The 135339-nt window shown below is 37.5% G+C and overlaps 1 protein-coding gene and 1 pseudogene across 10 annotated transcripts; one reads left to right on the top strand and one right to left on the bottom strand.

Moving 5' to 3' along the window:
* The first annotated feature begins 7091 nt into the window (after nucleotides 1–7091).
* On the top strand, nucleotides 7092–7310 carry LOC129719223 (U2 spliceosomal RNA; annotated as a pseudogene).
* Nucleotides 7311–23955: 16645 nt separating this feature from the next.
* LOC129724574 (probable serine/threonine-protein kinase cdc7) lies at nucleotides 23956–132459 on the bottom strand. Of its 10 annotated transcripts, none has more exons than XM_055679618.1 (8): nucleotides 132327–132459; nucleotides 107827–108775; nucleotides 77408–77501; nucleotides 69884–69965; nucleotides 46919–47857; nucleotides 27900–28157; nucleotides 27763–27840; nucleotides 23956–27690 (listed from the first exon to the last, which is right to left on the bottom strand). In XM_055679618.1, exons 2-8 carry the CDS (start codon nucleotides 108011–108013, stop codon nucleotides 26662–26664), a joined length of 2667 nt encoding a protein of 888 aa, XP_055535593.1. In that variant the 5' UTR covers nucleotides 108014–108775; nucleotides 132327–132459; the 3' UTR covers nucleotides 23956–26661. The 10 variants fall into 10 exon arrangements, with proteins under 10 accessions (XP_055535593.1, XP_055535553.1, XP_055535586.1 ...); XM_055679578.1 differs by having other exon boundaries at nucleotides 132179–132409; XM_055679611.1 differs by having other exon boundaries at nucleotides 132298–132409.
* Nucleotides 132460–135339: the final 2880 nt, after the last annotated feature.

The following is a 135339-nucleotide window of genomic DNA, read 5'->3' as shown; positions in this document are numbered from 1 at the left end:
CGTACAGGGTCTGGGGTGCGAGGCGGGATCTGACCTTGACTTCCGACAGGTTTGGGATTGTTTAGTGCCCAGGATGGAGCGGGGAGAGCTTGGTTCTGGCTTTCTGCTATCTAGTTTAGCTTTTTTTTCACGTAACAACGCCCTACTTTGATGGATTTGTGTATGTATATGTTCTGAGGCATACGGTCTATCAAGCGACGACTCTTCAATCTTTGAAGGATTTTTGGACAAACTATAAAAAAAGTAGTAAATTACCTGACCAAACGACTATAAAACATTACCAGTGGAAGCGTAGTAAATGTATTAAGCATGACATGTCTATATATCCCCTTTGACTTGTCCTATATCCCTCTCTCTTTGTATCCCGCCTTAGTTCATCCATCTTTATACTTTTGAGTAGTCGAAATCATATAAAACCACGCCCTAACATTTTTTTTATTGACAACCACACTACTAAATATATTTTCTCAACAACGCCCTACTTTTTACACGATGATATGAGTTTGATATCGTTGAGAGGTTTTATCATTCACAGATTAACACCAAGATTATACAGTATGAAATTTCTTCGATAGTTCACAAATCAGGACAGGCAAATGAGAGAAGAGACAAAACAACCAACAATAACTAATCCAAGCAATCACCAGATTCAAGCCAGACAAAAAGAGGGAAGAATCATCTAAATCAAGTACATATGTAGAATTTTTTTTCTTTTATTGGTGTTATTATTTTATATTTTTTTGTTTGTTTTATTATTATTATTTTTTATTTATTTTGTCGAGATGGCGTCCTAATGAAACACGCGGTTTTATTTTTCAAAATTCCACTCGGTTTTATTACGTGCGATCGCGTTGGTGGTTAGTAAATAAGTGAAAATGGCTTCTTCGATTCGCATCCTCTAACGCATTCTCCTTGTAACGCATTCATTCCTTTTCCCGCTCAAACTTTGACAGCTCTAGGAAAGTACTGCCAGCCAGTAAAATATAATACACACAGAAACATTTACACGCAGAAACATTTACACACAGAACACTACAACTCGGCCATTCCTGACTAATGATCGCCTCGATCACAGAATATGGGAGACGATTACCCGCGTCTCACTCGGGGTTAGTAATACATATAAACATAACCATAAGGGTCTAAATTCACCTAGTAAGTGTTGCTTTGTCCATCAGTGCATGTCGTCTTTTCAACGAGTCCTCCAATCTGCCCAACTTTTGATACGAGATGCTTCAATTATACCGTCATAAGGAAGTTGGGATATTTGACAATTTTCGATGTCCCGAATAACATAGCGATCATTTGGCAATACTTTGTGTATACGATATGGTCCCCGATACTCCGGAATGAATTTCTTATTGGTCGCAATTGTAGTATCGACATTACGTATGACAAGATATTCACCTTAGGTAAACGTATTGGGTATCGAGTGCCTTTTCTCGAAGGAGACGGAATTCTTACTTTGAGAGTCTTCAATATGATGAGAAGCAGTTCGACGTAATTCAGTTAGATCTCGAACTATCTCTGCGTTTGACCTATCTTCCAGATATTCTGACAAACCATCTATATCCCGTCCTCTTTGACCAACTCCAAACAATAGGATAGAGGGAGTTTGATGCGTACTCGAGTGAACAGAATTATTCATGGCGTATTCTGCTTTAGTTAGCATTCTAGTCCAATTAGCATGTTGAACTGGTTCCGTAAGTTTCCCTAACATAGCCTTGAGGACACGATTGACACGCTCTACCTGCCCATTAGCCTGAGCAGATGCTGTAGCTATTTTCACGTGTTCGACGTTGTTTTCTAACAAATAAGCTTCAAATTCCAACGAAGTGAAGCAGGATCCACGATCGCTAATTATTCTCCGTGGACGGCTATAACATTCAAAATACTTTTCCAGACAGGCACACACTTCTTTCGTACTCGTAGAATTGACAGCGTTAAATTTAACATGCTTCGTAAAAGCATCGATAACGACCAAAATGTGTTTTCTCATAGACGTAATTGACGAAAGGGGTCCAAAATGGTCAACGTGAATAGTATCGAACGTAATAGGTTTCTTCGGAATGCTATGCAAAACACGACCTGCATCGGAATTTGAATCTGAATACATGATACAACGGACGCAATTCTTAATATAACTTTCAACCTTATCTTTCATATTTGGGAACCAATAATGCATCCGTAATTGATTCAGAGTCTTCGTAACACCCATATGACATAACTTCTCGTGAACGCTGCGTATAATGTGACTTTCCATTTCACTGGGGACATAAAACAGAAGTTTTACTTCCGATGAGCAACGATAAACCAATCCGTCGTCCAAAGTATAGTTTTTAACCGACTCTTTTTCCAACCGTTCTCTCAAGTTTAGAATTGTAACGTCGCGCCCTTGAGCCACTTGCAATTGGAAGTCAATATCATCTGGGCTGATACCGTGAACGACCTTCAGAATTCAAAGGAATGCGGCTCAATGCATCAACATGATTCATAAGCTTTCCACTACGGTGCTGAATAGAGTAGTGATAATTCTCTAGCTCCAATGCCCATCGAGCAATTCTGGCATTGACACTCTTCCGATTGAGTGTCATGGCGAGGGAGTTACAATCTGTTACAATACGGAACGGAATGCACTCCAGATAGATTCGGAACTTTCTCAAGGAGTAAATGATGGCGAGCGTCTCCAACTCGAAACTATGATAACGAGACTCAGCAGAAGTAGTTCGTTTCGAAAAATAGGCTATGGGATGCAGTTTACTGTCATCCTGTTTCTGTAACAATATTCCACCAAAACCATCGGAACTAGCATCGCAGTGCAACTCGGTTTCACGTAATGGGTTGTAAAGAGCCAGGACTGGGGCGGAAACTAACTTGTCACGTAAGGTAACAAACGCACTTCTGCAATTTTCATCAAGCTCAAACTTAGCACCAGGTTTTACGGAATTACGTAGCGGCATTGATATAGAAGAAAAGCACGGAGCAAAGCGACGGAAGTACGAGAATAATCCAAGGCATTTACTCATTTGCTTGGCATCTGACGGAAATGGCATACTTCTAATGGCTTCTAGGTGCGAATCATTCGGTCTGATACCTTTGCTACTCACTGTAAATCCCAATAATTCGATTTCCGTAAAACAGAACTGGCATTTCTTCATTTTAATCTCTAGCCGGTATTCTGCCAACCTTCGGAGAACGCGCCCTAAAAGATCAAAATGTTCTTCCAACGTATTTGTGGCTAACGTAACATCATCCATGTACACTACGATCGATCCATCCTTGATGAAAGGTTCTAGCACCATATTAATGAACCGCTGGAATACTGCTGGAGCATTGCGTAACCCAAAAGGCATCTTGACGTACTCGTATTGTCCCCCTGGTGTCACGAAAGCGGTAAACGGAATTGAGTCTGGGGCCATATTCACTTGGTGGAATCCATTTTTTAAATCCAAAACGGTAAAATATTTCTTCCCTTCTACTCTCTCTAAACAATCGTCAATTAAAGGGATTGGATAACTGTCACGAACAGTAATTTTATTCAATGGTCGATAATCAATACACATGCGCCGCTCACCAGATTTCTTTGTTCTCAGCACGATCGGAAAAGAATACGGAGAACTGCTAGGTCGTATCACCCCTGCAGATAATGAACCTTCAATAATGGTGTCAACTTCAACTCGGTCTGCATATGAAAAACGACGCGGACCATAACTGATAGGGATATTTGATGTTAAATTTAACTTCATTTCGTAAGTATGTTGTCTTTCCGGAATGTTTTCAGTTTTTAAATAGTTTTCTCCAATGATTGACATAATTTCGGATCGGACATGACTCCAATTTCGGGTTGATATAAACCTCTTCATAAAGTTCGATTCCGTAGATGTCTGGAGCTGGTAAATGGTCAGTATCGATACTACAGAAATTGTTTGAACAACGGGAATAACTTTCTTTATTGTCTACCTGCCTCACCTGGGACAAATCATATACACAATGTAACAAGATATCAGAAATTTGTATTTGATCGTTATTTTTTACTTTGATTTTTAATATTGATTTGATCGCATATTGAACAAAATAATTCCAAAAGATTTCAAAAAATCGCGTCCCAACAAAAAAGGATGAGTCATAAAATGATCTGGGACAACGTGTAATTTCAGTTTCTCGGAATGACCATCAAATGTAATGCAGGCCGGAATAACAGCATAGGTACAAAGCGGAAACCCTCCTATGCTTCGGAACCCGCAAAACTTCTTATCAGGGAAAATTAGTTCGCTAGGAACAATGGATCGTTTAACCAGATTGATCGGACTGCCCGTATCGAAAAGAGAGAGAAGTCGGCTTAATGGATGCACTTTTGTATCAGACCGAAAACAACACTTACCAGATTGAGTTCACCAAGAGCTGCGTTTAATTGGTTGTTGGGCTTATCAGTCGACTTGTTCCGACGAAAATCATCTACCAATGCCACTTCGTCCTTGTTGCGCGGCGCTGGTTTAGGGCAATCCTTAATAATGTGTTCACCGGAACCGCAACGGAAACATGATCCTGGCTCTCGGCGAGGCTCAGAACAGCGAGCAGAAATGTGTCCTTTTCCGGAACAATTATAACACCGTAATTCGGAATCGGAACTTCCTCTAACCTTCAATTTATTGCTTCCGGAAGCTGAAGCAAGTGGCAATGAACGGACGGAACTGGAACGGATTTCTCGGAGCTGCGCAAAACGTCGTGCTAGTTGCTTAAGTTGCAGAATGTCCTTGGCCGGATAGAGAACGGAAATATCAGCAGATCGGTCACGGAATCCATCTACAATCATTTGCACAGTGTGTGCTTCGTCAATATCAGCACGCGAAGCAATTTCTTGCATCTTCAGAATGTAGCCCATCACCGATGTCTTACATGTGGCAAACGTGGTTTTCTTGAGCTTGTCAACGATTTCTGCCACTGTAAATGAGTGACCGAAGTTTTGCAAAAAATTTCCACGAAACTCTGCGTACGTGGTAGAACGATCTACTCGCAGAAACCACTCAGCTTCTGTGCCCGGTTCCATCAATCTGCGAGCACATTTTAGCCGAAAGTCTTCGCCTCCACCCACGGAGTCACAAGCACGTTCAAAATCAGCCAGCCATCTTTCAGCGACATATAAATCGCTTCCAGCAAATGATGCAACAAGGCACTTCACATCTTGGAAGTCCGGGGCTCGGGCTACCAACTGATCGTTGTCGGCCAATTCCCGTCGCAAATCAGCAATTTGCTTTTTCTTTTGAAGAATCCGGATCTCTTCATCCAGCGCAGACTCCCGTTCGTTGTCTAATTCTTCTTGTGAACCCTCTTCGCTATTGTTAAGTTCGCCATTGTTCGCAGCACAATTTTCTGGATGGCTATCGAAAATAGCCCGCAAGTGTCGAACCGTTGCTGTAGCCGGGATGTCGATTTCATGCGCCTGCATCCACTCGAGGAGTTCACCCTTTGTCATTCGAGCCGTCATTGCCAGCTGCACTAAAATTAGGCTTCAATCCGAAACGAATCCCACTTCTGAAGTTGTCGAGATGGCGTCCTAATGAAACACGCGATTTTATTTTTCAAAATTCCACTCGGTTTTATTACGTGCGATCGCGTTGGTGGTTAGTAGATAAGTGAAAATGGCTTCTTCGATTCGCATCCTCTCAACATTGGCCGTCACACGCATACAACGCTATCATACCTTGTAACGCATTCATTCCTTTTCCCGCTCAAACTTTGACAGCTCTAGGAAAGTGCTGCCAGCCAGTAAAATATAATACACACAGAAACATTTACACGCAGAAACATTTACACACAGAACACTACAATTTATTTTTTTTTTAATTTTTTTTTATTTATTTGTTTATTTAATCATTTTTTTCGAACGCTCAAATACCTTCCCAATCTTTTCCAAATCCCTTCCAATGGCATTCATACAGTCCCGCAAATGGCAGTCAGCCATTATCCTTCCTTAAATATCGGGGTTGGACAGACTTGGCTCCAACTGCCCCATCATCTAACGCAAAATGAAATCGTAAAATTTCAGAGTCGTTGTACAGATTTTTTCCATTTAATTTGCAGATATTTGCAGTTTTCCATAGTTTTAGCGGATTTTTGTCAGAATCTCCTTATATTTGCGCAGACTTTCACAAAGTGTTCACAAAGTGTACTATATTTTCAGACTTCTGTTTGCGCGAGCGCTTTTTTAATCTCAGATAGATTTTTTTCAGATTTGAAGTAGATTTATCCGTTTTTTTTGAACAGTTGCAGACATTGTTCAAAAACATCGGTCATCTCTGGTCAGAATGGTTTGTTTGATTGGAGTGATGTAGTGGCAAAATTATAGATAGTAGATTTGTTCTTTTAAAAAATTATACACGGTAAATAAATTGGTTATTAAAAAGTAAAAAAATACAAACCAAAAAAAACATTGAAAAATTATTCTTTGTCGTTTAGAGGTCGAACCCAATGGTTTTTTCAGATCCCAGTTTGGTTTTCGCGGACTCAAAAAACGAATGATTGTCTTACGAATGTTGTTGGGCATTAAGAGGCCTTTTGATTCCGTTTATATTAACATTCAGCTTTCCGTCTCAGTTACATGAATTTCCTATAAAGACACAAAAAATTAATGAACATTTTAGGAAGGTTTGTAATCGATTTTACGACGAAACTTTTTCATGATTCCGGAACAAGAGTGGTGTACGGCTTTCACATCTTGATTGCATCAATCAACTGTTTACAGTACGCTGCTATCCAGTTTTTTTTTTGTGTGGACTCCACTGCGACCAGTAGTTGTTTGATCTATTGTGGCATTGTCCGGACGGTTTTTGCTTTTGCACATTTCTGTTTTTTTCACCATTTTGCAGTGCTACTTATTGAGAAGTAACCTGCTCCGTGTTATAGTGCTTTTTGTCTTCTCCTTCAGACTTAGTAACCTACTACCTTCCTTATCGACCTTATCATATCCTCCTGAAGGCTATCACTCTAAAAGCATATAACGTGCTATAGTCTATGATACTATCGAAGCTTTAGATTAGTGGTTATTAAGTCTGGAGGGAAGTTATAGTACTTTTTGTCTTCTCATTCAGATTTTTGCTTCTCGGCCTAAAGGCTAAGATCAAAGTGTAGTATCTGTTCTTATCAGCTCTCCATTTACTTTCATACACCAAGGAACTCAAAATCCGAAATAAACTTTCGATTGGAGGACACTGAGGGGGGAGGAGGGTGTATTTCTGGTAAAAATGAACTTTTTACCGAGATTTTTGTGCAGTTCAGTTGCGCTTGCGCAATACATCTTGTTTCAACGCCATTTTGAACAGTACTGAGCCCGTATAAACATACCAACAACAAAAAATGACAAAGAGAAAAGAGAGCTTACTTATACTTCAGGGGCGACAACTGGCTTCTTACTCTTTTTCATCTTCTTCTTCCTTCATATGTGTCTCAACAGGTATGTTCCAATCTTAATCCAGAATGGGATCAAAAGTGGAAACAAGCTCACACTACACAATTTACTTCCAACATTGAGCAGCGGTATGTTGTTCTTATGCTTCTCGCAAAACCGTATTCACTCCTTGCGCATTTTTGGATCCTTTTGCAGTTGATAAAAGTGATTATCCAAATAGGATCTCTTACTACACCTGTATTTGTATGCTTTCCCAACAAACAATTTTGTTGATTTACAGCTCACTAAGCTATTATTCAGTGGATTTTGACTATACTATAGCTTAAAAAGCGGTTATACAACAAAATTGTTTGTTGGGTTGTGTTTTATTTCGAAGAATTAAAGATTTTGTAGGATCCGCGCACGGTTGTCGAACGTGTTGAAATCTCGCACATAGAGGACGACACGTTTCAACATTCAGCGATTGAATGCTGATGGCGTGGCAGCAGAATACGCCAGAGAGCAGGATCAGCGGATCGCAGAACAGCAGAAGGAAGGAGTGGAAGACATAAATGGGCTGTGGAACAGTATCCACGGTGCCATCGAAACGACTGCGAGAGAGGTGGTAGGTACGACGCGTAACGGCTGGTTTGATGCCGAGTACCAGAGCCGCATACTCACTGCGGCTGCACGTCAGAATAGGGAGAGGTAAAGGGGGGCAAGAACTGCCGAAAATATAAACCACCGTCGGAAGAAGCGCGAGTACGAGGAGCAGGTGCCCGCCAGCGCAGATGACAGCTATACCCAAAACGACGTGCGGAGCTTTTATAGAACCGTCAACAGAGTCAGAAGCAGGAATTTCCCTGTGCCGGTCATGTGAAATGACAAGGACGGCAACCTGCTTACTGATCAACCGACGGTTACAGCCAAGCGGAAGGAGCATTTTCAGGCGCTATTGAACGGTGAGGAGCCAAATGAGCAGAACAGGAACAGAATGACGATTATGAGTGACGAACAAACTGTGGAGCCACCAACACAGGAGGAGGTGAAAAAGGCGATTAGTGAGCTAAGAAACGGCAAGGCCGCTGGGAAGGACGGTATCCCGGCCGACCTTTTAAAAGCGGGAAGCGAGCGGCTGTACTATGCGATCCACCAGATAATACTAAGGATCTAGGCGGATGAACAAATGTCGAACGACTGGTTGGAAAGCGTCATATGCCCTATCTATAAGAAGGGCCATCGATTGGATTGTTGCAACTATCGAGGCATTACATTACACAACTCCGCATATAAAGTGCTCTCCCGTATCCTGTTCATCAGATTAAGACCGTTAACGGAATCTTTTGTTGGCGAATACCAGGCTGGTTTTCGACAGAGACGTTCAACGACGGATCAAATCGTCACCCGGCGACAGATCCTCGATAAGTTCCGGGAGTATAACCTGCAGACGCACCATCTGTTTGTGGATTTCAAGGCGGCATACGACTCAGTTAAAAGAAACGAGCTGTGGCAGATCATGTTGGAACATGGTTTCCCGACGAAACTTATTAACCTAAGTCGTATGACGCTGGAGGGATCGAAATCATGCGTGCGGATCAGAGTTGTCAATACAATTTTTGATTGAAGTGGAAGAATGCTGAAGAAAAAACTGGATTTCAATAAATTGAAAAAAAAAAGCAAAAATTAAATTGTGAAAGAGCATTTCTGTGATTAAATCCAGATTCTGTTTTGTTTTGTTTCGAGCATACATTTTATAAAAATTATGAACTGAAAAATTTTCATTACAGCAGCAAAATTCAAAATTACGCAATCAATCTAGGGGAACTGCTCCATTATTCATTTTAGCCCATATATTCATCTCATACAACTCGCAAACGGGAAAAAACGCATGTTTTCTTCTTAAACCAATCTGCTAATCCATGGAATGGATTCTTCTTGGTTCACTTTAGATTCCTCATAAGGTATAATCCTCAAAAACTCAATCAAAAGCACTAAATTTGATATTATAGTCGGGCATCTGCACTCGAAAACTCATTTGATTCAATCACCTACCTCAGAAAACAAAATCCGCGCATTGTTCTATGCGGCTACAACAGGACTCGTTCAGCAGCCAACCAAAGTTTTTTTCAAAATCACTCACTACACTAAAAATACTTTAATCTTTGAAATGTTCACCTCAAATTTCCTGAAACAAGCCTGATTTAGCAGAAATATATGAGATGAATTTCGACAATCCCTAAATTTCAACTGTATGTATTTTCATCTGTTTTCACTGAGTTGAAGAAAATCAAAAGTTGTTAAATCAGTTTCTGTTAATACGAAAAAATCATACTGAAAATGTTGAATCATTTCAACATAATTGAATTAAATCTACAGCACTGTAGTGGTTACATAAGTTACCAATTTTGCACGTAAACAACTACAGCGGATATCTAGGCAACCTACTACGACGGGCTGCGGCTACGTTCATTCATGATAGTGTGATTCATTCATGATTAATAGTGTGATGAATATGGGGGCGTCGTGAGATGAATAATTGAGCAGTGATTCAAGTTTTAAGATGGATATGAAAGCGTTGTGAAAAATGGTTTGTTTTACAAAATTCTGGATAAATCTAGCTAATTTTACTAAATACAGAATGCTGAACGATTCCTTAAGAGCACGTAAGCATATTTAGTTTATTTGTTCAATGATTTCGTGAAAATTTGGTGTTTAATCCGTGCATTCTCCGTGAATATCGGCTTAATGAGATGAATAATGGAGCAGTTCCCCTATCTCAAAATAAAGAATAAAAAACTTTTTTCAATTACTTTCACTTTTAACAAAAGAGCTGTTGCAACAATTTTAAAACCAACTGGAGTTTAAGTGAATAAAAAATCTGGATGAAACTGGCAAATATATAAAAAACTGGAAGATTTTGGGATTAAGCTGTTTGACTGGATCACTTAAAAAAAGCTGGAAGAATCCAGTTTAAACTGGAACCTTGGCAACTCTGGTGCGGATAGCTAGCGAGACATCAGCCGCGTTCGTAATGTTGGTTGGGCTGAAGTAGGGGGATGCGCTCTCTAACTTACTGGTGCTTATTACGGGAGTCACTTCACGGTGAAATATATTTCACTCTCACGCTCACTTCACTTTTTTAGACCTATTCCCGATTCCACCTCAAGTGAGGTGACAAAAATCACCTGCGTGGAGTGAGATTGACAGTGAAGTGAAATTGAGAATACGACAAGTGAAATGAGATTGTTTCCCAGCTCAAAAATCTCTAAGTCCCAGAAAGTCGTTTTTTTCGTTCTTTTAGATAACACCAGATCTTGAAGTGTTCTGCATTTCGAAGACATTCGGCATCAAAAATCGAAAATTTCCCGAACTAGTTTGCATTTGCAAAAAAATGAAAATTTGACCGCTTTAAGGCACGGGCCGAATTCTGATTCGTTTCGTTACCATCGTAAATCCAATATTTACCATTATGTCACAAATCAATCAACTTTAAGACTTATGGCATCTTCGTGGAATCATTTCACCGTTAAAAATGGCCGTGAAATAATTCCACGCGAAACGTCGCTTTTTCCGTTCTCACTTCACTGATATGACACTCATAATAACCCCGATTCCGCGGCAGATGTCACTTTGCGACGTTTTTCTCACTTACGTGAGTCCCGTAATAGGATTTTGTTCACTTCACTCTGATTTCACCGTGAAGTGACTCCCGTAATAAGCACCACTGTTCAACATCGCCCTTGAAGGTGCAGTACGAAGAGCAAACGTGTAAAGAAACGATCATGACGAAATCTCACATGCTTCTTGATTTTGCGGACGACATCGATAGCATCGGTATCGATCGTAGGACCGTGGAGGAGACCTTCCTACCTTTTAAGAGGGAAGCAGCGAGATCGGGACATGTCATAAACTTTGTCAAAACGAGGTACATGGTAGCTGGCGGGGAGCGTGGGAGTTCCCGTGATGTTGGTGCTGAGGTGGAGATAGATGGGGAACGATTTGAAGTGGTTGACGAATTAGTTTATCTTGGATATGAGCCGTGAGGTAAAACGACGAGTTGCAACTGCGAACAGGGCTTTTTCCGGACTACGTAACCAGCTAAGGTCCCGTAGTTTGCAAACTCGCACAAAACTAGGGCTGTATAGGACGCTGATACTCCCGGTGGCCCTTTACGGACATGAAGCATGGACGCTGAAGGAAGCTGATCGACGAGTGCTCGGAGTTTTTGAGCGTAAGATTTTGCGGTCGATACTTGGCGGTAAATTGGAAGATGGAGTGTTGTGCAGACGCATGAATCACGAGTTATACCAGGTATACAAAAACGCTAATATAGTGAAGGTAATACAGCGGGGCTAAAAACTATCTTCAATAGAACATCAGGAAGAGGCCGACGACTCCATGGCAGGCCTCGCACGCGGTGGATGTACGCGGTGGAAGAAGATGCACGATCTGCTGATGTACGAGGAGACTGGAGACAGAAAAAGCTGGACATCTCTAATTCGTTCGGCCCTAGACCGATGAACGGTCCGTTAGCCCAAAAATTAAAGTAAAGTAAGTAAGTACTTCATTTCGAATGTTCACTTGAAAATATTTTAGATTATAATAGGTAAAATCATAAAAAAAACATAAATCATAACAACAAACATGTTGTTCAGCAACATTGCCAGTAAACCTGATGATGAATTTTAACGCACTCGAGGTTTTCAATTTTAATCAGCTCCCAAAGTGGATGCAAATCTATACCCAGTTGTCTCCCGTTAGACTTATACATACTCTCTTTTCTTTCTGATTTTTTTTTAACATGAATAGTATTTATTTCTGCATTTCTTGGTTACTTTACATTACAGATCTAGTCAAAATTACAATATTTACCAAAATGTCTTCTAAATACATGTCTGTTGTTCCATCGTATTTCTCTCACCTGTTGTTGAGTAACAAAACCTCGAAAAAATTTCTATATTTAAGTTGTGATCATGGCGGTTTTGCTTTCGCTCCACTATCCATAATACAAATTTAAATAAGCTGGAATAATTGCAATATCGTTGTTTGCATATTCCTTAGGTTGCATCAAAGATAACTAGAACAAGATACCTAACTTCCATATTTTTCATACATTTTGAATACGACTGATTTTCGACGGTTAGTGCTGCCATCTGATGACTTAAATTCTCATAAAATTGTCACTATGAGCAAAACCGATTTATCGTGCATAGTCCGTCATCGATCGTTGAGCTGCTCAAGATTGTATATGAAAAATGTGTAGCAGTTTGGTCAGCTCGACGCTTAACCCGTAAAGACCCGGGACGGAACTTGTTTTTTGAAAATGCTCGTTCTCAGCACTGGAACGGCCGATTTGGGAAAACTTGAACTTTTATTCAAAGGGAATAGGTGCTCTAAGTTTTGGTAAAGGTGCCACCCCTCTGGACCCCTCCCCGTTTTTGTGAGACGCAAATATATAATATATATGTTTTTTTTTTTCTAATTTTCAAACAGATTGAGCAAACACTGGGAATTTTCATACGTATCAATTGCTCCAAGTATCAAATCATGTCAGGTGGATGAAATATGGTATGTAAGAGTGAATTTTGGAGTTTCCAAATTATTTCAGTACAAAATCACAAAACTACGTATTTTTATAAAAATTCAAACAACAAAACCGTTCTTCAAATTTTAAGCTCTACATTTTTGCGGTAAGGTCTCCTGAATCCATACGCGATGAAATATTTATTTTAGCATGCAAATATTTTGAGAAAAACCAGTTTAAATTCACCAAAGTACGTATTTTCATGGAAACGTAATTTTCTCAGTCTCCCACGGTAGGTTTCAACTTAGCTCTTCAATTTTCAAGCTCTAGCATGCACAGATTTAGAGAAAATCAAGTTTTCATAAGAACTCGTACTTTAGTGAATTCAAACTCGTTTTTATCTAAATCTGTGCATTCTAGAATAAATCTTTCAGCATCTTTGAATTCAGCAGACGTTACTCTACAAATATAGAGCTTGAAAATTGAAGAGCCAAGTTGAAACCAACTGTGGGAGACTGAGAAAATCTGGTTTCCATAAAAATACCTACTTTAGTGAATTTAAACTCGATTTGCTCAAAATATTTGCATGCTGAAATAAAGACTTCATCGCGTATTGATTCAGGAGACCTTACTTCAAAAATGTAGAGCTTAAAATTTGAAGAACGATTTGCTCATTTGATTTTTTATGAAAATACGTAGTTTTGTGATTTTGTACTGAAATAATTTAAAAACTTCAAAATTCACTCTTACATACCATATTTCATCCCCCTGACATGATTTGATACATGGAGCAATTGATACGTATGAAAATTCCCAGTATTTGCTCAATCTGTTTGAAAAATTAGAAAAAAAACACAGACATATTTACGTCTCACAAAAACGGGGAGGGGTCCAGAGGGGTGGCACCTTTACCAAAACTTAGAGCAACTATTCCCCTTGAATAAAAGTTCAAGTTTTTCAAAATCGGCCGTTCCAGTGCTGAGAACGAGCATTTTCAAAAAACAAGTTCCGTCCCGGGTCTTTACGGGTTAAGATAACATGAAGATTATTGATATTGTCATTTTAATGCTGTTGCCACATTTTTTGAACTTCAAAGTACGAAAGGTACGCTAAATTTAGAATAATGCGTCGATTATTCTTGATTCTTCCGGGCAGTTTCATGTTTGAGAACTAAACATTCGTACACGTTATTATCATTTTTCGGATGGCAGCACCGTACAGTTGTCCACATGGATACTGAAAAAATTCTTTCACCTTTCAGCAGTCATGTCTTGGCCTTGTCGTCAGTTGATTTTGACGTTAAGTATACATCATTTTAACAGTGTATAAATTAGTTTGACTTTTGCGCACGCGCAGCGACAATCATGTCCGATGAATTCTGCAAGAGTCAGGTATCTTGTTCTAGTCATCTTTGGTTGCATGCTAGGGCGCCAATCATCGTATGGAAAAAGTGACCAGAAAATTTAAAAAAAAAACCCTATACAAAATGTTCACCTGCTCGAAAAAACACTCTGTGCAAAATTTCAGCTCAATCGGACTTAATATGGGGTGGCGCAAAGCGATTGAAGTTTGGCTTTTTTGAAAACCGAAAAATCACCCACGTACGTGAAATTTCGGTTTTCGAATTTTTTTTTTTTGATGCCAAATGACTTAAAAACGCATGAAACGTTGAGAATTGGTGTCATCTTTAATTTTTTTTTTGCAAAAATTTACTCTCTGGGACTTAGCCGTTTTTCTAATTGTGTAAGGCGGAGTTCAAAATGTTTAGAATTTATCTTTGAAATTGATCACTAGTCTCTCGAAATAGCTTGTATAATGATATACACTATAACTAGCATCGAATACATTATGTTTCATTAGGGTGGTTCATTTATTCGACACAGGGTGGTTCATAATATTGTGTAAAAATGAGTATAAAATGAAAAAAATCACTTTTCACTGAATACCAGTAGAAAAATTCCTAAAAATATAATATTTTTTATATCATTGTCGTTAGGGTGGCAATGTTGAATTGGAAAAATTTTAAGTAAAATGGCAAAATATTACAAAACAAATTTACAAAATGTATCAAACTACTCTGTGCAAAAAAAAAAAATTATCGCAACCAAAATAAGGATTGTGTCTCGTGGAAAATGTTGAATGCTTTCATGTCATTTGCAAAATCACACACGGGACGTTTTCGATTCCAAGTGTCTTAAACTTTTAAATGAAACGGTGGAAACTGATGGAATATGTTATATTACTTTGTTTGAAAAATCTACTCTCTAAGGCACTTGCACTCGTCTTTCGAATGTTGTACCAGACAATTTATTCGTTTTATTTACCACAATAATGTCCTTTGCCAACACCTGATTGAACACACAGTTCTCTGGCTTATATATTCGGACAAAAGACTGTATCGATGTTATTCAGTGATAATGAGAGTATAGGGATCTCAATCAGACACGCAACAAAATTGACTCGTTGTTTCTGGGTTTGCGTCGTTTTGACAGTTCGACCATACATTTTCTGTCAAGTTTACATCATCAGAACGTGAACGTGCCCATTGGCTGAAACTTTGCATAGACGTTTTTATAGGCAAAAGATGCCATTTTGTGCTATTGGTTTTTGGATCATTACAAAAATATTTAGAGCCAACACGGTTCGTTCGAGCGGTGTGACATCTTCGGAAAAGTTGTAGATAATAGTTTTGTATTTTTTTTAAATATACACTCTAAAAACAAATTACTAATTTAAAAAAAAATAAAAGAAAGTTATAAATTAATAATTATCGAAAACAGCCCATTTAAAAAAACTGATTTTTTTTATAAAAACTACGAAAGTTTTCCTGAACAACGAAACCGGCCATGGAGAAATCAGAAAAAAGTTATATTTTTTAAATTAATTTTTTTTTTTTTCACAGGGTACATTTTTTTGGAGGAACGAAGTTATTATTTACAACTCTGCCAGATACACTATGCCAATCAAATAAATCGTTTTGATTGTAGAAATATTCTTGATCCTCAGAGTGCTTTATTGGAAATTAAAAATATGTCTACAGTCGAAACGGCATAGTGTCTTCGGCAAAGTTGTAGATAATATTTTGTCCTTCCAAAAAAAATATTCCCTCTAAAAAAATAATCGAAAATAAATTTTTTTTTTCAAAAAAAATTTTTTTTTAAATGATAACTTATTTTTCTTGATTTCTATATGAACGGACTGGATTCATTGTTTTGGTAATATTTCGTAGGTTTTATTAAAAAAATCAAGTTTTTAAAAAATGACCCCCTTTGAATAGTTAATTTTTAATCTTTCTTCTAACTTTTGAGTGAACAATTTTTAGAGTGTATTTTTTGGAAAGACAGAATTATTATCTACAACTTTGTCGAAGACGTCACACCAATCAAACGAACCGAAGTGCTTTTTTTATTTTATGCTCATTTTTCACAATATTATGAACCACCCTATGCCGAATAAATGAACCACCCTAATGAAACATAATGTATTCGATGCTAGTTATAGTGTATATCATTATACAAACTATTTCGAGAGACTAGTGATCAATTTCAAAAGATAAATTCTAAACATTTTGAACTCCGCCTTACACAATTAGAATAACGACTAAGTCCCAGAGAGTAAATTTTTGCAAAAAAAAATTTTACAGATGACACCAATTCTCGACGTTTCATGCGTTTTTAAGTCATTTGGCATCAAAAAAAAAAAATTTCGAAACCCGAAATTTCACGTAATGCAACGGGTGCAACTGAGCCGGTGGTTTTCGATGTAAATATCACATCATCTTTACTCATATCCCCAAGCTGCGGTAAAAATGGGCTTTTCCAGCAATGATGACTTCTGGGCCTACTTCTAAGTTCTTCTAAGTTACGCAGAAACATTGTTCCTCCTACAATCTGAGTGGAAGCTATAGTCATCCGTCGGTCTACGAAATATACCCTGCTTACGCTACGCTTTTTCGGGGGCCCCATTCCTACAGTCAGGTAATCTAATGAGAAGCAAATTTTCGTTTTCCACAGTCACATAATGACTGTAGTGGTAACCAATAGCTAGTTCCAAGAGTAAGGCTAAACTATAAAGTGCAATGATGGAGTATTAATTTATCAACACGTTCGTTGTTTTTGTTTGACTGTGAACACATGCGGTTTCCACTGCGCTTTAAGCTTCTGTTATTCTGTTCAGTAAGAAATTTTAATACTCTCCCTTTGCAGATTTTTCGTCGCAGTGAAAGTTTCGTTGGTTAGAGTCAAGTGGGAGCTAGCTGAGACTCATGCGGAACTCTCCTTTTTAGCTGATCATGATGGAACTGCACCCTCTGACTTTACGCGCCCATGAGTTACAGCAGAGCCGTTACACGACATAGGACAGTACGGATATAAACAGATGTGAGTACCGATCAGTATCATACCTTCAACAATGTCAATGTATGCAACGTAGAGAACGAACCAACTCTTTGAAACTCTATTCGCGTTGATGGTGTTAAAAGAGATTTTGAAGGCTGCTCGCGCATACGCGAACTCTCATATGTAATTGTCAAAATGTGCGTGATGACATAAGTAAAAAATATTTCCTTCCTTCTTTTCACATGCTAAATAAAAAAAATCAGCAACACTGTCAATGCGAAAAGCGAATAGTCTTACTTGCAAAGAGTCCAGGCCGATAAGCTGGGCGCAATTTTCGTAACTGGGCAGCTGGATGACGAAGAGCAAATCAAACATGAATTGCCTCGAATCTTTTTACACCATTTAGGTAATGAGCGTTCCACACTGCCGAACAGTGTTTTAACGTCGAACAGACTAATGACAAAGATGACTAGAACAAGATTTCTGACTCTTGCAGTATCCAGCGGACACGATTGTAATTTGATGATGACGGCAAGGTGGCGAAAAGTCAAGCAATTTTATCAATATCCTTGTATAGTTCTACCATCTGATTTTTAACATCCTTGCACGGTGCAGTCATCTAATTTTCGATATTCTTATATGGTGCTGCCATTTTTTTTATTTTCATTTGGCACGATAACACACGATTTTCATTTGGCACGATTATACACGATAAATCGATTTTACTTTTAACGAGTTTTAAGTCATCAGATGGCAGCTCTAACCATTGTAAAGATGTCGTGGGCAAAATGTATGGAAAAACTGGAAGTCAGGTATCTTGTTCTAGATATGACTGAAGCCAACGTAAAATATTGCCTCCAAACCAGTTCGGTCAAGTTTTGCAATAGAGACAAATCGCGCGAAATGACCGATGGTCGAATATCGACCATTTTTGATTTGAATGAAACTTTGCACACGTATTTGGCTTAGCAAACTGAGTATTTTTCACAGGTGGAGAGATTTTTTACACCCATGAGTTACATTCTAAAAGGGCATATGCCTTTTGGCCCAGGTTTTATTCGAAGCATTGTAGCCCAGAAACCGTTGGTTGTATAGAAAAACTGTCTGAGAATGAGTTGTAGGGAATTAAAAATGTACCATAAAAAAAATATACACTGTACAAAAAAAAATTTTTTTTGACCAAAAAAAATTAAAAATAAACATTAAATTTCAATTAAAAAAAAAAGGGTTGAATTTTTTTTTTTTTTAAAGAAACTTGACGTTAATACGCAACTTTAAAAAAAGGTCCAGGATGGAGAAATGAAAAATATTTTTTTATGGTAGATTAATTTTTTTATAAAAATTCTAATTTAAACATTTTTCAAAATATTTGTATTCTGATGATTTTAAAAGATGCAGGAAGTCATTTTGAATCAAAAAGCTCTTGGTAGTAAACATTTTAAAGGCATCGGTTTTCGAGTTATTTTGAATTTAAGCTTAATAAATTATTAATATTTCGGAAAATACACGTTTTTCTTAATTTGTCCATGGTTCTCCAGCAAAAACCATACGTTCATTGGAATTTGCAACAATCATTTGCTGGAGAACCATGGACAAATTAAGAAAAACGTGTATTTTCCTAAATAATTATAATTTTTCGAGCTTAAATTAGAAATAACTCGAAAACCAATGCCTTTAGAATGTTTACTACCAAGCAGTGCTGATAATGGTCATTTTCCCCAGCAAAATTCTTCGAAAATTATAGTCAACCATTTTCAATTTTCACTTCCAATGATCGCAGCACTCTTTCAGATACACTAGATTTTCGTCCTAGTAACGTGCTGTTATACTCAGATGAAATAGGTCGCGCGCATCGTTCACGGTTACGGAATAACAATTGACGACAAATCCAACCAAATGATCTTCACTTCAAAGCGAAAAAGAAAAACAAACAGTCCACTCAACCAAAATGAACCTCACCGAAACATTTTTTCACTGGCACTGACCGATGCCTTGACAATCTTTGTTAACTGATAAACTGATTTTGTTGTCTTGCTTTCATCGCATGAAATATAATGAGGTGTTTTGACAGTTCACTTCCATGCAAAAAGCGGGAAGGGAGAACTCTGAAAGGATTGTAAAAAAATAACGTTTATGGATGCTTTTTTTCACTTTCACTCAAGAGTGTCAACAAATATCAACCCTGCTACCTTTCTGCATCTTTTGAAATCATCAGATAAGAAATACACTAAAGTCGCTTTTTACGCGGGGGATACGTGCCGCGTAAAAAGAAACCGCGTAAAAAAACCGCGTAAATTCCGGAATCCGCGTAAAAAAACCGCGTAAATTCCGGAATCCGCGTAAAAAAAAAAACGCGTAAATTCCGGAATCCGCGTAAAAAAAACCATCGTTAATTTTGCATTCCGAGTGAAGGGGAACCGAAATCCGGGCAAAAAAAAAAAATACCGCGTAAATTCCGGAATCCGCGTAAAAAAAACCGCGTAAATTCCGGAATCCGCGTAAAAAAACCTCGTAAATTCCGGAATCCGCGTAAAAAAAGCCGCGTAAAAAAACCGCGTAAAAAGCGACCTTAGTGTATTTTGAAAAATGTTTGAATTAGAATTTTCATAAAGAAATTTATCTACCATAAAAAAATTATTTTTCATTTCTCCATCCTGGACTTTTTGTTTTAATAGTTGCGTATTAATGTCAAGTTTCTTTAAAAAAAAAATAAAACAAAAATGCAATTTTTTTTTTGTTAAATTGAAATTTAATGTTTATTTTTGATATTTTTTGGTAAAAAAACATTTTTTTTTTCGTACAGTTATATATTTTTTATGGTGCATTTTTAATTCCCTACAATTCATTCTCAGACAGTTTTTCTATACAACCAACGGTTTCTGGGCTACAATGCTTCGAATAAAACCTGTGCCAAAAGGCATACGCCCTTTTAGAATGTAACTCATGGGTGTAAAAAATCTCTTCACCTGTGAAAAATGCTCAGTTTGCTAAGCCAAATACGTGTGCAAAGTTTCATTCAAATCAAAAATGGTCGATTAAATTTTCGCGTATTTCCAGGCGATTTGAAATGATTTTGCTCAATAGCGATGTCGTGGTTGATTTTTTCTGAGGCTGCTGACAAAACATTGTATATAGCGTCTTTGGAACTCTTTGGACATAACATCCATTGCATATAAGATGAACGTTTAAAGATTTGTTGTCGTTGAGCGCTTCGGCATAAATCTATGTTGCGTGTTATAGATGAGAGGCTTACAGTAGCTCGGTTTCATCACGACTAACTCGGATAGTTCCGAGGCTGCCCCCAGAGCGGAGATTTCCCGGTAATTTTCGATTTTCCTCTTGTCCCCTTTCTTGTGAACCGGAAACACGAACGCGAACTTCCATAAAGATGGAAAGTTAGCAGTCAGAGTGAAAGGCGGAATAAATGATGAAGCGGAGTTCATACGGTAGTAGCACTTCGCTTTAGCAGAATGGCTGGTATACCTTCAGGGCCGGCCGAGAAAGAAGGCTTCAGTTTGGATAGTGCCGACTGGATCATCGAAACGTTGATGTCGAAATCACTCAAAGATTGTCCATACAGCGATATGTGGCTTGCGGCAGAAAATATTGAACTAAGCGACAGTGATTCATTGCAGAAAATACTGGAAAACACACACATATGTTGCGTCACATATGTTGTGCAAGTCCGACTCCGTGTTTACGCTGCTCGACTCCAAAACCCTTTTGGATCCGATTTTAACTTACTCTGTACGCTGCGTAGATGGTTGGAATTCTAAGGAAGGCCCCAGGTACCGGCTGCAAAATTACGGGCATAAGGGTAACGCAACTGAACCTAAACCACTGCTACGCGGCGCAGCTTAACGCTGTTGGTGGTGGCAAGTGACTTCAACTCTTGGGCTGTTGAGTGGGGAAAGCGCTCTCCGAGCCAGAGGGATCAGGTCCTGTTGGAGGCTTTGGCAAAGCTCGGCTTAGATCTGGCAAACGTTGTGACCAAATGTACATACAGCAGAAATGGTGCGAAGTCGATCATCAATGTGACGTTCTCCAGCCCAGGACTGATCACGATCTTGAGGGTAGACGATGGATACACCAATAGCGACCACCAGTCGGTCTGCTATAGTGGAGACAACAACGCGAGGCGGCAAGTGACGGGTAGAGCCAACACTCAGACCGTCCGTGGCTGGAAGACATCGTATTTGGATGTTAAGGTATTCGAAGAGGCGACGAGAAGAGAGCGCGATGGAGGCAGTTGGCTCCGCCCGATTGCTGACCTACTAGTTGCCACACTATCGCGGACGTGCGACACCACCATGCCTGGCACTCGCCAACCTAGGAATGGGAAGTCACCTGTTTACTGGTGGACTGACGCGATAGCGGACCTCCGCAGTGCATGCCTTCATGCAATACGGAGGATGCATCGTGCGCGAACTTAGGGCGATTCAAACAACAATATCGCACGCTTAGCCTTGGGGCTAATAGCGGTCTCGATCAACTAGATTAGTTGAGAGAATTCGTTATCGATATTGCTTTTGGCACATTTTGCATGTGTAGGATAAGTACAACGATACACCGTGTCCCAGTGCTGAATCGAGAAAATTTCCAGCTCGAAAAGATCCTCGACTCGATCGGGAATCGAACCCGATATCGCAACCGTGTGGGAGAGCTAGCCGACCGACATCGCTAATCACAGAACCACGGGGGCGATTCATCGATATTAATTTCCGGGCAGTCAAGCAAGTTATTTATCCCGTCGTGAAAGGACGACACCTAGGATCAGCAAATGAGAAACCATCTGAATTAGAGCGCCACTTCACACTGGAAAAAAAGCATCCAACAAAACTACCATTACCAACTAACATTAGGAAGAACTAGTCACGTGTCCTGTCAGGTGGGATGTAGATGAAGCAAGGGAAAAGCGAGTAACCAGAAAGCTTAAGCCGAATTCAAACTTGTTGAATATATTTTTCAAGAAACATGTTGAAGGTTGTGAGCCTGTTGACGAAAATTCGTGCATTTGTCCTAGATAACACTGTATATAAGAGAAATGAGAAGGCGCTAACCGTTACAGTGAATGTCACATCAGAATGGGTGCGCTTAGGGAACCTGTATGTTAGAGAAATGACAAGACACTCACCGTTAAGGCAACTGTCAACATCAAAACAGATAACGGCAATGCAAAATTATGCAGCTCGCCCGTTTTGATGTTGACAGTTGCCTTAACGGTAAGTGTCTCGGCGTCTCTTTGGTATATAGGCTGAATAGGTGCGCTGTATGATTTTGTATGGCCGTTATTCGTTTTGGTGTGATGGTTTCCATAACGCTGAGCGTCTTGTTATCTTATATACAGTGTTCTCTAATTTGTTCTACCTCAATAAAAACTTGTATGTATGAATCTGTAAGGTTACAAAACCCGCTTAGATAAGCGGGTGGTCGTGGGTTCGAATGTCAGTTGAATTAGGCCATTTGGTAGTCAAGGGACTCTAACATGGGTTTATTCTCAGGCTCTCCTCTACATACCCCTCCTTCAAGCTAAATTTTGTAGTACTCCTGCTGACTTTCATCCTAACAAAAATAAGTCCCTCTTATGATAAAACTGGTCTCAGTAACGCAAAATTGTTCTCTTCGGGGAATTGTAATTATGGCGCGGTCTTGGCTGGAGGAACGAGGTTTCGACAAGATTCCTTCCTCTTGACAAAATATAAGTCCTACTTTCAATAAAACAGACCAGAGATAAAGCATTAAGTGCCCCTTCAGGGAACTGTGATTGTGACGCGGTGTTGGTAGGAAGAACGAGGTTTCGATAAGACTCCTTCTTTTTGACAAAATAAGTCCTTCCTATAATAAAACTGATCTCAGGAATATTTATCCTCTCCAGGGAATTGTTATGGGCGATACTGGCACGAGAAACGAGGTTTCGATAAGACTGCTTCCTCTTGACATGATAGAACCTCTTAGAAATAACCTTGCCAGAAGGGAACGTTAGTTGTAGTCTCACTCCAGGGAATTGTAATTTGGCGATATTGGTGCGATAGAAAGAGGCTCGGTATAGTAGAGCAGTAAGTTTGAAACGGAAGGGTAAAATCTCACACACACAAGCACGTATATAAAACAGTGACGAAATGTGATGTTTGCTCTGGGGACATCTCTTGAAAATCGGGAGGATGCTCGAATTGTTCAGCGTTACATAATTTCAGGGGAGAGGAGAGTCGTATCGAATTGTTATTGTTATAAAGGGGAGGGGGGGGGTTGGTTCTGAATCCTAGATTTTGAGGGTCACATACTTTGTGTACTACGCCCAATCTCAAAATCGTTTTTTCAATAAATGACTTTGTCACGATAACGATTGCCGAAAAACAACAATTTTTTTTTTTCTGTTTTCAAAATGTTGACTATTACCGTTGTAAGTGCTTGAACAATAACTTTTTTTAAGGGTAAATTTTCATTTCACAAAAAATAACTCAATTTTTAACAGTAAAAAAACTGAGTTATAGTGAAAACCATTCTTCGCAGAAAAAAAAACAAAATATTTATAAAAATGTTTGTTCACGGACATAGAATGTTTTGGGTTTTATGCTTTCAGTTAACCATCGTAATTACTGCCAGCCTTTCCAAAAAAAGACCGCCAATAATTTATTTTTTATATTTCTTTTTTTTAAATTGTATCGGAAATTCAAAATAATATGGGCTAAGTAAATGAAACAACTGTCGAATATTATTATATAGAATATATATTTATAGTAAACTTTAATTTATAAAATATAACAAAAAAAATCTCGTCTAAACATTGTTTTCCGTTGTATGTTCTGTATTTCTGCAATTCCAACATAACGTACTGTTGTAAACTACAAAAAATCGTATATGTTTGTTATCTTCACTTTTCTATGTACGTGTCTGTTTGTAGTTAATTATTCACAGTCTGCGACAGTATATTTCTAATCTGTATGCTGCGTCTTAGCTTGGCTGCTCGGATTGTTGGGCTTCAAAAAATTATAACAGTTTTTCCCTTTATGCTCTCGTTGCTGCAGTACCTACACGGCTGTAGAGTGTTGTCTGTTTTATATTATATACTCTACTTTAAAAAAAAAATAGAGCACAAACTGGGTGCTGCAGAGCACCGTTCTCGTTCTGGGACCCTTGCTAAAAGACAACGAGGTCACTTGTTATACTGTTATACTGCCCGCCCGATTAGGCCTATAGATTCATGTTTGCGTGCTGTTTCAACAACTGCGTTCTGAACGCTACACAATACAAATATAGAAATATATTTTTGAAAATTCCCATTTTATTTGTCTGTTGCTTGCATACAATAATAGCATTTATATAATATTTAGCTTTTTCTGTTGCACTTATTTATTACACATGGACATAAATAGTTATGTTAGTTGTTATATATACCCTTAAATACTCAGCAGCGTCAACATATATGAGTTTGATCGTTTTCTCTCTATTTCAAACTGATGCCACTTGTTTGATGTAGTCTGTTCTTTAGATGTGTTTTTCTTCTCTAAAATTATTGTATTTTTTCGCCATAGCATGCCTTACGGTGTATACTTAGTATATTTTAGTTGTCCTCTCATCGTCTTACTAATTTCAGGTAAGGTATGTAAAGTTTTTGCGTTTCTCTTGTGAGTAAACTGTTCACTCCACTCGGACGTGAAACTGCATTATTGTTTTCCACATTACTATTTTCCTCATTGTTGTAAATATCAATATTTTTATAAAAATCTAACACTCATATAAGTAAATTTTTCATGTTATTTTACTTGTGATTTTGTTTTTTTTTTTTCAATTCTCTATATCTCTCTTAGTCTAAGCGACGATTGAATTACACTCATTTGCTATGTATATGTATATGAATTTTTTGTTTCATTTTCCGCTATTGTTTTGTAATGAAAACGAAAATTTGACTTAATCATATGTTAACGCTATGAAGACTTGAAACACACAGCAAGAAGGGAAACCATCTGGACACCGGTGGAAGGACGATAGTGGAAGGTACAATAAATAAACCCGAAATAAAAAAGGAAAGCTTGATATACGCCAGCGAAAATGAATACAAGACAACAGCAAATAAACTCATCAGCACACTTGCAAACAAACAGGTTAATTATCAGAGAGAGTCGAAGTTATCACGCGGTTCCAATTCTAGATTATTTCAGAACTTTAACATCAATCTCTCTGTTTTTTTTCTGCACGTATATCACTAGGCTAGGATTAAGTTATTTTCATGTTATTTTCTCACAACAACGCGTATTGGGTTGATTGCACAATAGATGCCACTGTTCACTTAAGTTGGCAGTTGGTATTCAGATTGTTGTTTGCCATTCTTTCTGGTTACTACTTGTTTTACGAAAGGTTAATGTTTTTATACTGGCAGGATCATCATCTAGAACTATTTAAAGATTTACAGCGACTCTGTGGTCGTCTAGAAACCTGGACCCAAATCAAACTTGGATGGCTTTTAATTTGATAATTTCTCCTAAGACTGCACAGAATCACTGCTGTGTTTTGAAGCTGCGATAAAAAAAAAAAAACAATTAAACTAAATAGAATTTTTAAATAGCCAACAAAACAAAAACTGATGTCAACGGAAGCATTTCTGTTCCGGCAACGAACCCTAATACATCTTTTCTCAAACAATCAAGAACTAGATAAATACAACCTGAGTTTTGCACACCTTATTTTTGCCTCATTAAAATGTGTTTAGCTTTGATACAACCTATATGAACTTGCATGTTCAAATTTACGTTCTGCGTGGCACCTTTACCACGCCGTATGGTTTTGATTTCGCAACGATTGAAGATCACAAATTATCAGGTGAGGAAAAAAAATGATATTTGAAGATCAATTTTCATTTTTGCCTTTTCTATGATTATTCCTATTCTTGTAAGCGCACAATTACACACAAAGCATACACATGCTTTCACTTATGTCATATATCATATCAATAAAGACAAGAGGAGGTTTTACCCAATGATTTATCCCACTTACAATAATAATCAACAACATGTAGGAGTATGAAGCAAACAGAAATATATGAATAAATAAACCTTGTCAGTACCTCGCGTTAGTGTTATTGAATGTTTTATCTGTGAAGTTTCGATTGTGCCAATAGACGAAACAGTATATACGATCACTTCTTACAACTTACGTGCTAAGCAATTAATAAATTAAATGACAAAGATACACTAGAAAAAAATGAGAGAAAAAATGGATGAAACTGTATCTACAAATCCGCTTGTTATCTGTACGGAAAACTTTAACAACAATAATAAAAATAAATAAATAATTAATATTACACGCCCGAAAAAACGGTTTTTATGGGCCTTCCATACAAACTGACGTGGGCACACATTCCAGCCTACCAGTCATTCCCATTCACGCCACATTGCCGTCCGTTGCCAGCATCTGTTTTTCTAGCTGACGTTCTTGCACAAATTAAGACTACCCGTCTGGCTGTTTGTATTGAGACACTCTTCGCTCTGCTTTAATACTATATTTGGCTCGAGTATGGAATGTTTGATCGATTTACCGATAACCGAGTCGCGCTGACTGTAGTAGTCCTCATCGTGATTGTTGTTATTGATGCTGTTGTTGTTGTTGTTATTGTTGTTGTTGTTATTGTTATTGGCTGCTGAATGGTGTTCCTGATCCACTTCCATGCCTTCGTCCTCATCGTAATTGGGTTCGGATTTGATGTTTTGTATTAACGCTGGTTGCTCTTCGTCAGTTCCACTAGCACTGCCATTTGTTGGTGTTTCCGGAGGATTTGGCGTTGGCGTCCCAGGACCTACAGGACTTGCCATTCCACCGTTGTTTAACCGCAGATTCAGTGCTTTTGCTGCAGCTGCCGCTTGTATAACGTCCTCAATGCCCAGTTTTCGCTTTTCCGCTCGCATTTCCTGTTCGTACTGTTGGACCAGCTTTCGTTTCGAGTAATACTTCTGGTATTTCTGATTGTCGAGCATTTTCTTTGACGGATTTACCTGGTGGACGCCGAATTGGGAGAGGTTGTTGTTGTTTATCGAGCTGAGGTTGTTGTTGAGGTTTGCGTTGCTCGTGGTTGTATTATTATTATTGTTGATAGTGTTCGCATTGTTGTTCAAGTAATCTTCGTTCAGTACGGCAACAGCGGCTGCGTGCTTGGCCTTCATCAGCTCTTTGAAGCTATTGCGACTGACCAGCTGTTGCTGTTGGGCAGCGGCAGCGGCGGCTTGCTGAGCTTGTTGAACGGCCTGCTGCTGCTGGGCATGAGCAACAGCTTGTGCTTGCTGCTGAGCTGCTTGAATTAGTTGCTGTCGCTGATGGGCCAAATTTTGTTGATGATGAACCATATTTTGCTGTTGCTGCTGTTGTTGCTGATACAGACGTTGTTGCTCTTGAAGGCGGAGGGCATGTTGCTGCTGCTGTTGTTGATAATCACGTTCTTCATTATCGTTGGTACTCTACGGTAGAGGATATTAAAACAGTAATGTCGTATTCGAATGACATCAACGCTATTTCAGAAACGAACTTACCTCTCCATGTAATCCCTTCACTTGCAGAGCTTCCGCTACCTTCAAAAAGTTTGGCAAATCCTCATATTTGACGTTTACCTAGAACCAAAAATATTGTTATTTATTGTTCTAATTGCAATGGATTTATCCGCACTCACCTGTCCACTGTACATAAAATCGAGCAAACCGGCCATGTGGTGTGCATTTACGTCAGTCATGAACAGGATTGGGTGCTGTGATGGGTGTTCGAGGAAAATCTTCTGGAAATATGGACTGCATACGGACAGAACCAGTTTGTGGGCTTTGAAGATTTTTCCACCGGCAGCAATCGTCACATCTACCATCTGGCCGTCGCGTTGCAGGCTGTGAAAGCCCTTGCACATGTTTCCGTGGAAGCCACGCCAGGATAGAAGGTACTAGAATCGAGAAAGAGAATGAAAGCAAAGTGATAATTTTTTTAGTGTTAACAGTTTAAGTATATGCCAACCTAATACTACAGTAAGTTACGACCGAATAACCAGACAATCGCAGAAAAGAAAGAAATGAAACCCGTTCTGCAAATTTCCAACTCTCGTAGTAAAAAACAAGCCAAGTAAACATTTTCGTGTTCCGTGTCGCAACCGCTTAGTCGAAGCAAACAAAAAAAAATCTTAATTTATTTATGAATTTCTCAATACATCGAGCGTGTGCTTATTGCTCGAGCTTAGCGGTTGGAATCGTCGTGTCTTTTACGCTCGTCTGACACGCGAAGCCGTCCTTCTTGAAAAATGACCGTCTTTCGTAACTCTACTAAATCTTTTGTTACCTATTTCTCGCTCACTTGCATGGACCGGCGGTTCAAAGTTTGATTCTGCTCAAGCATTCACACTTCAAGTCACAAGGATGCCTCGAGGGCAGAAATGTCACCTGATGCGCGGTGGCAATCATTGCGGTTATACCAGGCTTATACACATCGCACTGGCTGGCTGCATCAGTGAAAGTTTTTACCCGCACTGCCATGTTAGTGAAAGTTTATTTTCATGCCTGCTGGTGGTACCATCAGCGGTCAACGACCTTCAACTGCTAGCAGCGGTGGATTCCCTTCGGTGACCTTGCCTAGGTGTCTTAACACTACAGTTACGCTGATCAGAATCGGTAGGTACTGATTAGAGGATCCAAAATTCTAAACTGTTGATCCTTCAGCAACAATGGGATTCATGACATGCATTGTTTGAAAATTTTCAAGTTTTCGCGCGCCATATTCAACCCCAACTAACATGTGACAAAGTGAAAGTTGCAAAGCGGTAGAGGCAAATGGATAGAAGCGAAATGAAGAAAAGATTCCGAGTCATCGTGTGCGGGGAGTCAGATTGAGGGCAGCTTGCGGCATCTCTAAAGAACATCCGGCAGAGGCAAAGTTGCGAAAAGTGAAAGTGCGGTTGTTTGGTGACGACCGCCGATGAATGGCACACGGATGGCACACAGAGTATGCGGCCAAGGCAAAACACAACAAACAAACATTAACGGGTGTCGTTATCAATTCGGGAGGTGTGCTGTTTGTGAGTGTTTGTGAGCGCGGTTGCGGCCAGGAGTCGATATAGATATATGGCATGCATTTGGAAACGCTCGGTGTGTTCAACTATGTGCCGCTGGTGAAATTGCAATAATGAACAATTTTACTGTTTTTTTTATCGAGATGCACTTTGCAGAGAGAATAGATATGATTTCAATTATGCTTTTTCGGGCATGATCAGCTTGAGACATTATTTTTTTTGTTACGTAAAATGTGTGAACCCTCCCACACAAACAATCGAACAAACGATAGAACTATAATCACGGCAGGGAAAATGTAAAATTTTCACAGAGAAAAGGCTACAATTCCAGTCACGAATACTGATGGACATAGAGGAAGTTGATTATCGTATTTTACCATAGATTACCGATTTATAAGTCCTAAATTCTTTTAGTAAAAATGACTATACCGCATATTAGTCTTGCTTCATCGCAATAAAAAATCATTATTCTACATCTCCACTCGTATATCAGTAGTAGCTCCATTTGGGGCCCTGTTACGCAATCTTATATTTTTTTACGGGTTTCCAATCTGATTCATTCCCAAACGCAGGTGCTGCTCACGAGTAGACACGGCTCGAAGACTACACTAGGAAGTGCTAGTGTTACTTACGTGACTGTTTTTGTAATTCGAATTTTAAGTAATTTTGAATGCGTCTCTAAGTAGATAATCTAAAAACATTGATATTATTACCAAAATATACAATATGCTCTGATATTTTTGAATGTACATATTTGTAAAACTGGCATTTTATTCAGTTGATTAGGTCGAAGCAAACCCAGGTCAACACAGGTTACGCCCCAGAGCTTAAATTGAAAAAAAAAAGAATGATTATAGCTTTTAAACCATTTCTGTGAATTTTGGCGTCCCTAGAACAAATAAAAGCCGCAAAGTAATTACTCGCCAGGTTCGTCGCTTCTCTCTTTGCTTACAGGAAAACTCTCAAGACTTTATGCACTTCCGGGCTGGTCGAGGGCACCACAACCAGGAGCGGTTAAAAACTATAATCTTTCATTTTTTCCAGTTTGAGCTCTCTCCCGTGTTGACAACTGATCGATTAAAGCGAAAAAACAGTTGTCTTTGAGCTCGAATTCGAAAAACATGAAAGAGTTTCTTTTCAACCATTCCTGTGAAATTTGGTGCTCCTCGCCAAGTCGGAAGTGCTTAAAATCTTCGGAGACTTTAATGAAGTTTTCTCGTAAGCAAACGTAGGAGCAATGTACCTGGTGAGCCATTATATACTCTGCGGTCTTTCGGCACACTTCTATCATTGTTAGGGGCACCAAAATTCTCAGGTATTGTTTCAAAGCTATAATCTTTCATTTTGTTAGGTTTGGGTTTCTGTCGACCAGTGTTATCTTTTTTTTTTCAAACTTCAATTGGCACTAACCGTACGCGAATTAATAGGGTCATTTCCATTTACAGGCATTAGGTTGCCATTGACCTCTAATAATAATTTTTCATTTATAATTTTATAGATTGTTTCGGTAATTATAAATACACTTACGATCAACCGTCATTTCAAATAACGTGCAGTATTCAACCAAACGTTGGCTGCGTCCTGTTGTTTACATCCAAAAGAAACAGATGCTGTCATTTTTTCTAACATTTAGTGCGAAATTTTGAAAATGCGTGGCCTTTCTCCCGAGCAAAGAAAGCGAATTGTGCACAAACGGGGCACCGTGAGTGGTCTTTCTATAAGAAAATCAGCCAGAGAAGAAGGTATAAGTGTCGGAGCAGTTCAAACCGCATTGCGGAAGAATTGTGAAGAGTGCACATTTACTGATGCCCCAAGACGTGGTAGAAAACCCGGGCCTGTTGATCCCACAATGGACAAAAAGGTTAAGGAATACAAGCGGCATCTTTCAGTATCAGTACGAGATGGGCGAGAAAGCTTGGAACCTCGGCGAGTAACGTTATGCGTGCCAAGGGAAGAATGGGTCTGCAGACCTGTCGGAAGCAGAGGCAGCCAAAACGAAATCCAAAACAAGCTGAATCTGTGAAAATGAGAGCTCGGAAGTTTTATGACAAACTTTTGACCAAAAAAATGGGGTGTGTTATCATGGATGACGAAACCTACATAAAACTGGACTATAAGACTCTGCCAGGACCGCAATTGTATACATCACCGAAGGAAAAGGATGTCCCTGGACCAGTGAAGGCCATTTACACCGAAAAATTCGGCAAGAAGATAATGGTTTGGCAGGCCATTTGTGAATGTGGGAAAATATCTCGTCCATTCATTACGAATGACACAATGAATGGTAAAATTTACGTGAAAGAGTGTTTGCAGAAAAGGTTGTTACCCATGGTTAAGCAGCATAACGATCCTCCAATCTTTTGGCCCGTTCTTGCTTCCTGCCATTACTCTAAGGATGCACTAGGATGGTATTAAACAAATAATGTCACATGTGTCCCAAAGGAGATGAATCCTCCAAACTGCCCTGAAATTCGCCCTATTAAAACATTTTGGGCTTTGACCAAGGCAAAGCTGAGGAAATATGTCAAACCAGCGGACAATGTTGAAAAATTTAAAAAAGATTGGCTTAATGTGGTAAAAATGGTCGGAGAACACACTGTGCAAAAGCTTATGAGTAGTGTTAAGAGAAAAGTTAGAGAACTCGCGTATCCTACGAAAAATAATCCCAACTTGAATTGAAACTGGAAAGAAAACACTTATTATCTATATTTCAGAATAAAACTACCCGAAAAATCCTGTATTATTTGTTTTATTCAAGAAAGAAGATGTATTTATAATTTTCGGAACAGTCTATAAATTCTCCTTAAATTTTATTCAATATGTGAAACTTTCGTAGTTATTACAATACAACCTCGTATGTGATGTAAACGTATGTTCAGGTCGATGCTTCAAGTGTCGCCTGTCGTGTAATCCCAAAGCATTTAACGTCAGGAACGCATGTTTTACTTTATTTTGATAAGTACTATTTTCTCTAAATACCCAAACACATATACGTGCATCCATTGATTCACGCTGATGAAATAACAGTTGCTAAAATTTTGCTTTTTAGTTCTATTGGCTTCGATCAGAGTGGCGCAAATAGGAAACGTGAGCAGATCTAATTAGCGTCCCATCGTATCGCGTTTACTTACTCGAAGGAAAAGGGAAAGTGCCAGAGTCAATCTTGTGGATCGCATGACTTGCTTTTGGTCTAGTTGCGCATCGTAAGGAGCATTTGTTACTTAATACTCGGGGGGTTTCCCCACAATCGTTTAGAGCGCGCAGAGGTGTGAAGAATTTCCGAAAAGGCGATTCTTTTACGCAATCTGATGTCAGTCGCGACCTCAGTGGCTCGGTTGTTGACGGCAACAAACTCCACGGCGAGAGTTCGTTATCTTTTCTGTGATTCGCGCTAGTTACGCCGCCAAAACACCAATGCAACACGGCCCTCCATGCCAAAAGACCGACTCTTGATTATGTGGTATTGTGGCAATATCAAAACAACAAAAGCAAAACACAGGCAAGATCGGCCTTTAGCTCATAGAGAGGGAACGAAGCGCAAAAAAAACGACCGCAACCTAGCGATCTGTACACACATTTCGTAATCGGATCTCCAAAAAAATGCCACAACATTTTGGCTATATGCCTCACGGCACTGCGCAGTAGCTCTTGCGTGCGATCAGATCCGAGAAGTCCAGCTCAAAATGCCGTAAACCCCTGCCTTGCTAACTTTGATTGAAATTGAGTTCATCAACCGGTGGTGCTGCGTCGTTATTTTGCTCTCGCTGTTTAACCGCTGTATATGGTAGACACTGTCAGGTTGGTTAGCTTGTTGTTATTGTTTTTATTTCTGTTCGGTTCGATGCAACCAACTGAAGGTGCTACTTACTACGCTACCAAAGCATGATGGTGTGCGCAGAGGAAGCGACCTGCACCAAATCGAAATTAGAAACTGAACAAAAGTTTCCCTACCCCTGCCCTGGTTGGCGAACCTGAGAAATAGAAAACAACAATTATATCCTACTAGTTTTGCGTGTTTTGTAGATTCTCATTTTTTTGTTTTTTACGTTTCTTTCGGGCTATACAATTGGCTTATTTTGTATTCGTGGTGCTGCACTAGCTCTTCAAACCGTTTTTAAACGGTGATTAACTTCTAGAAAACGACATCCTACTCGCGATACTGTCATTGTTAAAACGACGATATGTGTGATCATTCACAACCAGATGATCTCATGTGAAATTTCTTAAACTATAAATATAAAAATACATTTTTCATAAAAAAAACTTTCGCTTTCGTTTCAAGCGTCTCTGCGATGGAATCACATTAGACTTCTAAATATCCCCTCACGATGAGCGTCATTTTGTGCTGCGGCAATCCATGATTTTTCGCAGCTGGAAGGGGTGCGCTTCGCATTCAAATAATGCGCGCGGCGAAACTGCGGTAAGGTACCTACGCGTGGCGACGCTGCAGGTTTCGAACGCCGACGTTCGCCGTAGAAAGAGAACTGGGCAACACAATCAACCAAAGCCAGCCAGCATATATGAGACACGCCTAGATGGAATCTATTGACAAAATACTTCTAATTATGTAAACAGTGAAAGTTGCCGAAAACGGTTTCACCACTGCGACGCGTTTCGTGTCTACAGTAGGAATAACGGCTTTTAGAAATCTCCTGCAATTGGAAGGTTTTTTGTGTTGTTTTTTTTTTTAATTATGAATTCTGAACGTTTTCTTTTGATGCGATTGAGACAAATGATTGTTATTTAGATTGAAGTTACTGAAATTAGAATATCATTCATAGCTACTTTGGAAACGAAAATAACGATATGTCAGGTTAAAATTTGTTTATTTTGGTTCACGAGCTGCTTGTTGCTAAATTTGCTCTTATTTGATTGTCGTTAGACCAATTTCAATTCGGTTTGTTGCAAAAGCTCAAAAACTAGCTCTGAAATTAAAATTTTTGTGGTTTCCTGCGAATTCATCAGTATTTCTCTCATTGTATGGAATGATCATTGTTGAATATTACATTTTTTTAACTTTATTCAAAACTTACTCACTTCTCCAAATTTAACGTAATTAACTCTCAACTTAGATTACTTCAAGTAAATTCAATACTTTTTTGTTATTTGGAAACTTGTTTGATCAAATTTGATTGAGTTTTGATTTTCCTATACAACTCCATTGACTCAATAAAGTTGTATAAAATCTAGTATTTTGATAAAAATAGATTGCATATAGTAAAAGTAAGTACTAGAAAGTTAGAATATTTTGAAAACAGGGTAACTCATAGCAGTTTTTCCGGTCATTAAGCAAAATGCTCGTGGAAATTTCGATTTTACTACCACTACCACTACAGCGCCATTTTTTAGCATTAAACATGTTTTCGGGCGTCCCATTGCATTGGAAAAAGACTTATTTTTTTCATCGAAACGCTTGAAATCACACAGAAGAATGACTTTGGGGCCATCAACATACCACGTAGACAGATTTTTAACGATATTGACCCCCCCCCTTCACCCTCCGTGGACAACTGCCCATATAAATTCTAGAAAAATTGTATGGACCGTGGACATTAACCAACCCCCCCAAAGCTGTCCACGTGGTATGTGGATAGCCCCTTTGCGCATCTTGCTTTTTTCCCAGAAACAGAAATATATGAAACAAATTCGTTTTCAGAGAGTTCTGAAGCTGCAAAAACGTGATCGAAATTGTTTTGACCCAAAAAACTTGATTTTAGAGACATCGTGCCTTCAGCAATCCATCCACAGCTGAGCGAAAGAAGAGTGGTGAATCAGTCTAGCGAGAATACACAGAAGAACGCCGCGGAGTATACTGCTGAATTCAATCCGATAGAATTTGAAGAGCAAACATGCATGACAACACAACAATACACTTTCCTACTTTATTTTTCCCTCGTTTGATATTTACTCAGGAGACACACAGTAAAAGCACTGCAGTTATCTCTACTGTGTAAGGGGCCATCCACATACCACGTGGACAGCTTTTGGGGGGGGGTCTGTGTGATGTCCACGGTTCATACAAATTTTTTTGAATTTATATGGGCAGTTGTCCACTTGGGGGGGGGGGGGGGGTAAGGTTAAAATCGTTAAAAAACGTGGTATGTGGATTGTAGCCGTAGCATTTATTAGTAACTTCGAAATCAACATAACTGCCGGCGCCAAGATGTAGGCTAGCTATTTCGGTACACTCGTCGCAATCCCATCGCATAATTTCTCTCTAAGTGTCAGCCGCTCACAATCCCGTTCAGACTCACTTAGCGCGGTAGTCTCTAAAGAAACCTCGAAGAAAGGTTGGAAAGGGACAGATAGAGCCAATTTAAGATTCCAAAATGAAACAGCCAAAAGAATCGTAGATTTCCGAAGTAACCCGAAGAAGTTGGCGGGACATTACGTATTTCCTGTAAGTCGTACGGAATCACCTTCCCTTATCTGAGGACTTACATTGCTCGTTCATTTCGTCCTATTCCGCCAAGCATTTCGGAAGTGTCGCGCGTGTGTCTGTTGTCCGCGTTTTTCCTTTAAGTTTCTAATAGTAAGTCATATAATGTGAACGTAGTAGAGTTGTATTAAATTTCTTTATTTTAAAATTAGATAGAGTCGAATAACGTGTGCAAATAGTTTCGCCAATTCAATAAAGTGTGCGAGAAAATTCAGATAGGTAAATGTGCTCTTTCCATAATGTCAATGACCCGCTCACGTGCTAATGACCCTTTGTACAATAGCCAGCCGGCTACTCACAATTTATTCGACAGCCAAGACGAACGAGAGGAAAGGGGCAGCGAAAGGCGCACCGCGCACAGGTTTTTTTCCCCATCGGACGAAATTCCCGACAGCGCTACATCGTCGGAAGACACGCGGTATTCCCAAAATCCGCATCATCGTGTAACATCCTGTAGACCGGGGCCCTCCGGTGAGCTAGTGTCCGTTTCAGGTCTAGATATCTCCCTGTAAGCGGCACTAAGGAAGCGAGTTATCCCCGCCGCAGTTCATCCCCCGTCGGCGTTTGCCGAACGATCGCACGCCCGTTGCCACATGTGATCGTCATCACCAGCAGCCAGCCGTAGCCAGCAAAGCAACTAACATCATCATCAGCAGCCAGCCGTAGCAGTATCCAGTAAAGCAACCAATAGCAGCAACAACAGCGACCGTCGCAGCAGTCTCGGTGAGTCGTATCGTTCTTTCTATTGAAGAGGCCTCCTTACAGGACGCCCTGTAGATCCTGTATTAATTTTTCCGACTTAAGTCGGCCGCGACCGGCATGCTACCGCCGTGTCTCTAAATATAAGGTGAGCAAATTTTGACGTGCACGCAATTATTTTTTTTTCTTCACATAACATTTATTTGACACGGCACAAATACAATTTAATGTTTAACGGCGCCAATTATATCTGATGACTTAAAAACTAAAGCAAATTTTTTATCCTCGCTGCCGACTACGAGCTGAAATTAAGTCTAACTTAAAACTAGCATGGGATTTCCAATCAGTGTTTTGTTGTTCAATGGTCGTCTGATAATCGTCGAATGGCATGTATGGATTCGTTCTGCTGAGCCACGATGTCTTGAGTTGGGACAGAGGCTCGTAGTCCTTGGGTCCTGGTTCTGTTGTGCGGGGTCTGGTTGCTGGTTTTGTGCTTAAGGTTCAAACGTGTTCTTGTCGTTTTGTTGGGTGTAGACGGAGGGGAACGGGACTAGACTGGGGCGTGGATGGATTTCAGGAAAACGTATATAAGGGACATGTAGGATAGGTCACGGCTCGCCAAGACATCACGAACAGGAACAGCCGGCTGTCTACCCTCGGCCTGCAGGGAAGCTATTAATTTAGACCTGGCGTCACGGTGTACAGGGCATGACCAAACCACATGCTCTATGTCGTGATAACCTTCACCACAGGCACAGATACCACTTTCCCCGAGCCCAACACGACGGAGGAGCGCGTCAAATCTATAGTGATTGGACATAAGCCGGGACATCACGCAAATGAAATCCCGACCTACATCCAACCCCTTGAACCACGGGTTCGTCGATACTTTGGGGATTATGGAATGTAACCACCTTCCCAATTCCCCTCTGGTCCAAGCATTTTGCCAACTGATGATCGTATTCTGACGTACAAGTGCGAAAAATTCATTAAAGGCAATTGGTCTTTCATAAATATCACCGTTTGTTGCGCCCACCTTAGCCAAAGAGTCCGCTTTCTCATTACCCGGTATCGAGCAGTGAGAAGGGACCCACGCTAAGGTAATCTGAGTAGATTTTTCGGATAAAGCACTCAGATGTTCCCGTATTTTCCCCAGGAAATACGGAGAGTGCTTAACATCTTTCATCGATCGGAGAGCCTCAATGGAACTGAGGCTGTCCGTAAAGATGAAATAATGGTCCGTGGGCATTTTTTCGATAATCCCTAGGGTGTACTGAATTGCAGCTAATTCTGCGACGTAAACAGAAGCAGGATTATCGAGCTTATGGGAGACGGTTAAATTGTTATTGAAGATACCGAAGCCAGTGGACCCATCAAGAAGTGATCCGTCAGTGTAGTACATATTGTCGCAGTTGATGTTTCGATATTTATTGGAAAAAATTTTAGGGATCTGCTGCACGCGTAAATGATCCGGGATTCCACGAGTTTCTTCTATCATGGATGTATCGAAAAACACAGTAGAATCAGAAGTATTTGATAAGTCGACACGATTTGGAATATTCGAAGAAGGGTTAATATTTTGGGACATGTGATTGAAATACAATGTCATAAAACGGGTTTGAGAATTAAGTTCGATTAACCTTTCAAAATTTTCAATCACGGGACGGTTCAAGACCTCACATTTGATTAGAATACGAGAAGACAGGCTCCAGAAGCGGTTTTTCAATGGTAGTACTCCAGCTAAAACCTCCAAACTCATCGTATGGGTCGACTGCATGCAACCTAAGGCGATACGCAAACAACGATATTGTATTCGCTCCAGTTTGATCAAATGTGTGTTTGCTGCGGAGCGGAAGCAGAAACACCCGTATTCAATAACAGACAATATCGTTGTTTGGTAAAGCCTTATAAGGTCTCCTGGATGGGCTCCCCACCATTGTCCGGTTATTGTACGAAGAAAATTCACTCTTTGTTGACATTTTTTCATCAGATACCTCACGTGACAACCCCAGGTGCCTTTAGAGTCGAACCAGACACCAAGATATTTGTGTACCAAAACCTGAGAAATCGTTTTACCCATTAATTGTGTTTGAAGCTGAGCAGGTTCATGCTTCCTAGAAAAAACTACTATCTCAGTCTTCTCCGGAGAGAATTCGATACCTAGCTGTAAAGCCCAAGCAGACAAATTGTCCAAGGTATCTTGCAATGGTCCTTGCAAATCGGCAGCTTTGGCTCCTGTAACAGAGATTACACTGTCGTCTGCAAGTTGTCTTATCGTGCATGAATTTGCCAGACATTCGTCGATGTCATTTACATAAAAGTTGTAAAGAAGGGGGCTTAAACATGAGCCCTGGGGAAGACCCATGTAGCTAATGCGAAAAGTTGCCAAATCGCCATGCGTAAAATGCATGTGCTTTTCGGACAACAAGTTGTGCAAAAAATTGTTCAAAATTGGAGAAAATCCTTGTCGGTGAAGTTTACCCGAAAGAATGTCAATAGAAACGGAATCAAAAGCCCCCTTAATGTCCAAGAACGCAGACGCCATTTGTTCTTTACGAGCATACGCCAGCTGAATATCTGTTGAAAGCAACGCAAGACAATCATTCGTCCCTTTGGCACGGCGGAAGCCAAATTGAGTTTCTGATAGTAGACCATTTGATTCGACCCAGTGGTCTAAACGACGGAGTATCATTTTTTCCATCAATTTCCGGATACAGGATAGCATTGCAATCGGCCTATAAGAGTTGTGATTAGAAGCTGGTTTCCCTGGTTTTTGGATGGCGATCACCTTCACTTGCCTCCAATCCTGCGGTACAATGTTTTGCTCCAGGAACTTATTGAACAAGTTCAACAAGCGCCTCTTGGCATTGCCGGGTAGATTCTTCAACAAGTTGAATTTGATTCTATCTAATCCAGGCGCGTTATTGTTACAGGACAGGAGGGCAACTGAAAATTCTGCCATCGTAAAAGGTGATTCTATCGCGTCGTGGCCCGGAGACGCATCGCGAACAATATTTTGCTCAGGAACAGAGTCCGGACATACTTTCCTGGCAAAATCAAATATCCACCTACTTGAAGACTCCTCGCTTTCGTTGACCGTTACGCGATTCCGCATTCTTCGGGCTGTGTTCCAAAGAGTGCTCATCGATGTCTCCCTCGACGTCTCGTTCACGAACCGACGCCAATATCCACGTTTCTTTGCTTTAGCCAAGCTTTTAAGCTTGGTATCAAGCTCCGAATACCGTAAATAGTCGCCAGGTATACCTCCCGTCTGGTAGGCCTTAAACGCGTCGGATCTTTGCGTGTAGACATCGGAGCACTCTTGGTCCCACCACGGAGTGGGAGGCCGTTCTTTGATCGTTACGCCGGGATATTTCTTCGTTTGGGCTTGCAACGCGGCGTCGAGAATCAAGCCCGCGAGGAGGTTGTATTCTTCAAGTGGTGAATGATGTTGAATCGACTCGACCGCTTTTGAAATCATTTCCTCGTATAACTTCCAATCGACATTTCGTGTGAGGTCATACGGAATGTCAATTGGTCGCATGCGAGTTGACCCGTTAGTAATTGAAATAAGAATAGGCAGATGGTCGCTACCGTGAGGATCGAGGATTACCTTCCATGTGCAATCCAACCGTAGCGACGTCGAACATAAGGATAGATCCAAAGCGCTTGGGCGCGCTGGAGGTTTCGGGATACGTGTCATTTCACCGTTGTTTAAAATAGTCATGTCGAAGTCATCGCAAAGGTTATAGATTAAAGAGGAGCGGTTATCATTGTATGGGGAACCCCAAGCCACGCCATGAGAGTTGAAGTCTCCCAAAATCAAACGTGGCGAGGGAAGAAGTTCTATTAAATCAAAGAGCAGCCGTTGCCCAAGCTGTGCTCTGGGAGGAATATATATTGAGGCAATACAAAGCTCTTTACCTTGTATTGTCATTTGACATGCGACAACTTCGATGCCTGGAATCGAGGGGAGGTTAATACGATAGAAAGAATAGCACTTTTTAATCCCTAAAAGTACTCCTCCATATGGGGTGTCTCGATCAAGGCGAATAATATTAAAATCATGGAAGTTGAGATCAATATTTGAAGTAAGCCAAGTTTCACAAAGGGAAAATGCATCGCATTTGTTTTTATTTATCAAAACTTTAAACGAATCAATTTTTGGTAAAATACTTCTACAATTCCACTGTAAGACAGAGATAGAATCCTTCATATACGCAGTTGAATTAGGCATCGAAGGATACAATCGCTGCAAGGAGAGGCCATTGGGCAGTCAACTGCTTCAAAAATGATCTAACTGTTGGGAGGAATGCTGTAAGAAAAATTTTAATTGGATCGGGTACATTGAAAGTTTCAAAAATCCAGTCCACAATGTCAGAAAATTTCACTAATCCAGAGTTTGTTTCATCAACTGGGAGTGTAAAAGGAGCAACTGGGGTTTTAGATGTTCCTGGCAGTGCTGGGAACTCCTTCTGGGACTTTAAATTTGCCAGCCCAGGAGGAGTTTGCTTCGGTTTTTCCGCAGCACTGTTTGGTTTGTTTGTAACCTTCATTTCACTTTGAGAAATCTTAGGACCTTTTCTGGGAAGTTTAGGAGAGGAAACACTTTTCCTCTTTCTAGACTCCCCAGGATTGGCGTAAGATGCTCCCGCTGGTGAATCGTCAGAATCGGTTTCCTCAGAGGGCAACAGATCGAAGGGGTTCGAAGTAACGGGAGAAGTGGTAACGGTCTTCTTCAGCATGTCAGCGTAGGAACTTGCACGCAATTATGATAGATAATATTTTATGGACGCCACCTTACCGAATTAGACACCCGGGTGCAAGCACTTGCTTAAGCCGGTGACGTCACTGTAGATTTTTGATAAAGCAGCTGATTGAAATCTAAAGCACATGAGTTCACGAGCACAGTAGGGAATAAAAAGCACACGAACAATAGAAGATAGGCCTAGATTTAAAAATACCAATACCAATACAATACACATTCAAGCATGCTATTAATATAAAATACAAACCTGTTTCTTTGTAGTCTCCAATAAATGGTTTTATTGGTTAAACAAATCATGTAATGTGTTTACTGGAAGGATTTAGTACGTTCTAATATGTTCACGTCATTCGTATTCGTTTAGTTTGGTTCGTTGTGTCTTCCGCGTGGCGGTATTTGAATGTCGAGCAAAGCTCACTGTTCGAGATGTTTGCGCCGTCTAGCGGCAAATAGCGACTTTGCCCGTGATGATAACATCAAGGTATGGGTGATCCCTTACCGTAAGCTTTTATTGAGTTCACTTTGGTATTGAAGATTTCTGCTGGCTGATAAAAGGGTTTTCTACCCGCTTTTGGAGCCTTAAATTTATTAGCCTATCTGGTCCGATCCTGATTCCTTTTCTTCATGGCAACTTTGACTGACCCTTAGGGGAGTCTCACCGGGCAAACATAGCGTGGCGTGCAGTCTCCTAACGGAGTGGCGCTTAATCTGCACGCTGATTAGGGATCGACCAGGGCCGGCTACATATTGGCGCCCAACGTGGGCTACATATTGGCGCCCAACAACGGCTACAGGATGGCCCCTAATTATATCTCCCTGGAGAAATATTTCAGATTCCACAGCGGTGTTTTTTGTGAGCACTTAGATACACACGATTCACTGCTCTCTTCAAGCAGGTGCGTCGTTTTGCTCAGCAGTGTGAAAGTGGTTGTTTGCGCAGTGAAAGATAATCTCCTACATGGTAATGTTTCTCCAAAGGGCATCATCAACGTGCACTGCACACGTGAAGGGAGACCCGACAACGGAGGGAAAGTGTTCTACCCGCAGCTAGAGCAAGTTCACGATAGCAATCAACGTTCGCACCTATCGCAAGGCGAATATAGATTCGAACCACTACCAATAGATGTATGCAAGCACTCTAAAATCTCGACGGTGTATAAGACACGGCGAAGTCGGACGTCGCGACCAAATATTGAGCACCTGCGGAATGCCGGGAATACGCGCAGCAGCTGGAGGTAGCACCTACGGACGAGCAGCTTGGCGCAACTATTCATGAAGATGACTAGAATTGCATTCGATCCACCACAGGGTAGCACCCTAAGCAGCACGTATTGTTGCAATGAAGCAAATGCAACTTTCAATGCAGCATTCAAAGATTGTAATAATTCGCATGCGTTACTTTTATTAAACTTGTAAACAACCGAAAAAGCGCAAGAGGTGGAGCCTATATGTAACTAACAACATACATTATAGAAAATCTGAATCAATCAAATGCATTGAAATTTTTCTATAATTGCTATTCTGATAGGTATGTAACTCCCCGAGCAGGAGAAAATATCATTATAATATCACAACCAGATATTAGAAATACACCTCATTGTGATCTTAATGTGGTTTACATAGTTGGCAAAATAACAAAAAATAATACCAAAATATTGTTCCCCCAAGACTATATGAAAAGCAAGTGGTCCAAATCTTACAAAAAAAATATGAAAAGCAAAGGTTGATATTTCAATAACAAACCAATAATTTGCATTAAAAATCACAAAAATGACCGATTCAGGTATTTTCAAGTTATTGAATACTAAATGCAAACTGAACATATTATAAAAAATCAATAATGAACAATTTTCACTTAAAACCCTACTTTCAATGAGATATTTTAAAAGCAACTCAAATATCTTATTAAAGGCATAGCGAGATATGATATCAAAGTTTTATGATATTTTCATATCCATGTATAAAACGTGAATATCTTCCGAATAACACGATAAGTTCTCATAGCTAAATATGTTATTGATGAGTTATGATTTTGTTATGCTCTCCTGCCCGGGTCTTCTTGCGATTAAAAATTTATCTTGTAAAAAATGTTTTTACTTCGTAATTATTCACGCGCGGCGATAAGGCGATTTAAAATAAATTTTATGATTCAAACTCGCCAAATTATGAACAATTTTTTTGGAAAAAGATAGTTCAGAAAACCATGCTAAGTAGATATGCAGTGTTAATAATGCGTGTGTGTTAATAAAGATGGTTGTTCACTGTTTGGTATTTTTAGCAAATATATGGTTCAACACGATGTGCGACACATAAGGCGTCGTACACAAATTACGTAACACATGAAGAGGGGGAGGGGGGTTGAGTTTGCGTTATTTATTGTGACATATAGGGGAGGGGGGGTGTGGTAGTTGTAACAGTTACGTAACTGTGATTTTCTCTCGAAACCGCAATTTTTTGTGGGTTAAGCGTTACGTAATTCTAGGGGGGAGTCATGTTGAACGTTACTTATCGTTACATAGGGGGGAGCGGGTATATAATCCGGGTTTTTAGCGTTACGTAATTTGTGTACGACACCTAACCTACACATCATCTCGATCGAAACCAGCTATAGCAGATTATGCACGACTACGGATTTCCGGACAAACCATGGATCGAGTGATATAACTCAAAATCAAAAGTGATATAACTCAAAGAGATTTAAGGCGAGAGAATTGTCTGTCGTGCCTCATGTTAATATGGCTCTGGAAGGTGTGATTAGAATCTGAACGAGTACGATATTCTAAAAGTCGACCCAACTGTTTCCACTGATATCGACATCCATTGTGCGGATGAAGGATACGTACATATATCGGACTGAAAGCCGAAGCTAAAAGAATTGGACTGGTCATTAATGCGTCGAACACGAAGTACATGGAAGGAAAACGTTCAAGGGATGATAGTGCTAAGCTCCCACCTCGAGTTCAAATTCGAGTCGACGATTTCGTGTTCCTGGGCTCACTGGTAACCGCCTACAACGATATCAACAGAGAAATTCATCGGCGCATTTTCGCTTATTTTCCGTCGGTCTAATTCAGCCACTGTTGTGTGCCAATCACCGACGCCTGGCGACCCCACCCTGGATCTTAACTTACGACCCGGTGCCAACGGCTTAACTTCCTCATGAAGGCATGATCCCAGATATTTTTCGCCTTAGAAACTATCCCGGTCTCGGCTAGGATTGAATCTAGACCAGTTAGGTTAGTTGTGAGTGAATCACGCCACCCCACAACCGTCGACACCTATGTCGGCGTTAGGATTTGAACCCAGGCGTCGAGCGTGGTTGGCGGAGTCGTTACCAACTACGCTAGGCCCCCTATGCTTAAGGAGGGCCAATGCGCCTTTGCGGTCTTCGAGTGGCCGGTGTTGCGTACCATATTCGGTGGATATGGTACGATGGAGACCGAAACGTGTAGAAAGTACATGAACCACGAACTGCAGCAGCTACTTAGGGAGCCATCTACCGTCTTCCCTGCCAAGATTGTGGTGGGCTGGTGTAGGGATGTCGGACGACAACCCGGTAAAATGGTGTTTAAAACTAATCCGTCCGAAACTAGACGAAAATGTGCACAGCGGGCGAGATAGGAAGACGAACTACAGACCCTACGCAGACTGCGGAGTTGGTGAACTGCAGCTAGGTGTAGAGACGACGGAGCAAAGGCCACACCACGACTTGGGACTGTGTTTCAAGGTAAGTTGATGCGGAGTAGCGGTATGCTCATGCCAGAATCATGACTCTTCAACTGCAAAAATAGAATTTTCGTTAGCGCGTGACATCCCTATCATCAAAATAATTTCTCACTTTGTTTATTTGTAAAATATCATCCAATTTTTCTAATAATCAATCGATCAATGAATTTAGTGTAATTCAGCTTCAAATCTCAAGTAAAAAACTATTTTAATGGTGTTAAACCTAATTTTCAACTGCACTCACAAAATTGAAATTAAAATCCCTTTAAACTATTGATCAAGTTTGTGAGCTTATATTCATTTTTAAAAAGATTTTGTACCATCTTTCTCTTCAATTTCCGCTTTTTTATTTTCTGACGACCGTTGGCCAACCTTTAAAAGGTCTTCGAATGATTTTTGAACGATTTCATGGTTCAAACTTGTTCGAAACATTTTTATTTCACACAAAAGTATTTAATTCTATTATTTATAGAAAAGATGGACTGGATGGATGGAAAAGATGGAGATGGAGGGTTTTTGTTCATATTTTTTCGCAAAATGCGGGATCGCAGCAGGCCAAGAGCGCGAATAGTCTTTAATTTTTGACGTGGTTTTAATTTTACTATAAAAAGTCGTAAATTGTGTTCTACGTGGTACATTTTCTTAATTACCAGTAACGCAATGGTGTTTTATGTTTTATTGACGTGCTTGAGGTGTTGTCATTGAAGTGATTAAGGAATAGAAAAAATGCCATCTCAGATCGATCCAGCATAATGTTAGGTGGAAAAAATAATAGGTGTAAAGTAAACTTTACATCATGACGTGACTGTTAGCGCAAATTTTTTATTGAAAAATATTCTGCCGTTCCAATCATAGTAGTCCCATGTTCTACACAAACCTTATGCACGCTGGGAAAACTATGCTTGGAACGGTAGTGTTGGTTTCCGATTTTCTGGGAGTGGAAACAGTAAGTCTACACTGATGAACTATTTTTTTCATAAGTTGGCATTATAAGTTTGCTTTTTGTTTACCAGTAAAGGATCGCGGTAAACATTACAGCCCCGATAAAATACGGCTAAATGAAAAGCAACAGTGAAGGTCGAACCTTCAAAGAAATAGCAGAAACCATCGGTTGCTGACAATATACAACATATAACATATACAATATTTTGAAAAAAGAATTGTTTTCAAAATTCGCCAAATTAATTCAACTTGACTTATGAACAAAACCGTTTTTTATCGTATGAGTTAAAAACATTTATTTGTTATTGAAAAGTTACCAAAAACTTGTTAAAATGTTTTCTTGCGAGTTTTTTTTTACAGAGAACTTATTAATTAAATAATCAACATCCAACTCCAACTTCAGTATATCGTACTCGCAACTTAACAATGCGAAAAAATAACACTGAAGGAAAGTTTCAGATTGAAATGGTCTGTTCAAATTTTCTTGCAAATTTATGATTGAATCTCATTTTTGTTAGAGAAAAAAACTTTTTCTCGATTTGTGGGGGCTCCAAAAATGTGGTGGCCCGGAGCCCGGCCCTTCATCCACTTATCATATCTAGTTCCAGTAACATAACAAAATCCAGAATTCCAGTATATCATCTAAATTCCAAACGAAGTACAGAACTGTTTGGAAATTTAAGTATTTTGGAAAATTTCAAATTTCGTTTTCTTTTCGTTTGTTAACCAAATCTACAACTGCACGAATCGTTTACAAAGTATCCTAGCCTAAGCGATCAATGGAAACGCCAACGTGGGGAGCTAGCAGAAGAAAGTTTCGCTCGTTGTAACAATCATTCCGATGCGAACACGTCGCACTGCTGCTTCCCCGTCCCTGCAACCTATTAAGCTTCACCAAAGTGACGTGAGGCTTGTATCTTTCATAAATGGCTGACTGATTGACAACAATGTGACTGCATATGGGCATCGAAGGTCTTTGCACTCGTTTCTTAAATGTTTCAAAGGCTTTAGGCAAACGATTTTTTTCTCCAGCAGCACCGCTGCATAGATCTGTAAGTTTAGAGAAGTATTTACCTGATCAATGTTGTGATGTTCATTCATTTGGTGCAGGAGTTTCTGGTTGAGATTTTTCAAATTTGTACTTCCCCCGTCATACATGCCATCTCTATCATTCGGATAGTCGTCGTAGTCAGTATCACGATCTGTGCTGCTAATCGCACTACTACTGTTACTGTGCAGGGTGCTCCCATTGTGAGTACTGCTAGCGGCTGCCAACAGGGCATTGAAATTCGCATTTGTCGAAGGACCGTTAGTCATTTTGGACCCGTTGGTACTACTGACATGGCTGGCTGGACTACTGTTCAAACTATTACTCTCGGGACTGCCATTGTTGCCACCACCGTTGGTTATGTGACCTGTCCCGGGACTTTGACTTAAACTTTCGATGAGCTGTTTTTCCTTTTCCCTGTAACTGTTGCCACCGTTGTTAGTTGCGTTGCCGTTGTTGCTGCTGTTATTGGCGTTGTTGTTATTGGAGTTGACATTACTATTACTGTTGTTGTTATTGTTACTATTGGTGTTGTTGTTATTTTTCTCCTTTCGACTGTTACTGTTACTTCGTTCCGAAACGTTGCTAAACTGGCTGAGCACAATTTCTCTCTTGAACTGGTCTAACTTGGAGTCCCCGCTGCCCAGATGATCCTCAATTATGTCCGAGATGTCTAGCATGCTGCCACCGCTGTGGCCGTGGATTAATTCTCCTTTAATTTTGTGTTGACTAGCGGCATTTGCTGCGGCAGCAGAGGCAGCCGCTGCGGCAGCAATGGCCACCGCAGCTGTCTGGTTCATAATTTCATCGTCGAACTGGGCATCATCTAATGTGTCCGAATCGAACCGTTTGGTTGAGGAAAAAAGACGAAGGGTGGGATCGTTCACCTGATCGCTGAAGTACACATCCATCAAGTTGAAGAAGGGCCATTCTCGGCGCTTTGGCTCCTCCGACATTTTGATGGCCTGGAAAAAAATAAGAGAAAGTAATAGTACAATTAGGCTTTATTGTATACAACATGTAGACATTTTCTATCAGTTCTGAAAACGTGATAATAATTACTAGATTATGTCCTTCCAAGAATTATCTATATATAATCGTAACTTAATAAGTGAGTGATAGTAAAAAAAACTGCAAACATTTTGTTTTTCTCCACTAGAGAAAACAAAGAAAAATAAACTGCAAATAATTTCTTTTTCCCAATCGAAACATAATATTTGCACGCGCACCATAGACCCAAATAAACCAAGAAACAAGACTGAAACACTGTTGCCGTGATAGTTGACCTGCGGTGGAGGTCTCACTTACAACAAGTCAATTGTTCATCACCGATGGTCTGAATCTGCAGTCAGCATCAGCTGATTAAAGCGTTAGGCAGCAAATTGAAACCTTTCTTCACTTTCAATCTTGTAATTTTTCAATTTTTGCCGGTCAGGAAATATTTTCCCTTCTCCCCCTTGATTTTCCAACATTCGCTCTTAAACAAAGAATAATGATATAGCCTTTCGTCTCGCCTCCTTCCGGACGCTTTTCTCATGGCAGTCCAGGTTAAGCTTCTGATCCGGAAAGAGGCAGAGAAGATGACCGGTACCGTTGTATGGCGCAGCCAAGCTGGCCCACATTCTCAACCAAAATAATAACTTGGCCATTTAGTGCCCCTCCATACTTCATGATCGACTCACCCAGTTTTCTCGAAAATCGTGCCTTACTTCCCGAGAAAATCTGGATAAAAATCCAATTTTTGGCGCACGCAAAAAATGATCAATAAGAAGTTGCTAAAATAAAATAACCAATCGAGCTTGGAAACAACAAAACCTGCACACTTATGTTCACGTACAAAAAAATTATTAGCCTCATTCACGAGATAGTTGTCGGTCGTACGTGTATCTTTTTTTTTTTTTTTTTGTTTATTCTTGCATTCCGTCTTGTTTCCCGAGGGTGTTTATTTTCAGACAGCATCTTGCGTTATCACTGGCAAGTATCGCAGACGAAAACTGATGGTTCCGCTTATCCCTATCTTTTTCACTCGGACAAAATGAAGCGCATCTCATTTAAGCACTGCCCTTTTCTTGCCACTTTTATGATCGTTTCACGTGTACATGTAGCCCTTCTGGAATGTAACTCTCCCATGAAGATGAATACTGTTTGTATGCACGGGAAGCTGGTTTTCTCGAAGTCTGGTACAGCCAGCCGAACGGCAGACGATGATGGCTTTCTTTGCTTTCAGATATCGAAGTCAACAGAGGCACACACTGGGGTCTTGCACGCAAGTAGGTCGTCTGGTTTTGTGTTCTTGGTGAAAATAACGGATTCTTCTCTGCATTGGCACATGCTGCTAAGCGGGTAGAGTCTGTGGCAGGGCTTAGCAAGAGAGAATCTATGTCGCAGAAACACCGGAAAGTGGGTCGTTGCTTTTGGAAGATGGGGTTCGTCGCTTCTCAAGTCTTATTACTACTGTGGGCTACGCTTATACGCTGTACGACTACCAGAGAGAATAATTTTTGAAAAGTGTTTCTAGAGTTAGGACGGTTTTTTTACTGAAACATAAAAATGTTAGCTAAACATTGATGGTTGTCTGATCATGGAGAAATAAAAACAACAAAAAAATCCATTTTTTCCTAAATGAACTAATTTCAAGCCAAATGTGTTTGTTTGATTGATATTAAACACTATGTTAGCTAAACATCGATGGTTGTTTGTACTTAGAAATATCAAAAATTAAACAGGTTAAATATTCCAAAATAAAAAAAATCTAATTTTTTCTGCAATGTTTTTGGAAGGACAAAATTATTATTCACAACTTTGTCGAAGACACTATACCTTTTGAACAAACTGTTTTGGCTCTAAAAGCATTTCTATTTTCAAAAGATGCTTGACTCAGAAGATAGGTATTCCCAAAGTTATATTTCCTTTAGCACAAGTACTTTACGCTGACATATAACTTAAATTTACTGCGCTGAATTTTTATGATTGATATTCATACTATTAGAGCCAAAACTGTTTGTTTGATCGATTTAGTGTCTTCGGCAAAGTTATGAATAACAACTTAATCCTTCAAAAAAATCTAAACTATGAAAAACAATTAGATTTTCTTCCTTCAGTTTCAACTTTTTTTACATTTCCCTAAGTTCAAACTACACCAATGTCTAACAAACATTGTTAAGTATTAAAAAAAACAATCAAATTTAAAAAAAATATTTTTTTCTTAGATCTCAGGTGGTTATTTTGTGTTTGTTTCTTTTCACTATGGTGCATATTTTTTCTTGACAAATAAAATTACCTACTGTTCACAACTTTGCTGAAGACATCATAGCAATCAAACAAACCGTTCTGACATGTAGTTTGTATTTTTTGGAAAAAAATACACAATCACAGAACACAATAACACATGGCTCCCATTAGTTTGATAATAACCACGTTTGCAAACATGTTTCGATATAATTAGGCACACTTTCTTATATTTGATAGCTTAACTCATCAGTTTTTTTAATAGGGAGGAGGTTTTGTAATGAAATTATTATTTATTAATATTTAGGCCGATATAAGTTTTATTTCCATTTTATGTTGTTGGGGGGGTTAGCCTTTGAAAATGTTTAAAATTGAGAGGGGAAGCAAAAAAAGTGCAAGCCGTTTTGTTATTATTTTTGGTTTTTCAATGTTAAATTTAGCAACAAACAAGTCCAGTGCAAGTGAGACTGAAGTCAACAAGCAAGTCAGATAACCAATAAGGAAACATTCATAAATGACGTAGCATTCGAGGGGGAGGTTGGGGGCAAGACAAGCTACGTAGCGAATATGAAACTAAGAAAAAAGTTTGGATTTGTTCTAATTGTTCATTTTTATTACTGTTTTGTCTGTTTAAGGTCATTTTTAATACTTTCTTGTTTTTTCTTGTACATCAATGTACAAAAAAAATTGTCATGAAGAGGAGGGGGGGGGGGATTTCTTAAAAAGCTACATCATTACCTAGAGGGGGTCTGTAGCTTTGTGACGATATGCTATGATGGGGGGGGGAGTCAAAAAAACCTAAAAAAAAGCTACGTCATTTATGATTGCCCCCTAACAATAAAAAAGTGTTAGTTTTCAACATTCATTTGAATCCAAGTTACAAACGTCGCACGGTGCTCCCTCAGACCGTTATTATAAAAAAAATTCCCCAAAGAATCTGAGTACACCATTCGATTCGTTAAGACTTCCAGAATCTCTGGTCAAAATTTCAAAATCATCGTACGGTACATTTTTGAGTAATGCCCTTTTGAAGGTCGTAAGGTACAAAAAAGTGATCGTGACGACGAAATACTTATTGTAAAGCACGTTTTTCAACCTACATTTTATGGAATAACTTCCAAAATAGTTTCTACACATTCTAAGGGTTATATTTCAAGACATTAACAATTGGTGGAAAAATTTATTTGAAAATCCCACAGTGCACAGTGGTCTAAATTAGAAAAATCGTGATCGTTCTAGATTTGACTGTGAATAATCGATTTTATGTACTCATTGTCTTCAGCAAAAGTGTTTCATTGAACAAGGCCTTACTTTTGGCGTATTTAGTTTTTCGATCAATCCACCTAACAGTTAGATGACAAAAATATTTTTTTTAATTTTCAATATACCAGATAGCTTTCTTCAGGAAAGTTGTGGAAAATATTAAAAGATAAACAATTGCTGAATACTGCAATGTCCTACTTGTACGTTGGACACGACAAAATAGAGTTTTTTGTAGAACACCTCTCTTTAAAATCAGTTTTTTGTCTATAATTGTCTATATTGTGGTCCCCGTGGCTCTGTGGTTAGCGATGTCGCACATAGGAGTATTTGAGCCAAAAAGTCCAAGTCGCTCTATTTTGGTAGTAATTGGATAAATTTACATCAAAAACGTGTTATTTTCGTATAATCAACACAAAAAAGGTGACATCCATTTAAAACGACACTCAATATATTAAATATTACTTTAAATTCGCTTACTCTATTTTTTAGTGTCTTTTTACACAAACACAAAACAAAGATTTAGAAATTTCCATATAAATCTTCATTTAATAAAATGTCAATAAAATAAAAAAGAGGAACCAGGAGGAAGATTTTTCTTTTCGTATATTTTCAGAAGGCTTTGACCTTTCTGTCAATGAATAAAGCTTCGACGGTACTTGCCCGGAAGGTTACTGAATTATAAAATTAATTTCACAATATTATGGCTTTTTCGCGGTCGGTTTTCACAATCACTTATTTCGTTAACAATCCATGATTATTTTATGCATTCAACGTTTCAAATATTGCAGAACATTTTACTTATCTTGTAGATTATGTCCTGTGAGAGAGAAAAACTATTTGACAAAATTTTTCAATTTTTTACGCCACCCGAGCAGTAGCACGTATTTTTAAAACTGATCAATTTACTGTGGAATAACTTTGAAATATAACAGTTTGGTTTATGTGATAAGACACCAATGGGTTCTGGAATAGCATGAGGGTATGTTTTTACTGAAATCAATTAAAAATAATGAAAATCGTGTATTTTGTATGTCGGACTTTTGGCCAACTTTTTGGGTCAAATACTCCTATGTGTGTCGGCCGGCTAGCTCTCCCAAACGGTTGTGATATCGGGTTCGATTCCTGGTCGAGTCGAGGATCTTTTCGAGCTGGAAATTTTCTCGACTCAACACTGGGGCACGGTGTATCGTTGTACTTATCCTACACATGCAAAATGTGCCGAAAACAATATCGATAAAGAATTCTCTCAACTAATAAAACTAGTTGATTGAGACCGCTATCAGCCCCCAGGCTAAGCGTGCGATATTGATATTGTATTGAACTTGATCTGACAATTTGAGATTGCACCGTTCATCTTAATAACGTGATTGTTGATGGGTTTGGAAAATGAATGATGAATAGTCGAATGCCCATAGCGAAAACCAAACTATGCATTTGCAAAAATCTCATTAATACGTGTTATCATTCTATTAGAAATTATTAGAAGCGTCTGTTACAAATTTTCACTGAAAAATTGCAAGAGCTTTCTGGAAGCCTTTTGATGAGCATATGGAAAATCATGTTATCTCCTGGTGCTTTCATGTCTTTGAAGTTCTGGAAAATAAATCGTATTTCATTCAAGATTGTTTCCAGTGCCTCTTCAGTAAGAAATTCTTGAGTGGTAATCTGATCTAGGGATGTAACGGATATCCGCAACCGCAAATGCGGAACATCCGCATGAAAATTGACATCCGCATCAACATCTGCATCCGTAATCACATATCCGCATCCGCATCCGCATCTGCACATGTCTGAAAAACCACATCCGTAACATCCCTGCTGATCATACTTTAACTGGTATGACTTTGATCGCTTTTTTGAATATATCTTCAATGTTTAATACGAAATTGTTTAATATTTTGTAAAATGAGTACTGGCATGCATTGAGCAAGACCCAGTTACTACTTCAAAAGTTTAGCAACAATTCTCCTTTTTTTTTTGAATATACTCTAAAATTCTTACGTCAATCATCATATCGGGGTGGCTTTGAAAAAACTGTCGTGAACGAATTTGTAAATATGAGAAGCAATATAGAGGCCATTCACATTCCACGTGAACAGTTTATGTTGGCGAATGTTCAGGATTCATATATATATTTTTTAAATATATATGAACGATTCCCACGGAGAGGGACGGGGATATAAAATCACCCAAACGTGTACGTGGAATATGGTGTCTCCAATAGTCCAAATTTGCATGTAACGTGACATCTTGGGTTGTTGTTAAAAAGAAAACATGTTATGCGCTGTTGAGATTAATGGAACTCAACATTGCCTTTGAGAAAAAAATTGCAACAATAATAAGAAAATCGTTGCAATAATATGTTTTATCTTAAGAACTAATCTGGGAACAAGATTAAAAAAGTTTACGTATCGCATTTTCTTGTTTTGTATCTGCTTGAACCGAAGTTTGTATTCAATGAAAATCACTCAAAATCCAGCTTGTTTTCAACTCATATTTTAGCATGAAAAACATTTTCTAAAAAGCAGGAAATGCATGAATAGCAGCAATGTTCACAACTCTACGAACGCTTTCAAATTAAATTTATTCAAATATAAAAAATATCATAGGGTATCGAACGTCTTCGTCGGTAATTTTCTTCGGCAGTTTTTCTGCAGCAATCTTATGCAAAAGGGTGCCGAAGAAAACCACTGACGAAGACGTTCGATACCCTATTTGAAAAAAAAAAAAATAAAAATAAAAAACCCCAGTGAATAGAGTTAAATTGAGACCAAAAGAAATGTTATGTTTGCCCCAAAAAGAACAACAACCAAATGAGATAGACATATATTTTGATGAAAAACTTTTAAAACTTTGCGTATAATTGAAATATTCACAATGTGCCTTGAAAATCCCTAAAAGTCGTTCGAGGACAGTTTTATTGTTAAAATTGAAATAAAGAAGTTAAAAAAAATTTGTCTTTTTAAACCTAATCGGTTATTTTCAAAGATAGAGAAAAACTTTTTTCTACAAAGTTGCCTAAAATAATTGAGGTACATTTTAGAACAACTTTTTCTTTTATCTACAACGATAAAAAAGTTATATACTGATTGCATCGAATTTTTTGGGTCGACAACTTTGTGAGAGAAAGTTTTTTTTTCTAAAATGTTGCTATCGAGTTCCAGATCCAAATTTCCTCCTAAATTTGGTCAGTGAACTGCACAATGGTCCACAATGATTTTGTCAAAAATGAGAAATAAAAATATTAAAATTGGTGCATTTTACATGGCATTGCTCATCAATCAAACTGTCGCTGTATATTTCAAAGTTGTAACTGGTAACTCACAGGGAATATGTGGATCTGAACTTTCTAGTGTCCAAGTTAATTTTTAGACGGACTTCGGGACTATGAATCTTTATAAACATTTTTTAAGTATTTTATGAAACTTTTTAGAGGTTTGACTGAAGCCCGTCTAAAGGCGGCACTGGGCACTAGAGGGCTAAAGCCAGTATTTTCTTAAATAAAAACAGAATCCTTAAAATTGCAATTTTTTTTTTGCAGTTGTTTCAATGCTCAACCTAAGTAAAATAATTGACAAGAAATTTAATTGTTTCATCATAATTTTCTATGTTCAAGTATTAAAGAATAGCTTCTAGTGATGAAAAAGTGAACATTCAGCAATTGAAGAAATTTTATAAGATCTGTAATATTCTGTTTCATTGGCAATCTTCTAATGATTGATTAGGTTTTATACAGGGTTAGGAATTATCCGTGTTTTTGTTGTTTTTTGTATAGCTACGATTTGGCAGATGTTGAAATGAGCTCACCTATGCAATTTTTAACCTTGGCTATGTGTAAAAAAAACCACGAGATCTCCTTTGAAACAGTGTGCATTAAGTGTCATAATGAAGTCAAGTCCATTACGCAGTGCGGTGATCGTGTTGTATAAACAAGAAAAGCATCCAGTAAGTATCGCTAGTATGTTAAAAATGCCTATACAAACCATTAGAGACGCTATGAAACGATATAATGAGCTGGAAAATTTAGAGGACCGTTTAGGAAGAGGCAGAAAAGGAACCGCTAGAACCCTGGGAACCGAATAATTATTCGTCACCTGATTAACCGTAATTCTGAAAGGTCGTTTCGGGAAATGGCAAAATCATTAAAAATTTACCCGAAATCTGTACGAACTATTTTTTACAAGTATTTACGATTACGTTATTACAAATTTTCAAAAAATCATTACCTAAATGACAGGATGCAAGAAAATCGGTATCGGTATCGAAGATTATGTTGAAAGAATTTATCGATGGACGCCATCGCACAATTTCTTCACCGATGAGAAATTTTTTACTGTGGATCCATAACCACCAAAATGACCGTCAGCTTTTGCCTAAAGGCTCTTTTAAGCCTATGAACGTAGCTCGATCACAACATCCAGTTTCGGTGATGGTTTGGGCGGGAATTACGGCTACCGGTAAAACCCCCTTAATATTCATTGAAAAGGGTGTAAAAATCAATCAATTTGTTTACCAAAAACTTTTAACCGACGCAGTTGCACGTGTACATTTCGGTAAAACTAAATGGACATTACAACTAGATTGGGCTCCATCGCATGGAGCGAAAAAAACACTGGAACTCTGCAGCAGACTTTTCCGAGATATTTAACTAATAATGAATGGACTTCAAACTCTCCTGATTTAAATCCAATGGACTATTCCGTTTGGTCTATTCTTGAATTCAGAGCCTGTACTAAACCACACAAATCATTGGATCATTTGAAAGCTAGTCTAACTAAAACGTGGGATGCTAATCTGTGGAAGAACTATCGTCCATCGTCGATAACTTCCCTAAACGATTGAAGGCGTGCGTTGAAGCCAAGGGTGGACATTTCGAGTCCGTGATGTGAATATTACAAACCATGCTAATGTATCTACATTTCGTATAAATATGTTGTTGTTCAATATTGAAGGAATAAAGTTATGACTAAAACATTGAACACGGATAATTTTTCCTCACCCTGTACATATGGCTGGCATATTGTATGATCTACAATGCTGCCGAATTTATAGTTCTTTTCAAACGTTAGGTTTTTATTTTTTTATGATTTTTTTTCAATGAAGACTAATGTAAAATTTATGAGAATAATAAAACAAAAGTATAGCACGAGGAAAATTTTAAGAGTGAAATAAGGATATTTTTATCGCACGATTGTACCAACTTGAAAAACCGCCAAGCAAATTCAAATGAACGTGGGTGAACCAACTGTTATTTAATTTTAAAATGTTACTATATTTCAAAATTTTTTACCCAAAATAACATATTAAACAATATTTTAATTGAATTTTAACGTAACTTGCTTGAATATTACCATACATGATCACTAGAGTACCAATGAAATCGATTTTTCGAATATTATTGAGCGGTAGGGCTCAAAAGTTTCGTCTTCTCGAAAAAAGTCCCCATGCAAAATTTCTGCTCGTTCGGTCATCGGGAACACGTGCCTCAAAACGGTCAAAGTTTTACGAAAAATATCGATGAAAAAAAGCACAGGTAGTGATACATGAAATTCTCGATACCTACATTTTTGTTATGCCATATGTCTTACAAATGCATGAAACGCCGAGATTTGGTGTTAAGTTGAAAAAATTTTTTTCTTATAAACCGTCTTTCTGGGTCCTGCAAAAGTGGCTCAAATGTTTCGTCCTCTCGAATAGAGTCCCCATGCAAAGTTCAGCTCGATCGGACATCGGGAGCACGTGCCTCAAAGCGGTCAAAGTTTCAACTTTTTGACCGATGAAAATAATGCACAGGTAGTATTTTCGATATCGAACTTTTTTTGTTGCCAAATGTGTTAGAAATGGATAAAACATCCAGATCTGGTGTTTACTCGAAAAAAAAGTCACAAAAAATCGAGTTTCTCGGACCTGTAAATTTTTAAGCTGGGAGAGTGAATATTAAAATAAGGATTGGAATGCAATCGATGAAATATTCATCACAATAGTATTGTAACAGATCTTACATTATGGTACGACACTGCTAGCATGTTATAATCGATATTTCATTAGGGTGGCTCAGTCGTTCTCCAATAGGGTGTTTTTTTTGTCAAAATTTTGAAAAAAAATATGGAAAAACCGAATTTGAATGGCATATTGAAGACAGTAGTATCTTTTTTTTTATTGAAGACAGTAGTATTGCGAATTAGCAATTTGGCTAATTTTTAAATTGGTAAGCGAAACTAAAATTGATTACCGAAGTTAAACATTTGACCTCAGAAACTCTAATCGCTGAGTCACTAAATTTGCAGTGGAACTATTTATGCAAATAGAGCACACAATTTAAACATGTTCCATGGTTTCCCATGCTTCCTTCAGAATCTAACGGTGTTCTTTTCGTATTTTCTGTTATTTTTCTCTTTGCTAGACGAGTCATTTAGTATCGAAAAGTGCTTCTCGAAACAAACGTGTTCGACTTTTGGTCACTTTGCTCTTCAAAGAATTCGACGATTCTAAGCATTGTTTAGGTTGATGTAGCTATATCTAGGGAAAAAAATGTCGCGAGAAAATTATGCCCGGAATAGTGAATAGCATATTTTGTAGCAGAAAAAATGGCACTGTTTTTGAGAAAATGAGAAAAATGAAAGATTGTTTTCAACCATTTCTGTGTATTTTGGTGCCCTAGCAAAAAAAAACTTTTCTGAGAGTTGGATCAGTTTTCCGTAAGCGACGAACCCGGCGAACAACTACTCTGCGGCCTTTTGACGCATTTCTGCACTCACCAAACTTCACAGGAATGGTTAAAATGCTAAAATCTTTTCAGAGCAACTTTTTTGAGCTTTAGGGCACCTTCTTTTGCGCATTTGACGACTAGTGTTATGTATCTCCAAGAAAAGTATAGGTATGCACGTCAGGGCTTTGGCCCAGTAGCATAAAACCGTAACATATTTGTGGTGCATATTAGGAAAAAAATTCACCATATTGTAATTTTTTCAAGTATTTCTTAGTTACTTGAGTACACTAAGGTTTTTTACGATATTGGGTACGGGTCTTTTTACGCGGATTTTTAATTAAAATCGGTTTATTACGTGCCATGTTTTAAATCGTTTTTCATTTTCAAATCGCTTATTTAAAATGTCCGATTAGTTTACAAAATCCAGTTAATGGATATCCACTGATTTGGCCTAACCTTTTTATATTTTTCAGCTTGATTCGCAGGTAGAAAAAACATTGCTATTGATTCTTTTTTGAAAGTATTTAGCAGAAATGATCGAAAATTTTTAGCAATTAAAGTTTTTGGATTAGACCAAAAAAGGGTAATAATCTTTCAACTAACTTAATTGCTATCTAGGACACAGTTTATCGCATCGAAAAGTCTCTACAGGATGGTCTTAAGCGGCGGAGCCCGGAAAGTGGTTTTCACGTAAGCTAAACGTTTTTAAATTGGTCCGTACAAAGACCACTCGCAGCCCGGTACGTTCCATCAGGAAATTTGCCAAGTAAGCCAACATTTCTGTAAATTCAATGCAAGGAATCACTAAAAAAGCTGGAATGAAACACTTTCGAAGAGCTTGCTTCTTATGTTGAAAAACGAAAAAATGATAATCCTGCCCTCGACGCACAGATCCTACAAACCCACAAACCGGCTCATTTCACTCAATAAATTAGCATCTGCTAATTCCGGGGAAAATGATATTTGAGTTCTATATCAAACACCCGGCGGGTTTCATGATGTTTGGCTTGGTGGTGTTCAACGGTTTGAAAATGACCCCTGTTTTACCTTTGTTATACTAAACAAAGGTTATAAAGTCAGTCCAAAAACGCAAAATAGATCCAAGATCCGGAGGGCCGAATCGTATTACCATTCGACTCAGCTCGACGAACTGAGCAATGTCTGTTCGTGTGTATGTGTGTGTGTGTGTATGTGTGTGTGTGTATGCATGTTGTCTGTATGTATGTGCCGCAAAAAAACTAACGCACCTTTCTTATAGAACGCAATATCCGATTTTGATGATCTTATACGCAAACGAAAACTACTGTTCTCCCCCAGAATGCTACCGAGTGGATTTTCGATTAGTGGCTTAGATTTTGAATCATTGATCAAAGAGTATTATTTATATGAGACATTTAACTTTTAAGCAGCGTTGCCAGGTATCACCCCACTGCCAGATTTTTTCCAGATTTTTATTTTGCCTTTTCCAGATTTTAAAAAAAATGACCTGGCAACGCTGCTTTTAAGGCAAAATTAATGGCACGGAGAGCCATGTGTTGTATACCAATCGACTCAGATCGACGAACTGAACAATTTCTGTATGTATGTGAATGTGTTTGTATAGCTGTGTAAATATGCTGTTTATATGTGTAGTATATCAAAATCGAACAAAAAAAATAAAAAAAAAAACCTTTTTTACAGTACGCATATTCCGATTTTGATGTTCGCATGCTCAAATGCAAGCCCCGGAGCTCTATGAAAATCATACTGAGTGCGATTTTTTATTGGTTGCTTGAACTGTAGAGTTTTGACCAAAGTATATTTTAGACATGGGATATTTTACTTCCTGGATAATTTATCTCTCTGTCCATGCTTTTCTTTCTTCTCTGTCCCTCTTTTTTCGTATCGCTATTTATTTCTCAAAGGAAAGCAACAATCATCGACAACTTTTCATAATTTTTACACTTTTCGTAGTGCGTCTTAACTGGTGTAAATAAAATAATTTTAGAGCAAATTGCAATGCTTACTTAGCTTCTTTTCTTGCTTGCGAAGCTTCCGTCCACACTTTCTTTAAAAAATATAATCAATTGTACGTTGAACCCAGAGTTGCGAAAAATAAGAAGCTTTTACAGCTTTCGGGGAACATTGAAGCAAAACCTGATCCCACAGTGTACTAATGTAACACAATTAGCGATGCATATATTGCAGATGCAGAAAACATAAAAAACCGCTGTTTTGTTTGCAATGCTACGTTTTGAACAGCTGTAAAATTTTTCAGTTGAACTTTTATTTGATGTTCAATTTTAGGTTCTAAATATACTTTTAACTCGTAACCAAGAATTTAAAAAATTGTGAACATCGATCATTTGTAGTTTGGATGAAACTGAAACAACTTTACATGGCTATACACGTTTACTAGTGTGCGCAGGTGGAAAGTAACTTATTCCTATGATATGATACACTACGCTCATATAAGATATAAATATTGGTTTCTAATTTAAGACACAGTGCAAATATGTTATTCCATTTCTCGTTATCGCAGGAAGTTTTATAAAGTCTTTATTTCGGATTTTATCATACAGCCTAGGCCTTCGAAAAGAATACTGTTCTCGTCTACACTCCGAAAATCCAAATCTCTGAAAATAATGCGAATGTGGTATTCAAACCTGGATTATGAGGAATTAAAAAATTAGAACTGCCTCGAACTAACATACATATTTGCTGTATTAGTATGAAATCAGCATCTTTGTTATCTATTTCTTTTTACTGTTTACTGTTCTGTTTGTTTAAAAAAAAATATGTTGCTTCTATCCAGCATTTAAAAATTGGTTCTCGATTGAAAAAATAAGACTCATATACTCTAGTGATAACATCCATAATATTTGCGAAAACCACGTCAAGCTATAGTTCAAAGATCGTCTTTGGTTCACCTTTTGAAAATTATCTCTTGAATTCATTTTATTCATAATTGAAATTGGACTTACGTTGCTATACAATTTGTGATTTACTGGCCTACTGCCTATAATCGCATACCAGTCCCACGTGCATTCTTGTCGTCTTATAGAGAAGTTATGGTAAATGTCTATCTCATTATATCATGTCGAAAATATGGGAATAAACCACGCTCAACAGTTGAAATAACCTAAGTACGAAAAATACCTTTACGTGCTGTTTTCGTCATCTTGATGAAAATGAAATTGGGACTGATATGCGATTATAGGCAGCCTAATAAGTATACAATTATAGTTAGTATAACAAAGGTTTCTGCACCACTAGGTGGATTAATTTAGGTTTTTATTGAAGCTTGTGCTTCCCAGGGTGAATGCCAACATCGCTTAGAATCAATACGTTGCTCTGTAACAGGATGGAACGCCATATCACGGGTCAAATCGGACCCAACGGTGGCTGAGGGAAAACATAAAGTTTTCGTTCAAAAATTTGCGGCTCCCTAGATGGTACAAAACCGGTACCGGTACATAAATTGGAAAATTAAAAGTTTGCAATTTCGCGATCAAACCGTTATGCCAAACACTGTCGAATGCTTTTTAACGTGTCCTTAAACGCAACAATGACAACTTTTTTTCTTTCTTTCTAGGTTCCTACTAGAACATATGCAAGAAATTACAAGTGATCTGCAGGTTGTTAAAAAGTTTTACTTAGTATTTCAACCTACTTATCCTGCTAATCGGTGCAGCATAAATCCATTTAAAATCTAATATCGAAAAGATTTTACCGAGTAGTATTGTTCGTATGATAAAGATCTCGTCACACCGCATTAATTCGTAGTTCACTAGTTTCAACGTGAAAAAGCATTCGATTCTGCTTCGCATAAACCAATGCAATCCATCAAATGTGAACATTCGGCGCTTTGACATCTCATCAAACCTTTCCAATCAATACATGTTGTACACATAGAGTTTTACCCGCTTGATTGTCACGTCGCCATTTCGCAGTCTATTGAAATAATTGTGAATGTTTGTTGATTAAGCTTTTAAAAATCTGCTAGTTGAAACTCGTTCGCTTGGTAAACTGTTGTTCCCTCCACAGTTAACATAAACTACGTTCCCCATCGATTCAATCCACGATCAAAAAGTGGTCCATTTAAATGAAACGAATAAGTAATGTAAAAATATTCAGTTGTAATTCAAACATTTCCCGCATCGCGTCCAACGGCTGGCAACTTCGCATAGCTGGCTTCCATTTCTACTCCAATAATTCTTGTTAAACTAGTTTAACCATTCCGATTACATCCGCCAGCTACTAACACATAAGGAAACGATCGCAAGCGAAGAACGAGGAAAGCGGTCCAAAGAAGATCTCGATATCTAGGTGAATTAGCTCTGAAGCCGTTACATTTCCTACCTGGCTCGATCCGCCCCTTCTCTTCCCTTTTGGATGTTCTGGCTTATTTATTTACACGCATCCAGCACTCCGTCCGCCACGACGTTGCGTGTGGCGGCCGGTTGAGCCAGCTTCAGCATTCGATCACCATTGCCAGTGTGATCACCTTAAGTTACTCGAGAAACAGTTGAAGCCGGCTTTCGGTACTGATTGTAAGGTTGGCTGGCCACGACTGAACGAAATCCGTTAGAAGAAGGCCCCGCAGCATGTACGCACTAGTGCAGGGCTCAGAAAGCGATGCTTCCAGTGCTCTAGACGAAGGAAAAAGGCAATAGAATGGAAGATTGCTTCTACCTTCGGCCTCCGCGGCCATAACATTTTTTGTATGGTTGTGGGCCGGGTCCGAGAATCGAATGAGCGATCATCGGACGTTTTTCTTTGCTCGTCTTCCTCTTCCACGTATCAAATCCGCACACTTTACTTCACGTCTATCTCTTTCTCTTAATCCAGAAAAAAGACCTGTCTGACACACTCCGAATGGTGGTTGCTTTATAGGCTGGAAATTGGGTCAGTGGTTCTTACTGTTTCTTGGAGCTTTTTTTGTTTCTTTATTTTATGGGTCTTTCTCTTGTGTCGTTCTTTGTTTGTTCATTTTCTCGTATTGTTGTGCAAGTATGTGTCTAGGCTTTTAAAAAAGCGCTTGTGAGATTGTGCAAGTAGGCTATTCTTGGGTTGAAATCGGGGTGCTATATCGAGTCATACCATGATTTAAGCCAATTAGATTTGCTTTCTCTCTTGTAGATGCACTTTTTATGACTTTTAAGTTGTTATAGTAGCTAAACAAATTTTATATTAATTTTTGGTTACCTTGAAACATCACAAAAATGAGATGCATTTTTAGATTCAATATATATATATATATATATATATATATATATATATATATATATATATATATATATATATATATATATATATATATATATATATATATATATATATATATATATATATATATATATATATATATATATATCGATACATTTCAATTCAACGCTACGGTTATATTAGAATGGCTATAGCACAGTTGCGCATACAAGGAAACGTGTATGCTTTGTGGGTTATAATTTAAAACCCAAAATTTTTAAAAATTGTCAACATATCTGCAATCTACGTGTCACGTGTACCCTGCTCTTTTTTCCTTTCATCCTTCTTGGAAAATTTCGAAAAGAAATAGCTAGGACTGACTCCTATTCTATTCGTGCGAATTAAAACTATTCACTCTAGTGCCTAACACAGACCCATACTACAGACTTTTATAGCCGAATCGAAATAACAATCGAAATACTAAACAAACATTTTTTTATTCATGGTATTCATGCTATCAAAAATCCGGTTCGGGTTATTCTAACTATTGTAGAGTTACGAGTTTTCGATTATTCATCCATCAATTCTTATTAAGGTTTCACAGACGTGCTAACAAATTTGGCATTCGTTATCATCATTAATAAAATATATATCATAGAACGCGAGCCCCTACCAGCTGTTTTCAACTTCAAAACTTTGTTCTAAAGAGCGAACATCTCCTACGTAATTGATCGAACACACCCCCTGTGTAGAATAAAGCGGTTACACAGTCAGCAGTCAACACTGATCGTACTCAAGTGACGTCATACAACCCAACACATGCTCGCAAGCCTACTGGCCTACTGAGTGAAACATTATTCTACGTCGTTGAGAAAGCTTTATATACAAGTGTGCAGTGAAGAATAACCAACGAAGATCGTTCGTTCGACGAGATCATTCAAAGTCAAGGTAGGAAGAAAGCTTTGAACGCTTCGGTTTAAGAATATCGCCCTTCCCTCGTGTCGTTTGCTCGCATAGTCACTCTCTCTCACAACAGCGTTCTCTCGCTCGTGACTTGCGCGAGAAGCTTCTGAGCGCAACAAAAAGAAAAGACGAACCTGTCGGAGACAGTCAAGCTTACACCAAGTTTAGCCGATGAGTAGTAAGGTAAGAATAAGCAAAACAAAACAGATCGGTGAAACTGGGTTAAACGTAAAACTAACGGTTATTCTTCGAGACCCGATTCCGTGCGCTCTCATCTAGACAGCCTCGTACGGTGGGATGGAACGCAGAATGCGAAGGAATGAGCAATGCTTTTTCCCATCGCACACGCGATACGCATCGACACGGGTTTTTTTTTCTAATAAAAAATCGAAGAACCTCGGAAAATTTTTATTTATTTTTATATCTCTTGATATTTCACTCAAATTCAACATGTTGCCGTCGACAAATTCCACCGATTATAGCCAAACATAAAAAATGAAAATTATTTCAATATTGGAGTCACTTAGTGTACTTCTGTGAAGCATTACGCAAAAGTCTTGCGAAATAATGTCTTTCTATTTTTACGCAGAAGTCTAGCCGAAATTATGTTGGGTACTATTTTACTTTATAAATTCTCAGTGTTTTCAAGCCATATTCGATCGTGAACTTGTCAGTAACAGATACATATCTATTTGCAAATCAATGATATGCGAATGTTCAGGAACTATAAAAATTTCTTGGTAAATTAGAAAATCAATGAACTGAGCTAATTTTTTATCTATTTTCGAAAAACGATAATATCTCAATGTTTCGCGCTTGTCAAGCACTTCTTTCTTATTGGTAAAGTTGAGGTGCACGATTCAGGGTAGGTAACCCGCAACCCCTGATGAAAAAGTAACGCCTTTTAGAGCGTAATTTAGCCTTCCTTCATGTGAAAGCCAGCGTAGACCGATAGCGAACCGAAAATACTGAATGAAAATCAGTAATCAAACTAATTCATCCTCACTTCTTGTGCCATGCCGCAATCGTAACACCGTTGTTGTAGCTTATGCTTGTGCTGTTTTTCGCTCTCTCAAACGTGAGACCAATCAGTAAGAGTGAAAGTTTTGAGTCGAATTAATTGCTTTCTGCCACGTGTATGTTTTTTCAACTCTTAACCTCGTTTGCCTAATCCAGCACATCTGCTGTTTGTTTTGGCGGTAATAATTATTGAATCGTATCATAGTTCGCTAAGATTAGAATTAGTGATCCAACTTTTTTGCATCGAAATGGCGGGAACAGTCCTGTAATGAGGACGCTTTACAAACCAAATAAATATGTACATGATACATATTATGATTTCGATCTCTGACAATGTATTCATTGTACAACTGATGCGTTATGCATTTGACACACTTTTTGTGCGATGTCAGAGCAATTATTGTGCGGTTTGAGAATACACTAATGTTCTCAGTTCAAACAATAGAAAAATCAACATTATTTATTCCAGTGGAGTATGTTCAATATTTTCACTTTCATAGTTATCAATCATATCTGCAAAAATTCGCTTTTGAATTACCCTAATCTACCAAAAGTGATTTATCTTTAAAAAGTAGGTAAATAATTAAAAAATATTGATTCGTGTGTTGAAGACTTCTTAGCATTCGATGGATTCGTCTATTATTATTCAGTATTGTCCAATGTATAACTGTTTGTTTCAATTACATAAAAAAATTCTCGTCACCGGTAAATCAGTTTTAGTTTCATTGAGTGGGTGATATATTATATTGATCCAATGCTTAGTTCAGCAGATAGGTAAATATAAAACACATAACATTAAAAAAAATTTCTCTGAGATAACCTTTTTGAGTAAAATGTATTGTAGTTTTCACTTTTTCAATGTTCGCTGATTTTTTAAATTTAATTCAATTTAATTGATTTTTTTAAATTTATTTTGGTTAATTCAAGTTCATTACTGAAAACACAAAGTATCGCTTCTCCACAGGGGAGCTTCGTAGCCGCAAGGTTACAGAGTCCGCTTTGGTAAGCGGGTGATCGGCGGGTTCGAATCTTAGTAGAATCAGGCCATTTGACTTTAGCATGGGTTTATTCTCAGGCTCTCCACCACGTACCCGTCATTCAATCTGAATTCTACAGTACCCCTGTGGACTCTCCTTCTAACAAAAATAAGTCCCTATTATAATAAAACTGGTGTGAGTAACGTATGAAAGTTCTCTCCAGGGAATTGTAGTTTGGAGATGTTGTTAGGATGGACAGAGACTCGGTATAGTAGAGCGGTAAGCTTGAAACGGATAGGTAAAAACTTACACACAAGCACGGATATGAATGATCACTTACTTCAATAGTGATACTGCCAATAATATGAAGTGAGGAGTACAGAAAACACCTGGGCAATATCACAATAGATCTAATCTCTGGTCGCAATGATGAGTCCACACAGTTTTTCCATTCTTGGATCATATACTCCAAGTCAACCTTCAACTTAAAATGTCACACACCAGAGAACAGGACTAATGTACTTGTTTGTCCGAGTTTACCAAAACATTCCATGGTTAAATGAAGGTTCAGCGGCTGGAATTACGAGTTTAAAACGCACACCCAATGTGCACACATCATAGTTTTTATAACTGTTGCATTAAATTCGGGCCTTCCTTTCTTTAAGATAGACTGTATATTTTATTTACGCAGTGCTGAGCTTTAGATCTTTACCACTTCATCATTACTCTGGTTGATGCCCACATGATGGAAGGCTGGTCAGAAAAGATACAGTTCGTTACACCTGACCTGTTTTGTGGGGCAATTTTTCCAGATTTAAACACAGTATGTTTAGATGATAAAAAAAACTTTCATAAGTTCATAGTTTTTGCTAGATTCCTAGGTCATCCTCGCTGTTGGTTGCGAGGTGCAAATCTCGAAATCCTAGAATAGAATTTATAGAATCGTGGCCGTAGTCCTATAGTTATTCTTTAAACTAACGTTAGAATGCTAGAAATGCTATTTTCAAGTGGACTTGTCTCTCATTTATTAGCGCTGTTATTGAAAGACACACTTTGTAACTTTAACTTTAAATTTTAAAGACAATAAAAATATGAGTAAAGCAAAACCCCGCTGCTACATTCCTATTCGGAATTGGACCTTTCGTTTTTTTCGACACCGATTTTGCGACCAACGTCATATAGTATAGGACACAATTGCGGGGCTAGTGCTGCGATCCTATTGACTATAACGGTCTTCTCTAGCCGGGATACGAGAACATACGACGACTGACTTGTTAGACCAGCATCTTACCTCGAGACTAACTCGAAGAAGAGAAGTGCGAGAAGAAGTATCTGACAACTAAACAGTCTTACTGCCTTCTCCTCGCACCAGTGCTCGACACTAGGTCAGCCTAATTAATCAGTTTCTAGTGGTAAAGAGGTTCTATTGCAGCTACATAACGGATTCTGCTGAGAATATTAACGCAATTTCTCTGTACCTTTAGCTTTCTTCTCTCTTCACCTGTTTTGAGGCTGATCTACTGTGACCTAGACCGAAGCCTGCCAGCATTCGACACTGCGATGAGAATATGAAGACAAAATTTATCGTTGGGAAGCGGAGACGCTGATAGAGATAATAATTAAGCACGCTCGAATGTATGCGGCATAACCTAGCCGGTAAAGTGGGTGTAACATGAAATAGCCTCTACTATTTTAACGTTATTTCCCAGAATAATATTGTTCCGATCGTCTTCCGTAAGTCTAGTTTTGGAATTAGAGATCTGATCAGTGGCTGCTCTGTTTTTAGCGCGAGTGATTGTCGAGATGAGCTCGCGGGATTGGAAGGAATTCAGTGAAACCGTTAAAAGAGAGAAGTAAATCCGGAGACGGAAACGAAAATTTGAAACAAGAGCTTATAGCTGTGCTCCAAATTATGCTTTTTAGTACTAACACCAATAGGTAAGTATAAGCAGTAAATTGAGCTATGATTGTGCTCCACCAAACGGAGGGTTTTAGTTTTCCGTTCACGCTTGGACTTTCAGGCAGAAACATATCAGATACCTATCATCGTCTGAATGCTTTTAGATTTCTCTATTATCTGATTTATATTTTTTTGGTTTTGTTTAGATGAAATGACTAATGAGTTTTTTGGCATTAGTGAACGCATACTCTTGGAAGACTGTAGCCAATTGAACATTTGGTCCAGGAACCCGTGCAACAATGCGTCGAATAATTGCGACTATTAGATAAAAAAATAAGCAAATTACCTGAAGTTTATCATGATCGATCGTTATTGGTAATGATTGAACGTCATAGTAAAAAGCGGCATAAATAGTACGCTGTCGATGTATGCAGTATTTTCCTTTGCTTTCCTCTTCCCTACGATTTTGCGAGCAAATAATTAATAAATCAATTCGCTGCCCTTTAGCCATTTCTAATTAGGATTTTGTTCATATGCTGACCTCGAACTAAATTGACAATTAATTCCCAGATTTTAATCGAAAATCATTGTTTGTTAAGAATCTATCTACAATTATCGATGTGCCCTTCGGAAAATTACAATTAATAATAAACTTTTTTCATCGAAATGCGGTTTTCCGCAACGCTTTTAGTGCGTTAAGCAAACTGTGAAATACTTACTCCAAAGTCAGAAAAAAAAGTTATTATCAGAATAATTATTTTTTTCACGCAAACCTATTCATTTCAAAATTATCCAGTCGATAAAATAAAAAGATAGTATAAGTTTAATACATTGATCATTAGTTCAGTGGTTTATTACTTTCCAGATAAAGTAAACAGATGGTTATAATCAATTTTGATTTTTTTACGTTTGAAATTTATTACAAGCATTCTTACTAATGTTAACCATAAATCTTTATTTTAGTTTGTTTCTTTTCATTTCGAAAAAAGCACTCCATTACATCCAAAAGTGCAGCTATCGGAATTTCTAATGAAAGTCTCACTTGCGCAGAGAACAATCGTGATCGCAATCGTTGCTGTACAAGTTGTCCCCCATTATTTGTCCCTTTCCCTTGTCATCCAACGCGGCGAAATGACTATTTGCACCCGACATCCGAATTACGTTTTTAGTGGCTACAGTGGTTGATGCGAGTTTTCCTTCTTAAATTAAAAAAATAATTTCTCTTCCGAGAGACGCGGTTTCATTAACGCCATATCATTGTGTATTTCAAGTTTCCTCTCTACCACACCGGGCCCCCGCTGCAGCATATGCTGCTCACACACAGATCTGTTCCGTACACGGGTGTAATCTTCCCGTAGCAGCTGGGTTCATCAAACGGCGGCTCGCGTGGATCTTTATTGGAAAATTTATTGGCAAATGAGATTTAATAATGAGAAGCTTTCTTTGATGGAATACGAAATGGAAGCGTAGAGAATAGAGTTCGAAACTACTTCGTTGCCACTGCCTGACTGGTAAAACAATTCAGAAGAGTTTCACTTTCAATTGCAGTGGGGATGAAGAATTTTTTCGTTTTTATTCATCTCTGCGGCATTTTTCAAGCGGAAGATGAGCAGAAAATTGGTAAAATGCCGTCCAATTATGCACTTTATGCCGCGCCGCGGTCGCATGCGGCCAATAAAAATTATCAATAAACTGGGGCATGTTGGAGCTAGATATGTATAGTGGGTTTCGAATTTGTTCTTACCTTGTACTCCTGCAGCAGGTTGTTCCATTTTTTGATGATTTTTGAAATCGGCAAAGGCACACTCAGTTCGCGTTCGACGACTCTGTGGAATAGATAAAAAATAATGGATTAGACAAAGTTGGAATTATATTTTTTATTAAGTATTTATAATATGAATTAGATAATGAATTATTTCCCAGTGTTTTCCATGGTGTTAATCAACCACCCAAAAATATATGTTCAACAATACATATCTCTCGTAAAGCTCTTGAAATAACATGCACGTTATTCCAAACGTTAAGACGCTTTATGATGTTGGTCTGGTATCTTCACACGAATCCAGCATATTACCATTATTGAGAACACAAATTAATGGTGATCATTTCATCATTTCAAAATTTTCGACAATAATTCAAGACAATTGGCCAGTTATTTCTCCTGAAACCAAATTTTATAAACTCTGCTATGATACTATGTTTTCGAGACACAAAGTACAATAGCATCGTAATTCTCGATATTGACAGCACTCGTAATCGCGATGATGATGATGTAGAAAAATCAGCCCTTGATACTTAAAATGCACTATAGGTGGTAAAACCTACTCTAGCTCAGGAATGTTGTGGAAGTTCTGATAGACGTCTTGAACATTCCTGTGGGTACGAGAAATCGTGTACTGCCATCACATCTCATGTAAAGCTGTGATTTTGAAGTTGTGCTTATCATCCTAGCAACTTGTACAGTATAGTATTCTACACGTGTTTTTTACGCGGGCTACTTTTCTCCATTACTCAAAAACGGTACAAGATATCGACCTCGTACCAATTACGACGGCCATGTTAGGCTTAAAAACACGACTGTAGCAATCAAACAAGCCATAGTTCAAATTGTAACCTGAACTAGACTACTACAATATGATCTACCACTTCCCTCTCCCAGTCTGCGAGAACATTCCAAGCCAGGGGGTTCAATTGATTTGGAAAATATCGCCAAGGGGTACGCGAACAAAAAAAGGTTCAGAACTCTAGATTAACCACTATCATATTCAAATGAGGTTTAAATATTTTAGGATGGTTTGCTTCGTTATATTTTCAACTCAAGAAAGTCTTTTTATACGCAGGCCCATACAAATTTCGAATGCATCTCCACTTAAAAAAGACCTTAGTTCAGTTTCCACCACCAGGATCTAACTAGAACAGCAGAAACACTTATAACATACATTTAGAATAGTTTTTTTTAAATTTTCTTATTGTTTTTATTAAAGAGGTTTCCAGCCACTATGCTGGTTCACCTCTGATTTAGAATACCCAAGTAACAAAACTGGTTTTGTCAAAGATTTATGGTGCTGTTTTGGCTGTATTGAGCGCTATAAAACTGTGATAAAACCAATGTTGTTACCAGGGTAGTGTAACATCGAGAAAAACAGTGTAAACATCGGGAAATCTGCGAACGAGCATGTCTTAAATGCCATCAGTAATCTGACTGGATGAAATTTATGAGATAGCTCTGATGGAATGCGTCCGAGGATTATTTTTAATAAGTCGCTCTTGCAAATAGCATAGCAAAAGATGTGAAATAAATCCATTATGTGCCCGATGTTCAAAAAGCCAAATGTATCATCGAACTACCGCGAGCTGACTTCGCTTAGTGCGAAATCCAAACGGTTTGAGATCCTCGTATGAAATGAACTATATCTATATCCCTAACTATAAAACAATAGAACTATATCCCGGAAAGATCGACAGCATCAAGTTTGTGCGATTTTCGTCTGTTTTGTGTTGAATCCATAGAACAGAGAACTCAGATCGACACAGTCTACAAGTCTGCTTTTGGCAACCGGATTCTTTTGGCAAAAATGAATCATCCGGGCCCAGAAACGAATGTCGTGTGACAAATAGAATCCTATTTAACCAATCGAAAACTGAGCATCAAATCTTTAAGTTACGAATCAGATACAATCAGCAATTATTTTAGTGTACCCCAAGGTAGTATCTTGGGACCATTATTATTCTCGTTTTTCTTAAAAGACAGGAGGACAGAGTGCAGGATAGTTTACTCAGCTGATTTCAAAATTGTTTGGCTGGTGAAGATTGCCGAATGCTGCAATATCTTCACACTGGTGTGATTGGAACTGACCATTAGAAAGAGTTAAAATTGCGAAAGATCTCGGTGTCTTGTGGGATTGCGAGCTGCGCTCTCGTGAACACAACTCTTGTATTATCAGTAAAGCCAGTAGGGTTTATTTTTGATTACCATCCGAATTTCGTGATCTCTATTATTTACGATCACTGTACTACAGGTTAGTGCGGTCTATACTGGAAACGGCAGCTGTAGTCTGGCTAGACTCTCTCTCACAACGTTTGAATCAACAGACAAGGGAAGGAATGCTCTAAGATTCTTAGTCTAGAAAACTCCTAGTGATCTACCAATTTACGAAAATCTCATCCGCTCATGGTATGGATACCTGATCAAACGATTATAACAAACGGGTAACACAAATATATCTGAGCTTGATAGAAATAACAAAGCCTGTAATATTCTCGATATGCCAGGATGGCATGTTTTGAAGTTCTTCTTTCGTTTTATTATCAATTTCTCTTTAGTTTTCGCGACAAAAATTGCCTCTGAGTCGCCGGCCGTCCGTCTAGATACCAAGATGTTGTAGATGCCGAAACTGGCTATCCGAATTCACATGCCAAATTTGGTTCCATTTACTTGGTTAGTTTTCGAGATGTGCAGAAACTTGTGTTTGATTTGTATGGGACCTTTTCTTCCAGAAAAGGGAGGAGGGACGAACCATTGTCGATATAATTGTTACCCCTAAAAACATTTACATGTCAAAATTGGTCCCATTTACTTGATTAGTTCTCGAGATGTGCAGAAATTTTTGTTTTGTTCTAATGAGACTCTTCTTTTACGGTAGAGAGAGGCTAGTCGAACCATTATGGACATATTTGTTACCCCTAAAAACAATCACCTGCCAAATTTGGTTCCATTTACTTTATTTGTTCTCGAGATGTGCAGAAATTTGTGTTTCATTTATTTGGGACCCCTCCTTTTCAGATGTGGGAGAGGTGTCGAACCATTATAGACGTATTTGTTACCCCAAAAACATTCCGATGCCCGATTTGGTTCCATTCACTTGGTTAGTTCTAGAGGTGTGCAGGAATTTGTGTTTTTGTGACCCCTCCCCTTTAGAATAGGGAGGGGTCTCGAACTATCTTAGTCACCTTTCTCGGACCCTAAAACCCTTCAATACAAGATTTCACGCCGATCGGTTCAGTAGTTTCCAAGTCTATATGGATCAGACAGACTGACAGACAGAAATGCATTTTTATATATGCTTAGATGCAGAAATTTGTGTTCCATTAGTATGGAAGCCTCCCCTTATAGGAAAGGGAGGGGTGTCGATCTACCACAGAAATATTTCTTGCTCTTGTGAACCACCACACGCCAAATTTGGTTCTATTTGCTTAAATAGATCTCGTGTTATACAGATATTTGTGTTTCGTTTGTATGAGAGCCCAATCTTCCATAGCAGGAAGGGTGTCAAACTACCACTGTATTTCACTTGTATGAGGGCCCTCCCTTCCAGAGAATGGAACCCCGACCCCTAAAACCTCTACATACAAATTTTCATGCCGATCGGTTCAGTAGTTTCCAATCAGACAGACAGACAGAACTCTATTTTTATATGTATGGTAAAAAATGGAAAAGTCGGGAATAGAGCAATTTATGAAATGGTTACCCGGATCGATAATTCTGCGCAGATGTTTCTATAAGCTAAAGTTGTTATTTTGTGGTATTAACATTGTTTTCAATCACGACTCATTTTTGAAAATGGTTTATGTTAAATATTTTTAGAGCCAAAACGGTTTGTTTGATCGGTTTTACATTTTCAGCAAAGCTGTAGGGTAGAGCGGGGCTAGTTGGTTACGGGGTAAGTTGGTCAATGGGAATATCTTCGAATCTACGTATCAAAAAAATCGTGTTATATGGGTGATACGTAGTAGATAACCAGAGGAATTAAATGACAAAATGAAGTACAGTTTTAATTAGGACGTATAATAAATACAGGTTGGTGCCAAATTGACCAATAATTCTACTTGATTTTCAAGTTAAAACGTTTTGTCTAAACAAAGCTAGCCAAATTGAAATGAACATGGCTCAACGTATTATGAAAGTCATTATCGTTAGTTTTAAGTTGTGTAAAGCAAACTTTCGCCAAAATTTTATTTTCATATATTTCAAGTAATTTTTATATTTAACATATGAGAGGCTAGTTGGTCACATACTAGCGGGGCTGGTTGGTCATATGCACATCGTAAATGAATTGAAGTAACCAAGTAAATTCAATTTCAGGAACAGTGCATTTCGTGATGCAAACTTAATCCAAGCGAAAACAGCATGTGCTCTGTTTAACAAAACCATTTATTAGAAACGATAAAACTATTTGGTAAAAGTTGTCTCCATTTCATTGTCATTTGATAAATATTTTATTGCACGCTATAAATGCTGAGTCATTGATCTAAAACAACTATAACGTACACTAATGCATCGACAAATGCCTTCTACCTGATGAAAATTTCGGCGAAAGCAAGCTTTCAACAAAAAAAAACTGATGTAGCTATAAGTTTTGTGGTTGTGATTGCAGATTCGAATCTATAATTTGGCTCCGGTTCTCAATTTAATCCGTATTGTCTTTGATTTGGTTCCCAACCATACTATTAGAGAGATTTTAACATTTACTTCTCGTCAGGTATGAAAGAATAACGCGTTTTTTTTTCATGCAGTTATGAGTTACTTTTCTCATGGTTTGGGATCTCGGAAAGCAAACGTATAAACAAAAACCCGAATGCGGTTTGACCTCCGCTGAGACGCTACGGGCTGTCGTAAATGCAGTGAGGAAGGAAAACTGAATTGTCCTTCCGTAATATAAATGGTCAATTTACCCCACACCCTGACCAACTTACCCCAGCTGAGGGTCTAGCTGGCCAATTTGACATCCACTCAAAAAACATAGAATACGCAAAATCATAAACTATTCTGTACAGTTCATATTTTTTCTAGATGCTATAGACTTAACACGACATTTCAATGGAATGAGTTTTTGTCATAATGTTTCCTACAAAAAGTTACAGAACATTTTGACCAAAAATGACCAACTAGCCCCGCTCTACCCTACATGATGATTTTGTCTTAAAAAAATAAAAAAAATTATTTAAAAAAAAAATTTTTTTTTTTCATGAAAACTGCGGATGATAAGCTAGATGTTTTTCGTTGTCTATTTTTTTTCTACGAAAAGTTCACAATTTTAAATAAACATAGATAAAAAAGGAAAAATGAAAAATAAATCGTTTCAAATATTTTTACGGTGTATGTTTTATGAAAGGACTTTATCAATATCTACAACTTTGCCCATGACACTTTACTGACCAATCGAACCGTTTTGAATCTAAAAAACACAGTAAATCTGTGTTTCTAGTATTTTAGAAATAAAAAACTGTGTTTTTTATGACAGAGAATTTATGTTCAAAGAAAAAATGCTATAGTTTCTTTGCCTTTGACGTCATTTTTAAACAATTTATTGGTTTCAATTTATTTTTACTAATACGTTTTTTTCTTCAAATTATTTGAAATGAAATTTGGGCCAACATTTTAGTAAAATTTTATTTTATAGTTTTTTTGCGATTCAAAAACTGTGTACACCTAGAAGATTTTGCTAACCGTCATACATTACAATAGCATTATGCAATTAAAGCATATTATTGAAAAATATTTGACAGGCCTTCTGGTACAGAATTCAAACAACAACTGTTTTTAAATACTAGTGTTTCGCAATAATATGTAATCTTTTGAAATGTTTACAATATTTGAAAGTTAATGTCTTTTTATGAGTTTAAAGAGCTTCTGAATGCATGCATCGTACATATATCTCTGATTATCTTCGAGTTGACGTTGCAGATGCAATACATCTAGAAAGAGAAAGTGGTTAGATAAAGATAGAGAAAAAAAACCTAATAAATATTTCCCTTCCCTCATGGATGGGTTAGAAGATCGAGAAATTTGCATTTTTTAGATGAATACCTCTCAAGTCGAAAGTTACTTCAAAACCCTGCGATGATGACGAGAAGTCATAGCTGGTTTGCGAAATTCGTTTGTTTCCAGCGATCATAAATGAGCGAATTTCACTTTCAATTGGTCAGCTGGACAGACAAAAGGATCGCAAAAGTGGCGCGTCTCTTGTTTGCTGAAAGTGAATTAGCCGATCCCAGCGCGTTTGCATTTTTACGACCACAACCACAAGCGGGGTCCAGCCGGTTCGTCGCTTCAAAACTGCAAATGGTTGGAAGCGGTTTCATTCTAGTTTGTATGTTTACACGAGCAATCTCGAACGCCGTTATTGAAATAGACATATTATGAGTTCATTGCTTTTCTACTGCTATGAAATAAAGCGCGAACTGTAAATGAATATCGAGAAAGTTCTATAATTTTTTTCTAATCAGACTCTATAACTGATATAGTTTTTCATTTGTCTGTGAAGAACACAACCACAAAGAGGTAAATTTCATGACAATTAAGACTTATAATTAACAATCAACCTATATTACAAAAAAATCAAGTTTTAAATGATGTCTATCCAACTTACTGATGTTACGGATCTCTTCGAATTAAGTTGCACCCTATAGTTTACACCAAAAAAACTAACAGGGCTTTTTGGCAACGGCGCACCCATTCGTGATCTACTTGCAATAGCACTAAACTTCCATTAATTTCCTCTATCTCCCCTTTTCACTCAGTGTTTGACTGCAGGTTTGGGTGATCCGTGTGTTTTTTCTTTCAACTCGATTAAAATAAGCCTAAAATTTCCACAATTATTTTAATGGTTTAACGGATTTCTTTTGGCTCTCCCTTCTTTCCCAAACCTTCGCTAATTCAAAGCAAAACTCACTGGCGAACAGTGCACATTGCCGCCGGAGGGTTTCTCCTCCAGCTGATTCGAACAAATGTATAGAAATTTCTATTTTATCTTCTTGCTTTTAGGCGCAACAGCGCGCACACTTGAAATTTGCAGAAAAACATTGTCGATCTTCTTAAAAACTATGTAGGAATCTAAGAAAGTGGAAGATAAACCTGCTCTGTTAGCTGTTTCAATTTATCTTCCGAAAAGTCAATTTACCCGTTATTGCAAACAAACAAAAAACGCCAAATCGATCGAGGAAAGCAACATCGTTTAGTTTTACGGAATAATAGGCGTAAATGTAGAATGTGGGAAAATAAAGACTTTAGGCTACGAAACGATCCATCCGTTCATGGTAGCTTCGATCGGAAATTGTTCCACTTTTCCAGAAAGCGCCCTTGTCGGCCCGAAACGCCCCTCGCGCTTGCGTTACCCGGAGGGAATTCTGATACAGGCAGAACCCAGTTTCACGAAAGTGGGTCGACTTCTCAGACAATACCCACGCGCGTTACGGGCGCGATCCATTCCCGGATGGCTAGCGGGTGAGCTTACTATCTACAGATACAGAGACAATCGGATATACTTACGCCCACGCGTATTTGGAGGCATTTCGCTTGCCGGTGAATAGTGGTGACAGCTCTGCGCGTAGTCGGATGAGTGTTTTCACTTTGTCCGCTTCCCCTAGAAGTAGGTAAAGAAATGGGAAATACGTTAGAAAAAAATCAAAATGGGTTGCGATTAGCGTTTGGTGCTGGGAAAAAATGAACTTCGGGTTACTTTGAAGTACTATAGAACTCTCGAATAATAAAACATGCGATATAAAAAAAATGCCATATATTTGTCGCTGCAATTTCCAAGATGCAGAACATAATCAGTCAAATGATTAGGTTCTATAGCATGCACTATAGAAATTCTTGAAAACCTGTTTTGGAAAAGCAAAACAATCTCTTAATATGTTGCGTTGTTGAAAAATTGAAAAAGAGAGTTAAAATGTGTATAGAGTAGTGAGGGGTAAAAGTACGCAACATACGACCATAAAAACTGGCAACATGAATTTGCAGTACCTATAACGTCAGCTGATCATAGTTGTCAATACAAAAGATTTCGTTTGAGTGGTTATGTGGTGTGCTGTGATTTGAGCTGTTCTAATCTTATTTTCTTAGTTTTGGGAATTACAATACAGAAACTCGAGAGTAGAACCTAAAAACTCTTTGTGGGGTGTCATTGTTTTGCCGTAAATCTTTAGGCGATTGTTATAAAAATCAAACCAGTTGGAAAATTTGGAAATGTTGGAAAGTATGCACTATGTTTCTGCAGTCGTAAGGGAAAATGTGAAAGAATCTGACCAAAATCGAGCAAGCACGAAGAGGGAATTATGAATTGCAACGTTTAGTAACTAAAAAGCAGGATAAAAGTCAGCCTTTGAGTACGAATCCTAAAAAGAGACAGAACAGAATTCTCGCCAAACATGTGAAAAGGGCCCATGTGCCATATGTAAACAAGCCAAATTTTCTCGTTTTTTGATTAATACAAGCGAAATCTGCCCTTACCAATAAGCTTTATTGATAAAAGAATTTACTCTTGATCAAACAAACTTATTTGTACGGGTAGATTAAGCTTGTATTTATTGAAAAAACGTGAAATTGTGGCTTGTTTACATATGGCACATGGGCCCTTTTCACATGTTTGGCGAGAATTTAGAAAAGTTGTTTTTTGCGCAAGTACTGTTGCGAAAAGAACAAGGGTATCGAACGTCTTCGTCAGTGGTTTTCTTCGGCTCCCTTTTGCATAAGATTGCTGCAGAAAAACTGCCGAAGAAAACCACTGACGAAGACGTTCGATACCCTAGGTGCGTTCTTTTACTCCTCACCACTTTATTGCAAGTGTCTAGTTCAAACGGCAGTAAACTTTTAAAAATATCGTTTGAAAACCTCTAGAATCTTTTTATTTTTGAATAACAGTTTCCACAGTTAATTATTGATACAAACAAATTACGAAAATATATTCTTGCGAAATTTGTTTGCTCCGGTATTTGCTTCAGAGACTTCAAGCCCAAAACTGAGCTGTGAGGAAACCCAAAACAAAGTGTAATTTTTATACAAGAAGCAGTTGTAATAAATATCATAACGAAATGGCCTCAATGCTAGCTAACGTTCCTCTTTTAGAGTTCTCGGAAAAATATAATCTTTCTAGTTTATAACTACAAAAAATTCAAGTTTGTAAAACCTTTTATATGTTAATATCAGTCAAGTCAAAACACTGTTTGTTCTACAGTCAAAATTATGATTCAATACAGGTTATTCAAGTATTCGAACCCTGTTCGCTGTGTGAGTAGTTTAAATTTGGCAGCTGACCTACATATCATTTCGTATAGCGCAGCTAGCAACTACGCAACCAAAGTTAAGCAGCATCAAAAACACGTATTCTACGTAGTTCGTTTTCTTCGATTTCGGTCAAATGACTACAAAAGTTCAACCCCGTCTTCACATTGGCGGTTCCGTCCAAAGAAGGGAAAACTTTCCCTCTCAGCTAGCGACTGGGCGACACCGATGACAGACCAGACCCGAAACCAGACCAACGCCTGCGAACTCGTGCCTTGCTGGGTCCCACCCAAGGTTGCTAGTAGTAGAGTGTAGTGGTCATAGTAGTATTGGTGAACGGTACACCATCCCATCCAATGACTCTCTAGAAAATACCATCGATGAAACCCGTTCAACCAACCTTCTCTCTGGCTTCTCAACAACAAACCATGCAAGGTGAATCGAACCGAGTTTATTGACTCTTAGCAACCGCCCTCCACCTTTTCTGTTCCACGGCATTGCATTTTTCTTTGCGATGCGTCTTAGCTTAAATCTGACTACTAATACTAGCATGACGCCTTCCCCCAGTTGCTTTAGAGAAAAGAAATTAGAGTCATCACCGTATACACTAAAAACTTTAAGGTGTACACACTGGCTTCAGGGTTGTAGTTTCGAAGACTTGGAATTATTAGCGTTCTACCCAGTTGCAACCGGTTGTACAGCCCTCATTAAACTTCAACTCCGGAGCTGATGTTCAAAATTTACCATTTTCCCCTACTCCTAAGCAAAGTTGAGATCGAAAAGTTGTGAAACCCCGTGAACTGGCTTTTTTCGGGTGTTTGTGCAACTAAGCGCGCTTGGGTTGGGGATGCAGTGGTTGAATAATAAGCGCTAAGTTATTTTATGGTACGCGGGAGAAGGGATGTCTTTTTTATTATTGTTATTGAGGTTCCATGCTGCCACACTGCTGTGGCATCATGTTTGAGGTATTAATAAAACATTGAGGAATTCAGATGGTTTGACGCCTATATGTTGCGAAGTTATGGAGTCAAATTTGTAGAACTAAAACCCTTTGTGGCAAGTGTCAAATCGCCAGATACTTACAGAAGATGGATTTAAATTGTAATTCATAATTGAGCCGTTGCGGAACAGAGTGGTCTAAAGACCATTTTTTTCGAAAATGAGTTTTTTGCATGAAACGCATCTACTCAAGAAGCTGAAGTTGGGAGATTAAGAAAATTTCGAAAAATCGAACTTTAAAGCTGATTTATACCGTGTTGAAATTTCGCCTGAAACAGAACGGCCATTGTGTTTCGGAACAGAGTGGTCTATGTACATAAATCGGTGTAATACTATCATGTAACACGTAACATGTAGCATATTACATGTGATAAGTAACATGTCACTTGTTCTGTACTTGTCACACGTAATATGTAACATGTTACACGTAATGTAACACGAAAAATGTAACATGTAAAATATTGTGTAATATGTAACATGTTGTGTTACATGTAATGTTACACGTGACATCTTACATGTGACATGCTATATGTATCATATAACATGTGACACTAGCCATTTTCTACGAGTTACCGTCATTTTATTTGTCATTTACTAGGTTTGTGTACATAGACCACTCTGTTCCGAAACGATTCGAGGGTTCCAGTGAATATATATATATATATATATATATATATATATATATATATATATATATATATATATATATATATATATATATATATATATATATATATATATATATATATATATATATATATATATATATATATGAAGTCAGAGTGGTCTATGTGCATTGGTGAGATAAAACCACCGATTTCGCAAAGAAACTGTTAATTTTATGTATTACCATGTTAAACCACTTCATAACCTTCATATTAGAACATTTTGTTTGAAAGAATCTGTTGAACAGAATTTTATTCAGAGATTTTTCGAAAATTGCTTCTGCTTCTGTTCCGCAACGGCCCAATTGACGATGATGCGTTATCTGACCGAAACACACACCTTCTATCAACATAATGTTTTTAAAGGAATGGAATCAAAATTTTCTTCAAATGATCGATAATCAAACTACTGGGTCCTTTTTGTCAAATAGTTTGTCCGGTCTTCCTCTACATTTCTAACGAATTATTGTTGAGGTTTAGAATTCAGACACAGTCGAAATCAAAAGATTTTGAAATGGTTTACCGTAAACTTTTTGCCAATATTTTTGTGCAGTCCAGTTGGAACTGTGCAATGCGCTTGTGCAATGCTTTTTATTTCGACGCCATTTTGAACAGTATGCATAAACAAAACAAAAATACTGTCATGAAGAGGAGAGAGCAAGCTTACATATGCATACTCTCATTTCTCTCTGAGCGTGTTTGTTGAGGTGTAACGAGCCTCAAAAAAAATCCAAGATTATGTTTGTCACCCATTAATTGTATCATAATTGGTTATTGAGTTTTAGCTTCAAGGCCATCTTAAATAAAAAAGCAAAGTCTTGGTGCTACATTCCGATCCGGAACTTGACTTTCCGTTATTTACATAGACTTCGCAGCCAACTGTTTAGTGTAAACGACAATTTCGGGGCTAGCGCTACGATTCAACTCGACTCAACCCAAGACCCGAACCTACGACTCCTGACTTGTTAGGCCAGCATCGTACCTCAAGACCAGCAGAGACAAAAAAAATAAACAAAAAAAAAAACATAGAATATTAAAATCTGTGTTGTAAAATTTTTGAACGATGTTAGCCCTATGGTTTACAACCATAAAGGTTGATATTTATGGTTGTAAATTAAAAAATGATTATTTAATAAGAGTTTCTAATGTAAACCAAAGGTTTAATGAAATATAACTTCACTGATTTCTAACTCGTTGTTTTCAAGATGATCATCATAGACCTCAACTGTAGCTAAGCCCAACCAACAAAATCAGAATTGCTTGACGATATTGAATTGCCATTTTTGGTGCAGGAGGCTCTAATACAAATACATTTTATTTTTATTTCTGAAGCCCCTTAAGAGTAGGTGAGACATACCGTGCTTGATATACCCGATCAGAAGAGCATAACTGAAAAATTACAAAATTCTATCAACGGGAGACACAAATAACATATTTTGATATGATTCTGTATTCTCCCATTTGCTTTGGATAACAAAATTGAATCTGAATGGGTTATAATAACAAATCATGAAATGGAGTTGTGCTGAAACAAATGCTGTCAAAATTTTGACGGAAATTTACAATACTGTTGTCGAAAAATGATTGAAGTAACCACACATTTATGTTTTGGTGAAAATATCATTTAAAATGACAACGACGGCTAACAATTAGCAATCACCTGGCTTAGGGGCGTATTCCAGGAAATAATTTTAAAAGACATTTTGGTTATTTGATGCTTTTAACCCTCTATCTTTTAAACAAATGATTCCTTTTGAAACCACTCTCATTTCATTAACCCTTAAATGCGCACGACATTGAAAAATCCTCAAAACACATAAAATTTTCGTTTAACAGGTTTACTGCTTTAAAACTAACCAATATGCATAAAAGATCGAAAGATTTACTTTGCAATGTAAAAATATTACCATGTTGTTTCGGAACAACACTGCGACTTTATCGCGGAATAAAGTCGAAACAATTACTCTTGTTAACAGTAACTTTGAAATTGACCTTTTGTTAGTATAATTCCTGATAATTCAGACATTTTCACTTACCACTAACATTATTTTAAAATTTATTTTCAAAGACTGTCAGCACCAGTCGGAAATCTCACCATGTTTTTTTTTCTTTTCCGAGATTTTGACAGCCAAAACAAAAACAAAACATTCAAATACAGTACTTCCAGCTGTTAAGTTTTCTTCGTTATAGCCTACAGAGCTGTTCTAATGAATTATATTTCTAAAAAAAATAAAATACATATATTTTTAAACGTTATAGTAATGTTGTTTTAAAACAACATTGCGCATTTAAGGGTTAAAACATATAAAAACCCTCTAAGTTCCAAATCGTAATAGCAGCATTTAAATTGTCCGGTGTGCCTGGTCTGTTTCAACAATAAAGCCCAAATAAATCCAAAAATATTAGTAAATTTGCCGAAAAAAAATAGTCTATTCAGTTCGCGAGCAGCTCCATTTGTACTCTGCACAACTCGAATAAGCCAGGTTCAAGTTCAAGACTAACAACCTCTAGTGCAGCAAACCACACACCAAGCAGAAAAACTGCACGGCAGTGAAAAACATTTTTCTCGTAACTCAGCCCGGACTGCATTAGAGCTGCATGCACTATCTAGTTGTACGGTCATGACTTGCTTTGCTCGAATTTAACCGTCTCTAGCCACCAATATGCTCTGGTGCCTACTACGGAAAATAGCAGCGCATAAGTCGTTTCCAGTACCTTAATTCACCGATTCTATGCTTCTGCTATGATCACACACTCTGCTATGATGCTTGCGCACTGAAAACAAGCTCGAGTAGTGTTCGGTGTTGAGCATCTATAAGGAATTTTTATATGGCATAGCGTGGAAGCAACGACGAATGAACGGCCTTTAAGCCGTGTGGGACGCTTGGAAAGTTACTAGCTGAAGCAGTGAGCGCTTAATGTGAAGCTTTGCTTGGGGTTGGTTTTTGCGGCGCTGTGGATCGTACACGGGGTGGTTTGAATCGTTTAGGAATGCCTGATGGTGATGAACAACAACCGAGCAGAAAGACTTTCACCAAGAGTTCGATGATCATCGTGAATTATTACCGCAGCTTTGTGATGGTCTTTCGGAACGAAATGTGCTTACTCGTAAATGTGACCGGGCCTGTCTTCGTAGCATTGCAGTGTGAGTGTGCGATGAAAAACTATGCACCAGCTCGTAATGCTTTGCTGGCGATGTGCTCATATGTATACGGATTCCAAGATTAAACTTTCTGCCACTGTACGAAACATGAAACAACAGCGGCTACTTTGCTACGGCGGGATTAATAAGTTCGAGAGTTCCACCACAATATGGAGCTGACTGGTCAAAGATAAGAAACAAAGCGCGAGAGTTTCATGCTCTTCCAGGTGGATTCGATAACTTCTGCAACCGAAGAAGAATAGTGCCGGAAAAAGCGAGTAATCAATCATTTTCACTTTCGCCTGATGTCTTACCTTGCGAGAGCTGCATGGTGAGGTTAGATTGATTTCGATGGATATCTTATTGGTAGTGTAATGCGTACTGTTTTGGATCTTATATATCTATAGATTTGAGGAAATATGGCATTGTACCATTTCCTTGTAAGGATACGTGATCTTTATTTTATTATTCTGACGAATGCAATAGGTTAACGATATTGTTCGAAAAAATTCAAACGATTTTCTGTCTTTCTGCTTGGAAGAAATAGAAGTCACATATGATGTTCCTAGTCAAATTCAACGTGTTAAATGCTACGGACTGAGTGGCTTTCTGTAAATATGTATTTGTGCGCCAATGTTACTAATTGTTTCCACAAATGGCAGAACCTATTCCAATAAATCCAGCTGCAATCTAAGTAAAGGGTCTGACAGTCCTTTGAGTAACTGTTTGATTTTACTATAATCAAACTTTAAATTTGAAAATAAGTATAAGCATGTAAAGTTTTTTTTTCATTATTTGAAAGATTCATTGGTCAAATGAAGAGGAGAATGAAAAACGACTTGAAAACATTAAAAAAAAAAAAAACAGGGGACACGCCGATGTTCAAGTTTACACCCTTCAAGCGAATTCATTTTTTTTGTGGATTCCTAAATCTACAAGGTATTTCGAATGGATTAAGCGGGAGTCATGAAATACTATCTACACGTGAAGCTTTCTTAACATATTTTTTTGAAATTACCCGTGTTCTTGAATGATTTTTAGTTCGCGAATCAATGCGGTTTTTTACGTGCTACGCATCCACCGAACAATCCAAAATGGTCGAATTGGCCATTCAAGTTGCAAGTAAATGATTTCTCAAAAATTTTTAACTTTTTAGCCGTTCAATCAAGTTTGAATCTTTTAATGAGCAAAATCATTTCAAATCGCCTGGAAATACGCGAAAATTTAATCGACCATTTTTGATTTGAATGAAACTTTGCACACGTATTTGGCTTAGCAAACTGAGCATTTTTCACAGGTGGAGAAATTTTTTACACCCATGGGTTACATTCTAAAAGGGTGTATGCCTTTTGGCATAGGTTTTATTCGAAGCATTGTAGCCCAGAAACCGTTGGTTGTATAGAAAAACTGTCTGAGAATGAATTGTAGGGAATTGAAAATGCACCATAAAAAATATACACTGTACAAAAAAATTTTTTTTTGACCAAAAAAAATTAAAAATTAACATTAAATTTCAATTTAAAAATAAAAGTTGAATTTTTTTTTATTTTTTTTTTTTAAAGAAGCTTTACGTTAATGCGCAATTTTTCAAAAAAAGTCCAGGATGGCGAAATGAAAAGTAATTTTTTATGGTAGATTAATTTTTTTATGAAAATTCTAATCCAAACATTTTTCAAAATATTTGTATTCTGATGATTTTAAAAGATGCAGAGAGTCATTTTGAATCAAAAAGCTCTTGGTAGTAAACATTCTAAAGGCATCGGTTTTCGAGTTATTTCTGATTTAAGCTCAAAAAGTTATAATTATTTAGGAAAGTACACGTTTCTCTTAATTTGTCCATGGTTCTCCAGCAAAAACCATACGTTCATTGGAATGCTTGATCAAAAATATACAATTCATTCTTTGACAACAAAACGATTGGGCGAACGGTTCTCAAGAAAAGAGTTAAATGTTCTAAGTGATATAAATATATATAAGAATCAAATATTTATTTTCGAGTTTTATTATCTTAGGAACATTCTTTTTTATGACATAGATACTTTACAGAACTAGTTTCGCCTTATATATTATATACATCATAAGTAAATGATTCGTCATCTTTTGAAAACAGCTTCGTTTGTATCTTATTTTCTGAAATCGGAACAAAAGAGTAATACTTTTGTGTGGCAGCTATCATTATAGATTTTTTGAAAATATTGCTCTATTCTGTTACTCCTTGTTCATATGCTTCATATGATACCCAACTAAATGACATTTTTGATGAATTTTTATTACTTTTCTGATTAGACCAATCATACAATTCTTTTGCGCATTTAATGGGATGTTCATGCTCTTTAGCTAAACTTGCATTTCCTGCCATTCGTTTTAATATGCCACCAATTGCATTGCATGGGCCTTTACCATGAGAAGTCGCAAAAAATGCCACTCTGCATCGACGTTATATTTTGTTTTGAACTTGCAAAGACTTGCAAAGTTTTTTCTATTTTTATATTGTGAGGCAGCTCCATCAGACATTAATATCGCTTTTTTCAACTCTATAGATGTTTTCAAAAAACTCATTTATTTGGCAATGAACACCTGAACTGCAACAGTATCATGATGGAGTATTTCCAATATTATGATGAAGCTGATATTCTTAAGTGTTCCGGATTCTGAATAGTAAACAACGAAGGGATGAATGGTGGCTTCACTATCATTCCAATAACTACACGAATCACAAATTGATAAAGACGATTTAAAATGAGCTTGACTGTTCAATATTTTTAGTTTTGCAATAACGTTTTCGTTTAATTTGCGTAAGCTTGATGAGCACCAATGATCAGGAAAGGGTTTACAGCATTTGGGCTTGGTGTATTCCATTTTCACTTTATTCATCTTCACAAAATGCAAACTGTTACTAACACATCTGGAGTAGTGCAATCGTATTTATAAACGAAAACAGATATTATAGGTAACCCAGTAGTTATTGGTTGCGTACTTTACAAACAGAAATTATTAGTAAACAAGTAGGTAGTGTTGCACGACAAACATATTTTTGCCTTTCTCCTTGAAAGGTATAGCAATCACTTGCAAAACCGAAGGTATAAAAGTGCTCCAAAGGGCCGAATGGCATATATCACTCGACTCAGCTCGGCGAGCTGAGCATTTTCTGTATGTGTGTGTGTGTGTATGTGCAGATTTTTTTGCTCACTCCCTTTTCTCAGAGATGGCTGGACCGATTTTCATGAGATTAATTGCAAATGAAAGGTCTTGTTGACCCATGAGACCCTATTGAATTTTATTGTAATCGGATTTTTAGTTTAGAGGTTATGTTTTTAAAAATGTGAAAATCATGAAACATCAATATCTCAGAAACTACACAACCGATTTGAACAAAATTGATCTCAAAAGAACGGGCTACCTAGAGAACCCTTAAGTTTTGAATTTCAAAAAGATTGAACTTGTGGTTCAAAAGTTATGAAAAGAAACGTGTTCTGAAGACTGTTTAATCTCACTCATGTTTCTCAGAGATGGCTGGACCGATTTTCATAAAATCAGTGTCAAATGGAAGGTCTAATTGCCCCATAAGACCCTATTGATTTGTTTTGCAATCGGACTATTACTTTGCCTGTTATGTTAAAAAATGTGGAATCCAGCTATGCAAAGGAACATATTCCAAAGACTACTTGGACTCACTCACTTTTCTCAGAGATGGCTGACCCGATTTCCACAAAATTAGTGTCAAATGAATGGTCTAGCTGCCTCAGAAGACCCTATTGAATTTTACTGTAATCGACTTGTGAAAATCACGGAACTTCATCATCTCAGAAACTACACAACCGATTTGATTATTATTATCAGATGAGCGGGCTATTTAAGGGTTAACTGATGAATTATGATTGAAGACGTGGTTCTAAAGTTTGGCTGCCCTACACGTTCCTATTTCATTTGATTATAATCGAACTTAAGCAACCGTTATGTATTCAATTGTTAATAAAACAACGAAAGTGTATTATCTCAAAGATTACATGACTTATTTGAACATAACTAGTGTCATACGAACGAGTCATCTCTCAAACTTACAAATAACAAACTTCATAACAATTATGTGGCTCAAAAGTTATGGAAAGAAGAGAAATTCAAAGGCTATTTAAAACTATACCTGCTTTGATCGATATATGTGGCCTCAACATAATTTAAATGTCGTGTCGTACTATTTGAACGTTCCAAGTTCATTGATTCCTTGCGGTTTGTTTGAAGTCTGCAAATGCACGACGAATCGGCCATAAGATATGATCAAAGTCAAATAACAAATCGTTTGAAATGATTGGTTTTATCGAAATTACAACATCCTCGTCTTTTGGCTTCTGTACATCGCCTTAATTCTGAATATATTCATATTGGGTGGTATTCGGTCATTTTCAGCAGATTTTCTGGCATCAATCTAACACCGGAAATACCCATATTGGGAGGTATTTTTGGTTGTTTTCCAGAAACTAAAAGTGGTCGTCTTCAAATTCAAAATAGTGTCCAGGGTCAATGTTTGGTTTCTATGCATCATCACGTTTACGGAAATATCCATATTGAGTAATATTCGGTCACTTCCGACTGTTGCCTATAAGTTGCCATTTAGCAATTCAAAATGGTGCCTGAGGTCAATTGTTAGCTCCTTGCATCATTCTGGTTCCAGAGATACTCATATTGGATAGTATTTGTTTATTTTAGGCTGTTTTTCACAAACCGGTAGTCGCCATCTTGGATTTCAAAATGGTATTTAGGATACTGGTTAAAGAAAAACTCATATTGGGTGATATTTGGTCACTTTGGACTGTTTTTCAGAAGCCGAAAGTCGTCATTTTGGACTTTAAATTGCCTGTGAAATCAATTTCTGTCATCTGGGCGTAATTCTGGTTCCGAAAACATTCATATTGAATGGTATTTGGTCATTTCCGGCTGTTTGCCAGACACCGGAAGTCACCATCTTAAAATTCAAGATTATGTCTGGGATCAATTTTTAGCTTCTGTGCATCTTTCTGGTTCCAGAAATACTAATATTTAATGGGAATCGTCCATTTCAGGCTGTTTTCCAGAAACCGAAAGTTGCCATCTTACAATTCAAAATGTTGTCTGAAGTCGATTTGTGGCTCCAGTGCATCATTACGGTTCCGGAAATACCCATATTGGGTGGTATTTGGTCATTTGCCGCTGTTTTTCCGACACCGGAAGTCGCCATTTTGGATTTCATAATGGCATTTGGTGACAATTTCAGGATTTTGAACGGCATACTGGGTAAAGAAAAACTCATATTGGGTGTTATTTAGTCAATTTCTGCTGTTTTCAGAAACCGGAAGTCGTCATCTTAGAATTTAAAATGCTATCTGTGGTCGATTTTAGCTCCTGTGTTTTATTTTAGAACCGGATATTATTATATTGAGTGGAAATCGGCCATTTTCGGCTATTTTCCAGAAACCGGAAGTTGCCATCTTACAATCCAAAATGTTGTCTGAGGTCGATTATGGAACACATTTGTTACCACTAAAAACATTCACCTACCAATATGGTTCCATTTAGTTGATCAGTTCGCGAGATGTGCAGAAATTTGTGAAGAAACATATACTGCCAGAAGAGGGAGGGGCGTCAAACCATTATGGACATATTTGTTTCCTCTAAAAACATTCACATACCAAATTTGGTTGTATTTTCTTGATTGGTTCTTGAGCTGTGCAAAATTTGTGTTTAATTTTTATGGGATCCCTCCCTTATAGAAGAGGGAGTCGGGTTTCAAACCATTATGTACATATTTGTTACCACTAAAAACATTTACCTGTCAAATTTTGTTCCATTTGGTTGATTAGTTCTCGAGATGTGCACAAATTTGTGTTTCATCCAACTATTATGGACATATTAGTTACCCCTTAAAATATCCACATGCCAAATTCGGTTTCATTTGCTTGGTTTGTTCTTGAGTTGTGCAGAAATTTATGTTTCATTTGTATGGGACCCCTCCCTTCCAGAAAAGGGAGGGGTCTCAAACTATCATAGGAAGCTTTATCGGCACCAAAAACCCCTACATACAAATTTTCACGTCGATCGGTTCGGTAGTTTCTCGGGCCTATATGGATCAGACAGACAGACAGACATGACTGCATTTTTATATGTAAAGACTACAACATCAATATTTTAGAACCTTAAGAGTGAACATACATTTATTGGATTGAAGCGTTCATGTAAATCTATTTTTACAAATAAAAAATTGAATGAGAAAGGCTGGGTCTGACCGCTAGGTGGATTAATTTAGGTTTTTTATAAAACATTCGGCAAGGGGGAACGTGTAGGTAGGCTAAGGTTTAGCGCTTGAGTTATTTATCCAATCGTTTTGTTGTCAAAGAATGAATTGTATATTTTTGATCAAGCATTCCAACGAACGTATGGTTTTTGCTGGAGAACCATGGACAAATTAAGAAAAACGTGTATTTTCCGAAATATTAATAATTTTTCGAGCTTAAATTTAAAATAACTCGAAAACCGATGCCTTTAGAATTTTTGCTACCAAGAGCTTTTTGATTCAAAATGACTCTCTGCATCTTTTAAAATCATCAGAATACAAATATTTTGGAAAATGTTTCAACTAGAATTTTCATAAAAAAATTAATCTACCATAGAAAAACTACTTTTCATTTTTCCATCCTGGACTTTTTTTGAAAAGTTGCGCATTAACGTCAAGCTTCTTTAAAAAAAATTAAAAAAAATTCAACTCTTTTTTTTTAAATTGAAATTTAATGTTTATTTTTAATTTTTTTTGGTCAAAAAATTTTTTTTTGTACAGTGTATATATTTTTTATGGTGCATTTTCAATTCCCTACAATTCATTATCAGACAGTTTTTCTATACAACCAACGGTTTCTGGGCTACAATGCTTCGAATATACCTATGCCAAAAGGCATACGCCCTTTTAGAATGTAACTCATGGGTGTAAAAAATCTCTCCATCTATGAAAAATGCTCAGTTTACTAAGCCAAATACGTGTGCAAAGTTTCATTCAAATCAAAAATGGTCGATATTCGACCATCGGTCATTTGGCGCGATCTTGCTCTAATATTAAATTGAAAGTAATTAATGAATCTAACGAAAAAAAACAGTACAGTACAGTTCGATTACTGTACTTTGAAAATTATGATTCAAACCGTTTTGACGGGTGACTACGTCTTTGTTTTCTATACTGAGATGCATTCTGTGGAGAAGGAAATGAAACTGGCAAATGTTGCGTCAGATTTCAAACGATAATTACAGCATAACCACATGAAGGATAACAATAACCAATATGTTGTTGGATAGATAAAATGTTGAACAATTCTGTAATACGCTATTTATTACTATTATTTCATTTCTCAGCGCTGAAAATTGATAAAAAGTTTCAAGGATAAATTTACGCGAACAAGAACTAATCACATGCACAGTCAACGAGAATAGACACCAACCATTCCCTCTGATATTCTCTTTATCAATTGATTGATTGATTGATTTTTATTATAGAGCCTTTAACCTGAGGGGTCATTCAGCTCTTGACTCTCTTTATCAATCATCATCTGCTGTTAGAACGTAATAAAAACTGATGTCTTGAAAGAAAACATGGTGGTGAAAGCAACAGCGCCGTTCATGTGTAGCAGAGAGCCGCAGGTCTCTCGTCGTCTATGATTGCAGCGGTACACTTTAATTCGTACTGCAGCGGTACTATTCGTATTGCAGCGGTACACTTCTATTCGTACATATTTATTCGTGTGCAATCAAGGAAAAACTGCAATGCTGCTGATGGTGATTGAAGGTTTATCTTTTGAATATGATTACCATAAATTGCCCAACAAGAATTTAACATTTTTATCTCTATTCCATTTTATCTTCGATCTCTAAATAATCGTGACCTGCATAATATCGAAAGAGTAAATTCCTTGAAATACAAATTTATAGAAGAGTAAGAGCCGGCGAATGCTTGTGAAATTTTTGTCCATTAACGAAGATTCATTCAAAAACATTTTTTTGAACATTGTTAGATGATATTTTTTCATTTGTAACTTGACAAATAATATGCGTCAGGACAGCGGGCGAGTTTTCGGACGCATTTGATACGTTAGATGGTCTGAAGCAAGGTGACGGGCTCTCGAACTTGCTGTTCAACATAGCTTTAGGAGGTGCAATACTGCAGGGTGGCCACTTATTTTACATTTCCGAGTTCCCGCATTTTTCCCGACTTTTTCCCGCATGATTCCAAGAAATTCCCGATTGTCAGAAACGGTAACTAGGTTTTGTTCTATCGACGGCTGAACGTCAATTTTTAGACCCTAAATTGGAAGTAACAGCTCATATCATTTCTACCGAATTTTCTCGGGACATTCTACACAAACAGTTGGTTAGTTACATAAAATGCAACTTTTGCCTTTTCATGGTAGACAGGTTAAATAAAATTTTTGCGATTTTCTCAAATTTGCAAATCTTCCATTAAGCAGTCAATAAACGTGTAAGCTATTTTGTGCATTCATTATGTTTGTCTATCTGTCTTCTTAAAATATGATATAAGCACCGTTTTTATTCAACGCATAACAACCTATTAGGGCAATAACAACAAACAAAACAGCACTTTGCGTACAATTTTTTTTCCGTTGTTCAAATTATCGGAAAAAGTCATGGGAAGTTAAATGTGAAAATAAAACTACTTAACCTAAGAGTAGAAAATTTTTTGATTTAATTGATTATTTAGGGAACAAAACTTGTGACATGGATTTGCGTTTTCTTTTCTTAAATTAAAGATAATGATATTTTACGTTCAGGAAAAATACTGCGATTTAACTGTATTTCGTCTATCACGCGTTACATAGATTCTAAACTTTTCAGAAGTGAATTCACAACTTTTTCAGCGTTTTGATTTGTTAGTCCATCAAAGTTGCATCTCTATGGTCATCTGCCAACATCTTCAACTTGTTTGCATCCAGCGCTCAAAATGGTCAAGCTGATAGAAAAAATGATATTGGGGACCAACATTTCAAAATAAGTGATTTCGAAACTTAAAAAGATAACCTGGAAATCAGAAAAAAGATCTTAAATTATTATTTTTCAAATTAAAAGTCCTTTACTGCACGAACATGTCTTGCAGAAACCGTTGAAAAGGAAACAAATTTATTTTTAATTTCTTTTGAACTTTTCAAGAAAAAAAATGTTTCCTGAAACTTTCCTAAATCCTTTTTATTAGGATTTTTTCTAAGGAATTTTTAGTTTTTATTTCTCCATGATCATCAATGTTCAGTTTACATTATGCAGTTTTTGTAAAATACAATAAGATTTTTCAAAAATCAGCTCTTTAAAATTTTAATTTAGAATATTTTTAATATTCAACTACTGCCAACAACTTTGCCGAAAACATCGCGTCAATCAAACAAATCGTTCTGGTTTCGAAAAAAAATCTTCAGAAATTTTAACTTCTTCGGTGTTCAAACAATCAACGTTGTAACATTTGACAACTTAGAATTCAGAAAATAAGCTTTTTAAGATATTCAATCAATTTTTTAAATAGAACTACCATCTACAGCTTTGCCGGAAACATCACACCAATCAAGCTAATTATTTTGGCTTTTAGAATATTTAAAGTATTTTTGTTTATTGGCCACAGATTGAGCAGCCTACTGTTTAGTGCGCGAGGCGATTGCAGGGCTAGCGCTACGATCCTGCAGACACTAACAGTCTCTCTCGAGCCGAGACACGAACCTACGACGACTGACTAGTTAGGCCAGCGTCGTACCCTAAGATCAGTTGCAAACAAAAAGCATGTAAAAAGTCGTATGCAGCAACAAATAAAATAAATAAAATGTTTTCTTGAAAAACCTCGCAAACAATTATGCTGTTTTCTAAGAAAATTTCTGATTGTATTTACATCGAAAATAGTTTTTATACATTCAAATTGTATAATTTACAGAAAAAAATACGAATTTGAAATATGTAAAAAAATTAGTTTTTCAAAAAATTCCTAAATAATGTTTGCTCTATTTTGTGTCAAGTTTGTAATGTTTTTTCAATTAACTGCTCCGCATAGTAAGTTCGTCCCAAACCCAAATTTACACCAGCATTCAGTTTCTAAGCGGAAATGGTAGGTAGTTTCGCTAGAGCTCGCCAAATATTTCTTCAAAAAGACAATCTGAAATAAAAATCTATTTGGAAAACTGGAGAATCAGAACTGTGTGTCACTTATTTAATCCTCAATTTGTTAATTCAAATAACTACTAGTAACTAGTAATGTTAGTAAGATTGTACAGTGAATCTTATTTTGCATTGCTCTTAGAAATTGAAACAGTTTATATTGTACATATTAGAATTTATGATTGATTCTCTCACTAAAAACGTTTTTTCGATAAACTGGCAACTTCCATTCCCAGACTCCGGACCGGTTTTCGACCCCGGTTTCAATTCGCTTTACCATCTTGAGAAGTCCCACAGAGTCCATTCAATTTTTATAGATAACATGTTTTATGCTATTCTAAGACATTTGGTGTCAACATTTATTTCATTTGAAAAGCAGGACTGATAAGCTGGTCAGCGGGTCAAAAAAAAAAGTAAGTTTAGTGACGTTTTGGTTAAAAAATTGACTGCTGGAGAAAAATGTGACTTTTAAGGGACCAACTTGCAGTCCTGCACTTCCAACTTCTCCATCATTTGTAATTGCATCATACACAATACTTTGAAAAAATCTTGGTAACAAAATCCCGATTAAATAAAAAATTCCCGACTTTTTCCCGCATTTTTCCCGATGTAATTCAATTCCCGACTTTTTCCCGCATTTCCCGTTTTCCCGATTGAGTGGCCACCCTGCAATACGAAGGGCAGGTGTGCAGAGAAGCGGCACGAAGTTCCATATGCTTCTAGGCTTCGCGGACGACATTGGTATCATTGGTGTTAACCGTAGAGCAGTGGAGGAGACCTTTACGGCTCTCGAAAGGGAAGCTGCGAGAAGTGGACTCACCATAAACACTGCCAAAACGAAGTAGAGAGCGTGGTAGTTCCGTGGAAGTTGGTGCTGCGGTGGAGAGGGCTTATTACGTATTGCATAGCCAGTTTAGGTCTCGTAGCCTACAGATCCGTGCGAAATTTGCGCTCCATAGGACTTTGATCTTCCCTGTGGCGCTCTAGGGATGTGGAAGGAGGCCAATCGATGAGCGCTTGGGTTCTTCGAGCATAGAATCCTGCGATCAATACTCGGTGGCAAACTAGAAGATTGGGTGTGGCGCAGACGCATAAATCACGAGCTGTACGAAATATACAAACACGCTGATATTGTTAAGCTGATGAAAAACGGCAGGCTACAGTGGGTTGGCCACGTTGCAGCAGCCCAAGACCGAGTTGTGTGAAGGCGTATTCTTGATTCGGCATAGGATCTTAACGATCTGTAAGATTGATAAGAAGCCATTATCGTTTTTTCAGAGACTTGAATGAGTTTCCTTGTAAACATAACGTTAAAGCGATGAACCCGGCAAATTCTCACGTAAGTTGATACGTTGAATTCAAAGAAATGTTTGAATAGCTATAATCTTTCATTTTTCTCCGGTTTGAGCTTTTGAAATGATTTTTTTTTCTATTTTATCGATCAGTGTAATCTTTATTACCATTGTGATAAAAGTACGATTCCTTTCCGTGACAGTCGTTGGAGATGCAAATGTAAACTCGGTCTCTGGCAACAACGATTGTAATACTCCTTTTCTTTTTTTTATATCCGACCGTAAGGTCGATCTATGCATAATGGAAGCTACTGAATAGTTGTACATCGAGCATGATAGAATTAATCCCAAGCTCAGATCCATTATGAAGGAGCAACTACGAAAGCTAAAGCTATTTTTGAAATTTTTACTTATCAAAAACGTTTCAAATTTAATAAAAAATCAAGGAAATTTTTCGAGTTGTTTCAATTTGATGACGTTTAGAATATCCTATAATTATTTATGATACAACTTTGTTGGCGGGATGTTACGCAATGAAGCAACGATCATTTTCAATGTTCACAGACATATAGGTTTATCTAACTTATTCGTGGCACAAAGAGTGATTCGAGTGACTTCTTTCCAATTTTTTAGGTTCCAATCGTTTCAACTGTGAATATGGGACTTTTATGTGAAAGCTTTTTGTAGCGTTAAAGCTATAAGGAGAACAATGTCGAAATATTCATTGAATTTTGATACGTAAGTTAAATAAGTAAGAGCATCGCAAAAGAAAATAATGTTAGAAGAATAGGAGAATATAAGCAAAAATTTCGTCAAATATGATTGGCTCAGGTTCTACACTTTAATTTTCAATCCGTCATGTGATAGTCAATTCGCAATCAGTGACGAGCAATAAAAATATATACGGCCTCTAAGAGCGGAGTGACTATGAATTAGGTTCCTTTAAGCCCGCATCCTGTGACTCATTTTCCAAGCTACCTTCACCGAAATCGCATTAAAAAGGTGTAGCAGTAAATAAAAATATATGGTGATCAGTTGAAGAAAAAAAAAGATACAGTGCTTATTGATCCATTCTGTCCTAATCAGTTTCTGTTTCGAGCATAAAATGAGGAGACTGGGAACGTGACTAGTTATGATGTCACTAATAGGCGATATCTGGATGAAAATGAAAATTGATCCACACGCCATGTTTAGTTTCGTTGCTTACACTAGAATGTTCATAACAGACAAGTAGCGTTCTAAATTAATTTGAAAATAAGCCAACTCTCAACTCTAAGTAAAAGATTTTACCAAGATCGCTTGAGCGATTTCTACGATCTTAGACGTAGTATACAAATTGCGTAATTCAATTGCATTTTTCTCTGAAATGTTCTTGAGCTGAAGTAAAAAGCATCACCGAAGCACTTATACTTTTTTTTATGATTCATTAACTTATTTATTTATTGTCAAATTAAAATCTAAGGTTGTGTGCGGTTGATAAAAATTCAGTGCAGTTGGAAAGATTCACAATAAAATAGAACACGATTTTTATTTTTAGCAAAATAACGACTTAAGTACACTGCAGAAAACACCGCACAACATGCTATGCGATGAGAGGTTTTTAGTGGATACCAGTACAGAGCATGACAAACAGAGAATATTGTGACATTGGAAATTTTGTTGCTTGCTGACTTTATGGGGGTGTCTGTCTATATACTAACCGAGCGCACACGAGAAGGCAAACCAAAACCACCTGTTGAGGGGAGCTTCTCCGGTGCGGTTTTGTCTATCCAAGAACACGGTACGAGCACGCGGCGAAAGGTAGAGACCAGATAGCAGCACTGGCTGTCGGTACTTGTATGGAAAGTGGGTCAAATGACGAATGGTCGCCCTCTGGTATAAATAATTTTCATTCGAGCTCTACCAAAAAAGAAGTGCTTTTCCAGTCGGAAAGTAGGACATTCCAGTGGCAGAATAATTTCTATTGTTTGAGATGCTCACGAGAAACAACGCTTAGTACAGGATGAGAGCGAAGTGTGTTTCGCAATAAAAGACGTCGATGGAGAATACGGCATTGGCTTTGTATTAAAAATGTCTTGGTGGCGAACCAGCCTGTGACTGAAAGCCACCTTAATAAAGAAATAATAAGTATTAAATATGCAATATCTGATAACTGACCTTACATTTTTTAAGGTAAGGCATCGTCTCATAAGAGCTAACACCACACTGAAACTGTATGTTTTCTAACAATCTGCATTATGACAGATATGTTAATGAGCAATAACTGGAAGCCGTTTCACTTTCTAATCGATCGCCGAAACAGGTTTTACTCAAAATTTCACAAGCCCTCGACCAAGATCGTAAAAGAGCTCGATATCAGCCGCGAAGAAAAAACAGCGCCGATCACCTAGAAGAAACAAATCTTTTCAATAATTCTGATATCTCTGCGAACTGGCGGCAGGAAAAAGCGTGGGCCTCGAACCGGCAACGGAACATGCAACCAGTACAACAGCCAAAAACTTTCACCATGGAGCGCATTTAAGTCTTCGGTAGGATTTGCTACGAACTGGGTAGAGCGAGCAAAATAATAGCGGCGGCATAAGAACCCGATCGTAGGAGTCCAACGAAAAATGAGCTTCGTAGCAGGTTTGATATCTATGATCTCAATCTTCGCGTGTAACAATTGTGGAGAGCAAAAAAAATATAAAAAATAAAATAAATAATTATCGTCAAACAAAGTTAGCGATATACAGGATCGAATATTGTTTTGTTCGTAATAATTATTATAAATAATATAGAAGTAATTTTCGACATACAAAACTACACAACTACGTCACCAAAGATAAACTCCTCTCTACATGTTCTTTCAAAATCGAAATATATTTTCAAAATATGCATACAAAAACGATATTTTCCGCAAGATCAACGGTAGAAGGGTTGCTGGCGCGCCGAATTGATGATGTGTCATACTCAGCCAGCGAGCATCGCACAGTGGGGCGACTCCATACAAATGCTGGCCAAGCAAAAAAATGTCTTTAAATCATGGAAAATACAAGGTTTTTATGTAATTTTGGGACGCTGAGTCCGAATTTGATATTATTTTTGCATGAAAATGCATACTCTTGATGCTAGTGGAATTTCAATGTATTTTATATATATTATATGAGGAAAATTTTACGTCGGTTTCAATGTTTTGCAAAATAAAATGCATGATGCTTGAAAGACTTTCATATGCAATAAAAAAAACATGAAAATATCATTCAGTTATAAAGAAAATAAAAAAAATATCAATTGAAAAATATGCTTTGTGTTGAAAATCACTTATGTTTTCTTTTTAAAAAGGGACTATATTACTTTGCTTTTTTCATCGAATTCTTTTTTTTATTCACTTCCACCTTCATCTTCATATTTGTGTTCATTTTCAATACAGTTTTAATACATTCAAGAAAAGTTTCCAAAATGCAGTTTCTAAAATCAAAATAATAATTCACTATTTGCATTGTAGAAATTAGCAGGTGATTTATTAAGTCTTGGTTTGGGTTTACACGATTATTTTAACATGTGACTGGTATGATACAAACATAAAACATGGTTTTGGTACTCAGTGCTGGTGATCCAAAACATAAACAATGATTAGTTTTTGATACTGCGTTAAAAACGGAATATAGATGAGTTTAACTTATAAATATGAAAATAGTGTGATCAATTATACTGAAACATGTTTGAAAACGTTGTTATTAACAAACAAATGCGAGCCATTTCTTATTCTCTTGACGGTTTGCAGTGTACAATTTAAATTTACATTTATAAAATCTGATATGTGCCGAACACTCGTTGTTTCTCTTCAAAAGAAGGGTACTCTGCGCAACTCTGCGCAGGATCGGACCAGATGCATTTAGAAGCATTTATTCCAAGCAATCTTTTGGAACTAGTGCCAATAGTGCCAAACCCTGCCGTCTAAACTTTAAACGCTGTTTTATGCAAAAAATACGTAATTTTTTGATTTCGCCTAATTTTTTTTGAGTATTACAATGAAATTATACATTATAGAATGATGAGGATTTATTCTCCACTATTTTACACACAACTTTTTCTTAGACGTCATCAAGATTCAAGTTACCCTTGAGGCTCCAGCAAATTTCGCAACATTGCATTTTTTTCAAGAAAAACGCAAAAAACGCTAACTCAGTACACTTTGAAAAATCATAGAAAATTCAAAATTTGTTGTATTACTCTAAAAATTTGGATTCTGACACTTCAATACTATACAACTATAGGAAAAATATAACTGAAATGAAATTCGCATTTTCAATTCTAGGTCGATGGCCAGCGATTCCCCACTGTGCATCGGCACAACAACACACACATGAATGTGTCCGCGTGTTTCAAGTTAAAACCGTTCCGCCAGAGGTCGTAAAAAGCAAAACAAACTTTAATAATATTCCAATACTTTCGGTGAAAGTTTTCACCTCTTCCGCTATTCCAGTGCATGCCGCTTGCCTCTTGTGGGGCAATCGACTGGCACAGGTTTGGCATTTGCACGTGGTCGCACAGGTACCTTACAATCGTTCCCTGTACCAACCATGGTTGAACATTTGTACACACGGGCCCTCTTCTTAGCAGGTCTTTTGGTAATGGAAGAAATGTGTGTCACGGCGATCGGTGAAGGTTCACCGCCTGATGGTTGCTTTGGCCAGGTAGACGAACGGAATTTGTTTGCATTCTAATTAGCACCGTCATTCGAAACCAGATGATGGCGTTGGCGAGAGTGAAATCGATTGACTGCTTGATGACGAAGCTGCATTCGATTGTCGGGAAGTAAGAATCTGCATAGCACAAAGTATATGTTTCTTTTTTATTTTAATTGTTATTTCGAAATATTCGCATATGCTCTGTATAAATTCGGAGCAAAAAATGTCCAATGATTCGCTATTCGCTATAGTAAAGGACTAGTGTTCAAGGTTTCAGGTGCAGGGATCAAAAGTTTACGCAGCACGGAACTGCATCGCAAAGTGAGCGGGAAAATGCAAATTCAACTTAAACGATCGATCGATCAATGATCTACGGCGCAATATAGGTTCCTTCTCTTCAAAAAAATACCATTTGATTATTGGAAAAAGGTTGGTTAAGTGCAGAACAAGTGATTAAAAAGAACTTTTAAAAGTAAACGTTGGAAATCATTTTTTCAAATAATAAATACCAATATTTCAGCCGACCAAAAATATCAAGGATTGAGTTAACCAATAACGAAATAGCTAACAATTGGGTCCGGAAGTTAAACTAGACACACGTTTTCTCGAAGGAAACAGTATCAACAACTTAATTATTTGTCTGATTTTGGAAAATCTTGTGCTTGAGTTCTAAGCATAATTAAATCGAGGTACAAAACAAGAACTATTTTTGTCATACTATAATCCCCTAATAGAAAATTTTCGTACACAAAATTGTGTTGGATGATTAATTCTGTAACCAGAACAACACTCGATCCGGAACGTGAAAAAAAATCCAACAGCATCATTCTTGTCGTCACGCGTCCATCTGAAATGTTCAGCTTTCCAGTGAAATTCCGTGCAACGAAACAGATCTCGCGGGAAGGTTCGAAAGTAGAAAGAAGTTGACCCGGATCTACGGCCACCGCAACGGCAACCAGCAACTTCTGCCACCACAGCAATTTTCGATCTTCTGTGGTTCGACGGAACTTCGGGTGCTGATTGCCATTACCCCTTCTACATTGAGTCAGCTCAGGCACTAACCTCTGCCTTATGTATGTGTTGCACCGGTCTGTGTTAGTGATCGAGTAGAGGTATAGTATCAAGTTATCAAACCACAGTCATCAACAATTGCGAGAAGATTGCTGAGACGGCGTAGGGCTTACTTGCATTCGTAGAGCCGTACAGCAAGAAATGCCTTCAGCTACTGATTTCTCCTCAGCAGTGGCTTCGCCATTCGAAATACATAAACCTTCTTTCTTCTTTTGTTACCTTACATTTGATCCTCAACGTTGTGTTTGCAGCAGTTTTATGGGAGGTTTCTACTTGGAGAAGCTTTTCTCCCGAAAAGTGTACAGAGTGGCTTGTTTCTGCGCTTGTCTCTGTTAATATAAGGGTGGAGAAGCGGTTTTCCCCGTCTGTCTTTGTCTGTCCTTTACGGTCTCTGCGGAGATGGTAAAGTTATATCAAAAAATAACCCAAAGCTTACAAGACACCAGACGGACATGCGAAAGCAGCATGTGGCGTACAGGTAGGGTGTGTGTGTACGTGCGCGCGCGGCAGGCTCTAGAGTGACGAGTTGAAAAGAAAATGCAACTGATAGCCACGTAAGAAAGCTGGTTGAGAAAATTTCTATTTTCTCTTCTGATTTTTGCATGCGAATGCTGTGTACAGCCGTGGTGTCGGGTTTCTTCTGTCAAAAGAATTTATCACACAAAGGATGATTCTCATGGTGGATTTGAATTAAGTGGATTTAGTTTGTCACTTTTACTTGCGTAATCAGTTCAATGCTGAAGGAAAAATTTGAAGTTTAGCCACAAAAATCAAAAGATAGAATACAGAAAACGCGCGCGGAAATCCAAAAAATGTTTCCATTTTGTTTTTGTTCGAATTTGGGCATTTTACAATACATTCTCTCTCCCAGTTGGTCTCGAGGTACGACGCTGGCCTAACAAGCCAGTCGTCATAGGTTCGACTCTCGACTTGGGAGAAACTGTCGGTGTCAGTAGGATCGTAGCGCTAGCCCCGCAATTGTCCTGTACACTAATCAGTTGGCTGCGAAGTCTGTGTATAATAAAAACAGAAAGTCAAGTTCCGAATCGGAATGTAGCACCAAGGCTTTGCTTTGCTTTTACAATACATTCTCTCCTCGTTATGAAGCCAGAAAGATTATACTTTATTTTACCACCGCGTTAAATGATGTAACTCATATTTATTCGTAATGCGTATCATCAAAATACAAAGCATTTTATAACATAAAAATTTTAACGCACTTCAAAAATTAGGGTTACCATTTAGGTTTACAAATTGACCCGGCTATAATAACCGTTGGCTCACCTATTGTGCATTCCCGCTGATAATACATCGACCTTCGTACGTAGAACGCGACAAATTATTAACAACCGTAAGTACGTATCAAAGAAACGTTGCCTACTTTTGCTTTCTCGCGGTTGTTGACAGGCAACAAGTGTTCTGTGCTGTCGTGAAAATCTAATCACCAGGCTGTAAGGTATGACTATATCAGCTCACAAAGGGAAATGCTACCGTAAGCGATTTTTGCTTATCAACCGGTCAGTAACATACGTAGGCTATAGAAGCACACATGACTACACGGTTCATTCTAACCACAGAAATAATCGAAAACACCTTCCAACTCAGAGAAAACAGCAGTGGAAGCTCATGTGAAGATGATGGGAAGGGAGTCGGCGGGGCCGGTGAAGTTGAGGCTGAGAGCAGTATTGAATCGGTAAGAAAATATAGAAACTGATAAGGTACCTTTACGAGATAAGACAGAAAGAAGCTCTAGGTTTGAGATTCGGTGAATGAACAGTAGAATGTAAGCAAAGTGCACCAATATTTGCTCGTTCTACAGGTACTCGCAGCCAAGCAGACAAAAGCTGTTGTTTTTTTTTTTTAATATTATAGTAAGTTGTTGCCTTGTTTGCTATCGAAATAACTTACTGATTCAACAATAATGTACTGCTTATTTAACTTTATGTTCATAGCTCGCTTATAAAAATTTTATATTAAAAAAGGGGCTATTTTCTAAAAGACACTGCGCATCTGGTTTGTTGTGCCAAATTTCACCTTATTCTCTGTGAGAAAAATATAAAGATAAAATGTATGTGTTAGACTCCCCTTCTTTCGCTTCAACTGTGACATAACAAGGTGACTAATGCGGACGTAGATGCTATACGCATGGGACAATAGAAGCCGTAATAGTTTCATTGTAACATTTTGTGTTATTTGGCCATGACTTAGAGATTTTCATATAATTCGACTTTTTAGGGATCTTCGTAGAACTCGACATGTTCTTTTCCAAGTTTCTAAAAATATGTGACTGGAGTATAAGCGAAGATGGTATAAAACAAGTCTGGGAGTAAAACGACGCCCTTCGTTCGTACAGTAAATATAACTTTTTTTACTATAAAGGGTGAAATAAGAACGAAACGGTATTTTTAACTTATTATTCATCAAAGAAGATTTTATGCTGGAGTTGAAATCTGTTTCTGCGTATGACGAAAAGTGATAAAAGAAAGTTATACATATAAATAATAAAGCAGCTTGCGAATGAAATGTAAAATGATTCTATCAAAAGCTCCGTGAAAATTAAATTCAAAATGAATGAAGACCTTTTTTTGTACTAATCTAATGTTTTTTTTTTGTATGGAAAAATAATAATAAATAAAAAAATAATAGTAAATAATAAGTATTGATAATAGTAAATAGTAAATAATAAGTATTGATAAGTATTGATAAACAAAAGCAAATATTAGTAGAAAATTACTTTTCTTTGACAAATTTGTTTTTCTCAATAATCGGGCGTAAAATGCGCCACCATTATAAGTTATCTCATACTTTTTCATATTATTCTTGAAAATGAAAATAGAGAAATTTGTTTATTACATATCAATAGGTCAATCCAGTTATGTTGTAATAAGTTAACCGCGCTGATCTATAATCCATAAAGTTGCCCCATGCTGGCACATTTTGCCCCGCTGCATTCCTTTTTCATAAAAAATATTTAATAAGACCTGGTAGCATGCGCTAGAAATTTTCGGTTGCACATTTTATATTAAATGCGTACAAAAATTTATCGTTCTGCTCAGGGAGCGCATTTAACCCCACTTTCCCTTTAATCTACATTAGAAAAATTATCTGAAATTGTTATCATGTGAATACCACTGATTTCGAAATCAATCCAAAATAGTTATCTTATAGATCTTATCGACTCTTTTCAATCAAAATAAACCTTTGCCTGTATGTTCTTTTTTGTTTTTTTTTTGTTTTTTCTTTCGTTTTTTTTTTGTATGAACCTTACTGCGATCAGTAGTTTTTTGATCTTTTCTGGCATTATCCGGACGTGTTTGCTGTTCGCACATTTTGTTTTTTTTACCCTTTCTCAGTGTTACTTATAAAGGAGTAACTTACTCCGTGTTATAGTGCTTTTTGTCTTCTCCTACAGACTCAGTAACCTACTTCCTACCTTATCGACCTTATAATATCCTCCTGCAAGTTATCACTCTAACAGCGTATAAGGTGCTATAGTCTATGATGTTAGCAAAGTTTTAGACCAGGAGGGATGTTTTGTGTGGAAGAGCCTGAGAATAAACCCACACCTAAAGTCTAACGAACGGCTTGGTTCTACTAAGATTCGAACCTATCAACACTCGCTTGTCAAAGCGGACTCTGTAACCTTGCGGCTACAAAGCGGAACTCTACTGCCTGTGTGTTAGTTACCAGATGCAACTCGAAACTCGACTAAATAACGATGACTAAATAACTAAGATTTTTTTCCCTCCAGTACATCTGCATCTGCATCTTTGTCAGTGATGTTGAATTTATAATTTTAATTTTATAATTTTCAACAACAAGTTACTTTTTTTTATGCTATATGTGTGGGTGGAAATTCCCGATTTATGAAAAATGTCAGTTACCAGGTGCATTCTTGATAAATCGTGAATTTCCACCCTTAAATTAAAAATTGAGTAAGTTATTGTTGAAAAAAAAATACAATTTATGTTATGTCCTTTTTCAATTTCCTAAATCGTTGTTACGGAGATTCACCAGTTTTTTATTAGGAAAAGAAATGTTTTGCGACCAGGTTGCAATAATTTTTTATATATTCATTGTTTTGGTAAGTCCAACAATGATATTCAAGCAGAAAGTTGAACGTATGCATTCTATTGCAATGCTCGCAATAGCCTTAGAGCCTACCTACTTGAAAAGTGGCATAGATTTTTATTTTACAAAAATATGAGCAATTGCATCTTGTATTTGTTATTATATCAGATATTTTAAATAAATGACAAATCTTCATAACACACTGCTCATAACAATTTTAGATTTTTTTTCATTAAGTAAATAAATCGTTATTTAAGATATGCAACTCCTAAATTATGTAGCATCATGATACAGATAGTCTTTTGTCGTTTTAGAAGGTTCACGACCCGAGAGACCCTTACGTTTGATATGTTTGCATTGCTTTTTCTAATGGAGATGCATGGTGGTTAGGCTTCGTTCGAACACTACGTAACGCTGAAAATTTCAATTGCAGACCGCTCCCTTTGAAATTACGTGACGCTTAACACCCCCGCCCCCCACCACCAAATTTTAAATTTTGAAAAATATATCAAATTTACGTAACGATTTGAACTTCATCCTCCCTGCCCCATATATTCATTTTCGGGCAGTACTATGACAAAAAGAGTCACCCTAAGGGTTAAATAAAAAAGTATGAAATAATATTACCGATTTTGAGTATGATCATAAATTCGGATAGGACTTGTTTAATGGAATTTCAGTATATACATAAACATGGTGTTTGGTTCCTTGTTGAAAATATTTCATGGGTTAATAGAGGGCCACATTTGATTAAAAAAAACTTTTCTATGTATGCATTTTTTATTTTTTTTTCCTTAAGTGGCTCTAACTCTGCACCTATACCACTTGGAGCAATTTGATTGCTTATATTGGAATGTTGAGAGAATGTTCTACATGTTATTGCCTGTATATGTCTAAATAAATGTAGAAAATAGCATTTTGGAAACCGAAATGTTTAAAAGTAGTGTTGTATTTTGATCGTTTATCACAAAAACCGTATTTTGATATTTTATCACAAAAAACGGGTTAACATGATTGTTTTTTTTAGCTGGAATTAAACCGTCGAAACCGCTCTACAGTTCGTTCTGTGACACCAACTTTATCTCTAGTTTTAGAGAAATTACAATTTGGTGGAGAAGTAGCGTAAACCAAAAGCTGACAATCAAACCACCAGTTCTCCACCAAACATGCTTCATTGAAATTGTAATTTCGTAACATTTTGACCACATGTCTAATCATGCGGAATTCATTAGTTAAGGAATAATTTCTCTTCTAAACAACATTAATTTGATTGGTAGTAAAAGGTTTTAGATACACAATTGTTACTAGAAGTTCAACTGTTGCAGAGCAGTTCCAAAAATGTAAAATGACTATATTTTATATTGTCCGAAGATGTCACTGATCAATGACGAAACGTTGGGCAGTATAAAACAAAGTCGTACTATATTTTCAAGATTACTCAACCGAAAATACATCCAACGCATGTTTGAGATACAATTTAAATTGGCACTAATTTTGTTCAAATTGGTCCACAAATATTAAGGATATTAATGTTTCGCCATTTTCACATTTTTGTTTGATGGTGAGCTAATAGTGGTAACAAGACATTATATGACATCTCTTAGAAAAGTGGCAGAGATTGGAAAGTGGTAAATACACACATTCACAAAAATGGTCCGCTGCTTGAACTGAGTCGAATGGCATATGACATTAAGCAGGTTGCGCCTAATTTAGAGGTTAATTTCTCCAAAATTCAATAAAACTTTTACATAAATCACGTTCTCTGGAAAATATGCTTCTAAGCCGGAGTTGGATCACGTTTTTGTCTTTCTTTTAGGAAGATATAGCAATCACTGCGAAAACTCGCGAAAACTTGCACCGATTTTTATATCTTCCTAAAAGAAAGACAAAAACGTGATCCAACTCCGGCTTAGAAGCATATTTTCCAGAGAACGTGATTTATGTAAGAGTTTTTATTGAATATTGGAGAAATTGGGCTCTTTTTCAAATGAAAAGACTTCTAAAATTGCTAAAAACTTGATCAAACTTCTTATTGCGACATTAATCGTTGTGTTGGTTTGTACGCATATAGGCGAATACATGTGTGAGAGTATATGAATGTCCATTGATATGGTGGGGTTTGAGTATGTGTATGTGTATATGAGTACATATGTACATATATGTGTTTCATTTGTTTTAAAGGCCATAATTTCAAATAAAAGTTTTTTATTCGACTGAAATTACATGTCATACAAAAAGATTCTTAAAGCCGACGCTATAGGTTGTTACTTTTAACTTTGAAATTTCAGGATTTTTGAGCGTAAAAAAAAGTTTATTGTTATTTTATTGGGAAACTACTGACAAATTCCTACAAACGCAATCAAAATTGTTTATTTTGTTATAAAAATTGTGTTTAAAAATTTCATTTAAAATATGAGTTCTTCATTTTATTTAGTAATAAAAATTATATGAGACAGATCAGATGAGTATTCTGAAAAATTGTACTTATTTGGCTTTCTCTTCAACGTGTTGAACTGAATGTTGTTTTATGTTACGCTGAATATAATGGGAATAATTCCTCGATATTTGAATAAAAAAATCTACAATATAACACGAACAGATATATTATACTTACAGCAATATCTGATCGACTGGCAATTGTTGGTCGGTGTGGCTGGCGTTGAGTTTCCCATCGTGTTATTGGGCCCGTTGTTAGTAACGATCATTCCAGGGCCGTTGGTGCTAGTAGCAAGATTATTTCCGATGCTGCTCCCAATACTATTCACCATAGTATTTCCACCAGTGTTCATTGTCTGGGACATTTCGATAACAAACGGGAAGGGTTTTTTTCTTCTTATTTTTGCAAATCAGATTTATGTATGGAACTTTCGACTATTCTGCTACTGCGTATTTGAATAGTTTCTGCACTTTGTCTTTAAGTTCACACACAAGTACACAAAATAGGTAAAGAACACACGCGACAGTGTCCTAATTTAACTCGATCTTTTTTTCTCCACTGCGCTGCTCTGCGCTTGGATTTACGGTTTCTCTCCGTCTATTTTCCTCTTTCACTAGAGTTCACTTCACTATTGACGACCAAGCTTTTGCTTCACAGGCTGCAGAGATGTAGTTAATGGAGACGATGATCAAGAGGAAGATCGCTTCGTCCGAGCAAAACGCACGAACCCACAGGGGAAGAAGTGACACAGAAAACAAGAATTCGTTTATAACTGTTTTAGATCTGCTAGGCCTCTGGAGACTGGTCTTTTTTCCTGCTGGCCTTTCTTACACGCAGATTCTAGCAGCGGATAATATCAGCAACAACATGCACTAGTTTTTTTTCTTCTATACCTTAACGGCCCAACAAATCAACGGCTGCTATCACAAATCTCGATAAAGCCATTTTCGCTTTAGTAGGCATTTTTGTCTCACTTTTGACTTCTCATATATGCGATAAATGTCCCAAAAATCCTGCACTTAGTTTTTAGTTTTAATGGCTGGCTCCTTTTTTTGAAATAAACAAATCCTTCACATTTGTACTATCCGTTATCCTTGTTTGTCACTCAGCGTTCGGTGTTGTAGTCCTGTGTAGAACAAAACACGAACTATTAGAACCAACCCTTCACTCAGGATCTTCCACACTATTCGCATCAAGGCACCTTAAAACCCTAGAAAAAAAATCGAAACGCACGCTTGCACACGCGACTAAACCGAAGAACGCGCCGTACCCAAGTGGCAGACGCAACACACGGACTGGAAGACGGAGAAAGGCTTTCTTTCTTCGCCCGGGGTACGATCTAATCTGATCGGTTATTCTGCTTTCGAAGTGCCAACATGTCTTCTACAGAACTGGAAAAAGCTGAAACGCCGACTGGGAACTCACTTCGGGCCGCGGGTACAAGAAAGAGTGTACCAAAACACAAGAAGGAAAACCCGCCGAACCGCACCATCGACCGTAATCGCAGCTGAATGGGGAACGATCTATTCGCTCTTTCTCTTTACCACGCAACTCTCAGTCCGACTGTACCCACACAAGCGTACCGCTAGAAAGCTCAAACACCCCACATCGTTTGTCGAATTCCTCCCAAAGAAAAGTTCCCCAGAGACGGCATTTACGCACTGTGAGATCTTAGCACGCATGCTCACCACCAAGTTTATGAGCGGGGTCTCGATGGTTTGTTGATTTCGAGCGGTGAATGTTCCACAGGCACGGGTTGAAGAATGTAGCTACTTTTAAGGTTAAGCCTCTTACGCGAAGCGAAACGAACCATATCTTGGGCGACGTGTGCATGCACACTAGTCATGTGCTTTCATGGGAACAGAAGAAAGTACGAAAGAGTGCTAGCCGTAGAAAGTTCCTGCGCAACAAACAGTGAGTTTCACGGTGGGTGCGCTTGGTGCTTTTAACGGATCACAGATGTTGAAAGCATTTAGATATCCGCTGCAGTATGTAAACTAGTTTCAGGACTATTATAGTGTAAAGTATATGACATCTTTCTGAGAACGAGGAGGATATTTGATTTGTAGCCTAAAGTTTTCGGATTTGCATTTTTACACCACAAAAGTCCAGTGATATTTTTTTACAAAACATTCTCATTTTACCACAATTTGTTTTCCTATTTTATCAATTACAAAGCAAAAAGTTCGAAAGCGAAATTCATAATTTTCGAATTTGATTAAACTGTTGTTAATTGCAGACAAAGTCAAGTAAAGGAAAAATTTCAGTAAATCGAGTGCATTTTTCGTAATCAAGAATATTAGCAATCGAAGGTGGTTTATTACGATAATACCTTAGCCAACTGGATTTATCATATCATGCAACAGAAACAATTTCTTCTACCTTCGAACTAATATCACAGCAACAATATAATTTACACAATCCCATTGAAAACATTGAGTTGGATTTTAGTCACAATATCGGACGCGTCAATTTTCATAATTTCAAAACCCACTGTGCAGAAAGTTAAAAATGAAATTTCCAAATAAAATTTCTAACTGCAGAAGTAACGCAGAAGTACTTACAAAGATTAAGAAAACCCCAAAACGCGACACAACTAACAATGAAACTACAATAAATCATAATTTAAAAAAATCCAAACTAAACGAAACAGAATGCTCTCTTGAGAATTCGCTGTAAAGCTCGCTCTCTCTCTCTCTACTTGCTGATCTCTTCACAGCATGAGAGGTAGCCAAACAAGAGCTTTAGCGGAGATCGAAGAAAGCAGGTCACCCGAAGATGCGCGAAGTCTAGGATTGAAAGAAGGGGACGGACCAAACCTCCCATCAATGAACGCGGCCTGAAGAGCTTGCGCGTGCGTATCGCGTATATGCTAGGTTAGTCATTTCAGCAGCAACCTCGAAGAGAACGAATATTCTTCGGTTGTACATGACAGCACGAAGAAAGTTCCAAAAGGAAAGATCGAAGAATGATTGCGATCATCGGCGCGGAAATACTAACAGTCTCGGAAGGGTGGAAGGGGATGCAAGGTAGCATTGTGGGGCTTTCAATCGAATGTGTTCAGCTGAGTTTGCAGAGATACTGCCAGTGTGCAGCAAGATCGAAAAAGAAATTTCTTCGTGTTTACTCGCCTCGGGAGTGCGAAGAAAGTTCACAAAGCAGACTCGACGAAAAGAAAAGAAATGATTTAAATATTTATTCCGTTGGTTAGTTAAGGCTTTTTTCTTATAGTTTATTTCTCTTTCCACTCGGCTGCCAGCATATAGATAGAGCTTGACTTTGTTAAGGAGAACTGGCAAAGGTAAACTGAGAAGTTGTCGAGAAGTCATTCGCAGTAGAGCAACGGGTGCGGTAGGGCAGCAAATCTGAAATCGCCTAACTGTTTGTACACGGCTGGACGATCGGACGGATCTTTTGCTGACCAAGGAGCTACGATTCAGTAAAAACAAGTATCGATAAGCGGATCTATTTTTATATGCGAAAGAAAAGATAACTCTTCTATGTAAGCGAAAGATTCATTCAGTTTTTTCTATTCTTTTAACTTAAAATCTTCAAAACCTTCAGTAAAAGATCAAACGTTAATGAAACTTTCAAATACATAAAAACCCCTTCCTTTTAACTTCGCAAATATATGATAATATCTTATGCATCATGTTTTCGGTTTTGTTAATAAATATTGCAAAACTTAGAATGGCCGGTAAATAGCGAAAATCTCATGAACCATGAGCCGGATACGTTGAAAGTATTTAAGAGTCGATTTGGTTTGGTTTTAGACTAACATGAACTAACTGTAACTATTTTATTCACGCGATGTCCTCCAGATTGTATTTTCAATAGAAACAATAATCAATAATGATTTACCAAAATCTATTATTTGAAAGCTATTATTATGCTACAAGAAGCACAATGAAAAAAGGTTTGTAACCAATTCGCTAATCATTCTTAGTGCAAATTTTATTTTTTAGAAATAATTCGTAGCGAGAGATGACGTTTTTCATCCACCATTAGTCACACACGTAAGTAAGCATTCTCCGTAGAGATACTGACATTACGCACCTTTCTCACCATATGACATTTTTCTATTGTGTTCAAAACATTTTGTTGTGCGTTATCAAACATGTCGATTTCGTAACTGAAAAATTGGTTTATTAATTTCACTTGAACAAAACTGCCGCAGAAACCCGCTCAATTTTATTTGATGTCTATAGTAAACATGCTCATGCTGCAAACTACAGAAAAAGATTCACGTGGTTTAACAGTGGAAATTTTGGTTGAAAAGAACGTTTTGGACTGCTTAAATAGTTCGAAGATATAAAATTGGTGAAATCACCTAATGTAAATCCGTGTCAAACATTTCCAGAGTTGTCTAGAGTTGAAGCCAAAGGTTGTCGAGAAGTAGAGATTTTTGAATCGAATAGTAATCAAGAGAATGACAGAACGCAAACAACAATTTTAAGCTAATATTTTATCGCCCAAGCAGGATATTCATAAGAAAAATGTCATGCTGTGCATATGACGAGATCGAGTAGGCGTAATCTTAGCTTATAAGCTCCAACCTGGCGAAACCCTCAATAGGAAGCTCTACAAGCGTCAATTGATGCTTTTGAGCCGGGTATAGAAAAAGCTGTCCGAAATTTTGCAATCAATTCTAAATTACAGTATAACCACACAATGGATTACAATAACACAGTGCAACAATTTTTTCGCCCTGGCTTCTATGTATAGTTTTTTCATGTATTTTGACGCAAAAACAAATTCCCTCGAGCTTGAACACATTTCACTTCAAGGGGTAATATGGCGCCATTTTGAACTTTTGAGAAATTGGAAATTTTCGATGTTTTTTCGACGCCATTTTGTTTTAAAGCCAAATATCAAAGTTCTAATAGTTTGTCCACATATTAGCATTTTCTTACTCATCTTAAAAAAAACAGATCTTAAATAGGACCAAAACTGAGCTCAAAACGGTGATTCTACGAATTGCCCCAGTTCTCCTACAATACTAAATATGTTCATCTAGACATTACATTAACTTATTGGAAATCTGTTTAATATAAGATCAAGAGTGTAAGAAAAACTCAAAGGACCGGTCAAACATAAAAATCTCACTTCGGGTATGAGACAGAATCATCGCATCTTCGATAAAGTTAAATGCGACCCCCTCCCTGCAAAAAGAGGAGGATCATGTGAAGACAAATTGTTATTGTATCTTTGAGTATAACAGATTTCAAATAAGCTAATCTAACGTCGAGATAAACCTATTTTAGTATCGTAGAGGAATTGGGACAAAATTGACATGTTGCTGACATTTTACGTGGATCAGACACCGACCAATCGTTCCCTGAGATTTTTTTACTCTTTAGATATTAGAGCATTACCATTAATGCTCATACATACTCGATATTATTTCGCTTTGTGAAATATACTGAAACCATGCCAAAACCGTTTTCGTAGAATCACCGTTTTGAGCTCAGTTTTTGTCCGATTTAGGATCTGTTTTTTTTTTCTGCCACTATTGCCCCTTCAGGTGAAATGTGTTCAAACTCGGGAAAATTCGTTTTTGCGTCAAAATACATAAAAAAAATCATATACAGAAGCCAAGGGAGAAGAAAAAGTAAATTTTTGCTGCACTGTGTAATCAATACCATATTAGTATGACGTTGGATAGATAAAATGGAGGACAATGATGTGACCTATCAGCTATCATTATTATTTAATTGCTCAGCAGCGAAAATTAATGAAGTGTTTCAAGGTCGAATTTCCCCGAAAAAGGAACCAATTACGTGCGAGCATGCCTAGCACAGACGCCATGAGTCTATGTATACAACAACCATCGGCTGTGATATCTTTAATATCAGTATCAGTTAGAATTTTGGCAGAATCTCACCGTCCCAACGAGTCAACTAATGTTTGCTACCACGAGCCTAGACTGTTTTAAAGTCCGGATTACCGTCCAGATAATGTCTTGAAGGAGAACATGTACAGACAACAGCAAACTTGGTGAAGTACGCACAGCACTTAGGGCAGAGCTTAAATGTAGCTTTTGCTTTGTACCTAACGCGAACTCGGTAAACAGTGGTATAAGAGCTCAAAATCGTAAACTTTTTTCGTTTACTCTCCAAATACTGGTTCTATTAATATACTATCTTCAGATACAAATTTAGTAAATAAAGACCTCAAAGAATAACAATAAGATTTCGTTCGGAACTCTGCCGCGAATGACGCTACAAAATATAACTATTTAGTCTCGCACTTGAAAAATGATGTTTTCAGCAAAGGTGTAGATAATAAAAAAATTTTTTGCCGAAGACACTTTGCTTCTAGCTCCTCTTCAGGGTGGCGCAAACCTGGAAAAACCTGGAAAATCAGAGAATGTCAGGGAATTCATTTTTCGATCAGGGAAATCAGGAAATATCAGGGAATTTGAAAATTATTCAGGAAACAATTTTTAACCAAAATTTATAATTTTTTAAAGATTGTACATGTGGTTCAAAAGTTATAGAAAGAAACGTGTTCTGGAGACTATTTAATTTCACTCATGTTTCACAGAGATGACTGAACCGATTTTCATAAAACCAGCGTCATATGGAAGGTCTAGGTCTGCCCTATAAGACCCTATTGATTTTTTTGCAATCGGACTCTTACTTTGCCTGTTATGTATAAAAATGTGAAATCCAGCTATGAAAAGAAACATATTCCGAAAACTACTCAAACTCACGCGCTTTTCTCTGATACGGTTGAACCGATTTTCACAAAATTAGTGTCAAATGAAAGGTTTAGTTGCCTCATAACACCTTATTGAATTGTACTGTAATCGGACTGTAACTTCGTCTGTAATGTATCAAAATATGAAAATTACGAAACGTCATTATTTCAGAAACTACACAAACGATTTGAACAATACTGATATCAGATGAACGGGCTATTTATAGGTTAACTGGTGAATTTTATAATGATTGAACACGTGATTCAAAAGTTATGAAAAGAAAGTTATATTTGAAATAGAAAAAAACATCCTACTATAAAATAAAACTAAAATAAATCTAAAATGATATTTTATCGAAAGATATATAATCGAGTCCAACCTAAATATGAGTTCAGTGACGTTCCGATTATACCACGTTCAAAAAAAATTCGATAAATTTAAATAAATTCAGCAAATCAAGGTGTTTTTTTTTTGTTTTTGAAAATTGAAATTTTCGTGTAATTTTTTTTGAACAGATACACTAAGATCTCCCAGACGGTCTCGAGGTACGACGCTGGCCTAACAAGCCAGTCGTCGTGAGTTCGAGTCTCGGCCCGGGAGAAAATGTTAGTGTCAGTAGGTGTGTCGTAGCGCTAGCCCCGCAATTGTCCTGTACACTGAACGGTTGGCTGCGAAGTCTCTGTGTATAAATAAACAGAAGGTCGAGTTCCGAATCGGAATGTAGCACAAAGGCTTTGCTTTGCTTATACTAAGGTGGCTTTTTACGCGTTTTTTACGCGGATTCCGGAATTTACGCGGATTTCGGAATTTACGCGGATTCTGTAATTTCCGCGGTCTTTTACGCGGATTCCGGAATTTACGAGTTTTTTTACGCGGCACGTATCACCCGCGTAAAAAGTGACTTTAGTGTATTGAGTTTGAATGAGAAAGGCTGGGTCTCACCGATTGGTGGATTAATTTGGGTCTTTTAGCATAAAAGGCTAATTCGAGACCTCCACGATTCGGTTTCATATCCGATTAAATACTTTTTTCTTTGAGGTTTCAGAGTTGTGTGATTCTAAGTTTTTGTGCCGAATGCTGAAAAATATCAGGGAAACTAATGTTATATTTCAGGGAATAGCAAGGAAAATCAGGGAATTTTATTTTGAAAACTTTTTCGTACCCCTTCCTCTTATTTTAGAGAAAAAACGTTTCATATTAGAAAACTATTCGAAACTGTGCATTTCAAGAGGCCACAATTTGTAGAAAGCACAAAATAGATAACCTCTACAAAGTTATTGCCAAAGATGTTTAAAAAAAGTGTCTTCTATTTAGTTTTGTGTTTTAATGCTATACAAATATATGCTGAACTTTGTTGCCTTCTAATTGCTTCGGTTTTCTATGTTTTTAAAAGAATCTTATTTTGAAAAATCTCATTTTGAAATCTAATGTGACACTTTATATCTCCACGAGTAAAGGTGTTAGAAGAAAAGTAGCTTAAGTAATTTTTTTTGTGACAGCATAAAACTTAGCTGGGAACACAATTTCTGTGAAGTGCAAGACTGAGAAGTTAGATTCTGAAATATCCCCCGCATAAAAAGCGACTTTAGTGTACTTGATTTCTTCTGAAGATAGTAGGTATGCCAATAAAACCAGTATTTGGAGAGTGAATGAGAAAACTCGCTAAACATGTGAAAAGGGCCCATGTGCCATATGTAAACAAGCCACAATTTCACGTTTTTCGATGAATTTAAGCTTAATCTACCCGTACGAATAAGATTTTTTGATTGATAGTAAATTCTTTTATAAATAAAACATATTATTAAGGGCAAATTTCGCTTGTATTAATCAAAAAACGAGAAAATTTGGCTTGTTTACATATGGCACAAGGGCTCTTTTCACATGTTTAGAAAGTTTACAATTTTTAACTCATTTTTTGGCAATAACTCGGTCTGTGTAGAAGCTATCTATTTGTGTCCTCTACAATGTCCATTGTGCGTTTGGATGGTATATACTAGAGATGTTACGGATATGATTTTCAGATATCTGCAGATGCGGATGCGGATATTTGAGTCCTGATGCGGATGCAGATGCAGATCCGGATGTCAAATTTTATGCGGGTGTTCCATATTCACGGATGCAGTTACGGATATCCGTAACATGTCTGGATTTTATATTGCTTATTTCGCATAATATGTTGCTCTCTAGTGCGAAAGCTATTGGAGCGAGCAGCAAATACACCAAAAAAAAATTCGCCATAAAGTTTAATGAAGCGATATTTTTGTTTTTAATATCCGCGTGATCTCTCGTGATCATGCATGCGCATGCGGATGCGGATACGGATGTCAATTTTGATCCGGATGTTCCGCATTCACGGATGCGGATACGGATATCCGTAACATCCCTAGTATATACATATATGGTGATCAGTTTGGCCTTCTAAATGCTTCAGTTTTCTAGATATTTAAAAAATCTAATTTCAAGGACTATAGAACCCCAATACAAAACGTTATATCTCCAAAACACGAAAAGTTAGAAGAAAATTATTGTAAGTAATGTTTTTTGTAAGAACATTATATAGAACTTTGCTGAAAACACCATTTCTCTAAAGTTATCAAATATTTAAATATTAAAAGCAAAGCAAAGCAAAGTCTTGGTGCTAAATTCCGTATCGAAACTCGACCTTCTGTTTATTGTACACAGACTTCGCAGCCAACTGTTAAGTATACAGGACAATTGCGGGGCTAGCGCTACGATCCAGCATCGTACCTCGAGACCAGCTGGGAGACTATATTTAAATATTAAAGCTTTATATTCTCATATAACGTGCACATATTAAACAAGTTATACGAAACCCCACTTTTCATCTTTTTTGGACATTTTGAATTTCAGTTGTAAAGGCTCATCCACTTGCTTTCGAATTCTTGTGGATTCCGAAACAAGTATTTGTAGGATAAAACTTAACAGTATTTAGCATCATTTGTCATCAATAATCTAAAACTGTCAAATTTTGAGTTGTATCCCTCATAAAATCAACTGATAATAAATTTTGCGTTGTTTTTGAAATTGAATATCATATATATCATGAAATTATTGCAATGAGATTTCATGAATTAAACTGCCCAAATATGCTCTATCTAACAGCAGATCCCAGCGTATATAATGTCAAATTTGTGTTTGTGCAATTTATGTTATGTACACCAGAACTACATTTTTGCACTGTTGCGGTTCGTATTTGATTCTCGGGCTAGTGAAATTTCTGCTGCACGTTTAACAATCACGACAGGCGTAATGTTGGAGAATGTAAATAATATTCATTCGATTTTAATTGAATATATCTAAAAAAATATAGGAAGTCTCAGACGCCGGACAAATGACCTGACTCTGTCAAGATTCGAACCAACGACTACGCGCTAATTAAAGTCGACACTACCCCATTTTTAAAGCCAGATAACCCGATCAACTGAAAATATCAGGATTATAAGTTATAACATATCTTGATATTTTGTTGCGAACAGTTTTTGTATCAATTTGTGCTCTAAACTTGGTTTCGTATAGTTAAAATATCAAAAATTCTATCAAATTTATTTACTGATTATTACGAATAATAGCCAGTTTTGTTAGGTTTTTGGCGGAAAAAATCAGAGTTGTTTAGAATGATTCAAACAAATTTTGTTTAAATATGCTACAATATTAATATAAGTTTTGATTCAATCGTGTTATTTAAAATCAATTTCAACTTTTGCAACAAAATATATTTTCATATCTAAACGGGCCTTTCCCAAAATGTATATTTTTTTAGTTCGTAACAAAATATCAAGGAATGTCATAATCCTGATCAAGCTTCGGAAAATGACTGCAGTGTGGCGTTATTCTGATGATAGTTCTCTCTTTTAACTCAAACAGCCTCATGAATAAACTATTCATAAAAGCTCACATACCTACAGCTAAAGCCCACACAAGGCAACGAAGCTGTCTGGTGTTGCACACGACAGTTCATTTTTGCGCATGTATTTTGTTCGTTCAGACATGACAGCCTAGTTTGGTAATTTTGAGGATGTCCTGTTGGTTTCGCTTGCGCTGTTGACAGTCTGCTGATCAGCTTCGGCTGTCATCGATGATATTGGACTCGCACTCCTTCCTTTTCTCCGTTTTTCTTAGGCCATAATGAATATGAAGTAAACCGTTTCATATGCGTTTCCATTCTTGATATGATTTCCCAGGTGAGAAAAAACGTGTTTCGCACCGTCTCGCTTTCAGTATCCAGCTTTTTACGTACCATAATGGCGGACACTATAATGCAAAGTTCATAATAAATTACCTACCCTTTTGACCACTCTGCTTACGTCAGTTTCAAGTCTTCAAGTATTTTATCAAAACAAAAATACATCTGTGATGCCAGTTCTTCAAAAATCTCAAAATTGACGTAAACACGCATTTTAGCGACCGCCGTAATGGCGCGTAAAAAGCTGGATAGCATCTGCCTTACTTTCGTGAATCCTAATCACCTGACATCGGGGATAGAAGTCTGTCATTAGCGACAGCTTGAAAGAACCAAGAGACATAAGGGAGCATGCATAAATGACGTAGCTTCTATTTAGGTTATGTTGATTCCCCCTCTCCCACAAAGTCGCAGACCCCCTCCTAGAAAATAACGTAGTTATATAACAAGACACCCCCCCCTTCCCCCCAGGAAGTATTCAGGCCCCTCCCCCTCTCATGAAAAACTGTCAATAGATATCGATAGTAATCCCATCTCCCAGTTGGTCTCGAGATACGATGTTGGTCTAATGAGCCAGTCGTCGTAGGTTCGAGTCTCGGTTCGGGAAAGACTATTAGTGTCAACGTTGCCAGTATGCCAGATAAACCTGGATTTTGCCAAATTTTTGCCAGATTTCTTCCGCGTTGTCTTGCGAGGTAATCATTGCGAGACGGGCCGTGGTCGGCCTTTACCTACCTACACCCGGCGAGAGCAAAAAAAGGTCTTCACTTTAAATTTTGTCGAGAATTTTATTATTATAGAAAGTCGAGTTCCAAATCGGAATGTAGCACCAAGGCTTTGCTTTGCTTTAGTTATTAATAAGGGCCGGAAACTGTTGATAACTATCCATAGCCACTTTAATCCCGTCCCTAGTGTGTGTTCAAACACTATCATTCACTGTCGGAGTCATTCATATTTGACGTTTGCTCTCAAAATGGGGGCAAAGAGAAAATCTGTGATAGTATGCGTGTGCATTAAGAATCGAACAGATAGACGTGAGTTGAAGGAAAAAATGGACACTTTTTTTCTTAGTTACGTTACGTAGCTGGGTTTGACCCCCCACCCTCTTTCGTCAGATTTCGTCACAAAACTGCAACTGTCCCCTCGAATGCTACGTCATTTATGAATCTTCCCTAAGGAGATGAAAAATAACAGTCCTTTTGGCATTGCATGTGGGTGCCGTCGTCAGTGGCTGTCGGGTTGGGTACCGACCGTCTCCATACGCAGGGAGAGCTGTGCAATACAATTAACTAGTTTGAAATTTGCTGTCACGGAAAGACAGTCATTTTCAGAAGCTACTCCTGATACATTCGGCTGATCGGTAACTCAGGGTTATTTAATGCGGCTGAATACCAGTTTATGACAATGCGTAAGCGTAGTAATCAACACAGTTGGCAATGCTGTTACTAAACTATATCTAAAATCTAAAATGTTTATCGATTGATGGGGAAAAACTTCAAAATATTCGAATTTTTCTATCTGAAAAGGTATCGACGGATATTGCTGAAAGCTTTTCTTTGTCTTTGATGTATGAAATAACTTACAGTAATCGATCCTATATTTATCTCACTACTCTCATTTGTACATTTTAACGTCAAATTTTCTTAAATTTTTCAAGGAAAATGTTTTAACCTCTCGATTTAGTCGAGTGGTCGAAAGCTTCTTTTAAAAAATATGATAAAATTTGAGGGTAAATAGGGTAGGGAACATATTCTAAGCAGCTTTAGAAACCGCCTGTGTATCGAGACGAAATACTCGAAATGTGTTGGGTGAAATTCCAGCAGAAGTATATCAATCTGTTCACTATCTTTTCCTCTGTCAGAACTTCTTTTCAGATTGTAAAACTAAGCTAGCAAGCTTTAACAACAATCAATTAAAGATACCAATCGAGAGACACTATTCCAATCACCCCGAACCTATTTTAAGCAGTTTCCATCTGTTTTGCAGGCGTTTTTTTTTCAGAACCCGAAGTGGCTCCTGAATGGCCGCTATACAGGTCGATTTGTTTCGAATGGTGATTACTATGTAATTTCTTTGTGATTAACGGTATTTCTTATATTCGTAAGACAGCTAGACAATCAAAGTTTTCGTTTCCATCATTGGAATTGTCGATATTGATCAAAATCCACGAGTTTAAGGCCTGCTTTCTTCGACTGATTTAAATAAGCGCCACTGCTTAAGTCGTTCTCTACCCTAGAATGAACAAGAGTGATGAGATGAATATAGGAGCGATTACCATATTTGACTTCATTTTCTTTTGCTTTTTTTGCAACCCTTTTAGACATTCAAGTCAATATGATAACAGAATCAATTATTTTGGTGTATCAAAAATATGGCTTTGTTATTTCTATCAAGCTCAGATAGGGTAAGGAACGGCTTAAGCAGTTTAATCAGTCGAAGAAAACAGGTTTAAAACTTTTGAATATTGATCAATATCGGCAATTTTAATGATGGAAACGAAAACTCTGATTGTCTAGCTGTCTTACGAATATAACGAATACCGTTAATCACAAAGAAATCTGTGAACAAATAACATTCGAAACAAATCGAGCTATAATGCAGCCAATTCAGGAGCCACTTCGGGTGCTGGAAAAAAACGCCTGCAAAACAGATGGAAACTGCTTAAAATAGGTTCGGGGTGATTAGATTAGGGTCCCTCGATTGGTAACTTAAATTGATTATTGTTAAAGTTTGCTAACTTAGTTGTACAATCTGAAAACAAGTTCTGACAGAGAAAAAGATAGAGAAACTAAGGACTAAAAATTAATTTCTGAAAATGATTTTGAAGAAGCTATGATAATAGAAGCTAATCAAATAAAATTCAAATGAAATTGTTATTAAGTTTCTACAAAAAGCGTGGCAATCGTCGTTTTCTCCGATAAGCTCTTTTATCAATAAGTTAGCAATTATATTAATTGTTAGATTATTTCCCTTTTCTTGACAAGTAGGTATGAATTTTTACGAATGATAAAACCTTTTTGTGAAAACAAATAAAGCATAACAATCCCTTTTACGCATTTCTAATAGTGTTGAGGAGTCACCATGGTGGTTCATGCGGTATCGTGTACGTCACAAATCATATAAACAAACAAGTGATTCGTAGTAAGCGCTATAGTTCCACCATATGAATGTGTCATAAAATTCAGTTAAGTGTTTCTGAAACAATTTATAACAATATTCAGACAGTTTTTTTTTCTTTCGAGTGTAAGTTTCTAACCCGTAACTGGATTGAAGTCTATGCTCAGAAATAATAAATCTTGTGTTGTCGTTATAAGGAAAGCGATCGAAAATCAAACATATGTTACGAGCATCTAGGAAAAAACTTTAATCTATTTCGACTAGAAAATAACCTAACTGTTCTCTAAGTATTTTTTAAGTTCTCTTTAAATGAGTAAACGAGAAAGCTAAGATTCCTGCTCATTTTGGTGTAAGAAGAAAATTTTAATTTGAATCAATCCCCGAGTTAATATTATAACTTTTATAAATACAGTAATTAGATAAGAAATCTACTGACGTATTCAATTTTTTCGCTAATACTTTCCAGAAAAAAACAAGAATTTCGGAAAATTTTCCTGCCTCACTAGAACTTCCATATGTTCTTAATGGTTGTCTACTCCCATCGCCATATGGAAGCGCAAAAAACGTTTGCGTCAAGAACGCTGTTTGAGCATGCCTCAAGTGCAAACAGATAACCAAACGAAATTCTGTCCAAAATGACTGTTATCTATACCAGCAAGCAGAGCTCCAGATGTTTACGTGCTGATGGTTCGTTTTCTGTCGCAAGATCCCTTATCTTTCAAACAGTGTGTTTTTTTTATTCGCTCGGGCCATCACACTTGCGAAATCGTTCAGAACTTACAGAAAGGGGAATTAGCGCACCTGAGCGTATGTTATCATCCGCTTTTTCCACTCGTTATTACTTTACCACTTCGTTTCAAACGCTTGGTTCTACCGTACCGCACGAACACCTTCACTTTTTATAGCAAATTGCACTAATTTTCACCGTCCGCCAGTGTAACATATGTTTCACGCGGTACCCGTCACCTGCCTGCCCGCGCACACTTGTTGGATTGGTCTCGAAGAACACAGATGGATAGGGGTGATGTCGATAATAGTCCAGATTCCGAAAGGGATTTTTGCGTCCACTAACCAACACTGCGTCGTCAGTACAGAATTCAAGACGGACGAAACGTTAAGAGCGAAGCCCCAAAACCGATGCGATTCATAGGCCTCTCTTCCACTCTTCCTGGCAGCCGCTACTCCCCTGGTCATGGCTGAACCAGAGAAGCGGGCGAGATCCTTATCAAATCATATTCATCAGCCGTTTGTTTGCTCGCTCGCTCTCTCCTGTGTGCGGCACGGTATTATTATCGATGTCGTTGTCGCCGAATGTTCAGTGCTGAGAGCGCGTGTCGTTATCAGCGAATGTGTAGGGTGGATCTTTTCACTCCGGTTATCCAAATATCAGCATTACTTACTTTACTTTCGTTCTGGGATGTTTGCCCCGGCCGATGATCCTGTATAATTATTTATCAAATCTGGGGAGTCGCTCCACGCTTAGGAATAATTTTCGCGTTATTCGTGTTCGGTTTTTTGAGGTTGTAATTTCATTACCAACCGTCAGTTGTAATATAACTTGAACCTTTTTCGTGTTGGGTATTTACGTCACTGCGACAATTTTTTGAATTGAATACGTGTTTTCCAAGATATCAACTTTAAAAGTTATGTCAATGAGAAGGATTTGAAAACTTCAGCTGAGACACTTCAGCTCAAAATTCCGTATGTTATATGTTTACATATTTAGGATGAATTTGTTATTTATTCTATTATATATAATAAATCATCTCCATTATGCACGTATGTCCTTAAATGGCTTATCTCCATTTTTATTATTATAAACTTTATCCGGTTCTCTTTTAATTATGTTTAACAATTTCAGCCTAATCGTTTGTGATCTTGCGTACATATAAGCGTTTATTTATGGACTTATGTATGCATCATTTGCAAAATAACTTTTTTGCCTAACAGATAATGAAAAGAAAAAAAAAACAACTATCGTAAATTTACACACCCCTACGTTAACACACCTTCTCTCTCCGCAATCTATTTGACATCCTTTCAGAGTACAAGAGAGTAGTATGACAGGACAATATGTTTTCTCCTTAATCAGAATACGCATTTCCATCGCTCAAAAAAATACTTGTTGCTTACACCTGCTGCTAATGTATTTTTACGGTGTGAAATACTATGCGAAGAAAAAAACTAATACGTATGCTAGAATCGGAGCAAGCCATAGAAATTCATGAACACTAACCAGACGCCAGAGAGGAAACTGTACGGTGGGACATCGTGTGAAAGCAATATTTATCGAAAGAGGTTTACCGTGCGTGCACAGCCATCGCGAGAGGATCGCACTTGCAGCAAACGGACATTCTCTCGGAAAAAAATGGGAGGATGAGCGCGGGATTCACGGGTGTTCACGAGTGCTACGGAAAATCTCAACAAAACAATATTCTAACATATGTTTTCACTAGAATCTGAATTCCTTGTCGGTGGCAGCTCGTGTATGTGGTCGAACGCAATCGGAGTAGAAATTCTGGTCCAAAAATAGAACGCACCCACCACCACACAGTTTACCGGCCGTTGGAATAAACTAAAACACAGAATTGCTTACTGTACGCAACAAATGGAATGTTGGTGCGGGTTCTCGGCAGTATATTGCCGTTTGGTAAAACGACTATTTTACGCTAATTGACGTCAACGAAAATTTTGCAAACAAAGTTTCCGAGTAAACTCCTACGAATTTAAGTCAAAGAATGTGAGTATATGTAAATTCGGGATGGTGTTCTCTAAAAAATATGCTGGCTAGTTTTATATTCAATAAAGGTAACATAGGACACTACAGACTTCATAGTTTATGTAATGCTGCTAATGGTATTTTACGAGAACCAAAACAATACTTAGATGTAAAAAAAACTAAGTGCAAATCTTTGAAAATTTACAGACGGTGGAGCCTTAATTCATGAGTTAAAATTTATAACCATGAGAAGACACTAGTTTCAACAAGCGGCTCGTTTATGGTAAGAGCACATATTGTGTTGGTATCAGAAATATGATTTTCATTGAAAAATGAAAAAGCTCATAACCATTTCACAGGTGTTGATTATATTTACAGAATTTATAAAAAACTTTCCGCTTAGAAATTGAAGCAAAAAATAATTTTTTAAAACACGATTTAAGATTCAAAAAAGATGGAGTAGTTATACCATAATGCAAAGTTTGGGGCCATCCACATACCGCGTGGACAGATTTTTAACGATTTTGAACCCCCCCCCATCCCCCTCCGTGTCCATTTAAATTCTAAAAAAATTGTATGGACCGTGGACATTAGCCAACCACCCCCCCTCCCCCCAAAGCTGTCCACGTGGTATGTGGATGGCCCCTTTCCAGGTTTTCAAAAAACAAATCTACTTCCCCTCCTTTGATTACGCTCATGATTAACTGAAGTGATATCACAGGAACTCTCGCCGTACTCCAGAACGCTCATGTACAAATTCACATTATGTAGCTCTCTGATGTCAACAAATTTATTGTATTATGTAGATCGTATATTTCAATAAATCTATGTTTGCTGCTAGAGATCAAACAACTCACAAAAAACGTTTTTTTTAAACTGAATTTTTTTAACCTAATACTGGAATATCTCAAACACGGATGCAAGAAAGTTTGTCGCTAGAAGATTTATGATTTGAAATTACATTTGAAATCTTATTGCATCATTGAAATTTGATTATTCTCAAAAATGTTGAAATTTAAAAAAAAACTCTTTGAAACTAGACTTTTAGGTAAAACATCGTCCTACACCTTTCTATCTGAAATTTTTCTATCAGAAGTTTTGGAATATTGTCGAGTTTTAATAGAAGACCAAGTTGAGAAGAAAATTTATACTTTTCTGAATTTTTGTATAATTTAGTGTTAATTTTTTAATTTTCTCAAATTACACTCAAAACAACTTGGAAACAAATGCATTCACGAAGTTAATTATTATTAGCTTTTTGATTTGGAATGATTATTTCAATTGCTTTAAATCATTGGATTGCAAATAATTTGAAAAATGAAAAAAAAAACTTTTATAAAAACATTATTTTTCATTTCTCCATACTGGACTTTTTAATAAGTGCTGGGACTATCCGGATTAAGATATCCAGATATCCGACAAAAATCCAAAATCCGGATCAACCGGATATCCGGATATCATCCGACAGGATATCCGGATTTTCGAATAATCGGATATCCGGATATCCGGATTCTATATCCGAACATAGTTTAATGAAACTTATTTACATAATGAGTTACAAGAGAGTGGGGAGTTGTGGAAAAAAACATTTTTCGCGTTACATTTTATTTAAATGACTTTTAAAAGACAAAAAAAAATTTTGGATATCCGGATAGTAAACATCCGGATATCCGGGTATTCGACTATTCGATTATCCGTATCCGAACATCCGTATATCCGGAGAATATTCGTTCACCTATCCGTGATCCGAGCTTTGGATAGCCGGATCACGAATATATCCGGTTAAAAGTCCCAGCACTACTTTTTATCAGAAGTTGCGTTATAACTCCAAGTTTATTAAAGCAAAACTACATCGCTTTGAACAAAACTCATACCAAAATACATACGCTCTTCTAGGAAATTAGTCTTTAGTCTAAAAACTTCCTCCATCTGTGAAAAATTGTTAAAATAAACCTAGAAAATGCTGCGTAACTAAACACGCGTACAAAGTTTCATTAAAAAAATGGTCGATAAACTTTTTCAAATTCCCATATCGTTTGGCATTGAAACCTTCATATTGATCATAAGTTTTGAAATAATGCCAGACAAATTTGCTAAAAGCCCAGAAATACTTGAAGTAGCAATGACATTTGATATATGTTACTGGTCAACAATTTCTGATATCATTTGTAACAATGCTCCAGATCTTGACAAAAAAGTTTTTCAATTTTCCTACAATTGCATACACTTAATTACGAAAGCAACTTATATACCATGGAACGGGGTGAATTTGATCAATTTTTATAATATTTTCCAATTAACTAGCTTCTTGTACATTTTTCCCGAAATGGTATATATTTAAAACAAGTACTGCTATGTGCTCTAGAAAACCTCTATGGTTGATGATTTCTAAACTAAAATATATCAAAACCAAGTTCCCTGATTTTCTCTGATATTCCCTGAAATGTAACAATAATTTCCCTAATATTTTTCAGCATTTGGTGCAAAAAAGTGCAACGTTTCATTAACGCAACTCTAAAATCCCAGTGAAAAAAGCGTTCAATCAGATATGAAACTCTACCGTAGAGCCTTCTATGCTAAAATCTGATCGAAAAATAAACTCCCTGACCTTCCCTAATTTTCAGGTTTTTGACACCCTGTTTAAAGTTAGATAGAAAATTGTGAGTTTTTTGCCTTTCCACAGAAAACTTCATGTTTCTCATAATATGTAAGCGATAGAAATGTTGTTTTTGGCGAAGTTTCTTGTTTTAAGGTAACCCAAAGTTTTGTCGAAGATACCTTGCGTCTATCTCAATCTGATTAAAAAGTAAATTTTCTATTTCACTCATTGGTGGATTGATCATGTATCTTTCTATATTAAAAGATGCATTTTTGAATATCCTGAAACTTCTTCTTACATACGTTATGGCTATAATTAACATATGTAGTATCACTATTTAATAGTTCGCACAAAAAAACGGCAGAATAAAACACTGTGCAATCGAGATTTTGGGCTTCAGAGTTTTACACAAATACCGCTTTGCAGTAAAACTTTCAGTACTTGATAGAACATTTTTTTCTAAGTTTTGGAGGGTTAAATTAGAAATTATGGAAAAATCACTTTTATGGGATGTTTCATAAGTTCTGTAAATCAAAAAACTGAATGAAATTCTGAACTAAACCATTCAAAATATCCAAAAATAATTCTACAAAAATAAAAAAATATACGAAAATATGTGGGAATATGTGGGAATCGAACTGAATTGCAAAAAGTGCAAAAAGGTGGTTTTTGAGCTTGAAAGTCTTTTTTTTTTAAATCACGTTTAGGCAACCTGTGAAAAAATTTTTAGAAAGTCGATATCCATCGAGAGTCGAAAGTCGAAAGTCGATACATCGGAAGTCGAAAGTAGATATATCTACAAAAATACTATAAATAAATTTATCTTTAAATTGAGGTTTTTTTTTTCTTTAAATTTAGATGCTCACCCCAACTTGACTTTTGGAGTCATTTGGTGTAAAGTTCAAGCTAGGTGTTAGAACATCTGGCCTAAAATTTTCGTTCCGCTAATTTCGAAAATTACCATAATTCTTTTCTCCCAACTCTAGTTTTCAATAATATTATAAAAAAACCAAAAGATCTGAGTACACCAATCGATTCGTTCTTATGACCCGAATCTCTAGTCAAAGTTTCAAAGTTTCGTACAATACATTTTTGAGTAAGGCCCTTTTGAAGGTCGTAAAATACACAAACTGATTATTTTTTGCTTACAACCAACAGACATACATACATTGTCCAAATGGTGACTCGACTGCTACACTAAACATTATTACAAAAATTGTCTAAGCATAGCAACAAATTTAGAACGAAGCACTTCAATCAACAGATGAAAATCAAACATGGACGAAACCTTGTTGAACGTTCGTTGAAGGCCAATGGTTGTACTATTGGAGCTGTAGTTTGTACGACGAAAAGGTAGATGCACTGCAGGTACTCTCCGCAGAGTTCTAGATGCTGTCAGCACGTTAGACACACGTTTGACGTTTGTTAGCGTCAAACGTTAGCTCGTTTGACAACATCAACACGCTGAATCGATTGATTGTTGAGGCTGTAATCGAAAAGGATCGGATGTATTTTTCGAGTGAAAGTTATAACCGAGCATTTGAAGAGTTTCAGCGTCATACGATTAGTTGCACACCAGTCCCCATTATCCATCACCTCAAAGCGATCGTTGAAGCTCTTGGGGGTTATGGTCGACGACAAGCTCACGTTCGGGAGCCACGCCGACTATGCCTGTAAGAGGGCCTCATCGGCTATTGCAGCACTATCTCGTATGATGTCCAATAACTCAGCGGTCTATGGCAGCAAACGAAGACTTCTTGCCAGCGTGGTTTCGTCCATACTTAGGTATGGTGGGCCAGTATGGTCCAGAGCGCTAGGTACTAACAGTTACCGCGGTAAACTGGAAAGTACCTACAGGCTCATGTGCCTGAGAGTTGTGAGTGCGTATCGGACGGTGTCATACGATGCAATCTGTGTCTTGTCCGGCATGATGCCTATCAGCATCGCCATCAAGGAGTACAGAGAGTGTTTCGACCAACGTGACACAAGGGGCATACGAGGCACCAGAAGGTCATTCTCGATGCTCCGTTGGCAGAGGGAATGGTCTAATTCCACAAAGGGCAGAAGGACGCACCGAGATATCCGGCTGGGTCGGGAGGCGACATGGCGAGGTGAACTTCCACCTGACACAGATCCTGTCAGGCCATGGTTGCTTCAGGCAATATCTGCACAGGTTCGGGCACGCGGGGTCCCCCATGTGTCCCGAGTGCGTGGAAGAGGGGGAGACTGCAGAGCATGTCTTCTTCGTATGCCCCCGTTCGTAAGAGCGAAGAGCAACATGATGGCTGTGAGCGGGCCTGGCACTACTCCAGACAATCTTGTCCGGAGGATGTGCGACGACCCGGACATTTGGAACGCGGCCTGTGCGGCCACCTCCCAGATTGTCCTGGAGCTACAACGTGTGTGGCGGGTCAATCACCAACACGCCAGTGGTAGCTAACTACCAGTCTCCAGGTAGTTAGCTAGGAGGTTATAAGAGTAAAGAGGGTGCATCACGCACAAAAGCCACTTCCCGACGTAATACTTAACCGTCGTTCCGGGAAGACCAGGGCTGGAGACTGGAGGGGTTTTAGTGGGTCGGGCAGGGATCAGTAGGTGTCTGGGGGAGTGTAACTACCCCAGCATCTCTCCCCTAGTCTCATCCCCACACCCTGAGTTCTCTTCTCAGGTGTCTGTTTGCAGATTCCCCCGCCACCTTTGAAAAAAAAACACCAGTCCCCAAATGAATTTAATTGCTGCTGAAGAGATGATGCATCTGAGGTGTTCACAATTTCTAAAAATAGTTTTGAGTCGTCTGCGAATGAAAAGCGTGGCCTTTATAACAAATTATTAACGTCGTTAAAATACAGCATAAAGACCAGTGCGTAGTCCCTAGTGACTGCCTTGGGCGACTCCAGATGTTGCAGGGAAAAAATTGGAGAGCTTGTCTCCAATCTTAACACTGATTGTTCGACCCGTTAAAAAGGATTCCATCCAGCTCAGTAGACTTCCGCTTAAGCCACAGCGTTCCAACTTTGCGACAGTAATCCGATGATTAACTTTATCGAAAGCAGCGGAAAGGGGTGTCCAACAAACTCTATTTTGTCATGTCCAACATACAGATAGAAGATCGCAATATTCAGCAATTTTCTTTCTTTTGAATTTTTCACAACTTTGTTGAAGGAAGCAATCTGCTATATTGGAAATTAGAAAATTAATTGTTTATCTAATTGTTAGGAGGTTGATTGAAAAACCAAAAACGTCAAAAGTAAAGCCTTGTTTTATTAAACAAACTTGCTGAAGATATTGGGCACATAAAACCAATTTTTCACAGTCTAATCTAAAACGATCACGATTTTTTTTTTTTGAATTTAGACCACTGTGCACTGTGCGAAAATCTTTCCACCAATTGTAAATATCGTTATTATTAGATTATTATAATTATTGAAAGTTATTTCATGGAATGGTGGTTGAAAAATGAGCTTTACAAAGTGTTTTTTGTCGTCTTTATATCACTTTTTGTATTTTACCACCTTGAAAAGGGCCTTACTCAAAAATATACCGTACGACGATTTTGAAATTTTGAATAGAGACTCAGGACGTCTTAACGACTCGAATTGTGTACTCAAATCATTGGTGCATTTTTTTATACTAATGGTCTGTGGGAGCACCCTGACTCCACTATTAGGAATTTAATTTGTTTTATTTCTGTAATTGCGTAATACATTTTTCAAACGAACGGACAAATTTAAAACTATATCATGTAAATTAAAAATTCTGAAACCATACAAACACTCGATATATGATTCCAAAACAGAATGGTATTTTTCTTGTGCTATGAGAAGACAACGGAGAAAATCTAATCCTAGCTGTGAAACAAGAATTCTATTTACGCATGAGGCGATACAAAATATCCAAAAATAATCTGTCACTCCCCTTGAGCCTGCATAACTAACCTTGGCAACAAACTTCAAACTGCCTTCTTTGTGTAATGTTCATTTTCCTCGCTTCCGTTCGATGATACAGCAGATTATGTGGTATAGAACAAAAATATAATGCGAATACTGCGAATAGAGCACTGCAACAATCTGAACAATACTATTCATTCGGTTTTTAGATACGTACGAGAACGACATTTGCTTGAAATAGACCATCATTCAATGACAAGCTGTCGAATCAGAGCGCATCGCCGTAAACGCAATCAGCGTCTTAGAGGGAAAGGTTTTTGGCAACATTTTCAAAATCAATACGTACGAATACTGTGCTGTCTGTTCGTTACTTACAACAGCTGTGACATGCTACAAGTAGTATGCTAAACGCAAAATTTAGAACAAACAAAAATCATTGATGCCAATGTTGAATGCAAAACTAATTTAGCCTGACATTATTCGACGTATAGTAAACAATAATTTAAGATAACGCACTTTCACAGTCACAATTTTGTTATATTGATAAATTGTTTTAGTTGCATATAATACAATGAAACAACTGACTGCTTGCGATGGAAACTTTACGTACATTATACTACACAACACATCGTTTATCCTATGTAACGAGATAAGTGAATTCACTCATGTTCTGATTAAAATCTTGAAACCAGTTGGTTCTCATGATAGCGTAGTAAAATTAAAAGATTAATAAATAACCAACACAGCAGATAGCAGACAGTTATAGACGGACAAATTATTAATCTTTACTTCAGAAAAACATCTTGGTAGTTTTGGTAGTTCAATTGAAACAAGAAACAACAAATATAAGGCAATTTGAGTTTGCAACAAACAACAATAACAATCTGGCAAACAATCGTCAAAATTCCTAAACTGTAATGTTTAACATATTGCAAAAAAAATCTATTCCAGGCGCACAAGAATACATTATTTGTCTTCCGAGAACTGCAAATGAGTTTTTTTTATTTTCTTTCACAGTTATACCATCATAGTATTTAGATTTTCTATCGTTTTAGCATTCATGAAAACTCTCATTCAGCCCTCGTTTATTGGCAACGGAAGTCTTAGTAAACACACTACCTCTCACAATAGAGATCTCTCTGATTGCACTTTATACAGGATTTTCCGGCTAGTTAGTCTCTCAGGGTTTTCTTATATCATCACTAAATTTCTCGCGATATTCGCACTTATCCGTTCCCCTTTCTCTTCATCCTCATCAAGAATAACCTTCACCAATTTAAGCTTCAAACTCATTGACTCTTACCACTTCGTACACTCTATATTACTGTTCTAGATAAACCAAATATGTTCTAGTAAATTTACTCAATCAGCCACTTCAAAGTAAACTGCATTACAACAAGTACAATATTCCTTGAATTGTACCTGTCCACACCAAATGCATTGGGACCAACCGATTGCAAAGGACTTTTACGATTTTCCACGGACGACCGGAGAGCCAGTGCCCGTCGGGCTTTTCCTTGTCACTGTCTGGTTTCCTTCTTTTCCTTCAATGAAAACAGCTGTAAAAATTATTACACACACATTGTTAAATAGAGCTCCAAGCTCTCACGAGGTGTAGCCCCGGTATTGAATGCGTCGACTAAACAGAGAATTTTAATGCTGTATCACATTGAGAAAGAGAGCGTAAAAAATCGTAATCGTTGGTAGAGTTCTTAGTATATTCAATTGTAAAAAATCAGTCCCGCTGTGTTTTCGTTCGGTGATATCGTGTTTACTTGGGTGAAATTTCCCCCTCACGCAACCACATCAAGAAGCAATGCGAGAGCAATATTCTCTAATTCTGCAGCAGGTAAACGCATTTCACGAAGGGTTAGTATTACTATCGGATTAGAGGTTCATTAGACAATGAAGTGTCATAGTCGGTATGTTCCTATGATTGGAATTTTAATAATATAAAGTAATGTAAAAAAAATAATACAATTTTTTTTCTTCATCTATTATTTATTTGGCTCGACACAAATACAAATTAATGTTTAACGGCGCCAATTATATCTGGTGTCTTACTTCCTAAAATATCTTAGTAACTAAAAGCAAATTTTTTATCCTCGCTGCCGACTACGAGCTGAAATTAAATCTTTTAAATTAGATAGAATGTTTTTAACAAAAGCTCTGGTTTGCTGTTCGATTTCCATTGCCGTAAGCAAGGAAATGGGACTAGATTGGGGCATGGATGGAATTTAGGATAACTTAAATAAAGGACATGTATCCTCCCAGTTGGTCTCGAGGTACGATGCTGGTCTAACAAGCCAGTCGTCGTAGGTTCGAGTCGCGACTCGGGAGAGACTGTTATTGTCAGTGTAGAATCGTAGCGCTAGCCCCACAGTTGTCCTGTACACTTTTAACAGTTGGCTGCGAAGTCTGTGTACAATAAACAGAAGGTCGAGTTCCGAATCGGAATGTAGCATCAATGCTTTGCTTTGCTTTGCTTATATAAGGGACATGTAGGATAGGTCACGGCTCGCCATGACATCACGAACAGGGACAGCCGGCTGCCTATCTACGGCCTGAAGGAAGCTATTAATTTGGACATGGCGACGGTGTACAGGGCATCCCGATCAGAAAGAAAAAAACAAAAATGTAACAGAAGTTGATAGTTTGTTACGGGAAAAACCTTACAGGCTGTGTTTTCAATTTGGTCCCGTTAGGTGTTAAAATAACAGAAATTATAACAGGAATGATTTTACTAGTATCAAACACATATCAAAATTTGTTACTAATATATCAGCTTTCTAACAAAATAAAATAGTATATAGAACAATATAATAACAAACATTGTTAGAAACAACATGTTTTGATAAAAACGAAAAATAAGTTAGACTTGTTTCAGAACTACTTCATGTCACGTTTTGTTATCATAGCTCATTCAGATTTAATTTTGTTATCAAAATTATATGGAAAAATACAAAAAAGTATAAAAATATGTTATTTGTATCTCACGTTGATAGAATTTTATAATTTTTTAGTTATGCTCTTCTGATCGGGATGACCGAACAACACGCAAAACTTTTCCTTATTACTTTAGAAGCAATAGCGCAAAATTGCCTTTTTGGTAACAAACCTATTACTTGAAAGGCAATAAAATTCTTTCCAATTCAAGTAACAACACATACTGCCATATATTTAGCACGTGTTACGGGAGTACGACTATCTAATAATGGTCGTTTCAACCACATGCAAGATTTTTTCTGTCGAAAACTGCTCCCTTTCCATCTCAAGCAAAAAAAATCACACACCGTCGCATATGTTGCACATGTTACAAGTTTCTTCAATCTTCAATTCATCCGGTGTGCGTGCATTAGTTCGCATAAGGAATAGCGAAAAAATTTGACAAGAGCTGCCAAGCAGCATTTTCTCCGTCATAGAGTATGCAAACGTTGATGGTTTTAAATACTTGAAATGCGCCTTAAAATGACATCACGATCTGTAAACTGAGTTAGAGAAAAACAAAAACATTCGCTTTCTTGCATGCTATCTACAGCACATAATCATTGGTTCATGGAAACTCATTTGGACCTGTTTAAAAATACAAAACTTGTGCCTATCCAGACAATATTCGCAACTTCGGCAACTCTGGTCAGTCAGTATTACATATTTCCATTTCAAGTAAACACTGGGGGACGAAACGAATATGTTTCTAATTAGACATTTTAGGTTGACGGTTGAGATTCTGATTATGTGTGGATGAAGGGGACAACAATGAACCTTCGTCTTGCTAACACATACATTGCGGTGCTTGGCTGTATGTTCTCCTCCAGATACACATACAAGCGTGTGGCCCCGTCATTATTTTTATTACTTTTTGTTTGTTACTCTTTGTGTATAATGCGCAGTCATAAGACACAATAAGTAATAAAAACTTGCCCCAAAGTAATAAAATGTTCCCCGTTTGCGTTGGGTGAACATGCTCTATGTCTTGATAACCTTCACCACAGGCACAGACACCACTTTCACCGAGCCCAATACGACGGAGATGCGTATCAAATCTATAGTGGTTGAATATAAGTCGAGACATCACGCAAATTAAATCTCGACCTAAATCCAACCCCTTGAACTGGTTCGATACCTTGGGTATAATGGAATGTAACCACCTTCCCAGTTCCTCTCTGGTCCAAGAATATTGCCAACTGATGATCATATTCTAACGTACCAGTGCATAAAATTCATTAAAAGCAATAGGTCTTTCATAAATTTCACTGTTTGTTGCACCCAGTCCGCTTTCTCATTGCCCGGTATCGTGCACACTAGGGTAATCTGAGAAGAATTCTCGGATAAAGCACTCAAATGTTCCCGTATTTTCTCCAGGAAATACGGAGTGTGCTTAACATCTTCCATCGATCAGAGAGCCTCAATGGAACTGAGACTGTCCGTAAAAATGAAATAATGGTTCGTGGGCATTTTTCCGAT

The sequence above is a fragment of the Wyeomyia smithii genome, chromosome 1, assembly GCF_029784165.1.
Source record: "Wyeomyia smithii strain HCP4-BCI-WySm-NY-G18 chromosome 1, ASM2978416v1, whole genome shotgun sequence".
Lineage (NCBI taxonomy): Eukaryota > Metazoa > Arthropoda > Insecta > Diptera > Culicidae > Wyeomyia > Wyeomyia smithii.
This window is presented reverse-complemented; position numbering and strand designations above follow the sequence as displayed.

What these genes read in the sequence shown, in the direction of transcription:
- LOC129724574 (XM_055679618.1), bottom strand. Translation starts at nt 108,013, where the DNA reads ATGTCCCAGACAATGAACACTGGTGGAAATACTATGGTGAATAGTATT. An exon ending in ACCTGCTGCAGGAGTACAAG is followed by an intron (nt 47,858 to 69,883) that starts GTAAGAACAAAT and finishes ATTTTTTTCCAG; the next exon opens with GCCATCAAAATGTCGGAGGA. An exon ending in ATTTTATGTACAGTGGACAG is followed by an intron (nt 27,841 to 27,899) that starts GTGAGTGCGGAT and finishes TTTTGGTTCTAG; the next exon opens with GTAAACGTCAAATATGAGGA.